Source organism: Ochotona curzoniae, unplaced genomic scaffold (genome assembly GCF_017591425.1).
Source record: "Ochotona curzoniae isolate NIBS_2020 unplaced genomic scaffold, NIBS_Ocur_1.0 contig_3255, whole genome shotgun sequence".
NCBI lineage: Eukaryota > Metazoa > Chordata > Mammalia > Lagomorpha > Ochotonidae > Ochotona > Ochotona curzoniae.
Window position 1 is genome coordinate 1,918,904 of NW_024465777.1, and position 121,896 is coordinate 2,040,799.

General features: G+C 44.5%; 2 protein-coding genes across 13 annotated transcripts; both read right to left on the reverse strand.

The window, feature by feature from the left end:
- Positions 1 to 57,211: 57,211 nt before the first annotated feature.
- Positions 57,212 to 95,678, reverse strand: HNRNPR (heterogeneous nuclear ribonucleoprotein R). 12 transcript variants are annotated; one of them, XM_040979517.1, is made up of 11 exons: positions 92,291 to 95,195; positions 89,981 to 90,099; positions 89,254 to 89,361; positions 86,994 to 87,107; positions 75,953 to 76,129; positions 74,326 to 74,461; positions 70,987 to 71,201; positions 66,266 to 66,415; positions 62,890 to 63,011; positions 62,488 to 62,771; positions 57,212 to 58,465 (listed from the first exon to the last, which is right to left on the reverse strand). In XM_040979517.1, the coding sequence occupies exons 1-11, from the start codon at positions 92,445 to 92,447 to the stop codon at positions 58,452 to 58,454; spliced, it is 1,596 nt and encodes a 531-aa protein (XP_040835451.1). In that variant the 5' UTR covers positions 92,448 to 95,195; the 3' UTR covers positions 57,212 to 58,451. The 12 variants fall into 12 exon arrangements, with proteins under 12 accessions (XP_040835451.1, XP_040835447.1, XP_040835445.1 ...); XM_040979513.1 differs by lacking the exon at positions 57,212 to 58,465 and adding an exon at positions 95,570 to 95,659 and having other exon boundaries at positions 61,507 to 62,771; positions 92,291 to 92,456; XM_040979511.1 differs by lacking the exon at positions 57,212 to 58,465 and adding an exon at positions 95,570 to 95,622 and having other exon boundaries at positions 61,507 to 62,771; positions 92,291 to 92,459.
- Positions 95,679 to 106,208: 10,530 nt separating this feature from the next.
- On the reverse strand, positions 106,209 to 116,602 carry ZNF436 (zinc finger protein 436). Its single transcript, XM_040979523.1, has 4 exons — positions 116,583 to 116,602; positions 115,241 to 115,295; positions 114,357 to 114,483; positions 106,209 to 109,945 (listed from the first exon to the last, which is right to left on the reverse strand). The coding sequence occupies exons 2-4, from the start codon at positions 115,271 to 115,273 to the stop codon at positions 108,693 to 108,695; spliced, it is 1,413 nt and encodes a 470-aa protein (XP_040835457.1). The 5' UTR covers positions 115,274 to 115,295; positions 116,583 to 116,602; the 3' UTR covers positions 106,209 to 108,692.
- Between the last annotated feature and the right edge of the window lie 5,294 nt (positions 116,603 to 121,896).

A 121,896-nucleotide genomic window follows, 5' to 3' on the forward strand; every position in this document is an offset into this window, starting at 1 on the left:
TCAGTTCCTGGATACTTCTCACCCACCGCCTAAGAGTTTACTCCACCTCTTACAAACGGGACTCAGGGGCCCAGAGAGGGACCATGACTTGTCACAGGTCACACAGTGACCTAGAGCAGATCCAGGGCAGAGTCAGGGCCTGCCTGCCAACATACCTCCTACTGCTCCTCCTCCTGGGGGATCTGGACAATGACATGTGGGTCATTCACTGTCACTCACTTACATGTGCAGAGCCCTGGAGAAGCCACTCCACAGCTACCCGAGCTTCAGTCTCATTGGCCACCTACTCCAGAATGATTCTGAAACATGGGAGCATATCCATAAGTCAAGAACACAGCCCCGGTGTCAGTGGGTCGGCTCAGTTCCCAGCTCCACCACACTTGAACTGCTCCACTCAGGGAGCTGTGCCTCTGTTTCTCCATTTGTTACCTGGGGATCATGATAGAACCAACCTTAGAGATGTGTGAGGACCCAGTGAGACATTTGACATCCCGAAGCTGAGCATAGAGGCTGGGATGCAGTAAGTTCTGCATAAACGATATTAATCATTAGGTATCATCGCAGGGTTGTTGGAGCACCACAGGGCCAGAAAAACCATCAGCCTCTGGGCACTGTGAGAGGCACCTGTTCCTCCCACACTCCCCCAATACATGTTCCAGTTGTCAGCCACATATCGGCAATGAAGCTTCCGTTTCCCATGCTGGGACAGAAATGCATTTTGCTGCTGAGCCAGGAGACATTCATACGGCTGTCAGACCCAAGTGCTTCATGTTCTTTCCAGTGGGCAAAGCTGTCCTACAGGTGTAGCTGCTCTTCCAGCCAGAGGGGACCTTCTGGAGGTTCATGAGGTTGCAAACTGAGGCCTGAAAGACTTCCCTGAATGGGGACAAGGAAGGCTCATTCTGCTGGCATTTGCTTTTTAGGCTTAAAGACATCCCAAAATATACTATGCACACATAGAAAGCATGTAGAGCACTCCTTGCAGTCTAACAAAGAACACAACCCCAAACCTGTCACCCAGTGTGAGAAACAGAATAATGTGAAGTAGCAATTTAATTTGCTGCCTACAATACCAGCATCTCCTATGAGCACTGGCTACTCCCCGTCTGATCCAGCTCCCTACTGATGCACCAGGGAAAGCAGCAAGTGACGGCCAAGGCCTTGGGCTCCTGCCCCCACATGGGAGACCCAGAGGACACTCCTGCCTCCTGCCTGGCCCCAAGTCTGCAGCTGCTTAAGCAGGGGAGATCTGCAGAGAAGCCCCTGGGCCAGCAGAGGCTCTGATGCGAGAGGGCCCCTAGTGGGAAATGGAAAGCAAGCCCCTCACAGGGCCTTCCATGCAGATGGTACGTGCTGCCCAGTCCTGGTGTCCTTCCATCCCTCAGCCTTTCTCCTTTAGCTCAAAGTTTCTTTGTTTGCTTCTCCTAAAATTACTGAGCAAGAAGTTAAATACTCCCCCCAATCGACAAGGACCCCCTTGACCAACTGTCATTGACAAACTCCAAAGCAGCACAATGACACGGCCCAACCACGGGCAAGCTAAAGGCAGTGCTGTGGATCAACAAGGAAGCCACTCCCCGACTCCATCTCAGCTTCCACATCAGAACCTTCACCCTGAAATCCTCAAGGAACCCAGGGCTCCCCTCTTGCTCTGCTTCTTGCAATCTACTCCTCCCTTTCCCCCTGCAGCCAGTGCAGCGTCTGTGGCGTTCACTTGTCCTGCGTCAGGCAAGCCGACTCAGCTCTGGGGGATTCTACAATGAAACTGTGAAGCTAATCCTAGGTTCTCCTTCTCCTTTCTCTATAGTGGAATTTAACAGTAGATGCTGGAAGAGTTTACCATCATTGCCAAAGCTGGACGTTTTCCATGGTGATGGGGCCAGCCCAATGCTTTGGCCTCACAACCTCACCAAGGTCTCCCCATTTCTGAAAACTCCGTCCACACAGGAGGGCGCCACATTTGTTCTCCACTGATTGGAAGAGAAAATGTCACCATTCTCGCCATCATTACTGCCGAGTGAGTGTTCGGTGTCCTGCGCAGGCAGCTGAGCGACTCGTGTGCCCCTAGGAATCCCAGGAGTCACCACGATTAACAAGCTACTTTGTCAGTGATGAAGCCAAGGCCTAAAGAGGTCAAAAGATCCCCTAGGACTTAGGATGGGGCAGGGCAGAGATTTGAAACCAGGTTTGCCTTGCGCCAGGCTCAGGATCCAGGATGGACGGGGCCAGGTGAAAACTGGCTACTTGGAAAAATGATGAAAAATTTAAAATACTAAGTTTTATAAGGACACACTGATCGATTTAACCAACCGCAGGTTAAGTACCTCTTTTTTGCAAAACTTACAGAAGAGTTGAGTCTGGTATCCCTTCAGGGAGCTCCCCCAGGGTCCCTGGGAGGAGCTGCTCTGCGGGAGGGACCCTGAGACCACAGGTCCAGTTGTATCTCAGGAAGTCTACCTGTGACTCTTCTGGAGCTGGGCTTTCCAACAGTGAATCATTCCGGCCCTGAAGGTCAATAACGCTGAGGTTAGAGCATTGAAACTGGAAGAAAGAGGTGGGCAAACTCACTGTGGGTGGTTATGGAGGTTCATTGCCACTCTTCCACGGGATGCTTCAGGTGACAACAAGAGGGGGTCCTGCAGATGCCTCCTGAATTGTTGCTTCTTCCCACTCAATACAAAGAGTGGACCCTGGTCTCAGGGTGAGGGAGGGAGTTTCCAGGCCAGGCAGAGGACCTCTGCGACTGAACCACCAGCTGCTGACCACGCCTTCTAAGTCAGGAGTTCATTCTTGTTGGGTGGTTCTCATTCTCATTGCTGGGAAATAACAAGTAGGCCACAGGGACCTTTCCCTCTCCTTGCCCGGTCTGTCTTATAAAGCATCCTTCAACAAGAATACATTCAAAGGTGCCTGCACCACCAACTGGGAGGGGGAGAGGAGCAGGTTCACCTGGCCGCAGTGGAGGGTTGCTGTTTAGGTGGTCCACTTCTTCTCTGCTCGACCTCCCAAGCATAACTGGTGTCACAGCTGCTTGTTTCATCTTAGCCACAAGCAGGATGGATGACGGTAAGAACTTCCAAAGGCTGGTACAGGAGGAAGTCTACTCTGGACCAGCCTTCAGGAATGTTCCCTGCCCCTAACAGATGTCACTCTCTGGAAGTGGCTGAGGAATGTTGAAAAAAAAAAAAAAAGCCCCACCTTCCTCTCCCTGGAGGGGAACATTTACAGCAAGTCAGGAAAGCAGAATGTGTGGAACATCTGTCACACCTGGAAAATTTCTACCAACAGGTGCAAATTAACTCAATTCCCAGGCCACTATTGAGGTGGAAGCGTCAAACACTTGCTCCCGTAGGAAAAGACTCCTACTGGAAAAGAGGAAAAGCTGTTAGAAAGAGCTGCATGTGCCAATGCTGTGTACACTAGTGGGCACAGGCCTGGGAGACTGATGAGAAAGCTAGAAGATTATACAGCGAGGGGGAAGGCGGGAAGCAGGGTCGCAAGAGGTCAGGCCAGAACTGGCATCATCGCATCTTCCAAGAGAGCAGGACTACTCCTGGTTTTCCTGGGAAGTGTGTGATTTCCCTGGCATCTACTTCTTATAGGCTCCTGTGGTCATTTCTGGTGCCTGTGTAATCCAGTGAGCACACAATGAACTGTTGGCCAATCCAGGGCAGCCCTTGGCCCCTAAATCCAGCACCTGCAAACCTGCATCCTACAGGCCTTGAGGTTATGGGCATTCCCCCACCACCATCTCCAGCAGACACTCCATGGTGGCAGGGGCAGAGAGGCTGGCATGGTGACATCCAGAAGGGAGCGTCAAGAATGTCTAAAACCATCCCTTCCTTCCCCATCTTTGGAAACAAAGGCCCGGAGCAGGGCCACTTGGACTGGGCCAGGTGAGTCTCAGGGTATATACACGTCAAGTGAGCCAATAGAGAATTCAGCTCAGGTCTTGGAACAGCTTGTATGGATGGGGGCCCAGAAACGGAAGCTGCTGGATCTTCGAGGCCTCTGGAAGGGGCTGCAGCTTCGTTCAAATGTTTCAGACTGCGGTGATTCTGGCACAGAGGCAGATGGCATGAGGACAGACGCAGCCACTGCCCTGAGTCTCTAACTTCTCAGGGCAGGCAGATAAGGCCAGAGTGAGGCTGTGGAGGAGGACTGATTGCAAGGATAATTGTGATGTCAATTAGACCACAGCTACGCTAATGCATGTCTCACCAACAGGTAAGGCTGCTACTAAAACCAGAAACCGTGAGCTTGCTAGAACAAAGCAAAACAAAACAACAACAACAACAACAAACAGCTGTTGGCAGACCCTTTACCAAGCACGGATGCATCAGGGGTAGGTGCACTGGCCTCAGATACTCCAGCACCATTATTTCTGCCTTTATTTTGCTTAGCATTTTTATCTCATTCTACCCATCTAACTTTCTCTACATGTTGCTCAACAGAATCACATGCAACATTTACTCTATCCTTTTACTGTATCTTATTAGTATTTTTTTTACTCTATCTTATTAATTTTTTTGAGATGTATTATTTATTTGAAAGGCAGAGTTACACAGAGAGAGGGAGAGACAGAGAGGTTTTTCATTTGCTGTCTCTCCCCAAATGGTCGTGACAATCAGAGTTGGGCCAGTCTGCAGCCAGAGCCAGGAGTTATTTCCAGGTCTCCCATGTGAATGCAGGGGCCCAAGGACCTGAGCCATCCTCTGCCACTTTCCCAGGTGCATTAGTAGGGAACTGGACCAAAACTGGAGCAGCCAGGACTGGAACTGGTGCCAGTATGGGGCACCAACACTGCAGGCAATGATGCAACTTGCTACACCACAGTACCAGCCTCTCTCTCTCTCTCCTTTTATTTTTTTCTTACTTTTTATTTATTTGTGAGATGGAGTGACAGGCAAAGGGTAAAAGACAGAGGAGACAGACATAGACAGAGAGGTCCCATCTGTTGGTTACATCTCCAAATGTCTGCAACGGTGTGGCTGTGGCTGAACTTGGGAGCTGAGAGCTAAATCTGGATCTCCCGCATGGTGGCAGCCCAGCCACTTGAGCTGCCACCACTGCCTCCCATGGTCTGCATCAGCAGAAAACGGGCATCAGGAGTTGGAGCCAGGGCTGGGACGCAGGCACTCTGATGGGGGCCACAGGCATCTCAATCGACGCCTGCACTGCCAGGACAAATGCCTGCCCCTGCCCCTGCCCCTCCATGTTGATTCAAAAGAAGAAAGAAAACTCCTACTCCAATTTCAGCTTCAAAGTCTTGGGGAGCAATGGAGCTGGTTTCTGTCCCACAGGCAGGGGCAGAATAACAAGTAGCATTACCTGGGCTACAAACTCCTGTCCAGGATAAAGAAAGGGCTGAGCGTGACGGGCATGTGCCCAGAAAACCCTGTCTCTCACTTGTACCCACTGTAAAGCAGGATAGGATATGTTTTCAGGGATCACACAGATTTTATCGCTTTTGAGGGGCAGAGAATGAACCCGATTGTCAATCAGGAGGAATAGGCATTGGGTCTAACACTTCAGAGGTTTGCCTCCCACATCCGGGTACCTGCCTTTGTTTTTGGCTTCATCTTCCTGCTGCTGTATGTCTGGAAGGTGGCAGTGATGGCTGAGTCCCTGTCACCCACTTGGGAGACCTACATGGGGCTCCTGGTACCTAGGCTTCCATCCGTCCCAACCTTTTAGCTATTGCCAATGAAGGGTGGTTTATTTCTCTCTCCCTCCCTCCTGTCCAAAAAATAAAGAATTTTTTGTGCCCAGTATGATGGCTACATTAGCTAATCTTCCACCTCCAAGTGCTAGCATCCCATATGGGTGCTGGTTTGTGTCCCGGTTGCTCTACTTCCCTTCCAGCTCCCTGCTTGTGGCCTGGGAAAGCAGCAACGGATGATCCAAAGCCTTGGGACCCTGCACCCACGTGAGAGACCTAGAAGGCACTCCTATCTCCTGGCTTCAGATTGGCTCATCTTTGGCTCTTGCGGCTATTTTGGGAGTGAACCAACAGATGGAAGATCTTTCTGTCTCTCCTTCACTGCAAATCTGCCTTTCTAATAAAAAACTAAATAAATCTTCATTAATAATTTCTTTAAAAAATAATGAGGCAGGATCAGTGAGTTTAAATGGAAAGGAAGCCAGGTGTCATCAAGGCCAAATTCCTACCCCCAATCCACAAGTCACATCTCCAAGGCATCTAGACTTCACACAGTGTCCACTGGATAATCCATCCTCTCCACTGAGCACCAGCTTCAGATGTTAAAAGCGATCTGCTTCCTGAACCAAACCCTGTGGCCTGCAGCTGACTCCAGCGGAGATCCGCCAGGATTTGGTGGGCACAGAGAGCCATCCAAGCCAGCCAGCCCCACTCTCTGTGGCAGTGCAACTCTCACCTGGGGTCATTATCTCTGCTCCCAGGGGGCCCTGAGTGCCCATTGAGCAGCTGCCTCGTAGTGAAGATTCAAAAATGTTCACCATGGTGACTGTCATCTCCAGCTGTAACCATGTGCTCTCCCCACCCCCCTCCTGCACTGGTAACAACAGCTGCGGCTTGCTGAAGGCTCCCCACGTGAGCCACCTTGGTCCCGGGGCTGGATCCTTCCTGCTGTCCTCCTGGCAACCCTACCGCTTGTACTGAGAAGATCCAGCCAGCCATGATGTCTAGCCACAATGACCCTGTCGCACAGTCTATCTCACTTTAAAGCCCATTAACTTTGCCTTGTCTCTGCATTTGGAACCCAGGCTGCTGCTGTTCAGCCAGTGCTCCTCTGTGGGCTCCTCAGTGCAGGTCTTGGGGTGTTAGTAGTGGCTGCTGCTTCACCAAAGAAGCCCAGGGCAGAGCTGCAGTGTCTGCAGGTACCCCTTGGCTCTGCAGGGGTGGAGCCTGGCCTGCAGGGGGTGGAGCCTACAGGTACAGGGGGTGGAGCCTACAGCTACAGGGAGTGGAGCCTGCTCTGCAGGGGGTGGAGCCTATATCTGCAGGGTGGAGCCTGGTCTGCAGGGGAGGGGCCTACAGCTACAGGGGTGGAGCCTGGTCTGCAGGGGCAGGACCTACATCTGCAGGGGTGGAGCCTGGTCTGCAGGGGCAGGGCCTACATCTGCAGGGGTGGAGCCTGGTCTGCAGGGGCAAGACCAGGGATTCATGCAGCAACTCGACATTCTCCATACAACATATAGGAAGGGATTGCTTTCAAAAGGAGGGTAAAAGCAGGATTCTCCTTCAGGTATAAAACAGGCATTAAAGGCTGCAGTTAACTCGTCCATATTTTAATTATTTATATTTGAAAGGCAGAAAGAGATTTTTTTTAAAAACTTATTTATATATTTATTGGAAAGGAAGATTTACAGGGTGTAGGTGAGACAGAGAGAAACATCTTCCAGTTTCTGCAACAGTGGAGATGAGCCAATCTGAAACCAGGAGCCAGGAGCCTCTTCCAGGTTTCCCACACAGGTGCAGGGTTCCAAAGCTTTGGGCCATCCTTGACTTCTTTCTCAGGCCACAAGCAGGGAGCTGGATGGGACATGATTCAGTACCCATATGGGAGCCTAGCACACTTGGAAGCAGAGGATTAGCCAACTGAGCCAATCATCCCCAGGCCCAAGAGAGAGATCTTGAAATTTCTGGTTTGCTCCCCAAATGCCCACAAAAACTAGGGTTAGGTTGGGCCCGATCCTGGAGCCTGGAACTTCATTCTGGTCTCCCATATGGGTGACACAGGCCCACAGGGCCTGTGAGCAGGAAGCTGAAATTGGCCATGGAGTCAGGACTCTCAACCAGGCACTCCTCTTTGAGATAAGGCACCCCACAGAGGCACCTTAACCACCGTGCTAAATGCCTGCTCCTGAATTCATGATCAAGTTATCATTATCAAGAGGCTCCAGCCACTTGCAAGGAGATGCCCAGGGGCAGAGAGGCTTGTAGGTCAGGAATATTGACATGCACGTGCAAATGAAAGCAACATTGGCTTCTTCTGCGGTCAGGGAGCAAAGCTGATGGAACCTTGGCCAGACAGAGAATTTGTTATCTGTGAACGAGCTCAGAGCAGCGAGGCGGGTGTCGGACATGCTGGGAGGGTGTGCTGCACCAGGAGTCAGTACATTTGGGGCTTTGTGGGCCGTGTGTGTAGTCTGTGCTTCAACTCTTCATTTTTGTGCATGAATCAAAAACAGTCTCAGATAACATAAATAAACACGGTGGCTGTGTTCCAATGAAACTATTTGTGGACACTGGGATTGGAATTGTATATAATTTCTATATATCCCAAAATATTTCTTCTGCTTTTAATTTTTCTCAACCCTTTAAAAATGTAAAATTTGGGGCCAGCATGCAGTGAGTTAAGCTTCTACCAGCAATGCTGGCTCAGGTCCTGACTGTTCCACTTCCGCTCCAGATCCCTGCTGAGATATCTGGAAAACATTGAAAGGTGGCTTAAGTAGACCCATGTAGACCCATGCACCCACATGGGAGATCTGGAAGAGGCTCCTGACTCCTGGCTTTGAATCAGTCGAGCTCTGGTCATTGTAACCACTTGGGGGAATGAACCAGCAAATGAAAGATCTTTTTTCTTCTGTCTCTCCCTGGCTCTCTCTCTCTTTTTAATTTTGCATTTCAATTGAATAAATGAACCTTTAAAAAAGAAGGAGGAGGAGGCTCCCTAATGCCTATGTTCCTTTTTTATTATTATTTTTATAGTCTTTACATAGTTGATTAGGGCATAAAAGATCAAGGGCTACAGAAAAGTGGGTAAGACCTTTGTTTCCACATTCTGTTTATCTGGGGTAAGAAGGGAAGTAAAGGGAGAAGCCCCACCCAACCTCCCACCCATCCCAGGGTTCCAATGTGGAGCATGCTCTGAGGGTCTTGCTCAAGTGATTTTGATAGTTCAACAGTTTTGAATTGCTGTCAATCTCACTAGTCCAAGCACAATGAAATCTCTCCAGAATCCACTGGCTGGCATACTCCACCTTAGAATCTCCATTTTCCCAGATTTGCACTGCCAACACATGGCTGGAGTAGTTGATCGATATGTTATGTCCTCCGTCCTCTGCTGTGGTACCAAGTGTCCTCTGCAGGTTCCAATGGACTGCTACATCCTCCATGTGCCCTGGATGTGCTGTCCACTGCTCCGTCTGAGCCTCTGAGGCACTCCACATGTGGAGTGGAGTTCTGAGATCCACTCCATGGTTGGGGTTCTGAGACCAGCAGTTCAGTTGGAGATATTCCCAAAGGAACTTCATCCAAAGTGATCCCAGACCTGATCCTTATGTGCTTGCCAGTACCGGGTCAGTCATAGTCCATCGCTCCAATCAGCTTATGCATATGCTGGTGGTTGCAATTGCTGGGTCAGTTCTGTTTCCAGCCCCATCTTCCACATGAACCCATGAGTGTTGCAGTCCAGTCCAATCCTGCCTACCACACACTTGGCCCTCAGGCAAACCAGTGGGAGCTGCAGCCGATGCCTATGTCTAATCCCTGGAATCATGGCGGGGGAACAAATGTTGCCCATCCAATGGCTGGGACAAGGAGAGCCCTGGACGGTATGGGAGGCCACTGTGACTTCAAAGGTGAGATTGGAGAGAGCCATGCCAGTGCCCACACAGCGAGATGGTTTCATGAGAAGGACATGAGTATCCGTGGCAGGCTCTGAAGACAAAAGGGGTCCCTAAACCCAGGAACACACACAGCCCCTTCGAGTGAGAAAGGAAACAGTTTCTCCCTGGGAGCTTCAGGAAACTTCCAACCCTGCCCACCTCCCATGTCAGTGAGACCCATTTGGGATTTCTGACTTCCAGAACCCAATCATTAAGTTTGTGAGAATTCCTGACAATAGCAAAAGGGAACTAACATGCCCTGGATGGTAAAATAATCTCAGGGGGTGGCATTGTGACACTGTGGGCTAAGCCACTACCTGTCATGCTGACATCCCACATGGAGGACCAGCTTGAGTCCCAGATGCTCCCCTTCCAGTCCAGCTCCCTGCTAATGCAGGGATGATGGCCCAAGTGTTTGAATCCCTGCCACCCACAGGGGAGACTCAGATGCAATTCCTGCCTCCTGAGTTTGGCCTGACCAGCCTCGGCCCAGGCAACTGTTGGGGTAAGCCAATCAGTGGGTGAAGGATCTCTCTGTCTCTGTAAGAGATCAGGAAATGAAATTCTAGATGAATGATTCTTTGGAAAAAAGTTCACAACCTTTTAAAGTTATTTATTGCTTTATTTTATTTATTTGAAAAGTAGAGAGAGACAGATGCTCAGCTCTCCCATCCACTGGTTCACTCCCCAAATAGATGCTGGAAAAGCACACCCAAGCTGGGAATTGGTCCCAAGCACTCCAACACGGGGCACAAGTGTCTTAACTAGCGCCTGAACTTCTAGGCCAAATGCCTGCCACAGAAATATTATTTTTGATAATAAAATAAGGCTGTTCTTATTAGGTTTGACCTCATTACACAGACAGGTATAGCAAGCATGTTAATTTATCATATAAAGCTTATGAATTTACCAGAAAATTTCGTAAAGACTCTCAGAATGGACCTTACATTTGGGTGAGTTACTCTCTTTTTAATTTAAAATAAAATAATTGATTAATTATAAGTATATGAAAGAGAGTGAAAAAGATCTGCTCTCTACTGGTTCACTCCCCAGATGCCTGCACTAGCCGGCTGGTCCAAGTTGAAATTTGGTGGTGGGGACCCCAGCCAGATTTGCCCCAAGGATGGCAGGAGCTCAACTACTGGCTCCATTGTCACTGCTTCCCTGGGGCAGTAGCAGGCAACTGAAGCCAGCTGCAGAGCTGGCCCTCCAAAGCGGGCTGCAGGTGTACCAAGCAGTAAGTTGATCACTGTACCTTATGGCTACCCCACATTTCTCTCCTCTTGAATAACTGGAATGCCTAAGACTCGGGTTCACCAGGAAGTGATTCACCCACTGGTAAGGCTAGGAACTGTACAGACTGCTGACCGAGACAGAGTTCCTGGGAGAGGTTTTTAAAGCAACCGGGATCCTCAGAAGTATTTCCTTACAAGGGCTGATCCCGCACATATGGCAAAGCCAGGCTTAGGTTGCAAAATGGATGTTTCCAACTGTAGATTGACCGGGGGGGGGGGAGCATTTCCTTATGCAAAAACTCTTCTGCTATGAAAAATATGTGACTCGTGGCAAGTACCTGGCCTAGCGTTAGTTGCTGCTCAGGACACCCACGGCCTGGACCGGAGGGTCTAAGTTTGAACCCTGGCTCTGCTCCTGAGTCATTTCCTATCATGTAGATGCTGGATACCACAGAAATGGCTGAGAAGAACAGGCACCTGCCACCCATTTAACAAACTGGATTGTGTTCCTGGCTCCTGGCTTCAGCCTTGGCCAGCTGGGGCCATTGGGTGGGATGAACCAGCAGCTGAGAGAGCTCTGTCTCTAAGCTTTCCAGATACACACACAGTTCATACATACACATGTACATACATGGGTACTCACATATATACACACAATCACACTATACAAACATCTGTGTACATATACACACAAACGCACATGTGAACACACCACACACATACACAGAACATACACACCACATGGACATGCGCATGTACACAGATAATATCAGTACACGCAAACACGCATGCATATTATACAGATACATGCAGAATTCTTTATAAGATTCATTTATTTTTACTTGAACGGCAGAGTCACAACAGAGAAAGAAGGAAAGAGACAGAGATCTTCCATCTGCTGGCTCACTCCCCAATTAGACATGACAGCCTGAACTAGGCTGGTCCAAAGTCAGGAGCCAGGAGCTCCTTCTGCATTCTCCCATGTGGGTGCAGGGGCCCAAGCACTTGAGTCATCCTCTGCTGTTTTCCCAGGTGTGTTAGCAGGGGGCTGGTTAGAAGTGAAGTAGCTGGGACACAAACCAGCACCCATGTAGAGAGCTGATGTTGCAGGTGGAGGTTTAATGTGCTGTGCCACAGCACAGGCCCTACATACATACTTTTTTAAAAAGGTAAAGGGACTCAATAAAAATATCTAGGGGAAAAGAGAAAAAGAGGTGGACATTAAACCTTTCCTTTCAGCTGGCAGAGTCAGTCTACTAAATGGTTATGGATTACATACAGCTTTTGAAGAAAGAGAAAATTTCCCTTGTGTATCCAGAAAGTAGAAGATTGAAAAGCCCACAAAATTTCAAGCTATCATCATCCCTCCCGTGTTCCCGCAATCTTATGGAATGAGTTTCCCCGAGAACAAGGTGAGTCACCCCACAAAGCCATCTGATTTTTGCCCAAAGAGTTCTGGAGGAGTCAGCATTGTCTGAGCTGCCACCCGTGACACCAGCATTCCACAAGAGCAAGTGGAAAGCCCCGGCTGTTCCACTTCCTGAATCAATGCTGGATGATCTGTCTCTCTCTCTCTCTCTGTATCTGACTTTCAAATAAATAAGTAAACCTTCAGAAGAAGGAAAGAGAGTTCTGGAAACCCTAACTCTTAGCCTCTGGTTCAGATAAAAAGTTGTTCAAGGGAAGGCACTGGAAACGGGTCCATCTAGTGATGAGAGCCACAGCAGATGTGGGTGACAGCTCCGACACCTGCATCCTACCTTAGCGTGTCTGGGTCCTGCCTCTGCCGCTGATTCCAGCTTCCTGTCCACTGCACCTTGTGCAGGAGCAGGTGATGGCTCCAGGATGCGAGTCTGTGTCATCCAGATGGAGTTTTGGGCTGCTGGCTTTGACCTGGCCTGTGGTGTCACAGAGCGGAGGATTAGCGTGCTGCGCCACCATACTGACCCTTGTATATACATATAAAAAAAAGACCTAAGGGGCTAAGGATGATTTTAGACTAAAAGAGACTAACTACTAAATGCATTGTGTGATCCTGGCTTATACCCAAGATTGGGGAAAAGCAGCTGTAAATGACATTTTTGGGGCAGTAGATGAATTTGAAAACAGGCTGTGGATTCATTCTTCGTATTATTGTAATAATCAATGTTCCATTTCCTGATTTCCATAACAGTGCTGTGGCTGTGCAAGAGGATGCACTTGCTTTTAAAAGATAGAGCTGAAATATTTATGGGTATGGGGACACAACGTAAAGACTTTCGGAAGTGCGCTCCGAGGGAATGACACAGCAGACGTGGTGAACCCACAGAGCATGGACACGGCTCCAAGCCACGGGCAGGTCTTTGCCGCATTCTGCAGCCACTTTGTAAGTGTGGGATTATGCGACAATGAGAGATGGCAAAAGCAGTTGACTCAGATACCTTTGGCCTCACCCCACGGTGCTAGAAGTATTCCTAAACTGGGAGCCCACTGTCTTGGTTTGGTTAAACAGACTCCGAGGGACAGAACTGAACCTCTCTGACAAAATTCAAGTGTTGCCTCTTCCTGAATCTGCAGCAGCCTTCATGCACTCAGAACAAACTACAAAGAATTTCAGTAATTTTGCACAGAGGTAACACTTCAGCCTTAAAAAAAAAAAAGCAGATTTATGTATTTCTATTGGAAAGTCAGATATACAGAGAGGAGGAGACAGAAAGACCTTCCATCCAATTGCCCACATCCAAAGTGACCGCAACAGCCGGAGCTGAGCCAATCCAAAGCCAGGAGCCAGGAGCTTAACCCGATGCACCTCAATGAGTACCAGTTTGAGTCTTGGCTGCTCCACTTCTGCTCTAGCTCTCTGACTATGGCCTGGGAAAGCAGTGGAAGATGGCCCAAGTGCCTGACTCCTGGCCCCCCGGGAGGGACTCTGGATGGAGTTCCAGACTCCTGACTTCAGACCGGCTCAATCCCAGCTGTTATGGACATTTGGGAAGTGAGCTAGGATATGAAAGATTTCTCTCACTCTCATAACTCTGCCTTTCAAATAAACCACAAAAGCGGGGGAAAGAGCTAGCCAGTCAAGGAGAGAAGCCTGTGCAATGGCCCAGATATAAGTTCCAGTTTCAATAAGAAATAGAAAACGACGGTGGTGGCAGTGAAGTGAAAAAGAAGAAACGTATTTGCTCAAAACCTTCCACTAGCTCCCACGGCTCTCAAGCATCCATGCAGCAGTTCTCGGGACCCCAGAGCGGGGATCCTTAGGAGGCCTCTGACTACATCTGCACCACATCCATTAAGTCCATGAACATTTTTGTTTTAACTACATTGGAGCAAACATAACTTTTTTAAAAAGATTTATTTTTATTATTACTATTTTTTTATTTTATTTTTTATCATTTTTTTTATTGGAAAGGCAGATATACAGAGAGGAGAGACAGAGAGGAAGATCTTCCGTCCGATGATTCACTCCCCAAGTGAGCGCAAAGGCCAATGCTATGCCAATCCGAAGCCAGGAGCCTCTTCCAGGTCTCCCACACAGGTGCAGGGTCCCAAAGCTTTGGGCCGTCCCCGACTGCTTTCCCAGGCCACAGGCAGGGAGCTGGAAGGGAAGCGGGGCTGCCGGGATAGAACCGGCGCCCATATGGGATCCCGGGCGTGCAAGGCAAGGACCTTAAACACTGCGCCACCACGCTGGGCCCCATAACTTTTTTTTTTTAACATTTATTTTTTTTATTGGAAAATCAGATTTACAGAGAAGGGAAAGATCTTCCATCTGCTGGTTCACTACCCAAGTGGCTGCCACGGATGGCTGAGCTGACCTGAAGCCAGAAACCAGGAGCTTCTTCCTGGTTTCCCACATGGGTGCATGGTCGCAAAGCTTTGGGCCATCCTTCACTGCTTTCCCAGGCCAGAAGCAGGGAGCAGGACGGGAAGCAGAGCAGCTGGGACAGGAACTGGCGCCCATATGGGATGCTGGTACCAAGGCAGAGGCTTAGCTACATGACATCAACTCCCAGAGATATGTTTTTGTTATTTGTTTATTTCACAACAAAATCATTATTTGCTTAATGTTCATTGCCAGGGTGAGGCTGTGGGGACTGCAGAACCATTTGGGTCTCTGGTAGGGAGGGAAGGCTCATGGAGGGGAGGGGGTGAGGGATGTGGGGTGGGGTGGAGGACAGAGGGTATGCAGCTCCTTAGTGGCAGGAGAATGAAGAGGGTCTGTGATACCCCTCCCAGGTCTGGGGGTGGAGAATGCCCTAGGGATATCATTATAGAAAAGGTGACCTAGTCCTTTTGTCTTCCTGGGAGCTCATGTTTCTCTCGGTGTCAGTTTTGAGATCTGTCAGTTGCCCATGTCTGCGTCAGTGTCCACAGGCCCAGGTGCTTTCCACAGAACTTGGCCTGAAGTGTTGCGCCACTTGCTTTTTCTTCCATCCTTTGAAGAAGTTCTTGGGGTCGTCTATTGGCTTAGAGGATCCGGCTCTCTCATCTTCCATGTCTACTCTTTGTCCTTCCCTAGAGTCAGCAAACGGGGTGACCCTGTCCCACATGGGTGCTCCATGGTCGGGCCACATGTCCAGGGGATGTTCCCCAGACTGGGAATCCTCCTGCAGTTCAGAGGGCCCACTCCCAATCAGGACACAATCCCTGGCCCAGCCCTGGCTCCAGTTCTCTCGCTCCCTAGCAAGTGCTGCAGCTCTGTCTAGATGGTACAGGTGGTCAGCATGGTGGTAGGGATACCCTCCAGAACACCTACCAGGTTAGTCCTCAGCTCCAGTTCCTACGAACGCTGGCAGGTACCTTGGTCTGAAAGAGCCTGCCCCCAGCCCCAGTTCTCATGAGCATAGATGGTACAGTGGCCAAACTGGTGCAACCCCTTGAGTGCTTAGCAGGGCATTCCCCAGACAGGGTTCTTGCACCAATAGGTACAACAGCCCAACCCAGCCTTCTCCCAGACTTGACTCATGCCCACCAAGAGGGTGCCCTGACTTAGTCAAGGTGACTCTCTGAAACCCCTACCAGACTGGCCTCTAGACCAGGCCATGGTATGCAGCAGCAGGTGCTACAGCCCAGACTGGTCCACCCAAGACTCAACTCATCACACAGCAGTAGGTCCAGTGGCCCAGGTAGGAAGACCCCTCGAACCCCTACTAGGCCATACCCTATACCTGGTAGACCCTTCCTGACCCCAGTCCTGGTTCTCCCACATACTGGGTGATATCACTACCTAGTTGGGTGGACCTTGTAGACCCTTACCATACCAGACCCCAAACCTGGTCTTGATGTGCAGCCACAGTTATGGTGGTGACCTGGCCTGTATCATCTCCAAGCCCCCAGCCTGATTTCACTTGTAGGAATGAGTGTAACTGCCTGGCCCTGTCTATCCCTAGACCCAGTTCTTGTGCTCACCAGCAGAAAGTCTGGCCTGGACCTCAAAAATCCCTACCAAGCTCGCCTGCTGACCTGGCATTTGCACAAGTTAGTGGGTATTATATCCTAGCCTGCCCCTGTCCCCTGACCACACATACACCCACCCTGTGAGATCTTCCAAGCACCTCCAGCTGGCTCACACCCATTGCAGCCCAGCCCAGGGAGACCCTCAGCCCCCAGTCCTCATCCACTATACCACATGCCCCACTCTCAGACATGCACGTGCAGCGGCCTGTTTTGTGGAAGCCCCCAGCAGCCATTTTTTACACCTCAATAGCTCTCAGTGGCTTCCCTCTGGCCTGTCCCTAGCTTGGTATTCAGCCATGGTAGGTCTGGGGGCTCTCCCCGCCATATTTCTCTTACAGATTTAACATTAAAGAATAGGCAACTATGTATGCTGGCATACTGGTATCATTAACATAGAGGTGGCATGAACCAGGTCCAAAATGCCAGCCAGTTATTGACTGATTTTCTCCTCCACAGTGTAACAGCTACCTAGGTACAAGACAACCTGGGCAAACCAGATTCTTTTAAAACTGCATTATCGAGCCCAGCATGGTGGCCTGGTGGCTGAATTCCTCTCCTTATATATGCCGGGATCTCATATGGGTCCTAGTTCTAATCCCGGCAGTTCCACTTCCCATCCGGCTCCCTGTTTGTGGCCTGGGAAAGCAGTCGAGGATGGCCCAAGGCTTTGGGACCCACGTGGGAGACCTAGAAGAATCTCTAGAAGAGCTCCTGGCTTCAGTCGGTGCACAACCAGCTGTTGAGGTCACTTGGGGAGTGAATCATTGGACAGAGAATCTTGCTGTCTCTTTTAAATAAATTTTAAAATAAAAACCCTGCAATGTCTGGGACCAACATTGTGATGCAACAGGTAAAGCCATCACCTGCGATGCCAGCCTCCCGTGCTAATGGCCTGGGAACGTGGCAGAGGATGGGCAAGGCCTCGGGCCACGGGCTCATGTGGGAGACTTGGGAGAACCTCCTATCTCCCAGCTTCAGATCAGCCCGTCTCTGGCCATTGCAGCCATTTGGACACTGTACCAGGAGATGGAAGATTCATTTCTGTGTCTCTTCCTATTTCTCTGTAACGTTTTCAAGTAAAATAAATGCATCTTTTTAAAAACATTTTTTTAAATTTTGTTTTTTAAAGATTTATTTTATTTTATTGGTAAGGCGGATATACAGAGAGGAGAGACAGAGAGGAAGATCTTCTGTCCAATGATTCACTCCCCAAGTGAGCGCAACAGCCGGTGCTGCGCCGACCCGAAGCCAGGAGCCTCTTTCAGGTCTCCCGCGAGGGTGTAGGGTCCCAAGGCTTTGGGCCACGCTCCACTGCTTTCTCAGGCCACAAGCAGGGAGCTGGATGGGAAGTGGAGCTGCCGGGATTAGAACTGGTGCCCATATGGGATCCCGGGTGTGCAAGGTGAGGACCTTAACCACTTGCGCCACCACACCAGGCCCTTAAAAACATTTTTTAAAGATTTATTTATTTTTATTGCAAAGTTAGATATACAGAGGGGAGGAGAGACAGAGGAAGATCTTCCGTCCAATGATTCACACCCAAGTGACCACAACAGCCAGAGCTGTGCTGGTCTGAAGCCAGGAGCCCAGATCCTCTTCCAGGTCTCCTATACAGGTACAGGGTCCCAAGGCTTTGGGCCGTTCCACTGCCTTCCCAGGCCACAAGCAGGGAGCTGGATGGGAAGGGGGCTGCCAGGATTAGAACCAGTGCCCATGTGGAATCCTGGCGCTTTTAAGGTGAGGACTTTAGCTGCTAGGTTACCACGCTGGTCCAACAAAAACATTTTTAAAAGATGCAATTCCAGATGATCCCTAAGGTCCTTGCCAGCTCTAGGCTGGCACCTCACATTCCAGAAGGAAAACTCAGCTCTGGGAGATGAATCCACGATGATGAGAGAAACTGCAGAATTGGGCCACCAGGACAGGAGGCGTCTTCTCAGACACCAGAAACTCCCTCTGGCTTTCTTACCCATAGCTCCCCAGAAGACATGTAAGAACAGCATTTCCCCCCATTCTCCAGGGACAATGACGGAGTGTTTGGGGTTGTGTCACTGATTGCTTGCTCTCCTTCTGTAACTCCAAATAACTTTGGGTTCCCATAGCAACTCGCTCTGCTTGGGTAGCTGTCATTGTTCCCTGATCCACGTGGGTTCTCCTGGAAGACTCACAGCAGGTGGTAGAGGTGAGGAAGGCTGGATAGAACTTGAGGACCCTGTTCTACCAGTGCCAAGAAGCCTGCGTGGTCCACCACAAAAGCCATGGGCTGTCCCAGTTAGGCCCCAGGGAAGGAAATCTGCTTAGGAAGTGTCTTCACACTGCAGGAACAAGGCAAAGCAAGAAGACCTGAAGCCCCAAGGAACGGAAGGGATGCCAGCCAGACATCACTGGTGCTTCTGCCTTGGGCAGGGCGGAGGCTCGCACAGGCAAGCTGAGTATCACCAGCACTGCTACCCCACAAGCACCACCATACCACACACCCCACCCCTGCCATGCAAACAGCTCTGGGAGTAGGTCATTATAATGAAATTACCATGATTGGCACACCCATTCCATCATACACCGACACCATGGCACACAGACATTGGTAGGGACTGGACAGAATGAGGGCCACCAAGGGCTTGTTTGACATATAAAATGATTTCTGGGGACTTACATGCATCGGGCCACTGCACCCACAGGTAATTGAGGAAGCTGAGATGGGGAGGGTCAGAAGGGGGAATCCAGAGGGCTTCCCTAGGTCAGGCCAAGGAAACCACCTGCACACACAAGAGCTGGGAGCTGGGGACAGACTGGGACAGGCTAACTCAGAGCACTTGCTGACACTCATGAGAGCTGTGTTTGACAGCCAGTCTATTGGCAGTTATTTGGAATTGCCCAAAACAGGCCACAGCACCCACTGGTGTGTAGTGTCCAGGTGAGGGGGTAGGCCAAATTGGGCTGGGCTGCAGCACCCATGGATTACACAAGAGCCAGGACTGGGGGCAGATTGTGCCAGGACAATAATTCACGTGGGAACAGGGACTGCGAGTAGGCCTGGTTGGACGAGGCTACGAACAGTACTCACTGGTGTACTTGAGAGTTGATACTGAGGGTAGGCCTGGTTAGGATTTTGGGGGGTCGCCCTGACCAGGCTGTAGCACCTGCCAGTGCACATAAGGCTGGATCTAGAAATAGGCTGGGCTGGGTTGGGCTATAGCACCTGCCAGAATACTCAAGAGCCAGATCTGGGGACCAACTCACTACAGGCTCTTGGAGTCGGCCCAATGGGTCCACCCCACCTGACCCCCAGCCTCAGAGAATATGTACATCTGTTCTGGCTGCGAGCCACATGTTGTGGGACTGGGCTGCCCCCATCGCTAATTCCATAGAAGGAGAGAGAATATTCTGGGAATCATGGGAAAGACAAGAGAGCCAGCCTCTTTGATTCAATAGGGGACCTCGAGTGCCTCACCAAGAGCTGGAAAGAAGAGCAGGTTGAATAATGCTCCAGGCCAAATTCTCTACCAAGCACTAAGGCTACGAATACACCAAACAGACACAGACAGCCAGCCAGTATGGGAAGTGGTATCTGATACCTGATGCAACAAAGCCAACAGCAATTCAGAGCAATCGAGACTATTCAAGTAATAGCACAGGACATTCTTCCCCAGTCAGGGTCCCTGGAATGAAATCAGGGTCCCTCTCTGTTCTCTGTTACTGATGTAATCTATCAGCAGGAAGTAACATCCCCCTGGGCCCAGCACGATGGCCTAGTGGTTAAACTCCTCACCTTGCATGCGCAGGTATCCCATATGGGAGCCAGTTCATGTCTTGTCTGCTCCATTTCCTTTCCAGCTCCTTGCTTGTGGCCTGGGAAAGCAGTAGAGGATGGCTCGGCACCTTGGGACCCTGCACACATGTGGAAGACCCAGAAGAAGCTCTTGGCTCCTGGCTTTGGATCGGCTCAGCTCCAGCTGTTGTGGCCACTTGGGGAGTGAACCAGGAGACGGAAGATCTTTCTTTTTGTCTCTCCTCCTCTCTGTAAATTTGACTTCCCAATTAAAAAAAAAATTATAGAAAAAAGAAGGGGGAGAAGCAACATTTCTCTCCCCGCCTCGCGGAAGGGTGGGGTCTTTCTCCTCACCCATTTTGCTCCCCAACCCTTCCCATCCCACTCAGAAACTTACATGGGTCTGCGCTCTCCTCACCTATTAACAAACTTTCAAAAATAAAATGTTTTTAAGGCACAAAAAATGGGAGAAATTCAAGCCTGGTGCTAAGCTACATCTTCATTTGAATATTCGAATTATCCAGTTAAGCACCACAGACACCACCAACCTCCTGAGTGTGTTCTTTCTGGTTCTTGCCTCTCATCTTACCTGTATCACCGGTCCAGGCAAAACAAACAACAAAAAACCCCAGACATGTCTTCCCATGGATCACAGGGACACAATGCATTGGCTAACATGTACTAGAGCAAGTGTGATAAAATGCTCAGGGTATGATCCAAGCAGCCGGCATAGGGGAATCACTGAGAACTTTTTTCCCCCTAAGTTTGAAATTTTTTTTCTTTTTTTTTTTTTAAGATTTATTTACTTTTTTTTTAAAATTACAAAGTCAGATATACAGAGAGGAGGAGAGACAGAGAGGAAGATCTTCCATCCGATGATTCATTCCCCAAGTGAGCACAACCGCTGGTGCTGCGCCGATCTGAAACCAGGAGCCAGGAACCTCTTCCGGGTCTCCCACATGGGTGCAGGGTCCCAAGGCTTTGGGCCGCGCTCCACTGCTTTCCCAGGCCACAAGCAGGGAACTGGATGGGAAGTGGAGCTGCCAGGATCAGAACCGGTGCCCATATGGGATCTGCCGCGTTCAAGGAAGAGGAGCAAAAAAGTGAATAAAAAGATGACATGGAAAGGAAGAAAAGAGAGAACCAGAAAGGGAAGAAGGGAAAGTTAAAGTCTTCCCTGAGCTGTTTCCGTCCTTCCTCACACCTGTCCCTTGGGACCTTCAAGCAAGTCTTGACTGAATTATAGTGAAACTCCGGAAATGCACCTTGGTGTCAGAAGAAACCCAAAGAGGGGGAGCAGGTAAGAGGCCAGCCTCCCATTCTGAGCTGTTGCGCGGGCTCCTAGCCCTGCAGCAGTGAGACCCCCAGTAACCAGATTCCAGCCTCCCCTCTGCGAGACCTGAAGCATGGGTTGGGTCCCGCCAGCCCTAAATTGGCAGGCATTTGGAGTTGAGAATTATGTCTCTTTCTCAAAGAACTATTAAGGGAACCCAAAGGAGAAAAAAAAATACAAATGTCACCTGATGTTTAGAACTGGTTGTTATGGCACAACATTTTGCAAGAAATGATCATTAAAAAAAAAAGGAAGGTAAAACTGGCAGTTTCTGTATGCTAGGAACCATCACCTCAAGCTCTCGGGTGGGAGCGCTTGTCGTCGGGAGATTTCAAGTTCAGTACTTCATTCCTTTACATACAGTGTTCGAGGTGCAAACAGACTTCTAATCTTCAAAATCTGAAGATAAAATGTTTGTACGGGCCATTGAATCTGGCAAATACATCCTGTGCACCATCAGTGGTTTTCCACTCTGGAACTATCACCTGTGAGGATAGGGCCACCTGGTGGCCAGGCTGGGTACTGATCAAATTTAGCGTCTTTTCTTTTCGTACCTTCTCCTTTAAGAAGGATCTGTATTTTTCCCACTGTTAACAAATTCTGAGGTTAGCGCAATAGTTCAACTGGCTAATCCTCCACCTCCAAGCAGGACATCCCATATGGGCACTGGTTCATGTCCCAGCCGCTCCACTTCCCATCCAGCTCCCTGCTTCTGGCCTGGGAAAGCAGTCGAGGATGGCTTAAGTCACTGGGACCCTGCACTCATGTGGAAGACCCTGACGAAGACACTGGCTCCTGGTTTCAGAACAACTCAGCTCCAGCCATTGTGGCCATCCAGAGTGAACCAGTGGATGGAAGATCTTTCTGTCTCTTCTGTGGGTCTGCTTTTCAGTGAAAAGAAATAAATCTTAAAAAGAAAAAAGGTGAATAAAAAAATACTTACATGGAATGTCTAAAATGCTGAAAAAAAAAATAAAGGCAAGCATTTGAATCCTTGTTATCCACAAGGGAGACCAAAATTGAGGAGGTCCTGACTCCTGGTTTGGCATGACCCAGCCATAGACATGGGAATTTGCAGAGTGAGCCAGAAGATAGAAGTTACTGCTCAAACAAACAAAATTTAAATGCAAGGTTTTTTTAAATCACAAAGTTGATACTTTTGACATAAATTTCACTCCAAAGCTCTGTATGTTAAAAAAATTTGTGTGTGTGAAGCAATGCCAGAATAGAAAAATATATGATTTACACAGGTTAACAATTACAAACACCTGTAGTACCTGCTGGTGAGAACTGAAACGGATGTGTGCTGGTCTAACAAGGCCGTGGTATTACCTCGGGACTGGAGGTGGGCCAAGTCAAGGCCAAGCTAAACACCCACTGGTATGCACAAGATCCACTTCTAAGAGCTGGTCTAATGGGGAGCTTAGGGAACATCCCTGTTAAGATGTAGCCCTGGTTGGTGAGTGCAAAAGCCAAGGCTTGGGGAAATCCAGGCCAGGCTACATACCCATTGGCATACATGTGGGTCAGGTCTGGGGGCAGGCTAGCCTGGGCCACTCTGCAATACCCATTGGCAGGTGTGAGTCAGGCCTGGGTGGAATGCAACACCTGCCAGTTCACATTAGGGGTGGGACTGGGGGCTGGCTGGGCTGGGCTGCAACAGCTCCCAGCAAGAGCTGGGACTGGTGGCAGGCCAGGCAGAGCCAGCCAAAGCACCTGCTGGTAAATGCCAAGGCGAGATATGCCATGCCAAGTTGGGCCACAGCACCCACTGGCACATGCAAGATCCCAGGCTGGGAGTGAACTTGGTTGGGGGATATGAGTGCTCCCCTTCTGGGCACTGCTCCCACTGCTGAGCATGAGAACTGGGATTTGGGGTGGACCAGGCTGGGCAGAGCTTCAACAACTGTTGGCCTGCATGCCAGCTGGGTTTGGGGGAGGGCTGGGTTAGGCAGGCCACTGCATCCATTGGTACATGCCAGGCTTTGCCGCAGCCTCTGCTAGCAAGTGCTGAGACAGGGTCAAGCAGTGTCAGATGAACTGCAGTACTCCCTAGGAAATGCAAGATCTGGGACAGGGACTGGGCCTGGTGGGAAAGCTATGGGCACTCCTCTGCTAGGCTACAGCTCCCACTGGTGTGGGACTAGGGGCAGGCCAGGCTGTATCAGGCAGCAGCACCTGTCAGAATGTGTGTGAACTGGTTAGTGGGGTTGGGTGGGATGAGCTAAGTTGCAACACTTACAGGTGTATATGAGAGTCCAATTGGGACGTGGCAGAGGCTGGGCTAGTCTGCTGTACATACTGGCATGTGCAGAAACCAGGGCTGGGGGAGGACCTTGTGTGGGTTATTTGGGGGTGCCCCAGCTAGGCTGCAACCTCCACTGATGTGTGCACAGCCAGGTTTGGGGACACTGGCCGGGGCTGGGATGTAACATTTGTTGGTTTGCATGGGATGTAGGGTTATGGACAGAATTGACTAGGCAACTATACTCACCAGTGTATAGAATGAGATGGGTGACAGACTAAACCAGACACTGTACTGGCTGGCAAATATAAGAGTCAGGTCTGGGGTCATGCCAGGTGATGTTTCTTGGGGGACCACTGGATTCAAAACTCTGGCAACAGGGAGAATCATAGAATTTGCAGTTCCATCTTGGAGTGCATGTGTCAGGACCTGGGACGGCATGCCCAGGTGCGTAAGGGGGCATGACGGCCAGCTCATTTGGACCTGCAGAGGACGTTGAGTGCCATGTCAGAAGAGGGAGAGCAAAAAGGGTTGGACAACTCTCCTGGCTGAGCTTTGGCAACAAGTCTGGGTGAGTGGATGCACTGGGGTGGACTCTGCCAGCCAACGGACCTTGGAGGGATTTCCTCAACCTTGCAGCAGCATAAGCAACAACACTATCAAACCACTCAAAACTATCAAAATCACTCAAACAATACTCTAGAACATTCTTCTCTACATCGGGGTTTCTAAGATGACACCAGGTGGACATCCCCACCCCGGGATACTGATGTGACTTGGTGGCTCCATGTAGGAGAAAAGGGAAGAAAGGGAAAATTGGGGCATTTGTCTTTCCATACCTCCATACTTTCTTCCATACCTCAACCCTCCCCACCCTGTTCAGTAGTCCTCATGGACCTCCATTCTTGACAACATCGAAAATAAAACGCAATTTAAAAACCCACTGGATTATTACCTCTGATCATGTGCCAAATTCACATCTTCTCTGAGTGGCCTGCTGAGTGCTTTCTTCCAATCTGTGCCTCATGAGGGCTTCTTTTGTAATTTTTATTTTCCATTTATTTATTTGAAAGGTAGAGTTAAGGACAGAGAGTGCAGGAGAGATTTTCCTACTAGTTTACTCCCTAAATAGGGTCCAAAGGCTGGGAATGAGCCAGGCCAAAGCCAGGAGCCAGGGACTCTAGCCGGGCCTCATGAGGTGTTTTTGTTTTGTTTTAATTGGAAAGGCAGATATACAGAGAGGAGATATAGAAAGATCTTTCATCTGCTCGTTCGCTACCCAAGTGGATACAATGGCTGGAGCCGAGCTGATCCAAACCCAGGAGCCAGGAGCTTCGTCCACACAGGTGCAGGGTCCTAAGGCTTTGGGCTGCCCTTGACTGCCTTTCCAGGCCATAAACTGGGAGCTACATGGGAAGTGGAGCAGCCAGGACATGAACCAGCACCCATATGGGATCTTGGAAGATGCAAGGCAACACTTTAGCCACTGGGCCATTGCACCGAGCCCATGAATTGTCTTTAATGAATGGCCCAAGCAGCAAAGAATAAATCAGGAAGGCAGATGGCAAGTCCATTAGTTGTCATAGCCCAAGGGCAAAACAGAGCTGCCCACCCAGGAGCAACAGACTGATGGGTGCAGGTCCATAAGCGTCATCTCTGATTCCTAAACCCCAAAGCTCCTGAAAACCAAGATAGTGTTTCAGATGTTTCATCTGAGGAAACATCTGAACTGCCACCTGTGGCTTTGTGTGGGAACTCTGACGTGTCTGACTGTGGGTGAATTTTGCATGTGGAAGTCCCTGTGCCCCCAGGTGACTTTATAGAATCTGACAACTTCTGAATTCCCAGCCACAGGTGGCCACAAGGATAACAACCATAAGACTCTACATGTCCCATCCGTTAGGTTTCTGCGGTGTTTCTAACACCCTAAGGTGTTGCTGGGAAGGTTCTATGATTATCAGCCCCTTGACATTCTGGTGACGGAGAGCAGAGGCTCAGCCAGGCTGGGGGATCCCCAGTCCTGCCATACAGCTGAGGTTCATGTTCAGCTAAATCCACACACAGCAGTCATGCACCCTTACACAAGAGTGTAACTCAAAGGCGTCACCAACAGACTTGAATATCATAGATTACTGAGCCAAACTGAACGCTTGAGACGTGGTCAGGTTAGTAGCCATAACATAGGGGTGGGAGGAAGCTCCAACTGAGATCCAGAAAGATGAAGGGTGTGCCTAGGGCCTCAAGGCAGTCTGACGGGCACGAGAACAGTCCTTTCTCTGTTCAGCTGCTGACACCAGGGATCTCAGCAATCCGTGCTGCAGCACCTAGTGAGGGTGCCGAGTGGGTACTTAAGATGCCTGCGCTGACACTGCAGGATCTGGGTTTGAGACCCACCTCCGGCTTCCTGCTCCAGGTTCCTGTCCTCTGCTGGGGGAGACATGGACTATGTTCCTGGCTCCCAGCTTTGGCCCAGGATGTTCTGGATAACTGAGAGATGAACTATTAGGGAAGTTTCTCTGTCTTTTAAATATGGAAAATCAATTTTGAAAAATTGGTGTTCCTACTTGCAGACCTCCTGAAGAATGCAGCATTTAGAGCACACAGCTTTCGAGAGCTTTCAGGCAGCCCTTCCTCACCCTGCAAACTTACCTCCATGCTCACACAGAGTTTTGTTCGCCAACCATTTCATCAGAGCCTCAGTCCTATCTTCCCCGTCTTCTCTGAAGTCTTAGGTCAGGGTTCATGCCCCATTATTATATATTTTAAATATCTGTTTATTTAAAAGTAGAGTGGCAGAGAGAGGGAGACACATTCATCTGCTGCTTCTGCCAATGTCAAGCCAGGCCAGGCTGAAGCCAGAAGCCTCAAACTCTTCCTAGGTCCCCCAACATAAGTGGTAGGGGCCAAGAATTAGCAAGCACATGGGCACATTAGCAGCAAGGTGGATCAGAAGCAGAGCAGCCAGGATTCAAACCTGTGAGCCTACGGGATTCTGAGGTCTCAGGAATCGACTTAACCCACAGTGCCATAACACAGGTACTATCATTTCTCTCTGTATGTTTCCCATTACCAGTTGGCCTGTGCAAAGTTAAACAAAGGTCAGCTTACAGATGTTCAGTTCCTGTCTTGGCAGGCTTCTGAGTGGCGCTCACCACCCTACTTGTCTCCCACTCATTCCTCAAGGCACTAACAGGTTGTCTTTCTTCCCACTGGGCCTCTCAAGCAGCTGGACAGAGTCCATCGCATTACCAGTGAGGCTGCAGCGCCACCACCGTTCTCGCATTCTCAGCCATATTTGGTAGTCGGCCATCCACCTCCTTTATATTCCTCTCGCACGGGTCAGTGCTGCTCCTGTTTCCCTGGGGTTCTACCCACAGATCTGCACTCTGATTTGACACTATGCATGCCTGGACCCATCTCCAAGCCTGTTTCTGATGGCTCCCAGGCAGAATGTCAAACTGTATTCAAATTCCTCCCTCACTGCTCTGGAACCCAGACATTCCTTATTTTCCAAGATGGATACTACTTCTCCAGTACTCTACCTACAAACCTGGGGGAGGTGGGGCATGGGCTCCTTTCCCTGCTCTCCAAGAGTCCCAACCCCTGCCGCGACCTTAGTAAATTAGCCCCCAAGAGAACACCTTGTCAACACTTGAAACATACCAGAATTCATCTGAGTGGTAACACGCATCTAAGGACGTCTGTTCCTAAGGGTGGGCACAGGCATAGCGGGTTAAGGCACCGCTTGGGACATCCACAACCCATATCAGAGTGCCAGTTTGAGTCCTGGCTTTTCTGCTTCCAATGAATCTTCCTACCTTTGAGCCTAGGAGGCAGCTGATGATGGTTCAGGTATGTGGGTTCCTGCCAACCACCTGGGAGACCCAGATGATTGCCGGCTTTTGGCTTTGGCCCAGCTGAACCCAGGCTACTGCGAGAATTCAGAACTCCAGAATCAGTGGATAGAACACACCTGCTGGGGCCAGTGCTGTGGGTTCAGTGGATAACCACCAGAGCAGCACCGGCATCCCATAGGGGTGCATTTTAGTCTCAGCTGCTTCATTCCCGATAGCGCTCCCTTCTAGTGTGCCTGAGAAATCAGCGGAAGATGGCTGATGTACTTAGGCCCCTGGCACTTATGTGGGAGGCCTGAAAGAAATTCCTGGCTCTGGGCTTTGGACAAGCACAATTCCACAATTTGGGAAGTGAACCAGCAGGCAGAAGATCCGTCTCCATCCTAATTCTTTTAAAAAATACCATAATATATAATTACATACATATATATATGCACACACACATTCCATGTTTGTTACACATAATAAACATATATGAAACTATAAACACTACTGAGCATCAAGAGTCAGTGTGTTTTTTTTTTTTTAAGACTTACTTGGAAAAGAGTTAGAGAGATCTTCCATCCACTGGTTCACTCCCAAACGACCACCAATCCTAGGGCTGGGCCAAGTTGAAGCCAGGGGCTTCTTTCAGGTCTTCCCCATGGATGCAGAAATCTCAAGAACAGGAGCCATTTTCTGTTGCTTTACTGGGAACATTAGCAGGGAGTTAAGTGGGAAATCGAACAGCTGGGAATTAACCAGTGCTGCCTACCACACGGAATACGGCTGACCTGTGCAATCCAGGATATTGTAGAATCAATGGGGGCCTGCTAGATGCGCCTTGCCGGAGGTAGCTGGCTGCATGTCGCAAGAACGTCGAGTACGGGCCGATACTATGCCGATCCGAAGCCAGGAGCCTCTTCCGGGTCTCCCACGCGGGTGCAGGTTCCCAAGGCTTTGGGCCATCCTCGACTGCCTTCCCGGGCCACAGGCAGGGAGCTGGAAGGGAAGCGGGGCTGCCAGGATTAGAACCGGTGCCCATATGGGATCCCGGGCGTGCAAGGCGAGGACCTTTAACCACTTGCGCCACCGCGCCAGGCCCATGATGTCTGTTTTAGTAAGTAACGTATTATGCAGCAATAGACAATAGTCCCTAAAACACATAAAAACCTGTTCAATGGAGCTGGTGCTGTGGCATAGCATGTTAAGCAGTAGGTATTCCAGTTGGGTGCCAGCTGCTCCATTTCAGAGCCTGCTCCCTGCTAACGCGCCTTGGAAACCAGTGGAGGATGTCTCAAGAGCTTGGACCCCTACACTCACATGGGAGACCAGGAAGAAGCTCCTGAATCCCCTAAATCCTGCCTTGTAGGATCCAAGGTCATCGGAACGACAACCAGGAGCACTGAGCGGTCCGCAGAAACAGAACAATAATAAATTTCCTTCGGAACTAGGGAGAGGAGCTTTCTCTGGTCCTAGCCTGGTTCTGACTTTGGGTCCCCATCCTCTCTCGTAATGACCATCAGGATCACTCCAGAAACCCCTCAAAACAAACAAAAAATCTAGAATGGATAGAGAACAACAAGGAAGGCTTGGAATCAGAAAGGAAATGGTCAGTGGGGATGCACTTATAACTCACTGGGTGGGACACAAAGATTAGTTACTCCTCACTAGAGTATTGAAGATTTCTCTGCACACCCCTCCTAAAACTGTTCACCTAAACTGTTGACATATGTCTTGTTATAGAGTTAGACTACCCGAAAAGCAGCCAGGTTCAGCAAAATCATGCTTCAATGCTATAAACTGCTAAATACTAAAATTAAAATAGACACGAGGCAGCTGAATAGTAATCTATAGCCATTTTAAGGTGTATAGAACCTGGTTGTATATAAACTAATAAGTGAAATGTCAATGTAGAAGTCACAGGATGTGGTTCAGAACTTGCATTCTTTTTTTTTTTTTCTCTTTTTAACATATTGGTTACTCAATACTATGTCAACTAATTCCATAACGTTATAAATTGTTACTGATGTAATGTCGGGGCTTTTAATTGATCAGGATGATACTCTGCCGGCTCTACTTTCAGACCAGAGATGGTCTCCCCAAGAAACCATTGAACTTATCTGAACAATAAGATGCTGAACTTTATGCTTGGTAGATGCCTGCAATGAAAGAATCTCAACTGAATTTGAACTGTGGTAATGCAACAAGGTGGAGGAATCCACGGGGGGGAGGGGTTGGGAAGGAGTGGAGGGAATCACAGTGCCTATAAAACTGTGTCACATAATGCAGTGTAATCAGTAAAAAAAAAAGAAGCAGCAGCAGCAGCTCCTGAATGCAGAATGGCCCAGTTCAGGCTGTTGTAGACAATTTGGGGAGTGAATCAACAGATGGAAGTCCTCTGTCTCTCCCTCTCTGTAATTCTGCATTTCAAAAAAAATTTTTTTTAAAGATTTATTTTTATTACAAAGTCAGATATGTAGAGAGGAGGAAAGACAGAGAGGAAGATCTTCCATTCGATGATTCACTCCCCAAGTGAGCGCAATGACCAGTGCTACACCAATCCGAAGCCAGGAACCAGGAACTTCTTCCGGGTCTCCCACACGGGTGCAGGGTCCCAAGGCTTTGGGCCGTCCTTGACTGCTTTCCCAGGCCACAAGCAGGGAGCTGGACGGGAAGTGGAGCCACCAGGATTAGAACCAGCGCCCATATGGGATCCCAGGGCGTTCAAGGTGAGGACTTTAGCCACTAGGCCATGCCGCTGGGCCCTCAAAAAATCTTTTTAAGCCTGTCCAATGTAACTCATAAAATTTTGTCCTGCAATCGTATCTACTGGGATGGAGAAAACAATTGCGTTTTGTGATAGGGTGAGCACTTCGTCTGCTCACACCCTCTGGGCCACATATTTTCCATACAGGAATGCCTGGCTCAAAGCACAGCTCTGCTTCCTACAATATGCATTCTGGAAGGCACCAGGTGATGGCTCAACTGAGTGACCCTGCCATGCATGTAGAGGAAACTGGATTGGGTTCCTGGTGCCCAGCTTCAGCCTGGCCCAGCCCAGCCTTTGCAGGCATTTGGGGAGTGAATTCGCCTGTGGTAGTTTTTAATCTTCTTCTCAAATTGAAAAGAAAAATCTGAATAATTTTGAAAAGTTCATGGTGTGAATAACCATGAATTATCAATCACTGTAGGAGAGTTGACAATTTCCTACTATGGGTTAAGGAAGAGGAGCCCTGAGGGTACAGGAGGTATTTTATGCAAACTGAGGATGCTGGACCTCCATGGAAGACTTGAACTTGTGACCTCAAGTGAGTGCCATGCAGGTACTAACTTACGTACTTAAAACGCAGACTCCTGCTGTCCTCCTTGCATTACTAGCCACACACTGTGGGTTTCAGGCCTTTTCTGCCTCAAAGTTCCCCTTATTCTCATGTTTCCTATTCCTTTCATTTCGGGCAACACTGAGTCAAGCCAAACAGAAAAAGTGGCCAGTTGGGGAAAAAAAAAAATTTTTTTTTTTAAAGATTTTTTATTGAAAAATAAGATTAACAGAGAGGGGAGATGATCTTTCATCCACTGGTTCACTCCCCAAATGGCCACAACAGCCAGAGCTGAGCCTATCCAAAACCAGGAGCTAGGAGCTTCTGGGTCTCCCACGCAGGTGTAGGTTCCCAAGGGCTTGGGCCATTTCCACTGCTTTCCCAGGCCATAAACAGGGAGTTGGATGGGAAATAGAGCAGCTAGGGCACAAACTGGTGCCCATACAGATGCCAGCACCTGAAGGTGGAGGATTAACCTGTTGAGTCAGCACACCAGCTCTAAATCAATACCTTTTTAGACAGACCAGATTGTGGCATTCCTAAAATATTTTGAGTGCTGACCAGGAAGGCCAGGGCCTTGTTGAAGTCCTGGCACAGCCTCTGGGTGGCAGAAGTAGTCCGATAAGCGACAGCTGACTCATGCCCCACTCTTTCAGGGCCTCAGGATTTGATCTTGTTTGCCCCACTGTCTTGGAATACATCTTTTCCACATACTTGTAAAATTCTGGTTTGTTTCAGCTATTTTCAAGAAATGCTGGGGTTGGTGTAGTGGGTAAAGCTGGGTGTTGGTCAAGCTCTTGCTAATGCGCCTGGTGCAAGTGCCTGGGCCTCTGCACCCACTTGGGAAATCGGAGAAGTTCCTGGCTTCGGACTTCTCATGTTCGGCCACTGCAGCCATTTGGGGGAATGAACCAGCAATTCTCTGTAACTCTGCCTTTCAAATAAATCAAAAGAAATCCTAATTTTTGCCTTTCTCTACCTGTCTCCTTCCCCCCACCCCCCGCCAAAATAAAATGCGAGGGATCTCTACATTTGACCCCCCATGATCCCTCACGTCTTTTTCTGGCATTACACTCACTTTTGCCCATCTAGTCTTCCTTACCCAACTGTGACTGGGGCTCTCTAGGTCCAATCTTAGCTGAATGGAGACGGAGTTCAGGAGTCCCGGTCTTGTTGACTCTTTCCATCTGCCTGTCGTGTCCTCAGTCACTGCAGTATGCAGTGTGCACCAAGGCCCTGTGAAAGCCACCCCCGCCCTCAAAAGGCCGCTTTCTGCACTGGACAGAGCTTGGGTGCAATCGCCTGGGTGCCTGCTGGAAATGCAGTCATCAGTAGGACAGCCACTGCTAAGAAGGGCCAGGGCTGTTCCAGGGCGTATTCCCAATGGCGACGAAAACAAGTTCACACAGAACTGTGAATGTGAATGTTCGTGACTGCACTATTTCTAATACAAAAGCAGGGGGACCCAATGTTCATCCACTGATGGAGGGATGAACTGGTATAGTCCTACAATGGAAAATTACTGTCATAAAGGAATGAAACGATGCATACTGTGTGAACCCTAAAAAACACTAAATGAAGGCAGTTATAAAAGCTTCATAATGTATATTGACATGAAATGTCCAAAACAGGTAAATGGAAGAGATGCCGGGGGCAGGGAGACGGACAGGGGAAGATGAAGTAGTTTTATTTTTGGCCTAATGAAAATGTCCCAAATTCAGACATGGGTAACAGGTGAACAATTCTATCTGCTTAAAAAAGATGCATTTTTCCCATGCACTTATTTTTTTAAAGAGTTTCTTAGCATTGGGAGTACATTTCAATAAAACTTAGTTTTCAAAACAAGAAACTAAAATTTTTAGGCTGACTCCATTTTACCAAGATCTCCAGGTGATTCACTCTCACACACACACACACAAAATCGCGCACGCGTGCACACACAAACACTGAATTTGGACAAGCAGCAATCTAAAACATATATGGCTAAGATGACCCCTCTGGTAAATTTTATTCTTCACAGAATGGCTAACCTAATTTTCACCATTTCCTGTCACAGCTGCTTGAGATACACAATTAAATGACATTCATGTTGACACTGATTTTTCCCTCAAAAACCTGCAATGTGGCAGTGTTGTGGGGACCTGCACTGTGCAGGTATTTCTTTAAATCTTCAATAGCACCAAGTCTACAGCAGGGGCTTCCACCCTTAACTAAGCCACCAATTCTAAAGCGGTGGTGACAACATATGTAAGATGAACAAAGGTAGTCTACTGCAAATGAGACAAGAAATACCCTCTCACTTCAGGAAACAATTTATTAGGAGCAAAGTCAGACTTACAAAAGTATAAAACACAGGACACAGAGGCGCAGTGGTTTCAAATGAACTATGAATACAACAGGGAGTAAATTACCTACCTGGGGTTCTCAGAGCAATTTTTCTTTCTACACAAAGCTTAAAATATCTGTATAGAATCTCAGTAAGTCACAGCAGTCATATTTTCTCATAACTTAGCAGATAAAAGGAAATATTCACATTCCAAACAGAGAGGGGAACCTGAGGGAGAAAGCACTATAACAGCACAGTGGGAGCTTCGGCTCCTGCGTCCCAGATCTGTGGAGGGCAGAACTGTCATCAGGTACAGCAAGGCTTGGGGTCACAAGATGAAGACCTTTCTACAAGACCTGACTCCTGAATATACACATTTAAAACTGTGAGGGAGGCACTTTCCCTCCTTAATTGAAAGTATGAATTTGGTATGCTTTCTGGGGAGCTCATACACCTGACACCTCAATTAACAGTACAAGCTCTGCAATTAGCTTGGTTTCAAGTTACTGGTTTCAGATCACAGTTTTGCAAATTTAGGCCAAGTTAGAGAACTTCTTTGCTTTAGTAACAGACTTTAATAACAGCACATACCTCTTAAGAAAGACATGAAGATTATAGCTATGTAAAACAAACGATGCTCAAAGAGTTTCATGGATTTATAAGATCGTTTATACAGTGCCAAAAATCTTGAAGTCCATGCATCCAAGGAATTTCCAAAGAGTTCACAAGAATTGTGTATCATGAAAAAGCTCTCTGTGGTTTTCAAAAATTCCTTGCACCAACAAGCTTTTAATTCCATCTTCTCATGACCTGCTCTGATTATGTCAACAGCATAGAACCACACCCAGCATGTATAAACTACTTAGTGAATGTTACAAGCACACCCACACAGGCACACAATCTCTCATGTAAAATTTCTCATATTCAGATTAGCATAGGGGTTACTGTAATGGGTTGTTGATGAAAAAATGGAATTAGTCTCATTTCCTATAAGGTGCTGGATTCGTCTTTATTGTGTTAATAATCACTAACTCCTGTGTCCATGGGGCTATTCCAGGGCCTGGCATAATTCCCATTACACAGGTGTGTAATAAATGTGGAATGCTTTATTCCAGCAATTTGTTACCCATCTACAAAATCAGTATAGGTGTATGTTAACAGCATTAAAAGCCACAATTTACTTAAAATATTCGATCTAATGCAGACTTGGTGTTGGCAGGACCTCAGCAGCACTTTGTCTATCAAGGGAGGGCCAGAATGCAAGCTGCCCCGAGAGCTGTCAGGGGTCTGAGCACAGCACCACACGCCCCAGCACCCTGGTCTCGCTGCTGACAGCAGGGGACTAGCCCCGCCTTCTCTGTAACACGGAGCACACACCAAGTACGGGCAAGAGGTTTGGGAATCCAGAATAAAAAAGCTGCCCTTCTATCTGCAAGGGAGTAACTGGCTCTAAAATACCCACGAGTCCTTTTAAAAAACATACAACTCACTTACCTTTTCAGTCTATTTTTAAAAAACATTAGAGACAGATGTTGGGCTTAGCTGGCAATTTCCACGCCCTCAGTGCTGTTCCTCTGTCTGCAGGTTTGGGAATGCTAGAAAGGAATTCCTACTTTGCTTTGCTTTCTTCAGACGGCACTTTCCCTCAGATTTCTGCATTGGCTGGCTTCCATTTCAGCATCAGTCGCGACATCTTGAAGGTCAGATCCAGTCAACAGGGAAGGACATAACATTCAGTGATCTGGGCTTTGTTTTGTGCCTCACAACGCTTAGTAGGACTGAGTCATATCTTCAAGTATGTGGGAATGAACTGCAAGTTCTTTCCTTAATGAAAATCAGCTCTTACTCAAACTAAAGGGACTAGTTTGCTATGGTTTGGAATTTTCTGATTCTCTAACAAATGTTAAGTGGAAAAAGATGTCATTCTCACTAAGACAAAACACAAGCCCAGAAGGAGATGGAACCAAAAATACTAGGAAACTCTTCCAAGTGCTTTTTCAATTTGACAACTTCAAAGTGGGAATTTAACCTACACCATGAAGATCAGGAAAATAGTAAGCTTTATGCGATTAACAGTGTAAGCCTGAAATGGAAAAGTTAAAGCTTAGTTCATTCAAGAACTTACTTCTGCTGACAGCTGATAAAGTGACAGAACTAGGTCATCACTTTGGGGATGGAAATCAAGTGTAGTTAGACAAAGGGAATTTGAAGGCTAATAAAATTTACATTTTAGGGGAATGAAAGGAAAGTCATGGCCACATTCTGACCATAAAACCAGGCAGTTATCCTTGCCAGAGAGGCTCCGGGTTCCAAACGACACATTCCTTCTCAAGGACTCATCCCATCGTCAGAGGCAATCCACACTGGAGATCATCTAAAAACATTTGCATTGCAACAACTGTTCTCTACCTTAGTAACTAGAAAGGCAAAACGAAAGTTAGTACAAAAAACTACCTTCAGGGACAAGGGCAGAATACTAATGACAGATGAAACAAAAGCAGTGAAAAAATCGTGATCATGTCTGATTCCGAGTTTGCTTCTTTCTTAATTTTCATTTTATTTGTAAGGCAGAGTCAGGCAAAGATCTTCTGTCTGCTGGTTCACCTCTCAAACTCCTCTAACAGCTAGAGCTGGGACAGGACAGAGCCAGGGCCTGGAACTCCCTCATGGCATCCCACAGGGTTGGCAGCAATCCATCTTCTGATGCATGCCAGGACGTGTATCAACAGGAAACTGCATCAGCTGGGACCTCAAGCAGGCACTCAGATATGGGATGTGACTATCCCAAACAGCAACTTAGGCAGCTGCCAAACACCTGCCCCGAATTTACCACAAAACCACCCTCAAAATGTTTTTGAAATTCAAAGCATGACTGAAGCACACAATGTTTTTGGTTGGGCATTCATGGATGTAAGAAACACCATTGTAAGTGTAGGCATGTATTGTGCAGGAAGGAGCCAGGAGGCTGTGTATGCTCTCCAGGCGGGGGGAGGCGGGAGGCTTGGGCTGAAGGGGAGTAGGCTGCTTATGATGCCCATGTGCCCCATCTGAGCGCCTAGCTTAGACTCCAGGCTCCAGCTACCGATTCCAGCTTCCCGCTGAAGTGAACTGTAGGAGGCAGAAATGATGGGCTGATGCCATTCCAGCTGAGAGACCTGGACTGAGCGCCCCCGCCAGCCTAACAAAGGCATTTGACAAAGTGAACCAGGAAAGGGAAACTCCTGTCCTTTCTGTGAATTAAAAAAAAAAAAAAAAAAAAAAAAAAAAAACTAGTAAGTATTCCACGCCAGAAAAATCTAGGTATGAAAATAACCAATAACTGTGCTTGGTGCCATGACAGCTAATGCCAAGAGGGAGGACCCATGTTAGTTCTTACTTCACAAGCAGAAAGAGCACAATAAAAAATTTTTTAAAATAGGGTCCAGCGGTGTGGCCTAGCGGCCGGGATCCCATATGGGCACCGGTTCTAATCACGGCAGCTCCACTTCCCATCCAGCTCCCTGCCTGTGGCCCCGGAAAGCAGTCAAGGACGGCCCAAAGCCTTGGGACCCTGCACCTGTGTGGGAGAACTAGAGGAAGCTCCTGGCTTCGGATCGGCATAGCATCGGCCATTGCGCTCACTTGGGGAGTGAATCATCAGACAGATCTTCCTCTCTGTATCTCCTCCTCTCTGTATATCTGACTTTCCAATAAACAAATAAATCTTTAAAAAAAAAAAAAGGTATTGAATTTAGGGTAATCTGAGGGGGGAAAATCCCTAAAAAATTGAGTAAAATAGAATTGGAGAAAAGCTGTGGGCTTCACATTTTAATTTGCAATTAAATAGATATATGACAATTCCTTTTAAGCAAAAAGGTACTGCTTAGAGCTGGTAAGTGGGGCACAGCAATGTTAAATCAGGCAGCCATTCTGCTTTTGGATATCCCAGTTTGTGTCATTCTGCTGCAACAATTTCAGGTCCCAAGATGAATTTTCCTGGTCAATCTTATCACCTCCACTATTATACACTTCTGCTGGTATTCAGAATCCTCTAAGGAACCCCCCCCCCCCGCCCCGAAAGACATCTATCACACCTGTGCCTATGTGGAAGCCAATCTTACGATCTGGGGAATTTTTGTACCACATTGTGATTGGTTTCTGACTACTGAACAGGACAAAAGGCAGAGGTCTTAGAACTAACTTTAAGTTCCTGGGCCAGCAAGCGTTAAGCCACCAGCAAAACCTGAGTGTTGGTTCAGGCCCTGGATGCTCCATTCCAAAACTGACCCTACTCACAAGCCTGGCAAAGCTGCAGATGGTGGCCCAACTCCTTGGGCCCTTCCAACAGGCTCCTGGTTTCAGTCTGGAACAGCCACAGCTGCTGTAATTTGGGGAATGAACCAGTAGAGCTCTGCCTTCAGTTGCAGATATTTCCATCATTCATTCAAAAGTAAATTCTGTAGATACCAGTTATGACACACACAGTTTATCCTGAGCATGATATATCCTTGCGCTTTAGTCATGGTGTAAACATCAGGAATCACACAGGCTGTAACAGCTATACTTCATTTGAACATAACAAATTCAGTTACATTTTTAAAGTGTTTGTGCAGTGTTTGAGCTCAACAATTAGTGCTCCCGGAAACAGTAACATATCTTAAAAAACAAGATTTACATACACGTTTTGACTGTAGTGACTAGCTTTGACCTGGTACTTTCACTCAGTATTAAGTCAGTTTTCAATTGTGAAGCAAAACCAAACCTACAGGTTGGTTCTAGAGAACACTAAAGCAAAATGGCCACTGACTTTGAAGAAGCATTCTCTCCCAATAAGGGGGATACTCTCAACTGTGCCCTAAAAAATGATAATTTTGCATTCTCTGCTCATGAGAATCCATTTTAAAATATAAAGGCCAAGAATTTATCTGCAACTTATCAGAAGCCAGAACATTTTCATCCTAATGCTATTTTTCCATGCATGTTATTCCAACAAACTAAAAGTCTTGTTAAGGCCTTATGCTACCCACTGCCTAACACCAGCAAATGAGCAGACTGCTGGTTTTATGTGTCTCCTCCTGTGGAGATGCTGCTATTCTCAGTCTGGAGGATGCAGGTTTGTGACAGCCACAAAGTTCACAGCCACAGTTGCTACACAGGTGTGCCTCCTGGCTGGCTTTCCATTCCTCCGCAACTACACGTTTAAGGACCCCGACACTTACTTCATGGTTAGTTTCAGGTCATCCACATAGAAAAGCAAGACTAGAGATTAGTATTTACTTAAGTGGCGCCCTATCTCCCTACTGCTGACCCTCCCTCCAGCCCTCCTTGTCAGATTGAGAAACTATTTTCCATGCACAATTCTCTTCTAACAATTGTGGGCATTCTTCCCATTTCCTTGAAAATGGCATTGCACCAAGTTCCTGAAAAATTAAGGAAAGAAAATCAGTGTTGAAACTAGAGGCAGATTTGTAATAAAAGCAAATACTACTTTTCACATGAATTTATCACTCAAAGGGGGCAAACTACAGGTTCTGCAACGTTTCCATGGTTCCCACCCTCCTCCCTTTTTTCTTGCTTTTGGTCCCAAAAGGAACCTTAGAAACAGACCCCCACCAGACCTTTACAAACGAGGTGAACTGCTATTGCTTTCAGGAGTGACTCCACAATCTTGGAGCAGACTGTTGTAGTTTCGCAGACAAGGCTATAAATTCCTAACCCAAACTTTCAAAGGAGTGTCACCACTGCCATTATCACATCAACTATTGCTTTCTCTCACGTAAACAAATGCATGCTAATGCCATCACACATAGCTTAATTCATTTTTAAAAATGCAAACTAAACTTTCAGGTAACACATCAAAAACTGCTAAGAAAAAAAATCACAAAACCGAGATCTCAATGAATTCTGCCAATTATGTGACTTGGGGAATTGTTTTAAAAAGACATAAATTTTCAAATGTTCATACAAACACATGTATATTATTTCTCCTTGCTTTATGAGACATGCTCATTTTATGGAAACCCACCGAATAAACATGTTATTGATCAGATGAAATTTTCTAACAAACCCTAAAGTTGTTCTATTCTTACTCATCCAAAAATCAATTTATTTGATCAAAATTATACGTATCTCCTCTGTGCACCATTTTATCACCTGTATTTCCCATTGCTCAACTGGTGCTCTCCAGTCCCTCCTCCCTCCCTTCAAGTGAATTCTTTAATGGACAAGTAGCTGCGCCTGGTACCTAGAGTGGCCTTCCCAATATCATCTTGCTAACTTGTACAACAAACAACATATACAAATATTTTTGGTTATATTCTTAATTTCAAGTTTTTAAAAAATTCTTTTATTTTGGTAATCTTTACATTGTTGCTTAGGGCACAAAGGGTCAAGGGCTACAGGAAAGTGGGTAAGACCATTGTTTCCCCATTTTTTTTTTCTGTATCCAATTCCAACCTTTCTTAAAATGTCTTCAGAACCATGCTCTTAAAATATTTGATAATCAGGCCTGGCACAATAGTCTAGTGGCTAAAGTCCATGACTTGTATGCACCCAGATCCCATACGGGCGCCGACTCATGTCCAATCAGCCCAGCTTCCCATCCAGCTCCCTGCTTGTGGTCTGCGAAAGCAGTCAAGGACAGCCGAAAGCCTTGGGACCCTGTACCCGCATGGGAGATCCAGAGGAGGCTCCTGGCTTCAGATCAGCACAGCTCTGGCCATTGTAGCTACTTGGGGAGTGAGCCAGCAGATGGAAGATTTCCCTGTCTGTCCTCCTCTCTGTATATCTGCCTTTCCAATAAAAATAAATCTTTTAAAATTTTCTGATAATTAACAGTAAGCAGGGAGACACCTTATCATGCTTATGCAGAAACTAGTGTTCTCAGACATTACAGAAAAACTTAGTTTTTTTTTTTTCCTTCATTGAGGGGAGGAAGTTTTACTCCAAGTGAACAGCATTTAGGCAAACTTTGAGTAACTCCAAGAAAACACTGAAGATACTTTATTTTCAAAAAAACATTACATGGAATAATTTGTACTAACATTCTTAATGCCACAAAATTAATATAGAATTTGTGGCAATGTATTTTGGTTTTTTTGACATATTTTGAAAAGCCTCATTGTTCTGAAGCAAGTTTAGGAAGCACAAAAAGGACTAAGTCACTTCCAAGTTTCCTTGATCTTCTACAACTTCCATTCACGGAAAAGAACTTCCAAGGGCAGGCAGGGTTCACTGTGGCCCACCCATCTCAGGAATATGATGGTGCTTGAATCCAATGAGGAACGGCTTCTGAGGAAATCAGCAGCACTAGGGGAGAGAGGTTTGATCTTGACTAACCTAACATGCATGTTAAGTTTTGCTGTTCACACTTAAGTAACTCAAATCTTTTGCGTAATATTTCACACAGCAGAAATTAAAGTCCTCAATGTCCTTATCTTACATGACGCCACCTCCTCCATCTTTGGGATTAAGAGAATCAATGCTATACTTTAAAAAACAAAAATCAGAGAATTGAAAACAGAATTTACAAAGAAAAAGGAAATATCCATAATTGTTTTTGCCTTGAACCACACCCCTTGTTTTTAAAGGAGAGAATGAGAAAATGTTCATAAACCCTAATTAATGTCGAAGTGTTTTAGATTTTGCTTTTACCTACGCTCTTCTTCAAGTGTGAGTGCTCCAACACATGCTAGTAGAGAGAAGAGCAGCAGCAGCATTAGCACAGGGTCTTCAGTTAACACTGCAGTCAGCGGGGCAGGAGGGAAGGCCAGAGCCCGACAGGCTTAAGTATGTGGGAAACCTGAGACACACAGCAAAACTAAATTACTTACCCAACCTCATGTAACTTCTTCTGAGAAATAGGAAGAAATGTGGGAAATCTAAAAGGAACCATCACTTTCACAGCTCCCCCTCGAAGTAACGATTCACAATGAAGACTCCTGAAGCAAGGTGCATTCTTGACTCACATTCTAGGCTGTATTATAAAATCTCTCAACTTACGAACAGACTCCCAGTTTCCTGCTTCTAGGGATGCCAAAATGCTTTGAAAAGTATTAAGAAAAGAAAAAAAAGGGGGGGGGATTTAAGTACAAGGCAAAATTCAAAATAGGTCATAGGATAAGAGGGAACTTGAGGAGAAATGGATAGTGGGAAAACACCAAAATTAAAAAGCAAAATAAAAATGCTTCACCTGCAACACCATGGGTTTCCATTTTAAAACTGAGTTAGTCTGAGTCATAGTTTAGCAACTAGGCATTTGTGTAAACTTAAAACTACACATCTCTGCAACTCAGTGTCTTCATGTGGAGACAGGTTTTTAAAAAGAGCACATGAAAAGCACTCTGCCAGTGCCTGGCATGTGGCACACACTCCCTGATGCTATGAAACACACAGAGAACGTCCAATTCACTAAGTTATTCATTTTGGCAAGGACAAAATCAGGCATCTCTCTTCAGTGGTTTCCTGAATGGATACAATCTACACGTTCATTGCTTTAGACAATAAATACTCAATGATGTTGAGAAGGGCTTCTGTGATGTGAAAATGCCCCCTCACACAGTAGTAGCCCTCTTGTTGCCAACCATCAGTGTTATTAGAAAAAGGTAGCAGTCTACTCTTGCATAAGGTACACTCCTACAGTCACTCAAAAATTAAATCCAAAGCTAAGTTTGGTTTGTTGCAAAAGCTTTTGAAACCCAGGCCCAGTGCAGTAGCCTAGTGACTAAAGTCCATGCCTTGCATGTGCTGGGATCCCATATGGGTGCTTGTTCTAATCTTGGCAGCCCTGCTTCCCATCCAGCTCCCTGCTTGTGGCCTGGGAAAATAGTTGAGATTGGCCCAAAGCCTTGGGACTCTGCATCTACAAGGGAGACTCAGAAGCTGCGGGCTGCTGGCTTTGGGTCAGCTCACCTCTGGCTGTTGCAGCCGCTTAGTGAGTGAATTAACAAACAGAAGATCTTCCTCTCTGTCTCTCTTTCTGTATATCTGACTTTCTAATAAAAATAAAATCCTAAAAACAAAAACAAAACCTTTAAAACCCATTTATAGCTTTTTCATACATTTTCCAAGAACTTTTTGAAGACCTTATGTACTGTCACCGCACCAAAAATGACGGGTGAATTAAATATTTAAGTTTGCTACTGGGAAAGGAAATTCGCCATGTTGCACGTAAAATAACCAACATTTTATTCATTTAATAAGTTCAAGCTCTCTTAAATAAAGAAATTATTTCTTAATTTCATAATTTCTTTATTTCGTAAATAAAGAAATTACTTCTCCACATTATAAATGTGGAGAAATATCCTACAATGTTAAGGTCATGGGTGACATGAGGACACTTCCTACTATATGAAAAAATGAAATTAAAGGTGCTATTTGGCCCCCCAAAACACTTTAAATCCATACAATCTTTTCATATGTATTTTTTTCAAGAAATTTCCAGATTCTTCATACACATGAATCTCTACCTTTTTTGCACCAAAATAGTCTTCGCTTTTCCACAAACTTTTAAAAGAACATCTCAAGTATAAAGTAACTTTTAAACTTCATATTCTAGAATAAACTTGTCTCTTGAGCTTATAATTTAAGAGATTCCTTAGATGTAACTTAAAAAATATTGTCTTAAATACTATGAGTTAGACATGTTTCAAAAAAAAAAAAATCTGGAAGAAAAAGACAAGTTTGTTCTTACCTATAGTACTGGCTTTGTCACAAACTGTATAATTACCAATCTTCATGGGCCTGCTCTACTCTGGCAAACCACTGACTCTACAACTTAACACAGGGTTATTCTGAATGCTAGAAACAAAGTCCCTAACTTCATGTGCCTGGCATAAAGCAGCAACTCAACGAATGGGAGCAAATCTTTATAAATATGAGGAGGGTTGACACTACATCTCAAACACCAAAATATCAAGGGGTTCACCCCCCCCCCTTTTTTGGTGCTTTAATTTTCAGACAGCTGGAAGATGGAAGCTGTAAACATCTTAATAGACTGTCCAAGGCAGTTTGTTACTATCAAAGCAAAGAACACGTGTCAACAGTTTCACCCACAGTAGGAATGACTACAGCAAAATGGATGCAAATCACGCAAACATGTAATACTTTCACTTTCGGAAAACAAAGACAAAAGTGTATGATATATACCCACCTACACGACTGTAGGAGCAGGCCTGGACTGGCCCACTGGGCTGATCTGGTCTGTGACCTTTACGTGCATTTTTGACAACTGTTGGGCCTGTTTATAGTAATCTGGCAAATTCTGACCCTTCCACATTTCCTGGAGTTTGTGATCAAAAACATCTAAGTATACACCAAGGTTCAAACTTATATACAACTGTAACTAAGGCCACTTCCAACTCCTTCCAGGTCACCAGCAGCAGCCACTTGGAGAGCCCAACCACTTTGCCTTCATCAACGGCATCACATTTTTTAATCCCCAAGTTTTAAGACTAGAATCTCCAAAGCAGTTTCTAAGAATTAATGGGTTAGAGCAAAGTGGACCAAGCACCAAGTCAGTATAGTCGAAGGCTAGCAACACACGCTTATGCTGAAATGCAGCCAGATTGAAAAAAACAAAGTGTGAAAGATGCCAGATAAACATAGGGAAAGCTTGCAATTTCAAAGACACCATGACATAACTGGAATGTCAGCATTTGTCATAATACAACTGTGTGTAGGGTAAATGTAGCAGGCCAGAGATTAGGCAGGGCTGTAAAAACCCAAGTCGCTGGATTCTAAGGCTCACAGCAGTGCTCCCCAATCACAAGGCTTGGATTGTGGAATGTATGAGACTTCATGTGAATTGTCTTGTAGAGAACATCAGCTCTGTAAGGGGAAACTGCTGTATTTTTAGTACCTAAAACATCTGGCACGAAGCTAGCCCTCTACAATACAAGAGTACTTCAAGGAATTGATATGTTGGTGCAAAAGGACCTCTAGATTCATGCACAGGAGGGTCTTCAAAGAGCTCATGAAAATGCACATTATAAAAAAAAAACTGCATGGTCTTCAAAGTAATTTCTTACAGCTGATCTGTCCACATTGATACAGTTCATTCTTCTGTAAGAAAAGATTAAGAAATACCACCATGGATACTGGATTGAAGACTAAAGAAATAAAGAAAAATGTATTAGCTGAACAGTCAGTCTGACATGACTAACAAAAAAATGCAACAAAGAATTATTCAAACTGCAATTTGTGGGGTTGGAGACAGGATCCTGTAACTATACAACCAAGTCCGGCTAATCCACTTCTGACCCAGGTTCCTTGCTAACGCTCCTGGGAAAGCGGCAGAATGTAGTTTGACTATCCAGCCCTTGCCACCCCTGGGGGGGACCCACAGTTTCAGATTCCTGGTTTCAGAGTGGCCCAGTCCCAGGCTTTGAGCTCACTGGACAGTGAATTTAAGCAAATAGCTGTGTGTTTGTGTGAGTGTGTATGTGTACAAGAGATGGAGGGAGGAAGAGAAGTGTGGGATAAAGTGTTGAATCGATCATTTTTAAAAGAAATCTGTAGTCTCAGGATATAACTCCTTCATATTTGTACTGTAAGGTCTTGTCCCCCTTTGCTTTGGTCGTTATCCTTATATCCCATCTATATAAAGTAATAAAAACACACACAGTCACACAAAATCCAAAGAACAAATCATATCGAATTGTCAGTTTCATGTTGGTCTGAATTGGGGATCAAAAGTTGGCGGGAAGGACATAAAACCTAATGGAGCACTAACAGTACATGTGGAATCCCTAAAGTGAGACAAAACAACAGGAGAACGTTACAGAGGACAAGAAATATCCAGAATTGTGAATCACACAGAATCAATAAAAACTAAGATTTTTTTTTTTAATTTACACAATTAAGAACAGAAAAAAACAAGGACAATGATTGGCAGGAAAAGGGCAATCCAATCGGTCTAAACATCACTGCTATTAGCACACTGAACAGCAATTAAACTGTTGTTTCTGGCAGAACAAGACTATGCTGAAAGCCAAAGCAACAAAGGGCACCTTGTTGGTCAGACATCTATCTGGAATTCTTCAGAATTCTATAGTCAGTTTGCTTTTTAATAATACCTATCCGAGGTCATTATGCTATAGTTCTGATACTTCTGTTTATTCATCAGCCATATACTCATATATATTTAGAGAGACTACTGCTATCAGGAAGTCAGGATGCCATTTAACATTGCCTGTGCATATCGCTACTGGCTTTCCACTTAGTTCCTTCCCAACATTTCAAGGTTATTGAATAATCACCATGAGGTTCTGGCTTTATCTTTATTCTGTAAGTAACCTCATGTAAGTTAACAAATTAAAATGCAAATAACCCCACCTGCTAAACCATATTCAAACACAAAAATAAGGCTGGTGGGGAGGGAGGCTTTGCTGGTGGTGTTTAGTCAAAAGTTTTTTGCTTTTTCCTTAAAGATAATTATGTCCAGTCATGATTACATATGCATTCAGTATAGCAATGAGCAATGAGAGGCCACTTCAGACAGAACAACAAGGCCTGGCACTGTAGCCTAGTGGCTAAAGTCCACATCTTGCACACACCAGGATCCCATATGGGTAGCAGTTCTAACCCCAGCCACCCAGCTTCCCATCCAGCTCCCTGTTTGTGGCCTGGGAAAGCAGTCAAGGATGGTCCAAGGCCTTGGGACCCTGCACCCTTGTAGGAGACCTAGAAGAGGCTCCGCACTCCTGGCTTTGAATCAGCTCCACTCCAGCCATTGCAGATACTTGGCAAATCAACGGACAGAAGATCTTCCTCTCTGTCTCTCCCCTTCTCTGTATATCTGATTTTCCAATAAAAAAAAATAAATCTTAAAAAAAAAAAAGTGGGGAGAGTGTAAGACAGTACAGTTAGTAAGTATTCCCAGAAATAAATTAACTTTTACCTTCAAAGTGTTAAGAACTCCATCTGGAAAGAAAAAGTTAAGACAGTAAAATTGAATTCCATGCACAATCAAAACAGATTAAAAAAAAAAAAACACAGCCTGGCTCCATTTTATTAAAAAATAACTTAAATTATGAAACACTGTAGCTAGGAGATAGATTTAAACTGGTAAAAGAATTCTTAAATCATAACATAACATGTTTAGTAAACCTGTGCCATACATGCCAAATATAAAAAAAGTAGTTTGAAAATCTGAACAGGCATCAGGGCACTGTTTAACTAAGAGGTTACACTTAGAGCACATCATTTAACAAAAGGAGAGAAGTCTGAGCTAGTCAGAAACCATCATTAATCTTAGCATCCCCTCACACACCAATCCTAATGCTCTTATTCTGTAACACCGGTAACCAGCCCCATGTAATACTTCTGAGCTGGAGAAACCTAAAATGAGCCAATAGGAGCACCCCAGAGTTCCAGTCTTTCCAAGAGTCCAGAAGGCAGCAGTCAGTGCTGGCATCACACCCACCTGTCTTCATTTTCACAGAAACCTACTAGTTGGGAGGTCTTAAACAAAAATACTTGTCTTAGTATCTGCTTTCACTTTTAGTTAACAGGTTAAACAGTTTAAGTCAACATAAACAATAGGAGCAATTGGAAAAAATCCCATATTGGGCTTTTCTATTAAGTTTGCGTCAGACTGAAATGATCAACGTTCCATGTCTGAAAGAGTTCTCAAATGCAAAGGGGGGCAGGTTTGGGATTGCCAGAAAAGATGGCCAGGTACTGATTTACAGCGCCTCAATTCCTGGCTGATTTCCAGTTACAGCCTCCTGCTCCCGTGCACCTGACAAGCGATGGCTCAGGTTGGTTGAATTCCTGCCATCCACTTGAAAAATTAGGTTCCTGGCTCCTGGCTTCACCCCAGCCGTATCCCACATGTAATCTGGGCGAAGGAAGCCAGAATCAGTCACTCAAATTAAAAACAAAAAAAACAGGCAGCAGAAAACTATAGACACTGGGTTAAATTAAATGTAGATCTGCATTTTCTTCCTAAACCAAAAAGGAGTTGGCTCTCTCCATCTTCTCTTTCTACAGAAACCATGATCATTTCTGGGGTGAACACTTCAGCAAGCAGTCAAGATGCCTGAGCCCTATGTTGGAAAGCTTGTGTTTGACTGCTGGCTCCACTCCAGCTTCCTGCTGCAGTTCCTGGAGAGAGCCTGGGTGCCCCAAGAGATTGGTCAATGACAAATGGTCAAGAGACCTCGACTGTAGTTTTGGTTTCTGGTTTTAGCCCTAACTGGACTGTTATTAGGCGTATTTAAAAAGTAAACCAGCAAATGAGAGCTCTTAAAGAAAATGAAAGAAAAATCATCTCAGGAATCACTCATGTCAAATTAACATCTTGTATTTCTGCTACCAAAAGACCTGTATTAGCCGAACTAACTAGTTCTAACAGAGGATGAAATAGCTTGATCCCAGAACCTTACAAGCTACAGGAAAAATAAGGGAAAGAAGAAAGTTTTTTGGAACATGCAATCTTGATCAGGTTTCCTTTTAAGACTGGAAAGGCAGAGCAAGAGCAAAATGGAGTACTGGTAGTGGCGAGACATCAATCTTCCATCATTCAGTTCACTCCTCAAATAGCCAGGTCTGAGTCAGGCTGCAGCCAAGAGCCAGGGACTCCACCTGGGCTCCTGCATGATGGCAGTGGCAATCGTTTGTGGCATCATTTGCTGCTTTCCAAGATGCATTAGCAGGAAGTTAGATCAGAGGTGGAGAAGCAGAGACTCCAACAGGCACGCTCATAGATGTTGGCATCTCAAGCATAAGCCTTTAGTAATGAGAATACATACAAAAATATAACAAAACCTACCTTCACATTGATTCGTTCAGATTCACATATACTCAGTCACCCAACATTTAGTTTTCATATTTTCAAAAAGCAGTAGTTGAAAGGCAGACAGTGAAATGTGATGAAGGGAGAGTTGGTTGATTGGTTAGTTTGTATCTACTGGTTCATTCTCCAAATGACCGTGACACTCGAACCAGACCAGCCAGAAGCCAGAGACCAGGACAACGTGGGTCACCTGGATGAGCAAAATAGACCCAACACCTTGAGCCACCACCTGCTGCCTCCAGGCTACTCACTAGTAGGAATCTGGAACAGGGAGCAGAACAATGACAAACCCGCCACTCTCAATGTGGACTGCAGGTGCCAAGTATCTCAACCACAATGCCAAACACCTGCCCACAGGTGAAAAGTCTTAAATTATGTTCCTATGATCATAGCCAGTGGACACTAAGTTTATTTTTAGTGCTTTAAAGAAAAGGAAGATTAACATATGTTGCCTACTTCCCTGTTCTCCAGGAGTAACCTAAATTTGCTCAGGAGTAACCTAAAATTCAGAATTGTTGAATTTTAGAGTAACCTAAATTTCTGACAAAATTTCTAGAATTATCTAAAATTCAACAATTTTAAGTTGAATATTTAAGAGCACAAAGCATCTCTCAGATTTCCAATGGTGTTTCCACCCTGGTTTATACTGTAATTGGCAGGTCTAATATTGCCTCCTCTGGTAACCTCCACTCCTGAAGGCAATGACCATAACTTCCTAATCTGCATTTCTGAAATGAACACTGACTAAACAAAGGAATGGACAAAACATCAGTTATCAATGTTCAGCATGACCTAGACTCGACTTTTCAATAGCCGCCTTTTAGCTGATTATCTGCATGAAGTTGATGAAGCACAAGATCAATCTACTTGACAATAACCTTTCTTAGCTATTAACAAGCTGACCCAGATGTTACTGCCCTTTCTGGGGAAAAAAATTATACAATACTTCACAAGAACAAAATTCCCAAGTTGAAAATCTTTGTTAATCTTAACTATCACTGTAAAGTTTCAACACTGAAAAATTAATTTGCAACTGTCAATTACTTCATGCAATTCTTTCTAAGGTAAAAAAAAATTGTTTAACTTTTTTTTAAAAATCAGAATCGAACCCGACACGATAGCATAGTAGTTAAAGTCCTCGCCTTGAGCACACTGGGATCCCATATGGGCGCCAGTTCTAATCCTGGCAGCCCCACTTCCCATTCAGCTCCCTGCTTGTGGCCTGGGAAAGCAGTCGAGGATGGCCAAAAGCCTTGGGACCCTGCACCTGCATGGGAGACCTGGAAGAGCTCCAGGCTCCTGGCTTCAGATTGGCTCAGCTCCAGCCGTTGCGGCCGCTTGGGGAGTAAACCATCGGACAGATCTTCCTCTCTGTCTCTCCTCTCTGTATAATGGCGATAGAAACTGAATATTCCAAAACAGTCAGAGACTTTCACAGTTCCCAACACAAAGAAATGATACGGGCCTGGAATCGAGCTCTCTGATCTAATGACTTTATCCTGACCACAGAAGTATGGACAATTACTATTTGCCCAATAAAAATGAAGAACATTTTTCACAATTTAACTTACACATACAACAGAAAAGTAGAATTTCCAACAATATTGCAAGATGAAGTCTGGATTTGTTACTGCACTAAAATAAAACATTTTTCTGTAATATTTATTAGTAAGCGAGATATTAGTTATACATCAACAGTTATCTATGCTAAGTGTTCAGCTGCTAAAGAATTAATTAAACTTCCTTCTTCAAGGATACCACATGGCACATCTACATATGTTTAAATATTCTGCCCCAGACAGAATCTCTGGGTGAATTCTACCTAGCATTTATCATTGCTATATTTTCCAGAATACAAATAAACAATATTGTGACACAGGTTTTATTTTCAAAAGAAAAAGTTTTCAAACACTAGCCGTTGCCTTTACCTATTGACGTAGTATCTCTGCGGGGCATTAGTTTGTTCTAGTTTCCGTAGAGCCAACTCATGGATTCTAAGCCAGAACTCCCCGAGACACAAGGCTTAAGTTTCTCCCTCGGACACTCCTAATTACTTTGGCACTGAACCAAATTACATGGAATTCCAGAAAGGTTTTACAGACCTTGTGAGTTAACAGAACAGTAGCGGTATGTGTTAACTTGCGTTGTCATCTACAACTCAGATTTTTAAGAAATAGAAGAGCTGGCAATACCAACTGATCTAAGGCTACTGAAATAACGTTGCATTTTTAACTTTCTGCATCAGGAAAGGTTAATATTTTCCCTAAGAACACTAAAGGAAAACAGATTTGAACACAAAGGTTTCTACATGTATTTAGTATCTTGCATATACACGCACACACACCCCAATACACAATCGGTCTGTTAAGGGAAACCCTTTAACAAACACATCCACAACATCCTTCAAATGCAGGACTGAAACTAGATGGTAGCTTAATATACTAGGCTCTTAAAAAACACTAGTTATAGATAGAACTCAGGACTGAAGATAAATTTGGATTTTGAGAATATGAAGGGAAAATATTTAAACTAAGTCCCTTGACAAGTGACATTCCTTCCAAAATGAAGTGTAAGTTGCTGAGGTAAAAACCGGCTTTCTTAATGATAAAAATGTATTTTATCCAGAATTTTAATGAGTAAAGAATGGATTAAAGCAAAACTATTAACATAAAGCATAAGAAAAAATCCACTTCAGCAATCCTCAATGTTTAATACTTTAAATTCAAAATGAGGCTGGCTTCTAAAATTATATAGATAAGTGGCCAGAAGCTACAAAAACCATGTGACTTACCCTTCACCTTGAGCTCATTCTGATCCAGTAGGGAAACCATCACCTACCTTGCATGCTTGTGGAACACAGGACACAGAGGATGTAAAACTCCCCCTTAATTGCAGCCTAGACTCAGCCAAGCTTTAGTAGGTGTAATTAACCTACCACTAAAAAAAAAACAAGTCATAGTAAAAAAGGGCAAGAGTGCTTGCTTTTCTACACTTCACCTGTAAGTCTGAGGAAAGCCAGCCATCTCCTCAGCTAACCCGGGGCCATCTTCTAGTCCTCGGAAGGGGAGGTTCCACCTGCTGAGCTGAAGCTGTCTTGACAGACTTCCTCGCTCATGCCGCTTCAGCCTTCCACCACCCCAAACGCTCTCAGATATAATCAATCTATGTCACACCACTTCTGAGGAACAAGGTCATTTCAGTAAATAAATAAATTCTCAATGGTATTTTTTTCAGTAACCTGCCTATAACTCTTTTCCTTTCTAACCTTTAAGTATGCTCTTCATTTATCATCTCTCCTAACTTATTTTCTTAACTAATTATTAAATATTTTATGATATTTTCTGATGAGTCTTTTAAAAATATATTTATTTATTTTTATTGGAAAGGAAGATACAAAGAGAGGAAGATCCTCTGTCCAATGGTTCACTCCCCAAGAGGCCGAAATGGCTGGAGCTGAGACAATCCGAAGCCAGGAACCTCTTCCGGGTCACCCACACGGGCGCAGGGTCCCAAGGCTTTTGGCCGTCCTCGACTGCTGTCCCAGCCTACAAGCAGGGAGCTGGATGGGAAGCATGGATGCTGGGATTAGAACCGGAGCCAATATGGGATCCTGGCACACTAAAAGTGAGGAAATTAACCGCTACCATCTAGTGCCGGGCACAGGAGACAATGTCATTCTCTTCCCATTGTTATTAGTGATTCCTTAACTAGTAAAACTCACTTTTCTGGTCCATTTTATTTTCTGTAATATCATGTTACTAAATGTTCCTTGGACTTCAAACCCTTAACATTTTTGGTGGTCTTTATCAGTTTCAGGCCCGGCGCGGTGGCGCAGTGGTCAAGTCCTCGCCTTGCACGCCCGGGATCCCATATGGGTGCCGGTTCTATCCCGGCAGCCCTGTTTCCCTTCCAGCTCCCTGCCTGTGGCCCGGGAAAGCAGTAAAGGACAGCCCAAAGCTTTGGGACCCTGCGCCCATGTGGGAGACCTGGAAGAGGTTCCTGGCTTCGCATTGGCATAGCATCGGCCGTTGCAGCTCACTTAGGGAGTGAATCATCGGACGGAAGATCTTCCTCTCTATCTCTCCTCTCTGTATATCCGCCTTTCCAATAAAAACATAATAAAAAAAAATTCAAAGTAGAATTAGACAAATGACTTGAAATACATTTTGGGCTTGTTCCCACTAAGGTCTAATTTCTGAACTCCTCTGAAATACCCTTGACCTTGCAATTTAAAAGGTATAGCCATGGGCCCGGCAGCGTAGCCTAGCGGCTAAAGTCCTGGCCTTCAATGCCCTGGGATCCCATATGGGCGCCGGTTCTAATCCCGGCAGCTCCACTTCCCATCCACCTCCCTGCTTGTGGCCTGGGAAAGCAGTCGAGGACAGCCCAAAGCCTTGGGACCCTGCACCCGCGTGGGAGACCTGGAACAAGTTCCTGGATCCTGGCTTCAGATCAGCATAGCATCGGCCATTGCACTCACTTGGGGAGTGAATCATCGAATGGAAGATCTTCCTCCCTGTCTCTCCTTCTCTCTGTATATCTGACTTTACAGTAAATAAATAAAAAATCTTAAAAAAAAAAAAAAAAAAAGGTATAGCCAGGAACAATGGCATCACCTAGGAGCTTATTAGAAATGTAAATTCTTGGGCCTGGCAAATAGCCTAGCAGCTACATCCTCGCAAATAGCCTAGCAGCTACATCCTCGCCTTGCATCTGGCAGGATCCCATGAGTACGAGTTCGTATCCTGGTTGCTCCACTTCCCATCCAATTCTCTGCTTGTGGCCTGAGAAAGCAGTAGAGGACAGCCAAAGGCTTTGGGACCTATATCCACATGGGAGACCTGGAGAAGCTCCTGGCTTTGAATCAGCTCAGCTCTGGCTGTTGTGGCCACTTAGGGAGTGAACCAGCAGATGAAGGATTTTTTCTCTCCATATCTCCTTCTTCCCATATATCTGCCTTTCCAATAAAAAAGAAACCTTTAGGGCCCAGCGCAGTGACCTAACAGCTAAAGTTCTCATCTTGAATGTACTGGGATTCCATATGGGTGCTGGTTCTAATCTCGGCAGCTCCACTTCCCATTCAGCTCCCTGCTTGTGGCCTGGGAGAACAGTCAAGCACGGCCCAAAGCCTTGGGACCCTGCACCCACGTGGGAGATCCAGAAGAAGCTTCTGGCTCCTGGCTTCGGATCGGTGCAGCACCGGCCATTGTGGTCACTTAGGGAGTGAATCATTGGACAGAAGATCTTCCTCTCTGTCTCTCCTCCTCTCTGTGTATCTGCCTTTCCAATAAAAATAAAATAAATCTAGAAAAAAAAAGTAAACTTATTCCACTTCAGATAAAATAAATTCAAACCTACATTAAAAAGAATTCCCTAGGATTCTGACCCACATTTAGTATGAGATGCGCTGCTAAGTGGTGAATCATAAACAGTTTAACTAGAAAAATAACATCACCAGATTTTCTTTCAAAATTATTTTGAGATGTACAAGTTCTTTCACATGTAATACAATCAATTGGAAATGTTACAATTAATAAGAGAAATTTGAAGAATAATAATTAATGTTAACTGTCTAATAAAATGTTTCCATACCAATGGATATATTTTTAAATATGATTAATCTACTAAGGTTCTTTTTCTAACAACAAGAATGATGGAAAGTGTCAATGTTATGTTAAACACACACTGTGCTTAACCAAAACTACTTAGCTCTATCAAAACTTGCCAAAGACACTCAAGTTCTTCTGACCAAACCTTACTAGGATTTGATCTGAGACTGAATTAAGAACACCATTACCACCAACAGCTAAACAAAAAAAGAACTGGCTGATGAGTGCAAAAGATCCAAAACAGTGATTCTGAGAAGAAACAATTAACTTCTGCCACTTCTATTTAAAAATCTAGGCAACTGAGAAGTACAAATTAAAGGTTTCCTGGCTGAAATACAAAATTAACCCATGAAATAACACCAGTAATGTTTGTAAATACTATAAAATGTACTCTATGAAGTTATCACAATGCATTATTGTTTTCTTCACATATCTGAAAATCTGAGGCTACACTTTTTTAAAAATTATTTTTATTGGAAAGTCAGATTTACAGAGAGGAGAAAGAACTTCTATCTGTTCATTTCCCAAGCAGACACACGACCCAGAGTTGAGCTGAGCTGATCTTAAACCAGGAGCCAAGAACCCCTTCCAGGTCTCCCATGCAAGTACAGGGCCCTAAGGCCCTGGGCCGTCCTCACTGCTTTCCCAGGCCTCCCCCAGGGAGCTGGAAGGGAAGTGGAGCAGCCAGGACATGAATTAGAGCCACGAGATCCCAGCGCATGCAAGGCAAGGACTTCAGCCACTCTGGTATCACACCAGGGCCTACACTCCTTTTTTTCAAACAAAAGTTACTACAATTGACAATACTGATCGTTCTTAGCATCCTTCCTTTGAAAAGCAGCTGAAAACAATCAAACTGCACATTATTTTAGTAAGGCATGACCTGGTACCCAGCGCAGTAGCCTAGTGGTTAAAATCCTCGCCTTGCATGCACCGGGATCTCATGTGGGCGCCAGTTTGTGTTCCAACGGCTTTACTCACCTTCCTCCCAGCTCCCTGCTTGTGGCATGGAGGCCTGGAAAGCAGTAGAAGACAGGGAAGAAGCTCCTGGCTTTAGCTCAGCTCTGGCAGTTCCATTGCTTGGGGAGTGAACCAGGGGATGGAGGATCTTTCTCTCTGTATCTCATTCTCTCTGTATATCTGATTTTCCATTAAAAATAAATAAATCTAAAAAAATAAAGACATGACTAAGGTACATTTTTTATTATTATTATTTCCTATTAATAAACACAAGGTTACAGCCTAAAGTCACCATTTTGGAATCCTAAGTAAATTACTGATATCCTGCTATGCAAATATAAATATTCTCTTTAAGGCAATATATAATAAAACCGTATTTCTAAAAACAAACTAAATAAATTAATAAATTAAGGGCTTTAAGTAGAAGCAAAAGCTATTAACACTGCCCAAACTTGAAAAGCGACTTCCTTTTATTTCTGGAAAACTACACTAACGTGAGCTGCCATTTTACCTCTAGTTCATCCAAACCTGAAGTGCCTAAGCTTATGTATTTTTGTAACTAACATTCCTTCCTGTTTCAGCTAGCGAAATTTGATACTGTGGGGGAAAGAAGTGAACTCTGGAAAATACTACCAAGCGGTAGTATTTTTTTGCCTTAAAACAATAGGGCTTTTGGGCATGGCGCGATAGCCATGGTGGTTAAGGTCCTCGCCTTGAACACACCGGGATCCCATATGGCTGCCGGTTCTAATCCCGGCAGCTCCACTTCCCATCCAGCTCCCTGCTTGTGGCCTGGGAAAGCAGTCAGGGATGGCCCAGAGCATTGGGACCCTGCACCCACGTGGGAGACCCAGAAAGAAGTTCCTGGCTCCGGATCAGCACAGCACTGGCCGTTGTGGTCACTTAGGGAGTGAATCATTGGCAGAAGATCTTCCTCTCTGTCTCTCCTCCTCTCTGTACATCTGCCTTTCCAATAAAAATAAATCAATCTTAACAAAAAAAAGGGGGGGGAGCACTTTCCCCCATCACTTAAATTGATTCGCCTTCACTCAAATGTAACAGAGTCAGAATATACTACTATTCCTTTTGTGTAGTTTTTTTCTCAACTTGTTTATAAAGTGTTAGGTCCCTATTAACTTTCTGGTCATCTTAGCTAATAATACTGTATGTAATCTGCAGAAGAATAAGTGTACTGTTCCAAGAAATTTTACACTGAGTTGTAAAACTTCTACCTTCCTGACTGGTGAGGAATCCAGGAGATCATCAAGGAAATTCATAAGAAAAATGACTACCAAGTCCAGCGTGATGACTTAGCCACTAAAGTCCTCACCTTGAATGTGCCGGTTCTAATCCCAGCAGCTCCGCTTCCCATCCAGCTCCCTGCTTGTGGCCTGGGAAAGCAGTTGAGGACGGCCCAAAGCCTCGGGAACTATCACCTATGGGAGACCCAGAAGAAACTCTGGGTTCCTGGCTTCAGATCAGCGCAGCTCCAGCCATGTGGTCAGTTGGGGAGTGAACCAGCAGATGGAAGATCTTCCTCTGTCTCTCCTCCTCTCTGTATATCTGCCTTTCCAATAAAAATACACCTATCTCAAAAAAAAAGGAAAAAAACTGACTACTATGTTTACTTGCAAGTGAATGGGATCCATATCTAAACAGAACCTTACCAAGTTTTCTTTAAGAAATAAAGAGAACTCTCCATGTGGAACTTTCTATACACTGGAGACATTTGCCGATTATGCAAAAAACCCTCCAACACAATCTTCCTCAAACACTGCCCTCCCCATTTTTCTTTCACTTGTGATACACCTATAAGGTAAGGGCTCAGGGAAGACAAACTTGCTGAAAGCCCTGTCCCAGTTTCAACCTGCTCACCTCTGGCGCTTTTTCTAAGATCACTTCCAATGTGGCATGCCACAATTTCCTCAGAAAAAAATCTTACAGGCTGCCTACTGACCCCAAAACCAACATTACTATTGGACACTGACATTGGACAGACTCAAGTTCTCACCCCCAAAAATGCTACTTCTTGTCTAACACCTCCACAATCCCCAATTATTCACCCTTATGATTATACTTACTCTTTCACTACCTTCCTTTGAGTAGGCCTCAAATCCCTACTGCTTAATTTAAGAACTGGAATTCTGTTTGACTACAAAAGCCTCAATTCACACTGAATCTGTTTTACATAACTGAACCCACCATACCCCACCCAAAATCACCAACACAACATTTTGAACATGTTGAATTTTATTAAAAATATTTAACATTGTACAAATATTTCAATACAGTATTGGTACATGAACACTGTACCAGAAGCATTTTTATTAAACTCATGATTAAATGGAAATGGTATTGCAAACTCCCAATTTGTACTTCTCATGTTACTGTATGCACACCAGCAATCCAATTATAAATAGTCTTAGAACATAGTACTAAACACCATAACAGAACTCATTCAAGTACATCCTACCTATTATACTGCACAGGCGAGAGAAGTCCTTTTGCACAACTCTGGTGAGACAGGAAGATAAGCAATGTTCATGGGATCCTGACTAAGTTGCTATATTCTATGAGAGCCCTTTATGATATTTGAGCAACCTAAGTTTTCCTCCAGAATGCCTCCTCCTTTTTTGGTTCCATGTTGTTGTTTTTTTTTTTTTATAAAGCCAACAAAAATGTACGCTGCATTATCGTTAACCTGCACAAAGTCATGTGAATTACTTGAGTACTCCTATTGCTTACTATAAACTTCTCAAGGAGCATGTGATCTAGTGCAACCTTTACGGTTCTATACCCTGATCTTCTCTATCACTGATACATGCATAAAGTGTGTCAGAAGAGCAAAGAAAGTATCTTAATTCAACCCTGCAATCACTGCAATTCTTACACCTGGAATTTCATTGTAGTGATGTACAGTTTAGCCTACAACAAATTACAGATAAAGATTTATATTCATGACACAGACTAGCACTTGTTTAATACCTGGGAGACGCTTTCTACACCGGCACCCCCAACCAATAAGGAAGGTATAGTATTGTTAAGAATACTGAGGAGGTTCTCAGGCATAAAAATCCAAACTATTTTTCATCAGTGTTTATGCCATATTACAATTTTTAATATAGTATGGCAAGAAATGCATTACTAAATTTAATTTCCTCAATTTATATTTTACCATCACAGAATCTCCTATAATTTGTAACATGAGATTTCATCCTTAACAATTATCTCAAAAATGGCTTAGAATTCTACCAGTCTACTAATCTTTTCTCTCTTGGAGTTTCAGACAAAACACGTAATGGTTTGTGCTTCTGTAATTTCAAAGTCTTAACATTCTAGCTATATTATTCCTCTGGACCAAAAGTCATTTTACCAGTGTTACCTAAGTTGATCCCTCTATTGCCCATCTAGCTGCTAAAACCTAAGTTTTACTTTATAACATTAATATCTATTTTGCAAGAATTTTTAAAATAATTATCAACTAGTGTTCAAACCCTCTGGTCTATCAGCACCTTCCTATTTGCACTAAAATTAGTGTGTAATTGAACATCTCTTAAGATGCATTATATACTACTAACCTACCCAATAAAAATACAGTAAACATCAGTGATGGGACTGAAATCACAGTAAAATAAAGCAAGCTTATAGTCTCTTCAAGAGACTAGACTGTATGGTCATTCTTGATTGCCTAAAATATACATCCAATATTTCATTATTTCATACCTGCAACTCTTTCCTATACTACTGATCAACTACCCATTCAAGAATAAATGTAGTATTTTTTATATGTACCTATTAAGAACAAAATCATTTCTTATTTTCCTACAAGGCTGACATATTTGCCCACTGATAGAATACGGGCATTCTCCCACACTTAATGCCCCACTACTGATTAAAAAAAAAATAGGAAAAAAAAAGTTCTTACCAACAATTCCACTGGTTATCGTCCCCAGCGAACCCCACCTAGCAAGTCGACATCATGACATGTCAGGTCAGGGCAGCCTCAACCTCGCTTCCCTGATAGTCAGGTGATAAAAGGAAGGAGTTAAAACAGGGAAAGAACACTTGCAGATTTCTGGATAACATCTGAAAATGATTAAAAACAAAAGCAAAACAAAACCAGAGCTTCTGGTAACCTCTAAATATGTATATACACACACATACATATGTATGTAAAAAGAAAAAGCACTTTTTTTCAGGAAAACCACCAATAACTATGTCAAATTAAACATTTATTATTAAATTACTAATTCATATGAAGTTAAATATGCATACTTTTAAAGCTTGGTGCTTGCGTTTCGAAATTAAGACCTAATCAAGAAACTTGTAGTGTAAATGTAAGCATGACTGTTCTATGGATTTGTTATTCTGGATTCTCCAGTCATCCAATGCATGGTCTGAAGCAGAACAACCCCACCCCTAAGTTAACAGAAGCTCCCATTCTTACAGAAACATAAAACACACTTGGAAATCCAGTGCATTCTTTCTATAAGGCTTTTTCTGAGCTGCTCACTTAAGAAACTCCAACCACTCAAGGACAACACAAGCAGTAAGTACAGTTGGTCGCCTTCAACACCAGATAACTCGGAATAGAAATGTTCTCTTCAAAAAAATCAAAACAGCAAAATTTAGAATTAGGAGTACTTCTAATTGACAACAGCCTTATAGTAAGTATTTACTGGAAGGGTTTTGTTTTACAAATAATATACTATTAATAAAACATAGGTATGATCATATTTAAATGGGCAGGAGGCAAATGATGTAATGAGTTTCAAGAATCATAATATATGGCTTTATGCTAGGAGTGGAATTCTATGTCCTTTCTCTTTTGGAACTTAAAATATACAATTTATTTTTATGCAATCTGACCTTTATAAAAAGAGGGCTTACCACCTAAATAAGTTTTCAAAATCAAATGAGAAAAATTATCTACTACTAACAGAAAGCACTGGGCTTTCTTATGCAGAATTAATCCCAATAACTAAGAAAACTTGAAAGCAATTACTAAATTCTTTTGTTAAAAAAAAAACTATATAACCATTACTTTTGATCAAATAAAGCTAAATTTATTAAAAATGTGGCAACTTTTTAACTTTTTTAAAAAATTAAAACACCTTCATATAATACATACATTTAAGCAACTGCTATAAATGAGTGATCAAATGAAAATTAGTACTTCATTAAGGGGAATATTTGTCATTAAGGGTCTACTTCAATGTTATTTCCCAACACACAATTTATTCAAATAGGCACATAAACAATGCTGAACCAATAAGGTTGGGAAACCAGAAAAAGATAGAAAGACAGAAGTGGAAACCAAATCCATCGGAACTCAATTCACGCTTACTATTTTTTTTTTTAAAGCATACTATAAATCTGGAATAAAGACTTCCCTCAACTGATACTTTTCAAGTTTATATTTTATACTTTGAGATTTCTATGAAAAGCTGAGCTCTCATTTTCTCTAAGTGCTGCTATAGCAGTAATTTATAAATATTAAAAAGGAAAAGTTTTGAAGTTTTAATGAGCTATGTTTTTGGTGAAATAAATCAGAAAATCTATAAAAGCAAGTATTAGTGGGGTACCTCTGCAATATATCTTTAATTAGCAAGAGGGACAGTCAAAATGTAATTTGCAATTTTTGAAAGGAAAAAATTCTGATATGAAACTCAAGCTACATTCTTATGTTTTTACAAGGGTTTCTTTATATTTTAGGGTGGGTGGGAGAAACATAATAAGCTACTTTTTAGAATCATCTATTCCCATTCCTAATTTTCTTCATGACAACTCTGTAGCTTTTAATATCTAAGTTTTAATAAATACAAATAATTCACTTGTAATTTTCTTTCCAAAAAATCAATATTATTTAAGTATCATTTAGATTTACAGTCACACCTTCAAACTGTATGTTCAAAGTTTAAGAGCAGCATTTAAAGACTGTTTGGTGTCTTTACTTATAGACATGGGCATAAGAAAAATAATAAACTGAATCCTTACCACATAAATACCCATGTTAACTTGCAACTACAACAGACCCATTTGCATTAGCTTCCAAAAATATAAGGCCTGTTTTATTACTACATGATGCAGTGGGTATAACTGAAATTGAAATGAACTATATTGTGTATCATAAGCAAATACTTTCTTATTGAAAATGAAGTCATAAAACCCCAAATTTGATGTAGTCAATCTCTTAAGGAATTTGCTATCACAGAAGACACCAAAAAGGAACAAACACAAAATAATAGTGTGTCTACTTTAAGCATTCCCCAATGGCTTTTACTTTCACCATTATAAAGACATTTTGAAGCAAGCTAGGAACAAAATGGAAGGGAAAACTAGATAGTAATTTGAAAACGATCCACACTATTTTGCACTGCAGTTTAGCTTCTTTTGTTCCTTTCCTTCTCAAACAAGAAAGCCATTAAAATAAATCAGAATTTAGATTTTATGTTTTGGCCAACCAAAAACTTAGCCATTAGGGGTAGTAAAAATATAATAAAAAAGACATGTTACCAGAAAGTCTATTAGAATATTTTAAGCCTCTCTTAGAAGGCATGTATCTCAAAGCAAATTTACACAGCAAAAGGTAATTGTATTTTTAAACCAGTAGCCACAACAACATACGCTAAAACAAGCTCGGTCCACAGTGTAACTGGCCACTATCGTACTAAGAGTTTTCCCAGTATGTATGTTTGCTTATCCAGCAAATAACGTCTCCAGCCACAGATTATCCATTATACAATGAATGATGGACAAAATAGATTGCAGACTGCTTCCCAGGCCCATTTTAAACACAAATTATCCAATGCTTGCAGTGCTTGAACATATTTTCTTTTTAAATAATAAAATTTCCAAATTAATAGACTATGAGAAAACACCAATCAATGAATTTAGACTATTCCTCAGTCTGATATCCATGGTACATGTTGGAACAGACAAGAAATTTTGCGTGAATTTGATCACTCACATAGGCAGTTATACTTTGAAAACAATATTCCTTGCAGGATTACAAGTAAAATAATGTTTTAGGACACAATTGAATTTGAAATAGGTAATGTTTTGAATAGATTTTTGAGTTTTATTGAAATCTTACATGAACAAGAAATTGGAAATACAATCACATCAAAGAACAAATTGTCACGGCTTTGACGTTTAAGCCAAACAAATTTTGTAGGGCAGATTTCAAAAAGGTGTGAAGTTATAACAATTTAAAAACACAGTTAACCTACTTCTAGGAATGCAAAACATACAATCATAGGTTATTTCCAATACAAGAAAACTTAAATTTGTTTGCTTTAATTTCTTAAAACTACTAAGACAAAGCACTGGCTTGTATTTTTATTTACAGCATACTCCAGACTCCTAGGTAATCTATCCCAAATCCAAAAAAATGAAACTGTCCAAAACCAAAGGTTCTGCAAAAGCATGATTTACCAGCTTGTTTGGAAGCTAAAATGAAGCCTGAAACAATAAAAGCATTGTGACCCCCAGAATAAGGGAACTCTGCAAGCCCAATAATGTCCAAGAGCATTTATGAAAAGAAGAAAAATAAAAAGACTTGAATATATACACAATAGTGATTTCTTCGGCCCAATACAAATGGCAGCGAACTGCTACTTAAAGATGAACCAGTTAAGCCATTTTTTTGAAGAATGTAGATCTAGTGCCAATCGGTTCTTGCCATATCATTTTCAAACCCTCACTTGTCTATTTCCACTGTTGCCCATAAGTATCCTGATAAAATTCCTGGTTGTCATTATTGTAACCATAGTTACCAGAATAGTCACCACCTTGCTGAAGCGGCTGCTGAGCGATGGGTTGGGAACCCCAGTTCTGTTGGTTGTTGGTCTGACGACGCTTGGAATCAGGTTGGTTGTACCCGTCTGCCTTTCTCTTGCCTCCTACATTGCCCCCACGATTGCCCCGAGCTCCACGGGAACCACGGCCTCTCTGCTGTTGTGCAGGACCCCCTCTGCCACCCCTAGAGCCTCGCGGTGGTCCCAAAGGTGCCCCCCTCTGTGAATAGCCAGCTCTACCTCTTGGAGGTGGTGCTCCCCGCCCTCTTGGTGGTGGTGGAGCACCTCGCCCTCCCCTTCCTCCTCCTCTTCCTCTTACTGCATAGCCATCATCATAGCCGTAGTAGGGATCTTCGTAGCCTCCACGATAGTCGTGATAATCGTAACCATAGTAATCATCATAGTAATCTTCATATCCATAGTAATCTGGAGGGTAGCCGTATCCACCTCTCCCCCCACCACGACCTCGGCCTCTAATTGGAGGTGGCATTCGAGGAGGAGGGTGATAGTAATAATCTTCATACCTAGCAATGGAAGGGAAAAGAGAATTCAGATTAGCTTCTTTCAGGTTTCTTCTTCACCTGATCTCTACTGCCATGCTCTTCCTTGTGTGAAGGCGCATCTACTGAAATGCAGACTCACGCGGAGCTTCGGGAGGCCTGTCTAGCGGCTTGGCGCTCTTTCCTTTTCTTGTCTGGTGGCTTGGCTAAGACTATTTCTATTTCTTCCCCTTCTATTTCTTTGCCATTCATTTCATCCATAGCCTAAACAAAAATTAGAGAAATGAGTACACAAAGTAAATTTTAAAATATAAGTAGTAAATAAGAAATAAGTCAATTTAAGATACTATTTACTTTGAAGTTACTTAAAATTCTTACTTTATTTTTACTTTATCTGAAAATGAGAGACCTTCCATTGGTTGATTCAGTCCCCAAATGCCCATTACAAGCCAGGATTGGGCCAGGCCAAAAACAGGTGCCTGGAATGCAATCTGATTCTCCCATGCAGGTATTCCCAATCATTTTTTAATTCACAAAAGAAGAATATGGCCAGAAGGTAAAGTTTCCCTGAATCATAACTTGTTTTATGTAAGCTGCATCCAGAACAAAACTTATCAACCTTCGTATAAAATTCTTAAATTTATGTTTATTTATTTGAAGGGTAGACAGAGAGTTTCATCCATCTGCTGGTTAACTCCTCACACGCTGGAAGGAGCTGGTACGAGGTTAGGCCAGAGCCAGAAGACTAGAATTCAATCCAGGCCTCCCACATGATGAAAAGAACCAAACTTTCCACGAGGGCCCACTGCCTCCCACGATGCATGTTCACAGAGGCAGAATCAGGAGTGGAGCCAGGATAAGAAACCAGATGCAGGACCCCACGTGGTGTCCTAACCACTCAGCAAAATACCTGTCTTCTTCCATTATAGTAAAAAAGATCAAAGGGTTACCTGTTGCTCTCCCTTAATTTTAAATAACTAACTCTTCAAACCTTAGTCAAACCAAAGACACCAACTTAACACTATGGGAAAATGTCTGCACTAATACAAATCAAACAATTTCAACCTCTCAGGAAATAAAGTTTTCTGTGAGACAGAAGGAAAACATGGTAGCCCCAACCTCTTTTCTGCCAAGCTCACTTTTACCGAAGTTGTGCTAACAAAGGATCTGACTTCAAATAAAAAAACTAATAATCCAAAAAAATTTCTCAAGATTCAAATTAAACACGAGGCATTCAACAAATCTTACGTTGTTCTATCATCAACCTTTGCCATGCTCCCAAGATTCAGGTACTTGGTCACAAAACATTAACTCATCACTATATTTCGCCTACTGATACAAAATGCCCCTCTCTGGGCACACCTAGATAAAATCTATAAAGCTTATTAAGTGATTTCCTAGCTAGTACTCCTTTAGATTTCAATACTCCCCTTGTAGCACTTCAGCTTTGGACTGCTGTTAAACAACTGAACAAGTCTACAAGCTTTCAGGTATAAACAAAGAATGGAAAGCTATCCTCTGTTTTGCCAAACAGAGCTGGCCGATCAACTCCTGAATTAGAAATCTTCTAATTTCATTAGTTTATGTGAAAATCATACTAATTCATTTTTTCCCCTTACTTAAGATTTATTTTATTTGAAAAAGTGACACAGTGAAGAGAGGGAAAGACAAAGAAACAGATGCTCTACTCACTGGTTCATCCCACGAATGACTGCAACGGCCAGGGCTGGTCTAGTTAAGAATTTCATTTGGTCTCACATCTTTCATTGCCTGGGCAACATTCACAGGAAGCCAGAATGAAAACGGAGCAGCTGGGACTTAAACCAGTGCTCTGATAAGGAATGCAGGCATTGCGAGCAGCAGCTCAATCAGCAAAACACTGGCATTATCCTGCTAGTTCTTCAATGTGATCAAAATGAGTATGTAGAAAGTACTATATAAAATTTTCAGTTCTACAATACTGAAAATTTCGGAAGCCAAATGTTTAATTTTGAACTAAACTGTGAATTTTACTAGCCATATTACCTCACTAATTGGTTCTCATCAGTAAGCAAATTCCACCCTAGTGAAAGCTATTACAAAGCATTATTTCTTGGGTAAGAAAACAAAACAAAACAAAAAAACCCTGAGACTGAAATTGGCAGCATTCCTCTACTGAACTTGGAGAAAAACAATCAAACCTGAATCACCAAGTATTTTAGACCCATCTTCCTAATTACCTAAAAAGATTTTGTTACTGGTTTATCTTCCTTTCTCCCCAAGGAAGCATGAATGAGGAAAAGAATATGGAAATTCTGTTAAAGACAGTGCTAGTTATTATCACGAAAAAGCAGCAGAAGTCAGGTTCCATGCTCTAGAAAACATATGAAAGCTTTTCACATTTTTCTATACTATGATAAAGAAATAAACCAATTATTATATATAATAGTTTCTTTTCACTATTATTAAAATTTAAAAAACCACAGCTGACACTAAAGGCAGAGCAGATGTTGTAGTTTAGTGGAGTAGGTTAAAGTGCCTCTTGGGATAATTGCATCCCACATTTCCAAGCCTGGTGGCTCTCTTCTAATGCAGCTTCCTGCTGACACACGCAGGCAGGCAGGACATGACAGGTCAAGTGCTGGGCTCATGACCATCCACACTGGGGGCTGCAACCGAGTTCTTGGTCTAAGCCTGGCCCAGCCTTGGCTATTGCAGGCATTTGGAGAGTCACCCAGTAGTCTTCCTTCTGAGTAGATGAATAATCAACAACAACAACAATAGACTGAAGATAAAAATATTAAAAACCAACCAAACCTTCAAAATACATTTACAGAGCCTGGTGCAGCAGCTTAGGTGGCTAAAATATTTGCCTTGCATGCGCTGGGATCCTCTGCCCAGTTGTTCCATTTCCCTTCTGGCTCTCTACCTGTGGCCTGGGAAAACAGTAGAGGATGGCCCAAAACCTTGGAACCCGGCACCTGTGGGAGACCCAGAAGAGATTTCTGGCTCCTGGCTTCATATTGGCTCAACTCTGGCCATTGCAGCCACTTAGAGTGAACCAGCAGATAAAGGATCTTTCTCCCTATGTATCCCTCTCTCTGCAAATCTGAATTTCCAATTTAAAAAAAATCTACAAAATCTGATACTATACCATAGCTAAATCCGCCCATGCTATTGGGTTTCTTTCATTGGTCTACAGAGCTAAAGTAAACAAAGAAATATTATATTTGCTACCTATTTAGTATTTATAGCAGCTAATTATTATATCTTGTAATATTTCTATGACATACTATCAAATGTTAGGCTTATACAAACAATAGCTTAAAAATAACTTACCTGAAACTACAGATGCAGGAATATTTTGGCATTGAAATACAGTCTAACTATACTACTGCTTTACAGAGATTATTAAAAACAAAGTTCCAAAGTTCAATACAAGCCAAAACCAATTTTGTTTTTGAAGATACTTTATGTGTTTATAAATTTTAACAGCAAAACTCAAATATCAAGAAGTAAAAAAATTTCCAAATTTCTACCTTAACAGCTGCTCCTCTGTCTTCAAAATGGACAAACGCATAATCTTTCAACTTCTTTACTCTTTCAAGTTTTCCAAATTCAGAAAATGACTTTTCCAGGATTTCTTCTGTCACGGTTGTAGCCAAATTTCTCACAAACAAAACCTTCACCTAACAGCAACAAATACACAAAATTGGCACTGGCTACTGAATTGTATTTAGTCTTCAAGCACTTCTTCCTGTCTTCAGGGCACAGGATTCTCCAAAAAATTAGTGCTAAAGTATCATCATAAGAAGTACAAGAAACTGTCAAGAAAACCAATGGCATTAGGTACAAATTTACGGAATTTGTTGGTTTTTACCTTCTACCCATAACATTATAGCATTTAACATTAGCAATAGAACCTTCAAGAAATCAACACGCAATTGCTCCTAAGCTACACTTTTAACATGATCATGTAAGTTCCCAGTTCAGTGAGTCTTCCAGCTTTTCCCCTATAGCTCTGGATAATTATCTAAGATTCACATGAAATAAGAATAAACAAGACAAAAACACATGAAAAATCTAGAACCTAACCCTATGAGATGTAAACTTAAATGTTTACACAATTTAGTTAGTACTGCACTTATAAAAAAAAAAGATGAAAAGTTGGTCTCACACTTTATCACGATAAACTTGAAGCAGATTAAAACTGTAAATGGTGAGAGAGATGGGGACTGTGAAATAAGTGTGATGTCTTCATGTAACACTAGTAGGGGGACGGTCTTGACTTAAAATCTAGAAATCATATAAAAGAACAATGCATTCAAAAATAAATGCCTACTAAAAATAAATGCCTTCTATATGGCAAAAAATACCAAAATTAATGTCAGAAGAAAAATGACCTCTATCAAGAGATAATCATTTCTGTCAAAGATCAGAAAACAAGAATAAGCCTAATCAATGGAAAGAAAAACAGGCAGAAATCATGAATCCATGGTTTAAATCTAAAACATGACAAGCTCAAGCTCTTACCTGGTGACAGAAACCAATCTTAACACACTGAGATACCATTTGTTACTAGATCAGCAAACTGCAGAGTGCAGCCCTACAATATTATGTCAAGGCTGAGGAAACAGTCCCCTTGCATTGGGCTGGTAAAAGACCACACCATATTCCTTAGAGGTTATTATTATCTTTAATAATTACAAATGCATTTATAATTTGGACTGCAATTCTACCCCTAACATCAGTCATCTGATATGGAAACTATTGTTAGCAACAACAATAAAGACAGGCAAGACACACCTAGCAGGTCTGCATACAATATGACACACCTACAGAGAATATTATGCAGCCACAGAAATCAGGTTGAGCTCTATGCAGTGATATAGAGAAACTGCCAAAATACATTATTTGTAAGACACTCTGCTTCCCCATTCTCATGTTTCCAAAATGGGAATATTAAAATTTATAGTCAATAATGTTAACCAAGCATTGTTTAACACTGCCAGCAGCATTTTATAATAATAATAAAAAATACATACATACATACATACATACATACACACATTTATTTATTTGAGGAGTCAGTACCATGACTCAATAAGCTAATCTTCCACCTTTAAGCACCAGCATCCCATATTGGCACTTGTCTGTGTCCCAGCTGCTCCACTTCCCATCCAGCTCCCTGCTTATGGCCTGGGAAGGCAATGGAGGATGATCCAAGGTCTTGGACCCCTGCACCTACACAGGAGACCCAGAAGAATCCTGGCTCCCAGTTTCAAATCACTCAGTTCTGACTGCTGTGGACATTTGAGGAGTAAACCAGTGGATGGAAGATTTTTGTCTCTCCTCTCCTTAAATCTGCTTTTCTGATAAAAATAAATAAATGTTTTAAAAAAGAAAAAATACATATATATATTCACTGAAATTCAGAGCTACACAGATATTGAAATAGAGGGAAAGATAGATATCTCCCATCCTCAATTTCACTCCACAGATGGCTACAGTGGCTGGAACTGGGCCAGGCGCCAAAGCCAGGAGCCGCAGTTTCTTTTAGGTGTCCCATATAGGTGGCAAAGATCACAGAGTTGGGCCATCTTTGGTTGCCCTTCCCAGACCACTACAGTGAGCTGAATTAGAAGTGGAACAAATGGGACATGTACCAGTGCCCACATGGGATGCTGGTGTGACAGCGAACAGCTTTACCCATTACATAATACCAAACTTGAACATTTCATAATTTTTAATGGCACATAAAATAATGCCATAGTTCCTCAGGAATGATGAAACAGAATGACAAATTAATCAAATAGATATAAGTGAATATAGTTAGCTATCCTACAACTATCCTTGGAGGATTCAAGTAAAATAATAATTTATACTCATATTTGCTTACAGAAATAACAAAAGGACAAGCCAGAGACTACTACACCTGGATGCCACAGAAACATAGACTGAAACATAGGAGAAGTGGGGACTCTATAGTGTAAACCTTTCTGTATAATTTCTGACTTTTGAACTAAAGATATTACTTAGTACAAGAAAAAAGAAATACATACAGCGAATATACTGTAGCCTCAGACTAAAGGCTATACAAATCAAAATATTTTAAAGACATTATTAACTCAAGGGAAGCAAGGATTAATACTTACTTAATCACCTTTACACTCCTTCCCCTTTTACTCAACACTGTCAAATTGGGGAGCGTTCTAGCCCCAACATTAGCCCTCCAACACCGGCTTGTTACCTTTAATAACCTCATGATGGAGTTTTTATTCTTTTATGTGAAGAAATTGTAACTTAGTATATAAAAATTATTTGATGAAATTTTATGATATTTCATAGGAAGACTCCTTTGGTATTCTAGGTTCTTAATCATTAAAAAACTAATCCAAACTAGAAAATAATCTTCAACTAATTGTTTCCAGGAGTGAACAGAGGATAAACAATTTTTTCAATTAGAAAATAAAGGAGTCAGGCCCGGCGGCGTGGCCTAGTGGCTAAAGTCCTCACCTTGAACGCCCCGGGATCCCATATGGGCGCTGGGTCTAATCCCGGCAGCCCCACTTCCCATCCAGCTCCCTGCCTGTGGCCTGGGAAAGCAGTCGAGGATGGCCCAAAGCCTTGGGACCCTGCACCCATGTGGGATACCCAGAAGAAGTTCCTGGCTCCTGGCTTCAGACCAGCATAGCATCAGCCGTTGCACTCACTTGAGGAGTGACTCATCAGATGCAAGATCTTCCTCTCTGTCTCTCCTCCTCTCTGTATATCTTTCCAATAAAAATAAATAAATCTTTAAAAAAAAAAGGAGTTAAAATTATTTGATCCCAAATTTGGAGGCTTTCTTTTCATTGTGAAATATTTCCAATTCAGGAAGAAAAATAATACTATATAAAATCTTGAAGTTTTCTACCTCCGAAAATGAGATAAAACCACAGGAAAGGCCACCAACAATAAGTAAAAAGTATTGGTACACGAATTCCTAGCTATATTTTAGTTTTCCTGGTTTTATTTCTCTCTCTTAATATCTCTAAGTTGCAATTTCTGGGTTTTTTTTTTTTAAGCACAAAAAGCAACAATATCACACTTAGTTTCTACAGGTAAACTCAAAATTGCAGTGGATCTTAACATTTATTTCATAAAAAATGATATCAAAGTCGTGTAACTGTCCAAAGTCAGTTGTCCAAGTTGTAGTAGCAGACGATATTAAGACCAAGTTAATTAAACATAGAAATTAAAAATTAGGGATACATTCTCAACTTTTACTAGTCATTTATTCTTTCAAACACCAAGATAAAAGATACAGCTGAGAAGACCTTCTGAGACCCTCTCTGGTTCATTCTCAATGGATGTTTTTCCTACATAATTCAAAGACGTTTTTGCCTACAAAGACTATATCATACTAGTAATTAACCAGAATTCATCTCCAAACTAGCAACAATTTTACTCAGGAAAAAAAGCCAAAGGAAAGAAATCTCAATCAAGAATTCAACCAGTTTTTATAGCCACTTAACTGATGCCTCCCTGAAAAGGGAGGAGACAGTCGAAACTGAAATAGTTAAACTCCATGTAAGCAGGACAGATTTCAACCCACATGTCCCTCCCCAGAAACCTTGAAGTATCCAAAAGAAAGCCTAAAAGCCCGGGCTGAGGGCACCTCCAGCTGCCAGGCGAGCAACCCGGCAACACAAGCACAGGGTGTTGGAAGGAACGAAGGGCCATCAACACGACCAGCCATGAAGATTCTGCTATCAATGGACATCAAGCACAATTCTTTGTCTTTCTTCACACAGACAACAAAAGAAGCTGACCATTTAAAAAAAAAAAAAAAGTTAAAAATGAAAAAGAAAAATTAGCTATAAATCTAAATAAAAAGTAATTGACACCATGTGATAAAAGCTACAGTGCAGTCATTGATTGAGACTATAATCTGTAAACTCCAAAACATCATTTCTCTCTTTACTCTGCAAGTATCCAGCACTATGGGGATACAGAAAATATTCATTGCATATGAAATACTCAAGGGAACGCACACCATTTCCTCTTACACATTTAATCTCTAGGAAAAGAGATGACTAATGGAAATTCATGAACACCAAGGCAGTCTGTAGCCTCGGAGTTAAATCAGTCACTGCCTAAACTGCTACAGTCAATAACTACAATTCACATTTATCATAAAACTCAAAATATCTAAGCTTTACTCTGAGCACAAAATTGAAATAATCTCCCTACTCCCACCCCAACCCAGTGTATTTACCTTAGCCATGACTTCTGGGTCTGGTTCTTCCACGGGGTCAGCCCATTCAACTGTAACTACATTTCCCCATACTTTTACTTTTCCACTCATCAGCCGGCGTCTGGCTTGTGCTGCTGACTTGTGATCCTCATATTCAAGGAAGCAGAACCCCCGATTCTTCTTTTTGTCATCGGGTTGATGATAGAGAATAACGTCCACCAAACCCTCTGTTAAACCAACAGCCAGATATATAAGCCAAAAGCATCCACCACACACCTAAGGCAGACCTAAATCCACTTGTCAACAAGCAAAACTAAGGCAAAAATTAAAGAAACCTTAAAACAAGTCACCAGTTAGCTAATAGACCATTAGGTCAACACAATCAGATATGGAGTGTGGGACAGAAGTTTAACTTTCTCTTTTAATTTTAGAGTCCTAGTAGTATACCACATTAACAGGTTTAACCACATTGATACTTAATATTCTACAGTTTTTTACAGTATTTTAGATAACTTAGCCTCATAATTTTAGTATTATGAAATATCTTAAAAACCAAATTTAACGGAAACCCAAGACAACTAATCGTGAACAAATTTCCTAGACTTACTGTTTCCTGTTTTTGCCAGGAATGAAGATGGTCCCAAACTACTGGTATCCCTCTGGTATCAGTCCTGTGCCCTAGCCTCTTCATACATGTTTATTCTAGGTAATTATCATTCAGATGTATTTTCAGAGACCACATATATTATTATAAAGCTAGCTTTTATTTCTAATCCAGACTTCACCAATATACACGTGTCTGTTGCTGAACATGTCCCCTTAGGACATTTCAAACTTAACACATCCCATACTACACAACCTTGTCCCAGACCTTTCCTTCCTAGACTTCCCTAACAGTGCCATCCACTTGATTTTAAACCAAAAACTAATGAGGAATCTTTGATTTCTTCCCTTGCTTTATCTTTCTTACCCAGTTCCAAATTCATCTACTTCTTTTGATCTCCGCTGCTAAAACCCTTCTCTGGTCTTCTGATCCACAGACAGCCTCAACTAATTTATCAGTTTCTCCTCTTGATTCTTTCTCCAAACTCTCACTCACATAGCAATAATAACATTCTGCAAACACCAAACAGATGTTATTTCCTGATTCAGCCTTCAAGTGCTTTTCCCATCATCTATATAATAAAGTCTAATCTTCTTATATGGACTACAAAAGTCCTGCCTTTTTCATCTCATGCAATCCTACCCCTAATTTTGGCTCTTAACAACAGCTTTCTTTCAATACTGTTAATATTCTGAGTTCCTTCTTGTCTTGGACATTTGGCATGTGCTGTGCTCTGAGAATGGAGCTCCATTTGCTACTGGTATGCTACATCTTCTTAGACCTTGGCTGAAACATCACCTCATCAAGTGGGGCTTCTCCCTTTGTTTCTCCCCTGACCCCAGGTAAGGGGGAAAAAAATATGGTATTAGTGTGGAAACAATGGTCTTACCCACTTTCCTGTAGGCCCTTGACCCTTTGTACCCTAATCAACTAAAATAAAAATAAACAAACAAACAAATAAATAAAATAGAATAGGCTAGGTGACAATGCTGGCACATTGGTATGGATAACAAAGATTTGACATTTTCCAGGCCCAGGATACGTACCAGCTATTAATTGCTTTTCTCCTAGCAGTGTAACACTTAGCTAGGTATTATGCAAAGTCCACAGATGGGAGGAAAGGTTTTACACGCTCATTAATTGGTTATGATATTTTATTTATGATATGTCACAGGTCTTCATTTCCAAAATTATATAGGAAATCCAATGAAGAAATCTGAAACTAATCTTCTTAGCAATTAAATTATATGACAACATGTATTCCTGAATTATTTTAGGGCAACAAAACTGTAGAAGTGCTATATCAAGGCCAAGTTATGATGTAAATGAGATGTAAACCTTAATTGTATTAATTTACTGAGATTTTGGAGCTATTCTTAACAACAGCTGGGAATTACTTCATCCTGACTAACAAAGTAGCCAGCAAATTAAATAAATTTTATTTATATGTTCAGAGTAATAATTTCTTTAACACTGCTATTGAGCTTAGTCTACTCCACCATAATGAATTAAATAAGAAATCCATCTTACTTTAGATGATTTTTGTTTCCTTGAATTTATATACCTAACATATATGTTAGAGTTGTTAAAAAGTAAATTTTATAGTTTTAATTTAAAAATAAATAAATAAATAAAACCAACTCATCAGAAAACCAAGGATAATAGCTATTCTCTAGTTAAATATCCTGTATTTATGCTTTATATGGAATATGTAAAGATTTCTTTGATTTTGGGTTTTTATGTTCTTTCCTAGAACATAGGTTCTGTGAGGACAGGAAGATCTTTTATTCATTGCTTCCCAGCCCATGACACAATGCCAGTGCTTACTTAATAGGCATTTTAACACTTGATGGAGGAATACATAAATGAATATAAAGTCAGGAAAGAGCTGGTAGATAATAAAGTGATGAGCTCAAACAATCCCGACAGTAGCTATATCTGATTAACAAAATTATAACACGTAGTGACAACTGCTATGAAGTGTGATACTAAATTAAGATTTCAGAGTCAGCACAACTTTTGATGACAAGATTCAGAATGTGAACTGGATACCACAGAGCTGAGAAAACAGACTGCAGACAAGGCAGTCACAGAACCAGGCATCTAGTGCCTTGGACATTTCATTCACATGGATGCTAAAAGACCTAATCAGTCCATTCAGGAAAAAAAAAAAAGTAAGCCTGAAGCAAATTTCAGATTAAGCCTAAAACTAGGAAAACAGATGGCGGTTTCAACAAAGGACAAAGGATATGTGTCTGCATGACAAAAATATAAAGGAATAGTTTTTAGAACGGTTGCTAGTAGTCTAAAATGGTATCTTAAAGTCACAGGTAGCATTAACTGTTCCCAATCAGCATTCTTTAAAATGGAATACAAAACAGAATAAAGTTTTGGTACACTATTTTTCATACATAATTGTATACAGGCCTGAGTTATATATTTCTCAATCAATTCCATGGATTTTAAGTTGGAAAATATTAAAACTATGATCTAGACAAGTGAACAGAAACAGCCCGGAAGTGCACCTACGGGGGGAAAGAAGTCTCCACTTCAGCGCCATTGAGTAAAAGCCAGGGTTCAAAGAAAACAAAGTCGTGAAGGGTACACTAAGAACATGAGGAGACAGGGAGCTTGGTCCAGACCACCTCAATGGAGGAAGCAATTATACACATTTTCTTTTTGTAAAAGTATTTGTAAATCTGTCTACAGTATAACAGATTTTCCAGGGTTAATTTCTAAATACATTTTTGTTTTACCTGTGACTTTACTGAATTCTTCCAGGATGTTTTCCTTAGTCTTATTCTTCGGAATGGAGCCAACAAAAAGTCTGTTGTTTGCTACAGAAATGCACACTCCAAGGTGTTTACCAGGGCGGATTTCATAGCTGTCACACTGCAAGGAAGAAAAAAGCCAGAGACCCCAAACCACCCCAAACTCAGAACAAGCTAATCTTACTCTAAAGAATCCAACAATCTGAAGTCAAGCACTGCCTGCTTCACGGACTCACCAAGTTCCCTCAAATTCGCCCTTATATCAACAGATGCTTTAAATTTCACTATTATGGTTTCTTCTTTTAGTCTGCTTTTGCTAACTTTCACTATTCCTTTATACAAAAAAGGACTCATTTCCTTTCAAAAAGTCTTGTTTCACACTTCAGCTGTTATCTTTCTGAAAATTCTTTCCCAGAGTTTCAGAGAAAGTACCTGACTGATCATTTGAGGTCCTTGCGGACGAAATTAGATACAAATCAATCATGGTCAAAATCACAATATATTGAGTGAAACTGTCTCATTAACGCAAACAGAAGAATTTGCACATTCTACACAGAACACAAAATTATAAGCACACAGATTTAAATTGTTAATCAAAAAGTAATACTTAGAATTCACTATAGTGATTAGGCTTTTAACCTTATCCACTGGGGATATGATCTAATAAAATATATTATCATTTAAGAATTAAAGTTTCCAATATATTTGTAAAAGCAAAGTTTTGGAAATTCCTTAATTTTAAATAAACAAGTTTGAAGGCAAAAATACCTAGTAAGAAGTAAAGTCTGGGTAAACGCAGGAGGGCAGTACCTCAGAACCCACCAGTGAGACCAAAGCCTTGGTAAAGGAGTCTACCTATTCTAGAAGGTCTGGAATTACATTAAGTGAGCCATTGGATGCCTGGCAAGAATATGCCAAAAAAAAAAAAAAAAAAAAAAAGACACTGTTATTTTAAGATACTGAGACAGCTGTATCTTGCCATATACAATGAAGACAAAATTTACAGAAATTTCCACTACTACTTCTACTACTCTGTCATAAGCACAAAATGGTAAAAAAAATTCTGGAGACAAGAAATTGCTAGAAGATTGGCTATGAAACAGCAGAGAGAAATATAAAGAGAGAGGACCTAGAAGACTGGCTATGAACAATCAAAGAGAAAGAATAAAGTCAGAGGAGATTCAATGGTTTAGAGATAGCAAAAGTAAGAATTAGAAAATAAAGCAAATATATGCTTAGACCTGGACAAAAAAGAAAAGATTATTATTGAGTATATGAATTGAGTCCAAAGTGACTGCCACCCAAATTCCAACTTTCATACTTTCTGTAGACTCCTAAAGTTGAACAGCAAAACTAAAAACTCAATTAGAATGAAACTTTTGATACCAATAATCTAATGTGTAATGTCTTAAAATCATTACTTTCTAATACACATTGTATTTTGAATGCATTAATTTTACTTTTAGAGCAAAGGTCAGATACCAATTCTGTCAATATTAAAACATTCAAAGCAACAGCTGAAGAAAATGAAGCAATGTTAACTGCAATCATTTTTTCATTGAGTTTACTCTCAAATACAAACATGCTAAACCATGGGTGTTTAATTACTTACCAGTTTAACAGCTTCCTGCGCAGCTTCCTTTCCACAGAAGGTGATAAACGCATACCCGCGGTTCTGACCAGACAGTGGGTCCATCATAAGACGGAGATCCCAAATTGGACCAGCCTTCTCAAAAAGAGGCACCAATTCATCCTCGTATAAATCTCTGGGTATTTTACCAACAAAGACCTGAAATAAAACTCTGTTATTAGAATCCAACATAATCGCTTCTCGGCCTTTTGGCTAAGATCAAGTGTAGAATCCAACATGAGCATTTGCCTTTTGAACTGTAAAGCTTAACTGTCCTTTTTTACATACAGAGGCAGAAGAAGGTAAACAAAGAACAGGAATAATCTGAATCCAGTGACTAACTTACAGAAGCCTAATTTCGCTCATAATGTTCTTAGGGCTTTGTTTGTTGTTGTTTTAAGATTTATTTATTTTTATTGGAAAGACAGATATATAGAGAAGAGAAGAGACAGGAAGATCTTGCATCTGATGAGTCACTCCGCAATGGCTGGAGCTGAGCCAATCCAAAGCCATGAGCCATGAGCCTCATCTGGGACTCCCACATGGGTGCATGGTCCCAAGGCCTTGAGCCATCCTCCACTGCTTTCCCAGGCCACAGTCAGGGAGCTGGATGGGAAACAGGGTTGCAGGGACACAAACCAGTGCCCATATGAGATACCAGTAGATGCAAGGCGAGGACTTTAGCCACAAGGCTACCGCACCAGGCCGAGTTTTCTTTTTTAATACATTTATTTTACTGGAAAAGCAGACTGATGATAAAGACTCATTTGCTAGTTTGCTACCCAAATGAGTCTAACAGCTGGCTGGGCCAGCCAAAGTCAGGAGCCAAGAACTCTATCCTAGTCTCCCACATGGATGGCATTCGCAGAGTTTATCCAAGTACTTGGCACTCTTCCGCTGCTTTCTCAGACACATTAGCAGGGAGCTGGATTACCTGGGACTCACACTGACGTTCTGATATGGGACGGCAACATTGCAAGCAATAGTTTAACATACCGGGCCACAATGTCAGCCTAAACTTCAGAATTATCAACAGGGGCCCGGCGCGGTGGCGCAAGTGGTTAAGGTCCTCGCCTTGCACCCCTGGGATCCCATATGGGCACCGGTTCTAATCCCAGCAGGCGCCCCGCTTCCCTTCCAGCTCCCTGCCTGTGGCCCGGGAAAGCAGTCGAGGACGGCCCAAAGCCTTGGGACCCTGCACCCGTGTGGGAGACCTGGAGGAAGTTCCTGGATCCTGGCTTCAGATCGGCATAGCATCGGCCGTTGCGGCTCACTTGGGGAGTGAATCATTGGACGGAAGATTTTCCTCTCTGTCTCTCCTCTCTGTATATCTGCCTTTCCAATAAAAAAAAAATAATAAAAATAAATCTTTAAAAAAAAAAAAAGAATTATCAACAAAGAACAATAATGGAAACTAACAAGAGTACCTAGATTTGTACTAACAATTAAAATTTTTGAATACTTATGATTTCTATTTTTTCCCAAAAAACAGAGAAAAGGGCATATCTGTGTCTCCACAGAAAAATGATAAAACTATAAAGACTGACATAACTATATCTAAGTTTTCTCAACTCACATCTTAGCCATTTTTCAGAATCTCCAGAATTTCTGTTCCTCTCTATCAAAATAGCAAATTTGGGCCCAGCACCATGGTATAGTAGTTTGAGCCTCCATTTGTAGCGCTACCAGCCTATATACCTCCTGGTTCATGTCTCAGCTGCTCTACTTCCAAGCCAGCTCCCTAAGCAACAGGGAAAGCCTTGAAAGATAATCCAAATCCTTAGGTCCCACATCCTTATGGGAGACAAGCTTCAGGCTCCTGGCTTCGGACCAGCTCAGATACGGCCATTGCCACCATTTAGGGAGTGAGCCAATGGATGGAAGATCTCTCCTTTCTCTATAAATCTTTAAAATTAAAATACTTAACATATTAAACATTTAACATATTAAAGACATGAAAACCCTCTCTGCCTAATAATTTATGATCAGTTTTAAGCATAAAATTATGCAGTGATAGTCAAATTATAATATACTAGAGAGGGTATTAAAGTATCATGCTTAAGTCCCCATGTGGGCTGCCCACAGCCCATATTGGAGCACATGGTTCAAATCCTAGCTGCTGCTCCACTTTCAATTGAATTTCATGCTGATGTGCAAGCTCAGAGAGAGGAGGAGATCAAGGACTTAGTCTGTCACACTCCACTGAGTGCCAGATTCTTGGCTGCAGCCTAATCGAGCTCTGGCTGGTATTGCATTGGGGGAAATGAGTCTCTCTGCCTTTCAAATAAGCAAAATGAAAACAGTAAAAAGTTTTCAAAGTTAAAATATATATGTATATATGTATACAGTAGTGATAAATCAAATTAAAAGTCAAAAGGGGCCAGGGTTTTATTTGTTGATTTTTTTAAACTTATTTTTATTGAAAAGGCAGGATCTACAAAGAAAAAGAGACATATCTTTCATCCACTTGTTCACTTCCCAAAGTGGCCGTAATGGCTGGAGCTGAGCCAATCAGAAACCAGAAGCTTCTTCTGGGTCTCCCACAGCAATGCAGGGTCCCAAGACTTTGGGCCGTCCTCCACTGCTTTCCCAGGCCACAGTCAGGGAGCTGGATGGGAAGTGGAGCAGCCAGGACACAAAACAGATGCATGTATTGGATTCCAGCACTTAAAGGGGAAGGACTAGCTAATTGAGTCAAAGTACCAGACCAGGGTACCAGGGGCGACTGTTCTGGCACAGTAGTTTTAAGTCAATGCTTATGTCTCCAGCACCCCATATCAGAGTGCCAGTTTGGGACTAGCTTCTCTGCTTCTGAGATTCTTAGGAAGGCAGCAGAAGCCACCCAAGCATGTGGGTCCCAGATACCCATATGGGAGACCTGCATGGAACTCTGGCTGCTAAATTTGGCCCGGCCTAGCCCTGGCTATTACAGGCATTTGGGGAATGAAGCAGTGAGGAGAAGCCACCTCTACTACTCTGCCTTTGAAATAACTAAATCAACAGTTATTCCAGCAATTCTTTACGGTTGCCAATCCTCACTAAATATTCTAAGATCATTTTGGCATTGTTATCCTCATAGTCTTTACTTACTTGCCCATTTCTTTTTTCTACCTTCTTTAGAAAACAAGCTGCGTATCTTTTTTCCCCCTTCAGTCCTATCTTAGTAAACCCCACCTTTCTCCCCGATTTCTTGTGTCTTCACAAAATTCAAACTTAGTTTAACAACCAAACACATAATTTAACATTCCAAGACACACATTAGTCTAATATTTGGTAGCTTTCACAGGTAAATGTTTTAAACAAGTAGAAAGACTGGAGAAATGATAATGGATCATAGATATCATTTAAAAAGTTGAAAGATTTTGGATGTATTCATAAAGAAATCATAAATATTTGAAGATATAGATAGGCTTAACCGACTTGAACATTTTCTCAAACATCACCTGGGTTCCCACTAATCCAAACAATCCCCGTCAGCTATATAAAGAACTTCTGGGAGCCAGCACTGCACTATTAACAGGCTAGGCCTCTGCCTGCAACAGTGCCTCACATACGGACACCTATTCAAGTTACTATCCACTTCCAATCGAGCTCACTGCTACACTGTCTGGGAAAAGCAGTGAGCGCTGCTCCAAGTCCGTGGGCTCCTGCACCCACATGGGAGACGTGAAGAAGCTCCTAGCACTGACCTGGCCCAGCCCAAGCTGCTGCAGCCATCTCAGCAGTGGACCAGAGGATGGCAGATCTCTTTCCCTCTCAACCTAACTCCGTCTTTCAAATTAAAATAGTAGATCTTTAAAAAACAATTACAAAGGGGCCTGGCGGCGTGGCCTAGCGGCTAAAGTCCTCACCTTGAGCACACTGGGATCCCATATGGGCGCTGGTTCTAGTCCTGGCAGCCCCACTTCCCATCCAGCTCCCTGCTTGTGGCCTGGGAAAGCAGTCGAGGATGGCCCAAGGCCTTGGGACCCTGCACCCATGTGGGAGACCTGGAAGAAGTTTCTGGATCCTGGCTTCGGATTGGCATAGCATCGGCCATTGCGCTCACTTGAGGGGTGAATCATCGGATGGAAGATCTTCCTCTCTGTCTCTCCTCCTCTCTGTATATCTGACTTTCCAATAAATAAATAAATCTTTAAAAAAAAATTTAAAAGATTCTTAACAAAATAAAACTTTTCAACATAAAATGCCTCTTTCTGATCACTCATGCAGTTATTTACAACACATATAGTCAGGATTTAAAAGCTACAGAGAAATATAAATAAGACAACTACAAAAATATGTCTCTCAAACTTTAACTTTTTAATAACTGGGGCCAACATTGTGGCACAGCAAGTAACGCTGCCCCCTGCAGTGCCAGCATCCCACACAGATGCCCATTCAAGCCCTGATTACTCCAGTTCCAATCCAAGTGCTATTGCACTTGGGAAAAGTAGAGGAGGATGCACCAAGTCCATAAGCCCCTGTCACTCGCATAGGAGACCCTGAACAAGGTCCTGGCTCCTGGTTCTGGCTCTGGCCTGGCCCAGCCCTGGCTACTGCCTCCATCTGCAGTAGAAAATTAATTTCTCTCACTTTCCCTCTCTCTCTCTCTCTCCTGCCCTCTTCCTTCCTCTCCCATATCTCTTAACTGTGGCTTTCAGATAAGTAAATAGTTGGGAAAAAATTAATAAGTATAACAAAACACAAAAGAAACAAAAACCAAAACCTCACATCAACAATTGTTCTCAATCAAAACCAATTTATTTATTACATGTATCAGCAACAAAATACATTTAAAAAGTCCATTTTCCAAGCTGATTTTTAACAAATAAAGATCAATCTAATGAAACTGAACCTAATGGGTGGAATCTAATAAAACTTTACATTAGACTCTCATTTTAATAAATTACTTAATAGGAATGGCTCAGGCTGGTAATTTCACACAAAGATACTGCTGCAACAACATCTGCTCTACACAAGAACATTAATGATACAGAACACTGCATCTTTCTCCTAAGCATAGTGCAGTAGAAACATGAACACATCAAAAAGCTTACAGAGGCTGGTGTAATGGCTCATTGGCTAATCCTCCACCTCTAAGTGCCAGGATCCCATATGGGTGCTGGTTCATATCCCGGCTGCTTCACTTTCTCTGCTTATGGCCTGGGAAAGCAGTGAAGATGGCCCAATGCCTTGGGATCCTGCACCTGCATGGTAGACCCGGATGAAGCTCCAAGCTTCAGATGGGCTCAACTCCAGCAGCTAGAGCCAGGGGATGGAAGATCTTTCTCTCTCTCCTGTTTGTGGATTGACCTATCCATTAAAATAAGTCTTTAAATTAAATTTTTAAAAAATCTTACAGAGCAATCAAAAGATAAGTTTATTTCTGCATTGGAAATTTTTAAGTCCCTGCTCATGAAGAGTCTTCAGAAAGTCCAAGGAAAGCTTACTTCCAAGCAATTATGCAGCATCCAAAACTCCTTTGGCACAAAGTAAACACATATGGAACAGTGACATAGCAGAGTAAAGTGAACCACCCACTGGTTCACTCCAGGCCAGGCAAAAGCCAAGAGCCAGAACTCCATCTAAGCATCCTTCATGGCAGATGGGGTTCTAAGCACTCTGGCCCTCCTCCACAGCCACAACAGAGACATGAGTCAGGAACCGACTCAAAGAGTCGCTGGGGACCAGCATGTTGGCAGAGCACGTGAAGCTGCTGCCTATAACTGACATTATATATGTGCACTGGTCCAAGTCCTGCCTGTTCCTCTTCCACCAGCTTCCTGCTCGTGTGCCTGAGAAAGGGGATGGCCTAAAGTCCCTGGTTTCTTGCACCCATGTGGGAGACCTTCAAGAAGCTCCTGGCTCTGGCTTTGGATAGGCCCAGCTCCAGCCCTGCATCCATTCTGCAGATCAAGATCTCCATCTTTTGCTCTAAACCTCAATTTAGCACTCTCTCATTCTAACTCTTAAATAAATAAGTAAATAATAAGGGGGAAAAAAAGCGCAGCCGGGATTTGAACAAGCACCCTGGTATGGGATGCCAACATTGCAAGCTTAACCTCCTACCCACAATAAAGGTTCATTCCACAACCTGTTTGAAGTTTCATCTTTTAAAACTAGCACGGTAACGACTGGTTCCTAGATAAACCAATAGTTAAAAAGACACACTGGATTTAGCTTTCCTTCTCTTTCTGCCTTTCAAATACACACATACATAAACACTAAAAACAAATCTCCCGGGCCCAGCACAGTAGCCTAGCAGCTTAATCCTCTCCTTGAGTGCCAGGATCCCATATAGGCACCAGTTCTAATCCTGGCAGCCTTGCCTTCCCATCCAGCTCCCTGTTTGTGGCCTGGGAAAGCAGTGGAGGACGGCCCAAAGCCTTGGGACGCTGCAGCCTTGTGGGAGACCTAGAAGAGGCTCCTGACTTTGGACCGGCTCAGCTCCAGCCGTTGTGGCTGCTTAGGGAGTGAACCATTGGACGGAAGATCTTCTTTTCTGTCTCTCCTCCTCTCTGCATATCTGACTTTCCAATTAAAAAAATAAATAAATCTTAAAAAAAAAAAAATCCTCACGATTATGTTCATAAATGAAATTAGGAATAAGTTTAACATCTTCATGCCTATAAATCATTGTGAAATAATTATTAACTAACTTTGCACTAGGTTGTTATTCGGTAATATGAATCATACCAAGTATTAGAATTAATTCTTATTAAAGAGTTAAAAATTAGTCAAAAGAGAACTGGCATAGTGTTATGGGGTAAAACAATGCTAGCACCCCAGATGGTACCAGTTCGAGTCCAAGCTGCTCTACTTTCGATTCAGCTTCCTGCTAATGCACCTTGGAAAGCAGTGGAAGAAGATCCAGGTGCTTGGGCACCCATGTGTAGACCTGGAAGCTCAGCTGTAGCAGTGATTTGGGGAGTAAATCAGAATGTAGAAGATCTCTCTCCCTCTCCCTTTCAAATAAACAAATCTTAAAAGGAAAAACAAGCAAACAAAAAAAGACCCAGCATAGTAGCCTAATGGTTAAAGTCTTCGCCTTGCATAAATCAAGACCAAGAGCAGATGGAGGATCCTTCTCTCTGTAAATCTGACTTTCCAAGAAAAATAAATAAAACTTTATAAAAAAGATTGAAGAAAGCAAGGGCCAGCATGATGGCTCAACTAGCTAACTCTCTACCAGCAAGCACCAGCATTCAGTAGGCACCAGTCTGGGTCCAGCTGCTCCACTTTCAATGCTACTCCCCATTTATGACCTCCGAAAGCAGCGGTTATCCCAAAGCCTTAGGCCCTACAACCACATGGGTGAGCTGGCTCCTGGCTTTGGGTCAGCTAAGCTCTAGGAGTTGTCACCATTTTGGGAGTGACAGAAAAACTCTCTCCCTTTTTATAACTCTTTTAAGTAAAATAAATACCACCTTTAAAAAAAAAAAAAGAAGAATGGCATAAAAGTTACAGTTTTAATCTATTTTACATAGGGGTTTATGGTTTTTTTTTAAAGATTTTTTTTTTTTAATTGGAAAGGCAGATATACAGAGAGGAGAGACAGAGAGGAAGATCTTCCATCCGATGATTCACTCCCCAAGTGAGCGCAACAGGCCGATGCTATGCTGGTCCGAAGCCAGGAGCCTCTTCCGGGTCTCCCACGCGGGTGCAGGGTCCCAAAGCTTTGGGCCGTCCTTGACTGCTTTCCCGGGCCACATGCAGGGAGCTGGAAGGGAAGAGGGGCCGCCGGGATTAGAACCGGCGCCCATATGGGATCCCGGGCGTGCAAGGCAAGGACCTTAACCACTTGTGCCACCGCGCCGGGCCCGGGGTTTATCTTTTAAAAAAAAAATCCTGGTTCTGGACCCAGGGCAATGACTCAGTGGCTAAATCCTTGCCTTATAAGTGCCAAAATTCCATATGAGCTTTAGTTTGTGTCCTGGTTGCTCCACTTTCCATCCAGCTTCCTGCTTGTGGCCTGAAAAAGCAATAGAGGATGGCCAAGGCCTTGGGACCCTGCACCTGTGTGGGAGACCCGGAAGAAGCTCCTAGCTTCTGGCTTCTGGCTTTGGAGTGCCTCAGCTTTGGCCATTGGGGCCAATTGGAGAGTGAGCCAGAGGCCAGAAAATCTTCCTCTCCGTTTCTCCTTCTCTATGTAAATCTGCCTTTCCAATAAAAATAAATGAACAACCTCAAAAAAAAAAAATCCTGATGCTAACCACAAAATTAAAAATCAAATAACAAAACAAAAAAAATGATGCAGGCATTCAAATGAGAAAACTGAACCACATTTCCACATTGGTTTTAACAACTATATAGAATTCTGGGCAGTGAAGGTCCCAGTTGAGACACCCTTTCCCATATGAGGGTGCCCGAGTATGAATCCCAACTTCTCTGATTCCAGCTTCCTGCTAAATATGTACCCTGGGAGACAGCAAGTGGTTGGCCCCAACAGTTGGGCTCCTCTCACCCACACTGGAAATCCAAACTGAGTTCTGGGCCTTGGCCAGTCAAATAAAAATATTTTTTTTATATAAAGCAAAATATATAACAAAAAGAAAAACACGGTTTCAAAAGTATTCATGGCAGAAGTAAACACTAAAGATAACAGGGGAGGCGTTAATGAGAGGACCAGATAATCAAAGCAATATTCATCTATATCCTGCATTTCGTCAATGACATTTGCTTCCAGAGAATCCTAGATGGCTCACACTTCCAATTCTGATGCAATCAACCTTGCATAACATTAAGTATCATATTGTCTGTTTTTTTAAGCTTGTTTTTATCTATTTGAATAGAGACACAGGTAATTTTTCTTTCAGTGTTCACTGTTAATGCCTGCGACAGCTATGGCTGGGCCGTGCTGAAGACCGGAGCTGGGAACTCCAACCAGGTCTCCCACACAGGAGGAGGGGACAAGGCGCGGCCTTACAGGGTGTTCACCTGTAGAGGTGGATCGGTGCAGAAGCAAAACTCATTCCCACAAACTCAGACACAGGACACGGGCATGCCAAGACTAACAAGTTCAGCCTCCTTACCGCAAACCCCAAAATCACCATTTGTAGATTGACTCATCTATCAATAAAAATGCTTTGAATTCTTTTCACTCCTTTTTTAATGTTAAATATTAGGAATACTGAACTATTAAATATTAAAAAAAAAAAAAGACTAGGACCTGGTGTGGTAGTCTAGTGGCTAAAGTCCTCGCCTTGCACATACCAGGATCCCATTTGGGATCCGGTTCTAATCCTGGCAGTTCCACTTCCCATCCAGCTCCCTGCTTGTGGCCTGGGAAAGAAGTTGAGGATGGCCCAAAAGCCTTGGGACCCTGCACCCGTGTGGGAGACCTGGAGGAAGTTCCTAACTCCTGGCTTTGGATCAGTGCAGCACCGGCCATTGTGATCCCTTGTGGAGTGAATCATTGCATAGAAGATCTTCCTCTCTGTCTCTCCTCCTCTGTGTATCTGATTAAGAGCACGACATTCATAACAATTTCCATGAGATATTGTTGTTTCCTTTAAATTTATCCAGGCAGGAGCCTGAATAAATGAAGACTTTTTAGAACTCTACTAAGTAGCTAATAAGACCTCCTAATATTTAATTCAAATAAATAAATACTTAATACCAACGAAATTTTTTGTTCTTCTTCTTTTAAGATTTATTTATTTTTATTACAAAGTCAGATATACAGAGAGGAGGAGAGACAGAGAGGAAGATATTCCGTCCAATGGTTCACTCCCCAAATTGTCACATTAGCAGCAGCTGCATTGATCTGAAGTCAGGAGCCTGGAGCTTCCTCGTGCATACAAGATGCCAAGACTTTTGGCTTCCTTGACTGCTTTCCCAGGCCACAAGCAGGGAGCTGGATGGGAAGCAGGGCCACAGGGATTAGAACCGGCGCCCATATGGGATCCCAGCGCATTCAAGGTGAGGACTTCAGCTACTAGGCTATTGTGCCAAGCCCGGAAGTATTTCTTTATGCACCAACATACTGAAATGTTTTCTGATTCCACATCCTTGCCTTGTGCAACCCATCGCCACCAATGTCTTTCTGCACACACACCAGTTTTCAGGCTGTGTGAGGCCAACAAAACTCCTTAGATGGCCACAATGGCCAAGGTTGGGCCAGAAGTGTCATCTGACTCTCCCACAAGGTAGCAGGGAACCAAATACCCAAGCCATCTTCCATGGCTCTTCCTTCCCAGGTCACCAGCGGAAGCTGCATCAGTGAGGCAGCCAGGATATGAACTGGAGCTCATATGGGATGTTCACATTGCAGGAAGCAGCTTTACCCAGTATGCCACACCAATCCCTCTATATTTCTTTTTTTTTTTTTTAGATTTTTAAATTTTTATTACAAAGCCGGATATACAGAGAGGAAGGTCTTTTGTCCGATGATTCACTCCCCAAGTGAGCGCAACAGTCAGTGCTGTGCTGATCCTAAGCCCCGAGTCAGAAACTTTCTCCAGGTCTCCCACACGGCTGCAGCGTCCCAACGCTCTGGGCAGTCCTTGACTGCTCTCCCAGGCCACAAGCAGGGAGCTGGATGGGAAGTGGAGCTGCCAGGATTAGAACCGGATCCCAAATGGGATCCTGGTGTGTTCAAGGCGAGGACTTTAGCCACTAAGCCACCATGCCGGGCCCAATCCCTCTATATTTCTTAAGGGATTTGGTTAACAAGATTATCCTTGCCCAGGTTAGCAGCAAACACAGGAATGAATTACAAAAATACAATAGCTGGGCCCAGTGCAATAGCGTAGTGGTTAAAGTCCTCACCTTGAACACGCTGGGCCCAAAGCCTTGGGACCCTGCACCCGTGAGAGAGACCTGGAAGAAGCTCCTGGCTCAGTTCCAGCCATTGCGGCCACTTGGGGAGTAAACCATCGGTCGGAAGATCTTTCTCTCTGTCTCTCCTCCTCCCTGTATATCTGCCTTTCCAATAAAAATAAATCCTAAAAAAAAAAAGCTAAACTTCAAAAGGAATTAAGTATTTCCCCATCCCACAGTAGACTATTAAAACTTTAGCAAAAAAAGCTAGAACACTTACCTCTGTTCCAATTCCAGGCTGCACACCTGAGTACACACTGTCTGGTGGGGGCCCGCCATACTTCCTCTGTCCTGTGGTCACATCCAGAGTATAACCAGTCCTTTCAAGTAACGCCTAGAGATAATTACACATGTGTTTATACTTAAATACATAATTACACACACATGAATTAATACATTATTTTCAAAAAGGCATTCCTAAAGGTCAAAATTCACCCTGGTTCTTATTCATTTTACTGTTCCTTTCTACGCCTACAATGAGAAGAGTTGCAGACAAACTCAATCTCCAGGACTATCACCTTATGTTATAAATGAGAACAGGAAAAAAAATGAGCAGCTAAAAAATTCTACATGAATTGACCCATGCTGTCTGAATTTAGGTATGAATGGTACCCCTCATTTTTCACTCCTTCACTTAAAAATTAGACTTCTCGTGTCTCTCACTGCCATTATACAAGTGATTCTTGAGAATTAAGATGCCCTCTAGCCTTACAAAAATCAGAAGTCTATGGCTGGTGCCGTGGTACAGTGCATTAAGCTGTCACCTATGAAATCAGAACCCCATATGGGCACTAGCCACTCTGCTTCTCATTCAGCTCCCGACTAATACATGTCCAGAAAGCAGTGGAAGATGGTTCACATGCCTGGGCCCCCGTCCCCCATGTGGGAGACACAGATGTAGTTATAAGCTCCTGGTTTCCACCTAACCCAGCCCTGGCCAGTGATGCCACTTGGGGAGTAAATCAGCTAAGATCTCTGTCTGCGTCTGGAACTCTGCCTTCCACATAAATAAATCCTGTGAGGCAGGGGAGGAAGTCCTACTTCCCATCCTCATTTCCTATTGCTCCCATCCACCTTGCTGCTTGTTAGTCTACTGTAATCAAAGTTCCATTAAGTTCCAAAGTTTAGCCTTTGTTTGACCTTGTATTCATTTCATATTCATGCTACTTCAGAGGAATCAGACAATCTCCTAACAGTAAGGACTCAAAATATCTGGCAATTAACAAATGAATATATTCAGTTTTCAAGCCAACAAAACCATGTTTCCTGATTACCAACCTTCCTCAGAAGCACGTTGTTGGATATTAAAGCAAATCATAGGAAAGATAATGTGCTTGTCCTCACAGAGCTTACACCACCCAAGGCAACACTCCTTTCTTTGGAAGGCTCAGGTAAGATACCAGGGCCACCAGAGAAATGCAATCCACCAAGACAGCGCATTACATCCACACTTAGAATTCCAATGAGTCCCCAGGGATGCATGCCTGAGGCCTTCCAACTTCTACCTGTGACTCAAACACAGTTCTCTAGTTTTAGACACAAAAATCTGTGTAACATAAAATACATACCAAGTATACCACTTATGCATAATTTGTGTGACATGTAAACATATACTGAATCTATACTATATGCCTTTTCTAGAACTAAGAGCCAATGCCAATTTTAGGGAAACAACATATAGGTTTATTCAATGAACAGTACTATCACTTCAAGAATTTTTGCATTTAATTATTTAAAAACCTATAATTCTGCACCACTTACAGAGGATGAAAAATGGGTACAAAGGGACTATATATACAAAGTCAGTTAGCTGACAGGAACTGCAGGTTACATAACCCACCTAAAACATAAACCACCCACATAAACAGCTTCCAAAATAAAATAACTGTGTAAGTGAAAAAGTCCCTCTATGCACCAAGTCCTACTATCTCCCCAAGGAATGGGGCTCACTGTCTTTTCACTGAAGTCCTATACTGGCCTCTCAAGGGAGAACTAAGTAATAAGCATAGTGACAACAACAATGGCTTCTAGTTATGTAGTCCCTTCTACATTCCAGGCATTATTCTAATCCTTACAATAACTGTATGAGGTAGGCATTACCACTACTGCCACTGTACAAATAAAGGGAGGAAGCTGAGAATTCAGGAGGAAAGCAGTTATAACAGCCATTTACCAAGAGGAAGGAACAAAATGCTTGGCAACGGGACCAACAAGCACTGCTGGATCAACCCAAGCCGCATCTAAGCATCAGCAAGCATGTCACTCCTCTCCAGAACAAGCGACCAGAGCATCAGATGATTACCTTGTAATCACACATACATGTGTACGCTGCCACCCAAATAATCATCCTTATGCAAAATGCCCTACAGTGTGTTCTTTCTAATACAAAACTATAAAGACTATTTTGAGAAGAAATGCAAAGACCCTGACAACACCACATTAAATGTAACTTCATTCTAGTTGCCCAAGTCAAGTTGTACCTTGATTTTTGCTTCATCGGGTCCCTTTGTAGACTCTTGCACCTTGCTCCCCTGTTTCTCTCTTTGCCTGTAGGTCTTCATAACTCCACATAAAAATGCACTTTTGTTCTAAAACAAATAATCATATATGTAAATTTATATGTACATTTCAGAAAATTCATAGAATTTTAATGAAACAGTCATCTACTCAACAAATATTTGCTGAATTTGAATGACATGTCAGAGACCGGAGCGGACATCAGGAAGACAGGCTGGACCTCAGAGAGCTTACCTTCCTCAGGCAGCACCCGGGAAATGCCTTTGATTTGTTGTTATTTCACTGAACCTGCACTATCTGTGCCAGATGCTAAAACTATTCCTTCCACTCACATTACTTCCCTCTGAGATAATAAAACAGAATCAAATAACCCCAAAATGTTAATAATTCAAACAATTTCAACATGTAAAAATCTAACAGTAGCAATCATTAAACCCTGACTTTAAGTGTCTAAAGAAGCTTACTGCACAAAGGAGTAAGGGGATACTTTTGCTTTATGCTTGTGCTTCTGAAACTCTTTGCCACAAGCAGATCTTTTTTCCTCTAAACTACTTAGGAAAAAAAAAAAAAAAAAAGGCAGAGGAAGTCATAATCAAAGAAACACTTTCCACAGGAGGGAAGAAAAGCACCGGAACAGTGACGTAACTTGAGATCATGAATCGTCCGGAGGTGTTCTGGGTAATGCCTTACCTGAACATGTGACAAGTCACTTTCCTTGAACTGTTGCAGTACAGAGAGAGCTCCTTCTTCATTAAACTCCCTGAGAGCATCAATTGCTCTTTCATCAAGATCGACATAAGCTACCAATCCTAAAAATTAAATTGGAGAGGAGTGATATTATTGCCACAAAAAGGGCAACCTACATTGTCCAAGTCACATTTAGTCAAGAATCATTCCATTCACTACTATCATTAACAAACTATATTTCATCTGACTGTATACACCTATGTAGCCACATAATACTATATAGAAAAGCTGAATACTAACGAGAAAGTGTCAGCATCCTTAATCATTTTTCAAACCCCATATCCATTTTAAAAAAACAAATCATACTGATAGTCATTTCCAACTCCCCAGACGTGAAAATCGTGAAAAATCAATCTGATATATGACAGATTATAAGCATTCACTTAACAAACTCTGGTTTATGTCAGAGCGGTAAAAATACTCTATTTTTCCCCAAGAATAAACCTTTGAATTATGGACTATTAATGTTAACCATGTAAGAGGTAGGGGAAAATACAAGAATTTTATTTAATAATTCTTTCCACGCTCCAAAAAGTATCAAAGGCTTTCCCCCTTGACCACCAAACACAAACTGAAATGCATGTGTTTATCTGAGCATCTACTTTGCTGCAGTCAGAATGTGGAAAGGCATAATTTCAAACTCCTTTACAACTGCGAGTGCAGCTTCATCAATCAACTCTGAAAGTCATACTTTAAGGCATTCTTTGCTCCGAGATAACAAGCTGAGATTTAAAAGATGCTGTGCATTCCCAAACAGACTGTCAATAATGACAATCTTTCAAATGGCAATAAGGGATTACAAATTAACTACACAGAAAAGACATTCAATGTATCCTTAATATGTAGCATATTAAACTGCACACAGGACATCTACTAAGTGTAATATAATCTGTCATTTGTAATTTCTGTGTGTATATAAAGAATGTTTCAGAATTGATCCAGTGGAAAATGGAAATATTTAACAGATTGAAACCCCCACGTCCATATGAACTAACATCAAAAGTGACTCCATTTTAGTAAAGCAAATAAGACTTTATTCCACACAGCGAATAAATTTTAAATAAGCATAATGCAACTTGCAAAGTTACTTTAACAAATGTTGTCATGATTTGTCTTAAAAGCTCAAAATGAGCATGCCGATCTAACTGGAGGTTCCTTACTTGACTGTCCCATGCCACCACCCAAAGCCACAACTCTGGACACCCATCAGTCCGTTTAGTCAATCCAAGCCTGCACCCAAACCATCGCCTCTTCTCCGGAACAAAACACTCTACGAGAGAGCATCTCTAAACAGATCACTGCCAATTCTCTGACAGAGTGTCACAGAACGTTCCCGAGGACTGATGTGCAAACGGGACCATCAACCAGGAGTCACTTTTATAAGTCATTTTATTGCCTAAACTATCCTGAGCTTGCCCACTTTAAAAAAAAAATTTTTAGGAACAAAAAAAAGTGGCTATTTGTTACTACTGTACTTAAGACAACACTTGTGAGTGAGACATTTCTCTCTCCCACACACAGAATCTGGATAGGCACACAAAACACAGGGGAAGAAGTTTCCATCTATGGCCCCAGAGGAGGAGGACACATTTATTTATGAACAAGGCTCCCTAAGGGTAAATATTTCTCTCCCTCTTTAAAACTTCAAACCACTCACAACCAGCCATATTAGATGTTCAAATTTACTTAAGCACACAGCCATGGGACTTAAAGATTTTTTTTTAAAGCAGCTGTTAACAAACCAAACATTTCAAGTTACCGAGAGATGTGGATTTTTGTCTGTTATAGAAACAAGACAGACCACAACTTCTCAAGGAGTTGAACATTAATTGTCAGTTCAGACACACATTCTAACTACTCCTTTTATAATACCGCCTAATCAGACCTAATCTGATCTAACAATCACATTAGAAGCTACAAGTAGAAAAGTAAAGGCAAAATGATGATTGCTTTAGATTAAGAAAAAAATGCAAAATTTGTTGTGCTGAAACATAATATTCACTGGTGATAAATCTAAGACAAATTGATGTACTGTTCTGAAACAACTAAGACTGTATATTCAACACTAAGAAGGCTTCAAAATAATGAAATATCAAAGTCAAACCCAATATGCCCTCAGTGAAGGGAAAGTAACAAACATTCAGCTCTACACAGATCAAAAACAATAAGTATAATTAACCTTAAAAGTCTATAAAATCAAAGTGGTTTGCCCTCACTTTCATAACCATCAGAAACAAGAAATGCATATTATACCTGTCTGAAATATTTCATCAAGTCTTTCTGCCACCTTCTGTGGGAGGCCTGCCTCTATCAGTGTCTTGTAGTGTTCTGTGTGAGTTACACTGGAAGTATCCATTGGCTCTTCCTCTTCTTTTAACTGTACCGCATTACCATTCACCTGATTAGCCATTTTATTATGCTGCTGGAAAAAATTCAGGAGCTATATTACATTAAGCCAGAAATAACTAGTTTGTAGGACAATGCATGATTTATCTAAACTAATTTGTATACATGCTGCTAAAAACCTCTATCAAAATAATATTTTATGCCTTTTGTGATGCATCTGATCTAAATTTGCAATAATCATCCTGCAAAACTCCGGAGAATGTACATGGAAGCATTAGCTCTTTAAGGAACTTCATGTACACTAGGTTAATTTACTGAAGGCAGAACAGCTGATTAACAAAGCACCTGCTGTGCTCTGGTGAGCAGATCCACATAACACCACAAAATCCTAAAGGCCCCTTAGCTCTCAATTCTTACACCATTTTTGAAAGTTTTGTTTAAAAACAGAATGAACACCCACAGGCTCCTTGATGAAGTTTAGAGGTTTTCAGCTTTCCCTCACCCTGCTTCAAGCAGTGTCGCTGTACAATAGTGTCCTATCGTCTCTAGTTCCACATGCTGGTGGTTCGGGCTTTCTCCACCTCACTTAATAAAAGCAAAAACCACGAAGTTTGACAATATAGTTCTAAGATTAATTTGCTATTTCCATTCACAGATTTAAAAGAAAAAATGACCAATTTTAAGAACTAAACAATTTAAGTTCACATAAAATAGTGAGCTACAGTTAAGGTTGCTTCTCAAAAAATAAAAAGCATGAATACATGTACAATTTCCATGTCAGTAAAATAGAGATGCAAAACCACACTGAATAATGGCCAACTAACCTCGTCCAAGTTGTTCCAATAAACATTACCTAATTAGGATACACTTGGCCAGAATTTCTGATTCCCTACCAAAAATCATTTTGTATGTTCAGCCTATAAGTAATGCTGAAGTAGATCAACATCCTGGAAAGAATAAAACCATACAAGACCAGTATCTACACTGTCTCAAAAGCACAGAATTATTACAAAGCATTTATCTGAGGTGACATTACAATGTGCAGGAAGATAACAGGCTGTGGAGTGAAGGCATTGCAACATAAAACACAGGAAGGGGGATCTCAAGGAAAAGCCTGCTTCTTGATGAAACTCAAGACACCTCACCGGCTAGAGAGAAAATCCAAGTCTCCCACAGAGTACTAAGACCCATCAGACACCGCATTCAGACAGCTTATCACACATGGTGCAAACGCACCGCACCAGGTACAGTTTTCTGGCTTAAAACTTTTGCTTTTCCACTCATATTTAGTTGAAGTTAATGAAAGAGGGAGGAAGACCAAGGGCAGGAGGTAACAAAGTTGGAAGAAAGGAAAATACATGAAGTGTTAACTCTGACAATGAGATACATGATATCATGATTAGAAAACATTCAGGCTTGACAAGCCTTCTGTTTAATACAGACACATACTGGTTAAATGCTGGGCAAATGTTTCTCAAGGCAAGCATCAAATTCTGATGAACTAGCAAAACCAGAAACACCCAAAACTGCAACTTTTGATGCAGAAACTATCCTATGAATTAATCCATTGGCTGATTAATACAACTTGCTTCTACAAAGATGTACCCCAAGATCCAGAATATTCGTTACTGCTAGTCCCACTTGTCCCCATGCTGTCCCACCCAGATCATCACAACTCCGAAGTTCTCAGGATCACAAGAGCCCTCCGCATTACATTATTAGTGGGAATACGATTAGTCACAGAAAAGAGGCGAATTTTTAACAGACAAGTACAATGGAACCTCTGTTATGGTGTTGGCTTTTCTTAAGTCTAAAGCAATATAGTTTGTAGTAAGCACAAGATAGAAATATTTGACTACCACTTCCCTGCAAAGGTTCCACAAGTTGATACTGAAATTACTTAAAATAGTCTGAAAGTTTGTAAACTTTAACAACAAAAAAAGATAATTGGATTGCAGAAAATAAAACCTTCAGATCAAAGGGGAGAAAAAAACCTCTCAAGCCAAATACAAAGCACTCATTAAAAAAAAAAGTTTCATGGAGACCTCTGAAAACTCATGTCAATTCAACACGATGCCACACAGCCAAACCATATTTCTGGATGCAGCAAACAGACTTAATGTAACTGGGGTCATTCAATCTTGAACATTTTAGCAAAAAGTAAAAATTGTATTCAGATGTCCAAGGACTGTTGGGAGCTTTGGGAAATCAGCGCTAGTTCCTGCCTGGCTTTTTCTGTACAAATTCTCCACGTTAAGAGACGGGCTCGAGAAGAACCAACGAAATGAAAACTAACGGTTATGTCACGGCTTAGGCGCGTCAAACCCTTACTCTAGGACTGAGCAGGGGAGACACCAATCTAACAGTCTCAGGAGGACAGCAAAAAAAAAAAAAATCTCACACCAGTGGTGTGCAAGGATTGAGCTTTTATTTCTCGGCTCTGGCAATACGGTCGCTACCGTAGAAGAGAGAGAGAATCGCCTTTCCAGTTCGGGGCGCCTCTGACATTCTCAGAACGAACTACCTCGGGCGCTGCAGGACGCCTAAGTTTCACAGCCTCTAGTAGTCATTTTTTCCTTCAAATCTCAGCTCGAAACATGCAGAGTGGGGAGAGGGGGCGTACGAAGGCTCCCCACAGAAATCGGCCTTTCGCCTTCGCTCACACAAAAGTTTTCTCTCCTCTGGGGTAGCCCTGGGCACCCCGCCCTCGTCCACCGCACCCCGTCAGGCCCATCCCGAAGAGCCGCACGTCCCACTCGGGTGCGGGTCGGTGGAGACCCGAACCTACACAGCGGACTCGGGTGGGGAAGAAGCGATGGGAACCGTGGGCGTCTCAGCCTCTCCCGGAGCCCGGGCTCGGCCGCATGGAGCGGACGGGCGGAGGCGGGAAAAAAAAAAAAAAAAAAAAAAAAAGGCCGGGCCAGCGCCGGCAGGCCGCGCCGCAGGGCCGGGGATGGAGGGGCGGGAGCAGGATGAGCGAGCGCGAAACGGCGCCGCCGCGGCAGGGCTAGGCCCACAGCTGCGCGGCCGGACGAGGCCGAAGCCACCCCCAGCCCATCCCCACCCCCACCCCGGGGCCTCGGAGCGAAAACCAAACGGGGGACCAGGCGCCGAGCCCGGGCCGGGCCGAGTCGCGTCGGATCGGGGCTCCCGGCCCCTCCCCCCCAGGGCCGGCGCGAGACTCACCCGGGCAGAGCAGGGGCCGGCGGCCGGGCCCGTGAGAATCAGCGCGAGGCGCTTTGAAAACGACTAGAAATGGCGCGCGCGCCACCCCCTCCCCCTCCTCATGGACACAGACGCGATCCCAGCAGCACGCGGGGTTTCCCGGAACTGCTTCCAGGGACTCTGAGATGCCGGGCAATCACCTCACGAGGAGGCAGGATTGGCAGTTCAGCCGACCAATAGCAACAGAGGGAAGCGGACCACGCCGGTCGTCCCGGGAGCCAATCGTGGCAGCTGTCGGCAGAGCCAATGAGGGTCCTCAGCGCCGCTGGCTGGGGCCCCCTCCGGGGCGGGGGCAGGCACACAAAGGGGTCTGTGGTAGAAGCCCCTGGCGGCGGCGAGGCTGCGGGGCCTCAGGCCCCGGCTCGGCCGAAGCTCCTCCCTCGCCGTCTGCTGCCGGAGCCGGGCGGCATGTCTAGGCCTCGCGCCGCGTGGCCGGCCCCGCAGCCCCGCCTCCCCACGGTCCGTGCCGGCCCCGCTCTGCCATGGCGCTCCCGCCGCGTCGCCGGGGCCGCCGGGGCCTTCACGCCTTCCTCGCCCCGCCGCGGCTGGCGCTGGTTACAGACACGCCCATGGCCGCGCGCTCGCGCTTCTCCTCAGGTCGTCCTTTAGAGTCTGACTGGAAGGCGACTTCAGAGATGATTTGGCTCTGTCGTTTTCGCTGAAGAATTTTTGTGTGGGGGGGAAAAAAATTCATCCCTTTGAACCGTTTGGAAAACTGCCGCCTTCCGTCCTTGGCTCGTTTCCATACATCGTCGGTGGCGGCTCGGGGTTGGGATGGAAATCGCTGAAGTGGGAATGAAATGATAGGACAGCGATGTTTTTTTCCCACAGGATTTAGAGCTAATTAATAATCGTAACGTAGATGGGAATAGATCTGTTCATCTGTGTGACCAAAAGAGGTTAATTCCGGATAGAGATTAATTCCTGTTGTTCCTAAACCAATTTCTCACCTTTCACCCCTTCTGATTTTGTTTCTCGCTTTAGTCCCAAATCTCTCTCATCCCACAGAACTCACTGTAACTTGCTCGCCGCTTAGGCAGTGGAAGGGATCCAATGCTTTGCAGAATTTTCAGACAGGCTTGCGGATGGTTGAATTTCTCAGGACTCTACACCAAAACTGAAGTATTGGAAAGCTAGTGCTGTGGTTTGAAAGTGTCCCCCGTCGGAGCAGGTGTTGGAAACCGATTTCCCCCAAAGCCACAGTGTGGGGAGGCGGGGCCTGGTGGGAGGTGCCTAGGTCAGCAGGGCCCCACCCTCACGTGGCAATTAGAAAAGGGCTTGGGGCTGTGCTGTGTGGATGTCTGCGCTTTCCCTTTGCTTTTCCGCGCTGGATGACACAGCAAAAAAAGAAACCCTCCTCAGATACACCCCTCGTTTACAGACCTCCAACCTGCAGAACTGGAAGGAGTCTGTTTCCCATGACTTTAAGTCGTAGCACAAACCGAGCTAAGGCACCTGCTACGTGCCCAGTTGCCAGCTAAATCTGGTGGAGCCAACTGCTGTGTTACTGGCTGTGAAACTCACAGAACTCAGGAAAATATAGTAATATAATGTGACAAATACAAATTTGGTAACACTCTTGGAAATACAATGATAGAGCTAAAGGATCTTGAAGCTTAAACTTTATTTTAGTCTCACAAAAATCTACCTCTAGCTCAAGGGTTCTTCACCTATTTTGTGCTGTTGTGATTCTGGTTAAAGCTGTGGATCTTTTTTTTTTTTTAACATTTATTTTATTTTGATTGGAAAGGCGGATATACAGAGAGGAGAGACAGAGAAGAAGATCTTCCCTCCGATGATTCACTCCCCAAGTGAGTGCAACTCATTGGCCAATGCTATGCCAATCTGAAGCCAGGAGCCTCTTCCAGATCTCCCACGTGGGTGCAGGGTCCCAAAGCCTTGGGTCGTCCTCTACTGCTTTCCTAGGCCACAAGCAGGGAGTTGGAAGGGAAGCAGGGCCGCGGGGATTAGAACCGGCGCACACATGGGTTCCTGGGCGTGCAAAGCAAGGACTTTAACCACTGCGCCACCGTGCCGGGCCCAAAGCTGTGGATCTTGACTTTCTCCGTGCATAAAATGAAATACAGAGCATTGCGAAGGAAGTAATTTACATCGATGCACAATTAATAGCAAATAGATTTTAAAACATTTATTACGCAATCATGATTGGCATTATATGCCAAGATTTTGCAGCAGGTCTGAGTGATGGGAAGACACTGCCAGGCATCTGTAACAACTGTCATGTGGTACATAAAGGTTTGATTTGTGCTGCTGACTGAGTGTAGGGCTGGGCTGACTCTGCTGTGATTTGTTGCCTACGTTCACAGTGGGGGAAGAAGGCAAACTTTTCCTTGGGCATGAGCAAAAGTGAAGATGTTATTTCAGGACTCCTGGATTCCATTTACAGACCCAACTACAGGGTTGGAATGCCTAGCCTACATGCTGTAATTGAAACAATCCAAATCACTCACCATTTTAGGGGGGCAGTATTTCAAATATTCTGCCATATTGCTCTCATACTCCACCTTTTTCAGAACATTTATCTTGATTTCTTATATTTGGAAGAATGCTTAACCTTAAAAATTCTAGGTTTACATGAATTCATTATCCCACAAATACTGGTTGCACGCTGTCTAGATCGAAAGCACTGTGTTAAGACCAGGGAGTATAAAATGAATAAAACGCAATCCTCTGTCCTCCAAGAGTTTACATACTGGCTAACCAAATGGAACTAGTATAAACAGAATAAAAATGAGTTATTGAGGGGAGCTCCAGCTGTATTCCTACTCTTTTGAAATTAGGTAGCTGTACAACCAGGCCCTTCCACTACCCTTCCCATCACAGTGAGAGAGGAGTTAGAGTGGGTAGTAGGCAGTTAGGGTATTCTGGGTCCCCGAGTAGAAGAGAATTTCCCCACCATGTCTTGGACTCACCAGAGCGTGTCTCTTCCAATTAGCATATCAATTCCCCACCTGAAGTATCGGCTATTACCTCAGCTATTGTGGGAGGGCCTCAGGCTGATCTCTTTATCATTGAAAGGAGTAATACACATCGCCTAAGGCCTGGAATGTCCTATGTCTGGTATCTCTGTGACCTTTTGTCCCAAGGCCAGGTACCTTGGAAATCAGGAATTTTCTTTGTTTATGGAGAAACATCTTTGAGGGAAACCTTTAAAAGGTGCATTCCCCACCATTAATATGGGTTTTTCTTCTTTGCCTCCTGCCACTATGGCAGAGGACTAGGGTTCTCATTTTCCTCCTGCCACTATGGCAGAGCACTAGGGTTTTGGCTTCTTGTCTTCCTGCCACTATGGCAGAGCACTGGGGTCCTTTTCCTCCTGCCACTGGCAGGAGGTAAGGGTCCTTTCTATCTCAAAACCCCCTCCCGTCGCTAGGACGGGAGTCTTCTTTTCTCAGCCTTTCTAATAAATCCTGCTTTAAAACTAAACTGTGTCCGCATGAAAATTCTTCTTTCCTGCGAGACAAGAATTTGAGGTTGCTGCCATACTCGGAGTCAAAATTCCTGCAACAGTTTTGGTGCCGTGACTCGGATTTTACCAGCGAGATCTCCTGCCAGCCTCCAGACATCCATCTCGTCGGATGGTGAGCAAAGTGGACTCTCTATCCTGTTTTTCAGAGACACTAGCTCTCCACAATTAGTAACTCTCGGAAAAAGAAACACCGGGTCCCTGTCAGCCAGTTAAATGCGTCTAGCGCGGCTGCCGGTCTTAAGACTCAGGGGCGAGGCTTGCTGAGTTTGGCTAAATTGATCCCCTGGAGCTGGGCTGCTTGGTTCCAGGAATGTCGGTTTTGTCCAGACTCAGTTTCCTTTCGCGGACTAAGCCCATCGCGTGAGACTGGGAGAAGTCTTAGGGCGCCTCAGAAATTCTGGTCAGGGCCACTCCCTGATGCTTTTCGAAAGGCCTCTGGACTGTACCCCGGACTCCGACAGCCCGTCAGGGTGTCGGGCTGAAATCTGCACTCTTTCCTTCCTTCTGCGGGGACTCAGTCGTCACCACGGCGAGGCCACGAGCCCTGGACTGCGTGCCTCAATTCCCAAACTGCCTCAGGCACTGACGAGTCCTCCGTTACCTTTTCTGATATCTTCTCCAAAAGCTTTTTCTCACTAAGTCTCCTCATTCTCTATGAATTCAGTTTTGGGGTTTTCTTTTACTGGTCAGTATGTGCTAATTATCAATTGGTCTGTGATGGGGAAAAGGAAAAGGCAGGCAGAGTTTCTTTCTAGGCCCCTCTAAAGATGAGATCTAAGATAAACTTAACTGGAAAGTGCGTAACACCTTCACAAGGCAGCAGCAGAGACAGTTCCTCCAGGTTAGCTCTTAATCAGTGTAGTCGCTAATGTGAGCAGAAAACCAGAGTCAACACAGGTATTTCTCCAGCTCTAGTTAAGGACATTGCTATACAGGCTTATAGAATCAGGCCAAAGTTTGAGGTCAGGCTTGTCAGCTCGAGGTTAGAACAAATTTCAAAAGGAGAGCATATTTTGTCCGGCAGAAGTCCCAGATGCAGCATGGTGCAGGGGATGAACACATCAGCCAAGAATAGAAAAGAATATAGATGGCTGTGTTGGGGTCCGTGCAGTAGATGTGGGGAACATGAGCGGGTGAAGAGTGTTCCATTGCAGGCAGGGCCACAAGGAATTTCCCCCTGTTCGGCAGGGCCCACCCGCGGATGTCTCTACAACCACCTGAATGCAGCTCCGCCTTCTTTTGCAAGGACACTGGACCACCCTGCAGAAGAATTCTAATCCATCCTGGCATTTGCTACTGCGAGGTTAACCTTTTGCTCAGCCTGAGCTTGGAGGTCAATATCTTGTAAAAAGGGCCCTTTATCATTCCTACTGTCTTGGCTGTCCCCATTGAACCTATGCTAATCAAGGGACCTGTATTTAGGCTTTCATTCTTTCCTTGACCTTTAAGTTCTCCTTTTCTTTGTGATACAAGATTGAATTGTAGGATAAGAATTGTAGCAGGAACTTCTAGGTACTAGCAGCAGGAACTTCTAAGTAATACTATGGCAGAGTTATCTTTAGAAACACCCACTTGACTGTGATGTAAAAAGTCTGAGCCAGAGTTTGACTGATTTTGTATAAATAAAGCGGACAGCTTTTGTGCATTGTCCATTATGATCATGAAATCCTAGTGGTCCATCTCTTTCTTTCCTCTTTACGCCTCATCCACGCGCCCTTTGCGAGCTCCAAACTCAGCTGGACCTGGACTCCGGCATGGGTGTTAGAGAAACTGTTCACAGACCTTTCTACCACCATGTAGCAGAAAGACAGACATCGAAGACAGAGCTACAGAGGAACAGGAAAGCTAAGGAAAGAAAGGTACAGGAGTTTTGAACCCCTCTTGACATGGAAGCTGAAGCAGGTGTCACATCAGTCCTTGTTCGGTGAGGCATACTGGCCTGTGTCCATCATTGGTGCAGCAAAGGTTCTGTTGCCTCATGCCAAATTTGTGCTGTCCTTTCTGGGTTCCAGTCTGAGGTTAGTGTGAGTACCGATTCAAAGCAAGCACCACTCTACTCCCATAACCATGGCAACCATCAAGAAGGAGAGGCAGGACATGGTGGCCTAGCAGCTAAAGTCCTTGCCTTGAATGTGCCAGGATCCCATATGGGCGCCAGTTCTAATCCTGGCTGCCCTACTTCCCATCCAGCTCCCTGCTTGTGGCCTGGGAAAGTAGTCGAGGGTGGCTAAAAGCCTGAGGTTCCTGCACCACGTGGGAGACCTGGAAGAAGTTCCTGGCTCCTGGCTTTGGATCAGCGCAGCACCCGCCACTGCGGTCACTTGGAGAGTAAATCATCGGACAGAAGATCTTCCTCTCTATATATCTGACTTTGCAATAAAAGTAAAATAAATCTTAATAATAAAAAAAGAGAGAGAAAGATCTTCTGTCTGCAGGTTCACTCCCCAAAATGGCACAATGTTCAGAGCTGAGCCAGTCTGAACCCGGGAGCTTCCTCTGGAGTCTCCCACGTGGCTTCAGGCCTCTTGGGCCATCCTTGACTGTTTTACCAGGCTACAAGCAGGGAGCTGGATGGCAAGTGGAGCAGCTGGGTCATAAACAGCACATAAATGGGATCCCAGTGCTTGTAAAGGGAGCATTAACCAGTTGATGGAAGGGACATTCCCAGGGGCAAGCATTGTGGCATAATAGGTAAAGCTGTCTACCTGTGATGTAAGCAACCTTTATGGGTGCTGGTTTGAGTCTTGGCTGCTCTACTTCTAACCCAGCTCCGTGCTAATGCACCTGGGAAAACAGCAGCAGATGACCTAATTGCTTGGGTTCAGTCCTGGAAGTGTTTCTCTCTCGGGGGGGGGGGGGGGGGGGGACAAGAAAGAAGAAAGAAAGGAAGCCAGTGCAGTGGAATAACTACCTAAACTTCTCCTGGAGCTCTGGCATCCCATGTGGGCACTGGTTCATGTCTCAGCTGCTCCACTTCCCATCCAGCTCCCTGCTTATGGTCTGGAAAAGCAATAAAGGAAAAGAACTGGCACTCATATGGAATCCAGGTGGTTCCAAGGCAAGGATTTAGTCACTATGCTACTGCACCGGGCCCAAAATAATTTTTAAGAAATATTTATTTTACTTGAGTCATAGATACAGAGAGAGAAAGGGAGAGACAGCTTCCATCTGCTGGGTCATTCCCAGAATGGTCACCCACGGCCAGGGCTGGACCAGTTCAAAGCTGAGACCCAGGAGCTTCTTCTGGGTCTCCCACACGGGTGCAGGGTCCTCAAGGCCATGGGCCATCCTCTACTGCTTTTCCAGGCCACAAGTAGGGAGCTGAATGGGGAATGGAACAGCCAGGACTAGAACTGGTGCTTATATGTGATGCCGACACTGGAAAGGATCAGCCTGCTCTTCCACTGTGCCAGACACATTGAGAAAATACTAGAAAAGGAGAGACACTGTATTTTCAAAGAATATGTGTTTTTAAAGGGCTTATTTTATTTATTAGAAAGGGAAAGAGAGAGAGAGAGAGATCTGCTGGTTCCTTCTCCAAGTGACTACAATGGACAGGGCTGGCCAGGCTGAGCCCAGGTCCTCTGCAGGTATGGCAGAAGTCCAAGCACTTCAGCTAGCATCTATTGCTTTCTCAGGTGCATCAGAAGGGAGCTAGATCTGACGTGAAACAGCTGGGATTCAAACAGTACTCAAATGGAATACTTACAGTTCTTCAAATCACGTTACCTGTTAAAGGACTTGTATCTGAAATGTTTAAAAAAAAAAAAAAGGGCCCGGCGCGGTGGCGCAAGTGGTTAAAGTCCTCGCCTTGCACGCCCGGGATCCCATATGGGCGCCGGTTCTAATCCCGGCAGCCCCGCTTCCCTTCCAGCTCCCTGCCTGTGGCCTGGGAAAGCAGTCGAGGACAGCCCAAGGCTTTGGGACCCTGCACCCGCGTGGGAGACCCGGAAGAGGCTCCTGGCTTCGGATCGGCATAGTATCGGCCCGTTGCGCTCACTTGGGGAGTGAATCATCGGACGGAAGATCTTCCTCTCTGTCTCTCCTCTCTGTATATCCGCCTTTCCAATAAGAAAATAATAAAAATAAATCTTTTTTTAAAAAAAAAAACTCTTAAAACCCATTAACAAATAGTAGATGACTGAAAACTGTCGCTAGATTGGCAATGTAATCTGGTTCATATCCTGGCTGCTCCACCTTCCATCCAGCTCCCTGCTTGTGACCTAGAAAAGCAGTAGAGCACAGCCCAAAGCATTGGGACCCTGCACTGGTGTGAGAGACCCAGAAGAATCTCCTGACTTCAGATCAGCTTAGTTCTAGCTGTTGCAGCCATTTGGGGAGTGAACCAGTGGAAAGAAGATCTTTTTCTCTCCATCTCTCCTTCTCTTCATAAACCTGATCTGCCTTTCCAATAAAAATAAGCTTGAATATACATATATACCTATTTCATCATTAAGTGCAGAAGCACAAGGGGACATTCTGTCTTCATTGCAATCTTACCTGGGCATCTGAGATAAAGCCCATCAGCTCCAAGGGCTTTCTGCCTCTTGTATAAGGCCAAGAGTGTCAAGGGTATGAGTTCTGTAGTTATTGAAACATGATAACAAGAAGAAAACAGCAAAATAAAAAAAAGATAAAAATAAAAAACTAAACCAAAAAAGTAATATGATAACAAATAAAAATAAAGGGGCCTGGTACGATAGCCTGGTGGCTAACATCCTCACCTTGCACATGCTGCAATCCCATATAGGCACTAGTTCTAATCCTGGCGCCCTGTTTCCCGACCAGCTCCTTGCTTGTGGCCTGGGAAAGCAGTTGAGGATGGCCTAAAGCCTTGGGACCCTGCACCAGTGTGAGAGACCCAAAAGAGGATCAGCTTGGCTTCAGCCTTTGTGGCCACTTGGGGAATGAATTAGTTGATGGAAAATCTTGCTTTCTTCTGTTTCTGCTCCTCTCTGTATTTTTTTTTTTATCATTGGCTCTACTTAAGGGAATATGATTTCTGCACATCCCCATTATTTATCGCAGAAATACTTGTCACCTGGATACTGTGGCTCAAACGTTTGCTAGAACGTGATCAAGATCCAGTAACTTCTTCAGGATAGCCAAGTGGAAGTGGCGACCACACACGCACAGAGGAAACGAGCAATCACAAAACAAGAATAAAGTCCTTTGATGGATAAATCTAGGGAAGGTAGAAAAGCAAAACCAGTCTTGTGGGACCAGTAAGGGTTTCCTAAGACAAGCTGGGTTTGAGATTTGAAGGACAAATTGGCCAGAGGAGTGCTGAGAGAGAGATGCCGCTTGGAGGAGTTACAGGTGCAGGAAACTGCAGGGAGCTGGAACTGAAGAGGGCAGAGCTGGCTGAGCTGCTCGAACCCTGCACAGCAGGAGTTGGCGGCTTGCTGAAGGTTTTGGAATGCTCCAGGGGGTTTGGCACAGAGAATGGTGTGAGGGTCTTGTTGTCTCACCAACATCTTTCCAGCTGCAGAAAGGGAGGGCAGCCTGAAGGTGAAGGGAAATGAATGCAGAATAAACTCATTAGGAGGTTGTTTCCGGAAGCCAGATGTGTCTCCCAGGATGGTGTGGATAATTGCAGCTAATATCCAGAGCCCCATTATCTCATTTAATCTTTGCAGCTCTGCAAGGGAAATATAATTACCCCTATTTACAGATGGGGAATCCAAGGATCAGGAAAGCGAAGTAATTGCCCACAGTCGTATGGTAAGTGGTGGTTGCTGAGAGAGTGAGGTAGACGGATTTGTGAAACATTTAGCAAGTGGTGTGGGCATGACTGAATGACTGATTATGCAGTTAATATTCTCTACCGGCTTGGGGAGAGTGGCTAAGGGAGCAGGGGTTAAATATGACATGCTAGCTTCTGCAAGTGAATCAGGTGGGGAGTAGGGCAAGTCGGGGTCCGATCTCAGGGTGTCTGTCTGGTCATTCTCAAGCAGAGCTGCTTAGAAGGGACTGCAGGGGCTGGTGTGAAACTCCAAGTGAGATCTGGGTGTCACTGGCCTCAGTCTCTCCCAGAAACACAGGTAAGTAGAATGACCTTTGCAGAATCTAGGAACCAACGAGCCACAAAACTGTTTCAGGTCATCGCAGGGTCATTTCCTCCCACTAATTTTACTGTCTTTCACTAAGGTCTCTATTGCAGAGGAAAGCATCTCACCAAGCTTTCAGAGTGCCCTTTTCTCCCTGGGGCAGGGAACTTCCCTCACGAGGGGAGCACCATTGAGGGAATTAGCATTTCCTTGAGCTCAGCAGGGCTCCAGCGGCCAGGGCACGCAGCCCTAACCTACCCTAGCCTCCTAGACACCAGTTAAGTCACAGGTACAGCTCAGTATAATGATGATAATGGAGAGATATTACCATATCAAGCACCTCAGAGGGGAGGCTACACCTCCAGCTGTCCTGGCACTGCCCCCTTTAACTTTCCTTCCCAGCCATCAAAAACACTGAGCTTGCAGAAGGGAATTTTTTTTTAAGAAAAAAAAATTTTTTTAAAGCGTTTTCTTAATCTTAGCTATACCGCTAATTACAATTTTTCCTCCACATTTGTTTTTATGCCCCGTGTAAAGCATTTTCACCCCCTACTTCTGCTTAGGCTGGGCTTTCATTGAAAAAAAAAAGCTTCCCAAGAGAAAATTACTTGTACGTAATTTGAAAACTGGTGCCACTCCCTGGTAGTACATAATTCCTGTCTTAGGCAGACTGTGCCACTGTGTCATGAACAGAGAAGCCTTAATAGCTTCTAGGAGGTATCTCTGTTCCCAGAACCCAATCTTAGGTTAGAAACTATTTTAGCATTTGTGATGGGTACCCCCAAAATATCTCCTTAAAGTAACAAGGCTTTCTCTCATTTTTCCTTTTATGATGTGGGTTTTTTTTACCCTCTTCTCCAAAGCTAATGAGTCATCCAAACCACATATTTCCATGTTGCTTTTGTCACAAGAATAACCTTCTTAGGAAACTGTCCAGGTTTTTACCTTTGTCCAAAAATATAACAGTCAGTGGGCTGTACATAACACATCAATGTAACGACAGTCACCCCAGGTTTAAGGGATGGGATAAAAAAAATATTGCTAAAATAATTCTCGGGTCTTTTTTATTTTAAAAATTATACTTTTAATTATAGAATATTGTTAGAATAATACAGCTGTAGATAGACATTGGGATAACTGTAACCGATACCATAGGAAAACTGCTCTACATTCTTATGTGGTCATTCTCCCTCCACAACCATAGGAAGCAGGCACCGAGTGTTCAGGGTGTGTGCAAGAAGCAGGCAGGGCTTGGGAGCAGAAAGCATGCAAAAAGCATCAGCAAAAACAGCCTACTTAACTTCTGCACAAAGACCAGTGCAGCAGATGGCCAGCAATGGGCAGGACAGAGAAGCAGGGCAGGTGCAGACCTGGCCCTTCTCACTTCCCCGCGGAAGTGCATATGTACATGGAGATGGGTACTCAGCATCCTCTTCTTGAACCCTTTGCTACTAAGGAGCCAAAAAAACAGCAGCAGGAACAAGTTGGGGTGCAGCGAGAGAGCAGGGAAAAGAGGGAATGTGGTAATAATTAGGTCAAGAAGCTCCTGCCTTCCAGGGCCACTCCCAAGCCTCCTGCTGCAGTGGCTGACAGAAGCTTCTAGACAACCTTGATATCAATTAAAACCATCAGCAACACTGATATGGAAAAAGACATAGTCGCTTCTAGGTTACCAAGACTACATATGTCACCCAACAAAGTATGAATACCCAGTCAGAATGACAAAAGCATAACTTCTGCTTGACCCTGGATGGAAAGGGTGGCAAACGTGAAGGACGCCCTCTTGGTAGGGGTGTTCTGTTATCTTCAAAGCTGTGTCCCTTGCAAGTGATGGAGTCTCACTCAGCTGTAGGCCACTGTAGTGTACAGCTCACTATTGTGTATCACAGAACTGACCAGTGGCACCTTTCACACCAGATCCCAAAATAGCTGTTGCAAAGACTTTTTTTTTTTTTTAAATGTTACAGCATTCGGAGTGAAGCACAGTAGCAATAAACCAGGGTACTCTGAAAACATATTCCTTACTCCAATTCTGTCTCCTAGATACCAGTTTACTCCCACCACTACAAGGCTGAATAAGCGTTAACATTTACAGTATTTCTTAGTTCCTACTCCAGCTGAGATAAAGAGAACGGACACTACTGGGCTTAAAACAGGTTGGCTCCTACTTTAACCATTTATAGCTGTAGTTTGGGAGGTTAGAAATACATTCTTATTTAGGTTTATTAATTCTTCTGACAAGCCAGAGTTCTTCAAAACCATGGAACATAATTCAGTCTGGGAATAGGACATCCAACCTATCTGCCCAGTCATTATCTCCATAATTGAAGGATGCATACAAACAAAGGCTTAGTTCTATACACAGACAAAGCTTACAGGACAGTGCACACTTGAGCATTAGTGTTAAATTTTTTTCATAAGAATGAACACTAAGACATTTCTCACATTGGAGTTATGTCTGCAGTTCTGTCACATGATCCACATCACCCAAGAGCATGCTAATTCTGTGCAAATTCAGTTTCTGCTATGAGAAAAAAACCACAGGAATACACATTTCACTGTTAAGTATACATGCCCTTATGCAAGCTAAGATAAACACTGGGATGTGGTCCTTATGAAATCCTAGAGTTAGCAATACAGGGAGAACGGAACCTCAAGACTATGGGGGAAAGGACATAGAAATGACCCATGGTCCCTGGGAAAGGACTCTGCACTTCCTTCCCTGAAGTGGTCAATCCCACTTGCCCCTCACACACCACAACGTATGGTCCTATTTCTCCTTGAAAAGATCTTCCCCTCACAATGTACCCTGAAGTGTTTTCCAAAGAACATGTATATATTTGATAAACCCTAAAGTTACCACATTGATGGGTCCATGGTCCCCAAACCTATGTCTCATCTTTTCTCTCACATAATATCTTCAGTTATCTTTCACAAAGATGCAAGCTTTAAACAAGTTAATCACAAACAATGAGAAGGAAGAAAGTTAACAATCACTGCCTTCATCGTGCAGAATTCTGCTCTCAGGAAGATGGAGTAATAGCAATGTGTGAATGACTCAAGAAAAAAAAAAAGCCCTTTGGGTGGGAAGATGCATGTGCCCAACTACTATGGTGTGTGTGAACAGGTGTGGCAGCTGAGGCCCAGCCTCTGGCTGCCTTTTCCCGAAGTGGCCATGACCACCACCCTATTGCAATCCCATATTTCTATGGACGGAATTCTTTGGGCCCAGGATGAGCAGAATAACTGAAAGATTTATTCCATTTCTACCCCGAGCATTCAGCAGTATTTGTCCTGTGGTCTTCAGGTTTCCAATTACTTGTGGGGGCTGATCTTGAAGGGGGTAATCCATGGAGTGAATACAAATTATTATTCCGGAGGAGATAATGGTCCCAAATCCGAATGGCACATCTCATTTGGTATTTTAAACAGTGGCTTCAACTAAGAAAGTCACTAAAGTCATTGAGGAAGCCTTGAAGGGGCTCCTGGATAACATCAAACTGTACCTTCCGAGGAAATCCATTTGCAGTCACAATTACGGAACTCAATCCGTATGAACTCGCTTGTGTTTAATAAGAGCTGAGCTCCGGCTGAAACTCTTCTCGCACTCTGTACATTCGTAGGGCTTCTCTCCCGTGTGAACTCGCTGGTGTGTGATAAGGTTGGAGCTCTGGGTGAAACCTTTTCCACACTGCACACACTCGTAGGGCTTCTCCCCCGTGTGCGTTCTCTGGTGCTTAATTAGATCAGATCGCTCACCAAAGCTTCGCCAACACTCGTTACACTCGTAGGGCTTCTCTCCCGTGTGGATTTTCTGGTGGGTGATGAGATGCGAGCTCCGGCTGAAGCTTTTCCCACAGGCGTTGCACTCATAGGGCTTCTCCCCCGTGTGGGTTCGCTGGTGCTGCACCAGGTGGGATATGCGGCTGAAGTTCTCTCCGCACTCGTTGCAGTGGTATGGCTTTTCTCCCGTGTGGGCTCTGCGGTGGCGGACCAGATCAGAGTTCTGGCTGAAATTCTTCCCACATTCATCACACTTGTAGGGTCTCTCCCCCGTGTGGACTCGGTAGTGTTTGATCAGATCAGATCTCTCGCTGAAGCCCCGCCCACATTCATTACACTCATAAGGTTTCTCGCCTGTGTGCGTCCTTTGGTGCTGAGCCAGGTGCGAGCTCCGGCTGAAGCTTTTTCCACACTCCTCGCACTCATAGGGCTTCTCCCCACTGTGGGTCCTTTGGTGCTGGATCAGGTGCGAGAGTCGGCAGAAACTTTTCCCACACTCGTTACATTTGTGAGGCTTCTCCCCTGTGTGGATTGTTTGATGCTGAATGAGGTGAGAGCTTCTTCCAAAACTTTTCCCACACTCATTGCAGTCATAGGGCCTCTCCCCAGTGTGTGTTCTTTGATGCTGAATAAGGTGTGAGCTACGGCTGAAGCCCTTCCCACATTCATAACATTTATAGGGTCTGTCTCCAGTGTGGGTTTTCTGATGTCGATTCAGGTCTGAGATCTGACTGAAGGCCTTTCCACAGTGAGAACATATGTGATATTGGATCCCTGTGTGGACTTCTTTGTGGGCCAGCAGGTCGGTGACCTGTTGGAGAGGATAGCTTACCCATTCTTCTGCTGTGAGATCTCCCCACTGTCTTTCTGACCTATCCCCATTTTCAAAGACCTCTTCACTTTCAGCATTTTCCTCAGCATTTCCAACAGGCCTTTCAGATGCTGTCCCAAATTCTACATCTTCATTCATCTCTTGCTTTGGATTTACCTCGTTCTCACTCCTAATTTCAAAATCTGTAATAAAGAGTAAAGAAATAAGTAAATGTACTAAAGAGGTTCTCACTGTGTTCCAGGAACTAGCCTAAGTTCTTAATATGGTTACTTCAGTCATTTTTAAAAAAGACTTATTTATTTTGATTGGAAAGGCAGATATACAGAGAGGAGGAGAGGCAGAGAGAAAGATCTTCTGTCTGTTCATTCCCCAAGTGGCCGCAATGGCTGGAGCTGAGTCAATCAAAAAGTCAGGAGCCAGGAGCTTCTTCCGGGTCTCCCACGTGGGTTGCAGGGTCCCAAGGCTTTGGGCCGTCCTCCACTGCTTTCCCAGGCCACAAGTTGGATGGGATGCGTGGCTGCTGGGATTAGAACCGGTGACTATATGGGATCCCAGCATGCAAGGTGAGGACTTTAACCGCTATGCTATTGCGCCGAGCCCTACTTTATTCATTTTTATAGCCATCCTGAGAGTCATTCATTCATCTTATCCCAGAAAAGCCCAAACTTCAGTCACGTGCAATGACTTGCCAAAAGTAAATGGCAGACAGAGCCAAGCCTCCTCAGAGGCTCAGATGGAGCAGTGGACAGCACAATCAGGTGTGCATGGAGGATATAGCCGTCTATTGGAACATGCAGAGGACACTTGGCACCACAACAGAGGACAGAACTAACCAATCAACTACCCAGCCATATGTTGGCAGTGAAAAACTGGGCAAACTGAGACTCTAAGATGTACTATGTCAATCAGTGGATTCTGCAGTGACTTCATTGTGCTTGGAATGGTGAGATTGGCAGCAATTCAGAACTGTTGAACTATCAAAACCACTTGAGCAAGACCCTCGGAGCATGCCTCACATTAGAGACCTGGGATGGGTGGGAGGTTGGGTAGGACTCCTACCTTTATCTTCCCATTTACCACAGATACAGAAAAAGAAGAGAATGTGGAAATAATAGTCTTACCCACTTTCCTGTAGCCCTTGAACTTTTGTGCCCTAATTAACCATGTAAAGATTGTAAAAAAATAAAGGGGTTTGATTCAAAAAAAGAAAAAAAAAGTAAATGGCAGAGCTAGTATTCAAACCCAGTCTACCTGCTAAGTTCATGCTCCATATCAAAGCTGATGGTTCTTCAAAAAAACTATTTATTTTGGTGTTTTGATAAAGAAAACTGGGCCTGGCAAGATAGCCTAGTGGCTAAAGTCTTCTCCTTGAACACATTGGGATCCCATATGGGTGCCGGTTCTAATCCCTGTGGCCCTGCTTCCCATCCAGCTCCCTGCTTGTGGCCTGGGAAAGCAGTTTGGGATGGTCCAAGGCCTTGGGATCCTGCACCTGCATAGCAGATACAGAAGAGACTCCAGCCATTGCAGCTACTTGGAGAGTGAATCAACAGACGGAAGATCTTTCTCTTTGTGTCTCCTCTCTGTATATCTGACTTTGCAACACAAATAAATAAATCTTAGAAAAAAAAAACAACCAATATCAGAAAATACAAAAGACTTTAAATTAGAACCTCTGAAATTCAAGAGCCTTCATATTTTATTTATTTTTTTAGCTTGTTAAAACTTCATCATTAGCATCATATACTTTACTAAAAATTTAACAGGTTATTATGAAAAAAATATTTTTAGCTATCTATGCCATGTCTCAGTTGGCAGAAAAAAATGACTATTAAATATTACTTGCTATCTTCCCTTACTTTCAATAAAAATGGAGAGGAAGAGGTTGGAGAAGGTGCTCCCCCCCCCCGTACAAAAAGAGATGTCTTGGAACTTTCTTGGTACTATCTAAATACATTTCTTCAGATGAGAGTCGAAATGTCCAACTATCATTTGCAAGGAATTCTGTGCCAGACCCTGCATTTCCCAAACTGGCTTTCTCACCTCACCATATGAGATGAGGATGGCCGCGTATGCTGGAAGACAAGGATCCGTGGCTGAATCAGCCTAGCAAGTGGTGTCACAAACCCACAGCACCTAACAATGCAGTACAGGGTCCGAGAAGTCTTCAGGTACAGAAGCTTTCCAGACCCTGTTTAATCAGCTCCCAAACTTACATAGCCAATAAAAATAGCAGGGTTTTTTTTAGCCAATAAAATAATTGAAAAGAAGTTTCCTTCTAAGATGTTCCTTGGGCTAAAGCTGTAGAAATGGAAATTTGCACTTTTAAAGATTCTTACTTTTGGATTTTGTTAGCCTGAGCAGAATATCTGGGTTGCTGACTGCACTGTCTGGTTAATAACATTATCTGTGGTTGCTTTTCTAAAGCAAAAAGCCAAGATTTTTGGAATATCATAGAAAGTCCAGGTCCAAAAGGAAATCTTGGGCCCAGTGCGTGGTTCAATTGGCTAAACCGCCCTTGGTAAACGTAGTGATCCCATATTAGGTGCTGGTTCATGTCCCAGCGGCTTCAATTCCCATCCAGCTCCCTGCTTGTGGCCTGGGAAAGCAGTGGAGGACGGCCCAAAGCCTTGGAACACTGCACCCGTGTGGGAGACTTGGAAGAAGTTCCTGACTTTGGATTGGCTCAGCTCCAGCAGTTGCAGCTATATATGGAGTGAACCAGCAGATAGAAGATATTTCTCTCTCTCATTCTCTCTGTAAATCTGCCTTTACAGTAAAAAGAAAGGAATCTTTAAAAAAGAAGCATTGCGAGTGGGTACAGCAGCTCCTGCCTCTTGGGATGTCTGCATCGCGTATCTGACTGCCAGTTCAAGTTCTGGCTACTTTGCTTCCAATCCAAATCCCTGTGAATGTGCCTGGGAAACAGCAGATGGTGACTCAAGGAACTGAGTCCCTGCCACGCTCGCGGGAGACCTGGATGGAGCTCCTGGCTCTTGGCTTCCACCTGGCTCCAGTCTTGACTGCTGCAGTCATTTGGGTTTGTGAATGGTGGATGGGAAGATCTTTCTTTATCTCTCACTTTGTGTTTCACATAAATAAATAAACATTTTTTTTTAAAGTGTGTGAGAAGAGGATTACCTCAGACACACTTTTTGCTCTGGGAAAAACTATATGAATTGGGATTTTTTTAAAAAAAATTAGGGATCCAGCATGGTGCCTCAACTGACTAACCCTCCTGCTGTAAACACTGGGATCCTATATAGCTGTCAGTTGGTGTCCCGGCTGCTCCGTTCCCATCCAGCTCCTTGCTTATGGTCTGGGAAAGCAGTAGAGCATGGCCCCAAAGCCTTAGGACCCTACACCTGCATGGACACCTGGAAGAGGTTTCCAGCTTCTGGCTTTGGATTGGCTCAGCTCTGGCCATTGTAGTCAGTTGGACACAGCGGACAAAAGGTCTTTCTCTCTATCTCTTCTTTTCTCTGTAAATCTCTTTTTCCAATAAACGTACATATTTTTTTAAAAAAGGATTAGTCCTAATGAGCAACTGATGACCTAGTAAACCTTTCACACTGGTGAACTGACAAGTCTTTTTTTTTAAAAAAAAATATTATTCTTTATTGGAAGTAACATCTTTTACAGAGGGGAGACACAGAGAGACAGATCATCCACCCGCTGGTTCACTCCCCAAGTGGCACCAAGAGCTGAGCTAAGCCAATCTTAAGCCAGGAGCCAGGAGCTTCTTCTGGATTTTCTATATGGGCGCAGGATCCCAAGGCTTTGGGCTACCCTCTGCTGTTTTCCCAGGCCACAAGCAGGGAGCTGGATGGGAAGTGGAGCAGCCAGGACACGAACCAGAACCTATATGGGATCCCAGTGCATGTAAGGACTTTAGCCACTAGGTTACTGCGCCAAGGTCAAGCCTTTACAAGAAAGATACTGAGTCAAAAGAGTGTTCACCTCAGGAGTATACTATTCATTTTAGGTCCACCAAGCACAAAGGTTAGAGAAGACTGGTTTGTAGACTACGAAAACACACAAACCTGTCCTCCCTACGGAATTTTAATCTCACTGTTTCAGGATTCTCTGGAACATCATTTGACATCCTCAAGGAAATATCCATGAGCAACATCTGCAGACAATATCGGCTATGGAACCCGAAATGAACCATGATTCTGAAGCCAAAGCAGACACACACAGGCAGTTTTTGCCCTCCCAAGAACCTGGGTCAAAATCCCATCATCACTTGGTGCCCCACAGTAGAAGCGCCCTTCCCCAGCAGCATTTACATCCCGGCAAGCACCACTGCGTCAGACCTGTTGGGTCAGTGATGTGAGCAAACAGGCTGGAGATGGCAATGGACCCGGGGCAGCAGAAATCAGAGTGTTTCTACATGGTGCCCAAAGCCTCCTCCACCAGCTGCTTTCTTCAGACCATGTGACCTGGAAGTACAGACAGCCAACCTTTGCTTTGGGGCTCACCTCAAGGCAATCTGTAATTAAGTGCTTTAAAAATCAAACTGACTTTATGGAAAGAGCTCAGTCATTTGGACAGCCTTCAAAATGTGGGGGTGAAGGAGTGCAGACTACTCACCCAAGGAGACAACATTTCCGTAACTCTCCTGCATGACATCCCGGTAAAGGTCTCGCTGGGTAGAGTCCAGAGGTCTCCATTCCTCCCTGGTGAGGTACATGGCCATATCTTCAAATGTCACAGGTGCCTGAAATGACACAGTGCTTCCTCACTACTTGGCCTCGGGGAGTTGAGTGCCAGTCTTTCTTCTTGAAATCAGACATGGTTAGGAATGGTGTGGAGGCACAGGGCTATTAAGTCTGGTCTGTAGAGACCAGAAAAGAAAACAAGAGAGAAGAGAAAGAGTCAAGGGAGCAATGCCAACTGCTCGGGGCTTATGGACACTGCTGCCCCACTCGGTCAGCCGACCCTAGCACACTTTCCTGGAATCCATCTGGCACTTCCAGCTCTCCATACCTGTCCTTGCAACGCTCCCGGTCCCCTGGAATATTTTCTCAGAGCAGCAAAATGCTGCCGAATGGTCCCACTACAGGACCAATCCCCGCCCACCCCTCTGCTCCGTCCCACTCTGCCCCCAGATGTTCCAGAGAGAACTAATCACTCGCATATATGGGTTCCCCCATCACAGCACTTGGCTGCTTCGGCAAGCACACTTATCACCTTGTGTCACCGCTAGCCAGATGTGTCTTTCTTGTCCCTTCAGGCTGGGAGCAGGCACACAGAGGCGTCCTTTTAGTTTCCTGATAGCTAAAGGCACACAGCAAGCGTTCAGTGTATGTCTGCAGCTATACCGGCCTGGTTCTAAACCCATAGAGGCAGAATACCGGAACAAGTGAATTACCAAGCCCAGCATATCTCCCACATGAGGGGGCTTGCAGACCACCGAAACCACAGACGAGGTGTGTGGGCAGAGGCGAGGTGCAGAGAAGCCACCCCCGGCTTACCTGGGACCCAGCCATGAGCAGGGCAGCTGCCATCTCGGGCACCAGGGTTCGCCTCCTGTGAGAAAGCAGGACAGGCGGCTAGCAGACAGCACTGAAGGAGGCGAAAAGCAGGGCGTGAGGCACGGAGGAGAGGCCCTGCCCACTCCCCAGGGCTGGAGTTCTGGCCGCCAGGCGGGAGGGGAGGGCCCAGGAGGACCAGGGCGGGTCACTTTCCTCCCTGACCCCCCGAACGCCACACGCCCTCTGGGTCTCCGCCACCAGGGGGTGGAGGCAATGCCTAAGCCGACGGAGGACAGCCTCCCGCCAGGGTGCCTCGGGGGCCGGGGGTCAGCCCGCTGCTGTCTGTGGGAGGAGGCGCTCAGCCCAGCCCACAGAACGCCTCCGCTCTTCCATCTCCAGACCCGGTCCTTTCCGGCAGCTGCCTCAGCCCATCAGCTAGCGAGGCTTGCACATCACTGCCAATCCGATGCCGACCCGGAGGCCCGCCTTCCTCGGGGTGGCTGTGCCCCTCACCGCGCTTGCGCTCGTGCCGTGGCCTGCCGGGAGTTGGAGTTCCAACCCGGCGTACAAAAGCCAGTCAGAGGCCGGGCGGAGGAGGGAAAAGAACAAAAGGGTTCGGGGCGCGTCGTCCTGGCCCGAGCGCAGTGTATCTCCTTTTTCTCCTCTCAGAGCCCACAGTCCAGTTCCGACGGGGAAGCTGTCCTGCTTCTAACAGCCCGGGAGCCTCCCTTGAGGCTGAGTTTATCTGCGGCGTGGGGCGTCATTGAAGCAGGCTGGGTTGAGGTCCACTGGAGCCAAGCCTCAGGTGGCAGCCCAGGCCGGAGGCAAGCAGCAGCAGCCGCCCACTCCCCTGGGGGAGACTCGGGGGCCGCGCTGCAACTTTGGACCCCGCCCACGCACTACAGCTCCCGGCAGCGCCTGCGGCGTCGCGCCCGAGACCGCCGACTACAACTCCCAGGATGCCTTGCCTCGCCCCGCCCCGCCCCGCCCCACGGCGCGGTCTGCCACCGGGCCTTGCGGTGTCGCGGTTCTGCCGCTGTCCGCCTCGTAGGGGCGTCCGACTGCATCCTGAAGCGGATGACCATTGAGTCGAGCGTTGAGTTGCGCCTCTTTGCGGGGGGAACGAAACCCCGAAAGGGAGGGCGGGAATCATAAGCCGAGGAGGAGAGACTGGGAGACGGGGATGGAGCCAGGGCGGGGCGGGTGGTCCTTGTCATCCCTGAGGGCGGGTCTCCTGGAGGCCTCTCAGGGCCTGAGCCGAGCGGTGGCTTGGGATGTTAGCAGACCCTGTCCAGCTGAAGGTAGCAGGCGGAAAACCCGAGTTGAGGACAGGCAGACTTACCTCCGGGCCCGCCAGAGAGCCACTGCTGCCCGATCCAAGAGGTCGCCCACAGGTCCCGACGCCCAAGACCGAGTTCTTTCAGACCGCTTGTGTTGGGGGAAAAACTGGGAGAGGTGGAAAATCCTCCTTTTGCCACCCAAGGCCCGCGATCTTCCGAGTCTCGGGCGTGTCGTGCAGGAGCCCAGCCGGCTTCAGCGGGAGTCCCTGGGAAGGGAAGGGTTGGCAGGCTTGGCCTTCCCCAGCCCCGAGGAGGGAATGAGGCGATGGGAGTGGGGCGCTGGGGGACCGGGCATGCCGCACGGGGGGAAGAGCACGGAGCTCGCAGCCGCCTTGGAGAGGAAAGTGATGGAGAGAGACGAGAGCGGCTTCTGAGGGACTCCCACCCTCTTCCAGTTATAAATATCCTAGAGCTTGGCTCGGTGCCCGGAAGCCTGTTGTCTCTGTCCAGGAGACTTCTCTGCTGTGCCGGCGAAAGCAGCCTTAGTGGTGCTTGGTGCACACATCCACCCACTGAGAAACTTGACTTTTTTTTTCAGCCATGCTTTTGAGAGTGTCAGGTTCCCAGTGTCCCGTTATTTATGGTTACATCACTCAAATGTCCAACAGGAACTAGGAGACCCCTCTGCAGCCATGATGTAGAATCTTCCGTTTCAGAACTCAACCCTCAAAGCCCATCACAAAACACGTGTGGGTATTGCCAGCAGTGGAATCCCAGAGGGCTCCCAAGAAGCAGTGTCCCCAGTGGAAGGCTTCACGATCAGACACACCTGAGTTGAAATCCTGTCTGTGAATTCCTCCAGAGAGTCAAGTCTCCCCAAGCCCATCTCTTACACCGCGAGGCCTCTGCAGGGAGTGGGTACTCAAAGGACAGCAGAGGCCAGGGAGACCTCCAGGAAGAGGCACCGCAGAGCAGAGTGGCTGGCTCAGGAGCATGTTTTTGCCAGAAATTCAGAGCAGCCTGGGACTTGGGGGCCGCACCTGGTGTGTTCGGGTGAATGGTGTGTGGAGCCGAGCAGAGCAGGCTGCCGGAAAGCTCGGCAAAAATGAGGCCTGACCCTTGGGGAACTCTCCAGATGGATCAGGAACTAGGGAGGAGGGGCAAGGGATGAGAAATTGCAGGTTTCTAACTGGGCCTAAGGTGAGGTGCCCCAGCCCAGCGGGGCTGCTTTCTCATCCAGAGCCTGACAGATTGCTTTGTTGGTAAACTTCCCTAGGCCTTTTGCCCCCCTTGGCTCTGGGGCCTTAAGCCTTTCTTTGTTCTCTGGCAGTTGCTCCCCCTGGGCTGGCCTGAGGGCAGGATGGCTGCCTGGCTGCCTGCTGCCTTCAGTGACTGCCTTTTTTTTTTTTTTTTTTTTTTCCTTGTCCTGTCTACCTGGGGCCCTGCACAGCGTGGAGGTGAGAAGCTGAGAGTGGAGGGAGAGCTTGGCTGCACAGGGAGCCCCTGGGGGTTGGGGGGCGGGAAGAGGGACAGGAAGGACACTGGTGAGGGACTTCCTGTTGGAGTTTGAGAGTTGGGGTCCCTGGAGGCGGAGGTGGCTTCCTGTCCCATTGTCCCCGACCGGGGAGTTCCGCAGGATTCTTGGTATCTGTCGGTTTGCAGTAAGCACGTGGAAAGGCGAGCTCGTCCCCAGGATGCAGCCAGGAATGGGCACCCATCACGTGCAGAGTGAGCAGGCTGGTTCATCCTGATGCCAGGGACCAGGACAGCTTTCTGGACGGTGCCTCCAATTCAGGCTTCTTGTTACCTAGTTGAAGGTATGTGGGCTCCACCACTGGACTTGATTGAGGACACTTCTTTGGTATATTCTGCAGTTTGTGCCCTGTTACCAGGTCACTGTCCCTACGGAACCGTATCTATTTTTTTTTTAAAGATTTATTTATTTTTATTGGAAAGGCAAATTTACAGAGAGAAGGTGAGACACAGAGAAAGATCCTTCATTATTCATTCACTGCTCAAGTGCCCGCAGCCGCCAGAGCTGAGCCAATCCAAAGCCAGGAACTTCTTCCTCGGCTCCCACACAGGTGCATGGTTCCAAGGCTTTGGGCCATCCTTGACTGCTTTTTCCCAGGCCACTAGCAGGGTGCTGGATGAGAAGCGGCATGCTAGGGTTAAACAGTGCTCATATGGGGATCCAGTGCATGCAAGGCGAGTACCTTAGCCACTAGGCTACTGTACTGGGCCCCATCCTATCATCTTATGAGCTGCTCAAGTATGTTGTAGCTTACTATATCAGAAGTGTTCCTGGTCCCGGCACAGTGGCCTAAGAGCTAAAGTCCTCACCTTGAACGTGCCAGGATCCCATATGGGATTTATTTAAATCCGAAGTGTTCTGGGTGGGACTGGCATATCTTGTGATGCAAGCATTCCATATCAGAGCAAGGGTTCAAGGCATGGCTGTTCCACTTCTGATCCAGCACCCTACTTATATGTCACCTATTAGCCTTAACGCTGCTACCCATGTGGGAGACCAAGGTGGAGTTCCTGGCTCCTTGCTTCAATCTGCCTCAGGCCAGATTGGTTACAAGATTGGTTACCATGCCATTTAGAAACTGCATAAGCACATGGAAGATCTTTCTCTTTGTCTCTCTCTCTCTGCCACTGTGTCTTTTGAGTAAAGTTTAAAAAAATAAAAATGTCCTCATTACCTCATTACCCCTATGGGGAACAGTAACCAAGGTCCTCATTGCACTGGGAGTTGGGGGATGGGCCAGCCCACACTGACCAGCAGTTACTGCTGTCCAGGTGACCAGGTAGGGGGGAGTCAGCCCTTCGGAGGCAGGGAACTCCTGGGGAGTGGGGAAGGGAGGGGGCTCACCCAAGCAAGTCTAGGTCAATTGCAGACTGTGGGTATTCTGGAGATAGAGAAGATGGGAAGGAAAGCATCGCAGTCTTCATGAACAGTATGTGTGAAGGCACAGAGATGTAAAAGGACAGAGCATGTTCCAGAATGGCCAGGGTTGGTTATGGCCAGTGGAAAGAGTGGGAGTGGAGTGGCAGGGGGTAGATGCCGGGCAGGAATGTCGCTTGCATGCCCTTGCCTGCCTACCTCTGCAGAGCTGTCGAGGAGGCTGAGTCAGGGTGTCTGGGCACTGGCTCGGGTGAGAACAGGAGAACAGCACACTCTGCTGGGAGTGGATGTGAGGTCCCACTGGAGAGGTGGGGGAGGGGAGGCTCTTTACAAGCCCATTTCCACTGGTTCATTGTCTCCAAAGAGAATCGATCATCTTCGTGTAGACAAATTGCATTTAAAATCTACAACAGACTTAGTGCCATTTAACCTGCTGGGAGACATCAGGCAGCCATATTCACGGAGCCCTTTCCGTCCCTGACACAAGCTGGGAACAGAACAGCAGTGAGGACTAAATGTGGAGGAGGGCCTTGGCTCGCAGTGGCCAATGTCACTGCTGTGGAGGTCAAAAACATCACAGGTGCTCCCGTGAAGGGAAGCGTGCTTTCAAAGGGGCTCAGAGCATGCCCAGAGGTCTGGCTGCACATATGGGTCAAGAAGGAGAGGGAAATGAGGTGTTAACACTCAGAGGTGCAGCTTTGCAAGATAAAAGTTGTGAGGTGGTTGTTCAACAGTGGGAATGCACTTAACCCTACCTACCCTGCCACTTGCGAAGGCTAAGGGCCGACATCGGGCAGCCTGGGTCACCTGCATCCATGCTGAAGCCTGGCTCTGCTGCTCCGGATTCCACCTTCCTGGAAATGCAGATCTTGGGGAACAGTAGGTGGCAGCTCCAGTAACTGGGTTCCTGCATCCAGGTGGAATTCCCAGCTCCCAGGGTACACAGGGCTTTGGAAGTGAACCAACAGATGGGGGTCATTCAACCTCCCTGCCCCTCCCCATACACTTCTCTCCCTTTGCCTCTTTTTTTTTTTAAGATTTATTTTTATTATTTTTTTAATTGGAAAGGCGGATATACAGAGAGGAGAGACAGAGAGGAAGATCTTCCGTCCGATGATTCACTCCCCAAGTGAGCGCAACGGGCCGATACTATGCCAGTCCGAAGCCAGGAGCCTCTTCTGGGTCTCCCACGCGGGTGCAGGGTCCCAAAGCTTTGGGCTGTCCTCGACTGCCTTCCCCGGGCCACGGGCAGGGAGCTGGAAGGAAGCGGGGCTGCCGGGATTAGAACCGGCGCCCATATGGGATCCCGGGCGTGCAAGGCGAGGACCTTAACCACTTGCGCCACCACTCCGGGCCCTCCCTTTGCCTCTTAAATAAATAACACTTAAAAGACTATTCATTGGCTAAGATGGCTTATGCTATTCACCACAGTTTTTCCCCGAGAGTAGAAGAGCAGCAATAGCAATAGCAGTTCACACGATCAGAGATTTGGCAGGAAACTCTGCACATGCCCAGGAACAACAAGAGTTAACACTCTGTGGGGAGTTCCACCGGGCAAGAGTGAGGGGCACTTGTGAGCTGGGTGGGGTACATACAGGTGCAAAGGCAGGGGGCAGCTTGAGGTGGGAGACCAGCAGACAGTGTGAGCCCCAGTCCTGGCAGAAAGAAACACAGGCCGATTGTGTTGGTGGCGTTGGCAGTGGAGAGAAGGTAGGACCAGGGTGAGACTAGGGGACTGATAAAGAGATGGGGGCAGAGCAAATGGCCACACATGGCTCTAGGCAATGAACCAGTGGACGGACACAGAAGACAGTGAGGAGACTTAGGCAAGACAGGACATGAGCTCAACCTCAGATCACCTGCCTTCAGACCTGGGAGGAGATATTAATGGGCACGTGGGACATCAGCATGAGCTAGACCCATAAAGGCAGAAGTCACAGCTTCTTGATTGGATGGGACTCTATCACCACGGTGTTTTTGGTTCTTGCCACCTTTGGAAAACATCTCTTAAAATGGTCACAGGACCTTGAATGGACTTTGGTTTTTAGGGTTTTCTGGCCACAGTATTCCTGAGACACCCTCTCTCCTCCATGCACGCTTCTCTGATTCACCTCGTCGACCTCCTTGTGCAACCATCTCCTTTCCTCGCGGAAGCCCTCCTGGCTGGCAGAAGTTAACGTTCAGGCACTTGTGGCTCATGCTTTGTTCATCTTGGACGTGAAGGAGGGGAAGGAATGAAAGCCTGTGTTCCAGCCAACAGTGTACGGGAAAGCACAGAGCTGGCTGGGCAGAGCTGTGAAAAGCAGATGCCTGCGGAGCCAACAGCATGGCCAACGCAGAAGCCAGCTCTGCCAAGGCAAGAGCATCAGGAAGAAAAAACATGCTACATGGGGATGGCAGAGTGGGGACTCCAACAGGAGCACATGTTGTGATGCAAATGTGTGTGTGTGTTTTAATTAAAGTGA

What these genes read in the sequence shown, in the direction of transcription:
- ZNF436 (XM_040979523.1), bottom strand. Translation starts at nt 115,273, where the DNA reads ATGGCAGCTGCCCTGCTCATGGCTGGGTCCCAG. An exon ending in TGCTCATGGCTGGGTCCCAG is followed by an intron (nt 114,484 to 115,240) that starts GTAAGCCGGGGG and finishes GTGTCATTTCAG; the next exon opens with GCACCTGTGACATTTGAAGA. An exon ending in CGGAAATGTTGTCTCCTTGG is followed by an intron (nt 109,946 to 114,356) that starts GTGAGTAGTCTG and finishes TCTTTATTACAG; the next exon opens with ATTTTGAAATTAGGAGTGAG.
- HNRNPR (XM_040979513.1), bottom strand. Translation starts at nt 92,447, where the DNA reads ATGGCTAATCAGGTGAATGGTAATGCGGTACAGTTAAAAGAAGAGGAA. An exon ending in AGCCTGGAATTGGAACAGAG is followed by an intron (nt 76,130 to 86,993) that starts GTAAGTGTTCTA and finishes GTTTTATTTCAG; the next exon opens with GTCTTTGTTGGTAAAATACC. An exon ending in AGAATTCAGTAAAGTCACAG is followed by an intron (nt 71,202 to 74,325) that starts GTAAAACAAAAA and finishes ATCTGGCTGTTG; the next exon opens with GTTTAACAGAGGGTTTGGTG.